The 144,179-nt window shown below is 43.9% G+C and overlaps 1 protein-coding gene and 1 pseudogene across 1 annotated transcript; one reads left to right on the forward strand and one right to left on the reverse strand.

Annotated features, from left to right (window-relative positions):
• Nucleotides 1-13,252: 13,252 nt before the first annotated feature.
• On the reverse strand, nucleotides 13,253-96,018 carry LOC143941279 (vomeronasal type-2 receptor 26-like). The gene is made up of 7 exons (XM_077463316.1): nucleotides 95,987-96,018; nucleotides 95,301-95,450; nucleotides 85,418-85,706; nucleotides 67,877-68,659; nucleotides 43,613-43,831; nucleotides 22,307-22,430; nucleotides 13,253-14,147 (listed from the first exon to the last, which is right to left on the reverse strand). The coding sequence occupies exons 1-7, from the start codon at nucleotides 96,016-96,018 to the stop codon at nucleotides 13,255-13,257; spliced, it is 2,490 nt and encodes an 829-aa protein (XP_077319442.1). The 3' UTR covers nucleotides 13,253-13,254.
• LOC143940049 (small nuclear ribonucleoprotein F pseudogene) lies at nucleotides 31,538-31,799 on the forward strand (annotated as a pseudogene).
• Nucleotides 96,019-144,179: the final 48,161 nt, after the last annotated feature.

Here is a 144,179-nt window from a genome sequence, read left to right on the forward strand (position 1 = left end):
AGGCATTGGAGGTTAAATGAATCCCTCCTTTCGGAGCCATCACGAGTTATGGATCTCGACAAAGCACTGCAGGAATATTTCTCTATTAATGCGACTCCTGATGTCTCCCCCGAAACCCTGTGGGCGGCGCACAAAGCATATATTAGGGGAAAACTCATGCAATTAGGTTCTCAAATAAAACGGGAAAGGCAATCAACCATCCTGAAGCTAGAAGAGGAATACTCTAAACTCAGAGCTCTTCACAAAAAGGACCCCCTCCGCACCCCCACCTCTGTACTAGACAAGACTCGCTTAGAACTCAATCTCGCCCTCACCACGAAAGCAGAAAAATCGGTTAGGTGGTCTGGCCACAAATTTTACTCACAGGCGGACAAAATAGGCACACTCCTGGCTAATAGACTCTCCCCTAGAACCAAGCTGAGCACCCTCCCTCGGATCAGAAGCGCAGGACTCCCGCCCACGTCTAATCCGGTCACAGTTCTGAATGCCTTTCAGAACTTTTACACCTCTCTCTACAGTAGCCCCCCACCTCCCAAAGATAACCTCCTTCCAAAGTTTTTGGAGGGACTCCCCATCCCTGCCTTATCGGACGTTCACAAACAAGTCATGGAAGCCCCCTTCCAGGCAGAGGAGATACTGGAAGTCATAAAGGATCTTAAAAAAAGCTCCGCCCCTGGACCCGACGGTCTTTCGATCCCTTACTATAAAGCCTTTGCCAACACGCTAGCCCCTCACCTGGCCAATCTCGGTAATCATAAAGCTAATGGAGACCCCCTGGATCCCCACCTTAACACGGCATATATCACGGTCATCCCCAAACCTGGCAAGAACTTGGAAGATGTCAGCAACTACAGACCGATTTCCCTTATTAATAATGATCTCAAAATTCTCACGAAAGTTATGGCCAATAGGCTAGCCTCCTTCATCGGACGCTACGTCCACAAGGACCAAGTTGGTTTTATCCCCGGCAGACAGGGACCTGATCAAATTCGGAGGGCGATTGATATTATCTCCATTTTGCAGTCTAATTGGGAAGGGGGACCCGGACAATCTGGCTTCCTCCTTTCCTTAGATATTCAGAAGGCTTTCGACTCGGTCTCATGGCAGTACATCTTCCAGCTCTTTGACAGGTGGGGATTTGGGGCTCGTTTCCTGGGCTTATTACGGGCCTTATACTCCCAGCCGAGGGCCCAAATTCGAATGCAGGGATACCTCTCTGAGCCAATTCCCATCACCAGGGGGACCAGACAGGGGTGCCCCCTATCCCCCCTCATATTTGCAATAGCCATTGAAACACTGGCGATCGCAGTCCGCCACAATATGGACATTGGAGGTGTCCAATGCGGTAGTCAAACGCACAAATGTGGACTCTTCGCGGACGACATACTGTTGTTCCTCACTTCCCCCCTCACAACCCTGCCCAACTTATCCCGGGTACTGGACGACTTTGCCAAGGTCTCAGGCTTGAGGGTTAATTACTCCAAGTCTGTGGCATTGAATATTTCTCTCCCCACCCACCAAGTCCTCTCACTCAAACAATCCTTTCCGTTCCAATGGAGTGACACTGCCATCCAATACTTGGGTATCTCCCTTACACCTAAAATAGAGATGTTGTATGCCCACAATTACCCCAAATTATACAGACAGCTGGAAACTGATCTCTCCTCATGGTCTAAACACGAACTATCCTGGCTTGGCCGGATTAACTCCATAAAAATGACCCTTCTCCCCAAAATCCTCTACTATTTTCGAGCCCTGCCAATACCAGTTCGGAAGGACCACCTTTGCTCTCTGCAAAGCAAAATACTGAAATATATCTGGGGTAATAAGGGATACCATCTACCGCAAAACACGCTCTTCCTGCACAGACGCAGGGGGGGTTGGGTTTGCCTAACCTCCACAAATACTACCTTGCAGCTCGCCTAGCCCAACTCTCCTCGATCTACTCCAAATACGAGAAACCGGATTGGCAGTCCATAGAACGCTGTTCTGTACCCTCTTTTACACTAGATTTTCTATTATGGTGCCCGCCCAAAGCCAGGCCGCCCATCATGTCCCCATTCCTATCTCACTCCTGCGCCCTATGGGACGGTCTTCGCAAAGAGCCTTCCCTAGTCTCCACTTTAAGACCCCTTGCTCACATGTTCCGTAATCATGACTTTCCCCCTGGTCTGGACATTGCGGCCTTCAGATGGTGGTTGGACAAGGGACTATACCGGATAGGTCACTTTTTCAATTCCAGGGGTCCGATTTCCCTAGCTTATTGCATCGAACACTTAGAGCTACCAGACACAGAGAGGTTCCGCTTCCAACAAATATCTCACTTCTTGAACTCACTTTGGAAAAACAAACCCCTTCCTCCTTCCTTTACTGAATATGAAGCCTGGTGTGGTAGGATCGGGGAGCAGAGGGGTGGTATTTCAGTGATCTACGCGGCTCTCACTTCCCCAACGGGCAAATCCCCCTATATGACGGCATGGGAATCTGATCTCCAGACCTCTGGCAGTCTTGAAACCTGGCAGCTGGCCCTAGCCAGATCCTTTCGTGGGATCCAAAACACCTCACTAATGGAGGCTAGCATCAAATTGATAACCAGGTGGTACCTCACTCCAGTCAGGCTAGCCAAAATATATCCCACGGCTAACCCCTTATGTTTCAGGGGGTGCCAACTTCGTGGCTCCATGATCCACATCTGGTGGGAATGCCCTAGACTTCGATCGTTCTGGACTAAAATCTTCAACTTGATTTACTTAGTCACAGGCTGCCGGGTTCCGAGAACTCCAGAGGTTGCGTTACTCAATACCCCTGTTCCTTTGATGTCTAGTAACACTCAGAAACTAACTTATTTTATCCTATTAGGAGCCAAAATTGCGATTGCCTCCGCATGGAAGCAACCCAGACCCTCCTTCCTCGCAGTTAAGAGGAAGATATCGTGGATAATGTCCCAAGAAAAACTGTCAGGTATTCTGTCAGATACCACACCTAAATTCCGAAAGGTGTGGGACCCTTGGGCCCGTTACATGGGAATCTCTCTGCTGCCTGGGGTACCCCCAGGCTCTTCTCTAATGATCAGACCTCACCCCTAAAGCGCCTCCTCTTACATTGAATGCTAAACGTTCTCCAGCTATAACCTTCCACCCTTTCAGGACATAGCTTACCTCCCCTTACCCCTCTGTCCTCCTCTTCTCCTCCTCTCTTCTTTTCTCTGTCCTTCTAGACGTTCTAAGTTTTTGGTTTGCTCAACAGAGCTGTAATTGACAGGTTCACCATACAGTCCAATTTAATGTTGCGGTGCCCACTGCGGACGGTCCTCCAACTGCTTTATCCCTCTGAGAGGGGGGGGCCTGGGAGGATACTCCCCCATCCTGGCACAGCAAGTTCCCTTTTAGGGGTGTCGGGAAGGGGGCTCCTGGGGGCTACCCCTAATGGATCTACTTGGTGGGCTCTCCCTGGGGGGTCACCCTCCGTTTACCTCTATTTTCATGTAGCCCCTCGATGAGGAAGGGCATGCCGACTGTACCCTTTTGATATTGTCTGTCTTTCACTAATGTCTCCTGTTTTCATTACTTACATTGTGACAGCAGGCCCTCCCTGCTGCAGTTTGTTTATATACTGTTATACGTATGTAAGTGCCTTTATCGTAAAATAAAATATTTTGAAAGTAAAAAGACTATTTGGGGTACATTTTTAGCATAGATGACGTCCTCCTCCCATCGGGCCATAAAAAAGTTCGCCAAGCTGGGGGCATATTTAGCCCCCATGGCTACACCCTTAACTTGCCTATAAAATTGGTTGCAAAACCAAAAATAATTGTGTGTGGCTGCAAATTCCAATAAACTCATAATGAAAGTGATTTGTTCAACTGGCAAGCCGGAAAATATCTATTTAAATAGGATTGAACCGCTTCAAATCCCAGATGGTGTGGGATAATGGTGTACAGGGATGTAACATCTGCTGTAACCAACCAGATGCCAGATTTAGCTGGAATGGTCCCTAGCATATTGATAATATGTCTGGAATCTTTAACATATGAAGGGGTAACCCTAACCAACGGTTGCAAATAAAAATCAATATATCTGCCCACCCGGGATGTGATGGAATCTATCCCACTGACAATGGGTCGTCCCGGGGGGCAGATAGGATTTTTATGCAATTTGGGCAGATAATACATAATAGGGGTACGTGGGGTCTGTGGAATCAAGAATAAACTCTCTTTCATGTTCAGGATCCCCATCGTACGACCTGTGGCAATTATTCTTTCAAGCTCCTTTTTGTATTGTGTTATAGGATCGAAGGGCAAGACCAAATAAGTCTCAGAGTCACCTAAAATCCTGTTCATTTCTGATAAGTAGTCTGCACGGTCTAAAACAACTATTGCGCCACCCTTATCAGCTGGTCGAATGACCAAATCTTTTCTATTGCACAAGGAATCCAACCCTTCCTGTAGGTTTTTATTCATCCTAGTTTTTTTAATTTTAAGGGAATCAAGATCCTGTAGTACTAGATCCCTAAATACTCGAAGAGCGGGTGGAAGTGTACCTGGGGGGTTAAAAAGTGAAGCGTTTGCTAAGCCCGAATGGGTCACCTGTGAGGTTGAAGTATTGGAAACAACCTTTAGGTTATTGGTTGAACACCCAACCATGTATCTTTTTATATTGAGTTTCCTTACGAATTTATGAACATCCATGTACGTCCGGAATTTATCTAAACTGGTTGGAGGCACAAACTTCAACCCCTTATATAAAATGGATTGTTCGGATATTGATAAGGTTTTGGAACTCAGATTAAAGATCCCCTTCCCTACTACATCCTGGGCCTTTTTTGCTGTTCTCCTTCTCCTCCCCCCTCTGGTTCCTCTCCTCTTTCTCCCAGCCTTTTGGTGCCCTGTGTGGGTTTGGGAAAACCCCAGCTACTAGGGCCCAACAGCCCCAGAGGGCCTCTCTCCAAAGGGGTCGCACCTGGGGTCTGCCGGGATCCAGCCAGTGAGGCACCTTCCCCAAAAGAAAATGGGGGTGGTAGGTTACATTCACTCTCGGGACCATTAAGATCTCTCAATGGAAAGAAGGCATTTCTAGTGGGAACATTATAATCCCATTCAGGGTAGCCTCCTACATTTTCCTGTGTATAAGATCCATAATGATATTCATTATCAATGGGGTGGTTCCATCTGTCTTGGTAGTATACAGGTGGACCACGTCCTCTTTGGTTAGGGTAATGACCCTGATCTCTCCCTCGTGGAGGGTGATTCCCAATGTAGGGCAGGGGATAAGTTGTATTCCCATTGACATAACTATTAGGAGGTCTCGGGGGGCCCGGAGGTCTCCAAGCTCCCCGATGAGGGACTGACCCTCTATTATTACCACGCCCCCTTCGCGGGGATTGGTAAGAATGATGGATCATATTCTGTTGGGTTTGGTTGACAGGGTATATACGTTTAGAGCCAGGAGGTTGTGTAGGTGGAGGGCACCTATCACCTGCCAACCTTTCCGGTTGGGTGGCTGTAACTTCCATATCACTAGACTTGGGAAGATCTACCTTTAGCTGAAGTGAGATTAACTTGGAGACCTTTGATTTCATCATCAATTTTAGATAATTTGGCCGTTTTTCTACCAACCAAAAATCTCAGAAAGGCCACTCCAGCTGAATTAAAATACTTGAACCATTCTTCCAGTTCAATATCACCTTTTTGGGGGGCTACCTCCCACCTCAGGCTTCTGGGGACCATTCCATGTTTGATATAAGTTTCTAAATAGGCAATATCCCATTTAGTATGATTCTCAGAAACCATGAGGTTTTTTAATCTAACAAACATCCCCCCTAAATCTCCTTCATCATCCCTATACACTTCGAACACTCCATCAACATCCACCACTTTAGTGGCTCTAAAGTCAAAGATGTCCATAATAGAAAAACTCTATGAGGAAAAAACCTGATGGTTCTCAATAATAACCCAGCTGCAGTAAAGAGTATCAGAACTAGATATGGAAAAAATGTGTAAACTGCGCTTGGGTGCAGGATGATTAAAATAAACAATAATACTAAAAATAAATAAATAATAGGCAGCGGCTCAAAGTGAGATACAGACACTCAAATGCAAATATAAAAAATAAAAAAGAGCAGCGCCAATAGTGCTAAATAAATGATGGGAAAATAAATGACATAAATAACTATTATAAAAAATAAATAAAAATAAATGACCATACATATAGTGTTCACAAAGAAAGTATCACCAATCTCTGAAAGATGGGGACCTTATATCTAATAAAATAAACATAACTAAAAATTAATATAAATAAAGGATATAACGTTGTATACTGCGGTCAGGGCACGCAGACAGCACGCACAATCTCCTACAACTGACTGCAAGCTCTATTAAAAAAGAGCAAGATAGCTAGCTATATAGGTGGATATAACGGTGTATACTGCGGTCAGGGCACGCAGACAGCACGCACAATCTCCTACAAATGACTGCAAGCTCTATTAAAAAAGAGCAAGATAGCTAGCTATACAGGTGGATATAACGGTGTATACTGCGGTCAGGGCACGCAGACAGCACGCACAATCTCCTTCAACTGACTGCAAGCTCTATTAAAAAAGAGCAAGATAGCTAGCTATATAGGTGGATATAACGTTGTATACTGCGGTCAGGGCACGCAGACAGCACGCACAATCTCCTACAACTGACTGCAAGCTCTATTAAAAAAGAGCAATATAGCTAGCTATATAGGTGGATATAACGGTGTATACTGTGGTCAGGGCACGCAGACAGCACGCACAATCTCCTACAACTGACTGCAAGCCCTATTAAAAAAGAGCAATATAGCTAGATATATAGGTGGATATAACTGTGTATACTGCGGTCAGGGCACGCAGACAGCACGCACAATCTCCTACAACTGACTGCAAGCTCTATTAAAAAAGAGCAATATAGCTAGCTATATAGGTGGATATAATGATGTATACTGCGATCAAGGCACGCAGACAACACCCACTACAGAAGAGCAAGAACACAAAATCGGCCGATAACGAATGGTGTATACTGTGTTGAAGGTACACAGAACACCCACTAACTCCTACAGATGCCAACACACCACACAAGGCCGCCGCGCTGGCGGCCTTATATAGTGTGGGGCGTGTACTACACAGCCTGAGCTATGATTGGCCACAGGCATCCTGCCTGTGGCCAATCATGGCTCTCCTCGCTGCCGGCGCTGTGATTGGCCAAGCATGCGGGGTCACAGTGCATGCTTGGCCAATCATTAACCAGCAATGCACTGCGATTGCGCAGTGCATTGTGGGCCATGAGCGCTACATGAATTTGGCACGAACAGCCCATAACGAACAGCCGATGTTCGAGTCGAACGTATGTTTGACTCGAACGCGAAGCTCATCCCTATTCCAAAGGTATTCTCCACAACTCTTCTCGCTCTGGCCAGCCGGTAGTTAAAAATCATCCTCTCTGGGCTGAGGGTCCTTTGGGGAAATGGCCTCATCAGGTGCTCTCCCAGACTGAAGACTTCATTTGCGATGAATACAAAGGGGAGTCCTTCTACGTTCTCTGCATCAGGTGGCACCAGTCTGGAGATGCTGGTAGAACTTCATCTGGGCGAAGACTCCACCATCCGACATCCGGCCATTCTTCCCCACGTCCACATACAGAAACTCATATTGTGCCGACACCACTGCCATTAACATGATACTATGAAACCCCTTATAGCCCTGCCATTCCTGTGGCATTGAAGGAAACTGGGGAGTCAAGCAAGAAAAAAAAAATATAAGTACTTTTGCACTTAACATTGCAAGCACATTACACAAAAATCATTCTTGAACAACATCAGTCTAATAATTTTGCGAATTATTATTTAACCACTTGCCGACCACTGTCAGCAAATATAAGTCGGCAGAATGGCACGGCTAGGCAAAGTAACATACCCGTATGTTACTTTGAAATCCCCGTCATGTGCACGCATGCCTGCCACGAGTTCCGCGACATTGCCCGCGGGACCTGTGCACTCGATCACCACTGGGATACCCCAGATCGTGTCACGGAGCTGAAGAACAGGAGATGCCGATGTAAACAACATCTCCCCATTCTGCCTAGTAAAAACACACGTCGTGTCACTGCTAGCTCATCCCCTAGACAATTAGAAACACTCCCCCAGGACACACTTAACCCCTCCCTGCCCCCTAGTGGTTAACCCCTTCAATGCCAGTGCCATTTTTACAGTAATCAATGCAATTTTATAGTTACTGTATTAATGCCAATGTTCCCAAAAATGTGTCAAAATTGTCAGATGTGTCTGCCATAATGTCGCTGTCATGATAAAAATTGCTGATCACCGCCATTACTAGTAAATTAAAAATTATTAATAAAAAATGCCATAAAACGATCTCCTATTTTGTAGACGCTATTACTTTTGTGCAAACCAATCAATAAACGCTTATTGCGATTTTTTTATTAAAAAAATATGTAGAAGAATACTATTGGCCTAAACTGAGGGAAAAAAATATTTTTCATATTCTTTGGGGGATATTTATTATAGCAAAATTTTTTCAAAATTGTTGCTCTTTTTTATTTATAGCGCAAAAAATTTAAATGCAGAGGTGATCAAATACCACCAAGAGAATGTAAGTAGGTAAATATCCACGCTCAGTTAAACTGAAACAACTAACAGCGGGCTGAACACCATAACCCAGATACTGGGCACAGAAATGCAAAGAAAAAATAAATAAATAACATTATTTATTGAACAAGCGCTGTACTTTATCTTTTTCATTATTTATTGAACAACCACCAAAAGAAAGCTCTATTTGTGGGAAAAAAAGGACGTCAAATTTCTTTGGGAGCCACATCCCATGACCACGCAATTGTCAGTTTTAGCGATGCAGTGTCAAATCGCAAAACGTGCTCTGGTCAGCAAGGGAGTAAATCCTTCCAGGGCTGAAGTGGTAAAAAGACTAAAATATAAAATTCCAAATTAATTTAAGGACACAGAGTCCATTTGGACACATTTTAGGGGGTGTTTGGCTAAAGAACTGCAATGGAGTTGACAAAATGCATTGTTAAGTGACTAGACTAGGTGGATATGGGCCCAGCATAGTATGCTGGGGAGGTTAGTGAAGGCAAATATGCATGAGGGACAAAAAAGGAGCATTAAAAGATTACAGCATGCATGAGGACAGAGGGGACATTCACATCATATTGCAATCATGGTAATTAGGGGTTGAGGAAAGAAATACAATACATTAGCAAACATTAAATACAATAAAATGTGATGTTAAAGGAAAAATCTTACCTTAATATAGTCTTTCTGCATGACCTGAATAATGGCAGAACAGGTCTCTGGGATAGTGACCCCCAGAGCCTGGGGGGAGATGCCTGTCGAGAACTTTAGGTCCTGAAGGCTTCACCCAGTCGCCAAGTACCACAATGTGGCGACTAGCCTCTGCTTCGGAGTGATGGCTTGCTTAATGCAGTTATCCTGCCTGCTGATATAAGGGGTCAGTAAAGCCAACAGACGGTGAAAAACGGGGTCCGTCATCCTGAGAAAGTTCCTGAAATCATCAGGATTATTCTCCCGGATCTCACAAAGTAAAGGCATGTGAGAGAATTGTTCACGCTGGAGTAACTAATTCTTCGTCCATGAACTCCTCCCCACCCTGCTCATGGACTGGTCTTGAGTTGAAGAATGAACTACAACACCAAGTCCAAGCAAAGCACGAACTCTACGACGAGTATGTACATGCAACATGGCTTCAAAACAGTCAGCTGGTCAGAACGAACTTAACAGAACGCACTGAAGAACAACAAGTCCTGTGAAGAGCGAGCTGGAAATCAGCAACGAGCAGACCAGAACGCACTGCAAAATACAGATACGAACTGACTACACGCACTGAAGAACAGATACAAACCTCACAAGCACAAACTGAACAGCAGTTAAACGATCTGAAAAGCGCAAATCATCTCTCCCCAAACTTCTACTAACACAAAAGGTAAACACGAAATTAGCTGAAGGAGCCCAAAGTGTGGCGCACAAGCTATTGAACTTCTGTTTTATAGTTTCATCGGACTTGCTGTACGTCACCGCATACTAGACGGGTGGACTTTGGTGTGATCATGTGTAGGCAAGTCAGTTTCGGTGGAACTCAGTCGAAAAGTCTTTCGGAGTTCAGTCCGACAAAAAGTCCAGTCGTGTGTACAGGGCATTACATGACATGTGAAGCAGGGCTGTCTAGTACCTCAAGTGCCTACTGGTCACATCCAGCCAATGGTACATCCTTGCCCTCTCTAATCCAAAGGTCCCTTGAAATCCTTTTAGTTGTAGCCTGGCCTTCCCTGCCACAGTTTGCTTGATCAAGGTAAGAACAGTCTTACGTGAAAAAAGTCAAAATAATGTAAAAAATATATTAAAAAGATAAATTCTAAAAATATTTTGAATTTTTTTTTTTAAATAATACAACCATAACAAAACAGTGATAGCGGGTTGTAAAATTATGGAGTCTGGACCAGCGTTTGGCTCTCAGACTTTCAAAGGTCACATTTTTTCCTTTTGCAGGGTCTTTGATGAAGATCTGGTGTGTGTTTAGACTCTGTGCCTTGGTCCTTTGAAAGGCTCCCAGCCTCTCCAATGTGCAGATAGCACAGAGGGTCCACTAATCAGTTTATCCATGGAAATCTAGTGCCCTCTGGCCTTCAGAAATGGTCTTTGTAACCCATTATAGACATCCCTCTCTCTACTCACCTAGGTGTTATTCCTTGTAGCCATCACCTTTGCCAGGCAAGTATCAATATTTTTTTCTGCATTGCTTCCCTTTCTTACAGCTCTTCTTTCAGGAGGGGGTTTCAGGAGATCAATTTATTCATCTAAGGCCGCGTACACACGGGCGGATTGTCTGCCCAACTTAGTCCGCTGAACCGTGTTTCAGCGGACAATCCGCTCGTGTGTGGGCTTCAGCGGACTTTTTCAGCGGACAGTCTGACGGACTTTGTCTTTCGGAATTTCCGTAATTTTGTCCGTCCAAACTTGGTTTTGTCCGTCCAAACTTGGTTTCAGCGGACAGTCCGCTCGTGTGTAGGCAAGTTGGATGGACTAAGTATGGCGCATGCTCAGAAAGGATTTACACGGCCGAAGGTTGCATTGCAGTGTATTGGACGTCGTTTTTCTAGTCCCGTCGTACGTGCTGTACACGTCATCGCGCAAGTTTTCAGCGGACTGTCTGTTCATCGTGTGTGGTCAAGTCCGTTCATTCAAAAGTTGAACGGACTGTCTGTCGGATTGTCTGACGAACTTAGTTGGGCAGACAATCCGCCCGTGTGTACGCGGCCTTACACTGTTTGGGATTTTTTTGGACATTTAATAGTTTTTATGCAAATGTGATTATATTTACTTGAGAAATATTGATTAATAATATATAATATTCGTGGGCTTTATTTGTATTTTTTTTTTTTTATGCCGCATTGTTCTTAGTGTGCATGATTTGAATACTTATAGGAAGGGACTGGGAGGAGTGTAATTTCCTAATCTGTTTAGCTTTTTGTTTGACACATCTGACTAGAAGATCTTGGAGATGGCATAAATGCCCTATTATGGGGCCCTTATGAGTAAGAGCATTCATTTCAAAACATATGTGGATATGTGGAAAACATATGTTCAATGTGGAAAAATGTAAAATAATGCATTTGGGCGGCAAAAATAGCAATGCAATATATACACTAGGGGGAGAACCTCTGGGGGAATCTAGGATGGAAAAGGACCTGGAGGTCCTAGTAGATGATAGGCTCAGCAATAGCATGCAATGCCAAGCTGCTGCTAACAAAGCAAACAGAATATTGACGTGCAATAAAAAGGGGATCAACTCCAGACATAAAACGATAATTCTCCCGCTCTACAAGACTCCGCACCTGGAGTATGCTCTGGGCACCAGTCCTCAGGAAGGATTTACTGGAAATGGAGCGAGTATAAAGAAGGGCAACAAAGTTGATAAAGGGTCTGGAGGATATTAATTATGAGGAAAGGTTGCAAGCACTGAACTTATTCTCTTTGGAGAAGAGACGCTTGAGAAGGGATATGATTTCAATATAGAAATATTATACTGGTGACCCCACAATAGGGATAAAACTTTTTCACAAAAGGAAGTTTAACAAGACTCGTGGCCACTCATTAAAAATAGAAGAAAAGAGGTTTAACCTTAAACTACGTAGAGGTTACTTTACTGTAAGAGCGGCAAGGATGTGTAATTCCCTTCTACAGGTGGTGGACTCAGTGAGGGGCATTGATAGTTTCAAGAAACTATTAGATAAACACCAGAACGACCACAACATACAGGGATATACAATGTAATACTGACATATAATCACACACATGGGTTGGACTTGATGGACTTTGTATTTTTTCAACCTCACCTACTATGGAACTGTGTAACTATGTAACTATATTAGCCTTACATAATTCTAACATTTAATGTCTTCTCCATAATATATCTTATGATTGATCAATGAGCACCTGGAACCTGTTTTAGCTTTAAAAGTTTTCATACCCAGGATCTGGCAAGGTCTGGGCTAGGAGTGTTGTCTCTGCAGCATTGTATGGGGAAGCCGAATACTACCTTGTGGCAGCAGTTTACAAAGACATTGATACAAGGAGACAGATTTTTTATTAGGTCCTATAAAGAACATATTCTTTAAAATGAACTCAACTTATCATTTAAAATGTGGACTTCCTAAGAAGATGCTCTCATCAACTTTAACTAGAATGGATTTTTTTACTAATATATTTCACTACACCAGCAAAATGTATTTATTAATTTAGTGGATACATCTACATACAATATATGTAAAGTGATCCTGACACTAAAAATACATAACAAGCAGCTTATAAAAGAACATGTTTAATATTTATCTTCTGGAAAGGTGGTGAGTGAAATCTTCTCTCTCTTGAAGAGTGATGGGTGGCTCTGGTATTGGACACATTAGGATGATTTGGATAATTTGTGCCCCTCTGATCATTGAGGTTACTCCTCACTAAGTGACTACATTGTTCTGCAGTGAATTAATGGCTGATGGGAGGAACCACAACACCCAGCATGAGAGTGTGCGATACTAGCGGTGTGCAAAGCAAAACATAGGTTTACCATCTATTGGAGAGGTAAGTATTAAGTGTTTATATTTAACAGTGTTCATTCTCAATACACTAGGAAAATACTAAAATTACCAATGATGGAGATAATGCTGTAACTACTGGTGCTCCATACATATTAGTGAATAATTGTTTTTGTATTCAGATCAGGTCTGATCAGAATTATGTAACATTTTGGGAAAAATATACAGCCAAGAAGTCCAGAACTTGAGGCCATTATAGCAAAAACCTCCACAGCCACCATGTATTTCCCTCTGGTGCTCAGATAGGCCGGGATCATGGCAATCCAGACACTGCAGAACACCAGCATGCTGAAGGTGATGTACTTGGCCTCATTAAAACTGTCCGGTAATGTCCTGGCTAAAAAGGCTATAATGAAACTCACAGCTGCCAGAAGCCCCATATATCCCAGGACAGAGTAGAAGCCGATAACTGAACCCTCATTACACTGAATGATGATCTTCCCCTGATAAGAGTGAGTGTCCTGATCCTGGAAGGGGGGAGAAATAGACAACCAAGTGACACAGATTATGATTTGAACCAGTGAGAAGACACAAATGATAAAATTGGGCAGTTTGGTTCCCATCCATCTCCTCCATGGACTCCCAGGTTTGGTGGCTTTAAAAGCAATACACACCATGATACTTTTGGCAAGTAGAGAAGAGATGGAAACTGAGAAGATGACACCAAAAGAGGTCACACGCAGCATGCAGGTCACATCTACTGGATGGCCGAGGAACAAGAAGACACAGAGGAAGCTCAGCATGATGGAGACCAGGAGAAGATAGCTCAGGTTCCGGTTATTAGCTTTAACAATGGGGGTGTCCCGGTAATGTATAAATATCCCCAATATGAAACCAGTAAGAAGACAACAGAGGATGGAGACAGCTAAAAATACTACAACAATGGGATCATCAGTGTAGGAGAGAAATTCTATAAATTTTGGAACACACCGATCCTTCTTCTCATTTGGCCATTCATCATCAGGACATTTCATGCAGTTTTCACTGTCTGCAGGAAGAACAATAAAAACACAATGAAAATTGGGGTCAGCGAATTGTTTTGTGTTGTCTCATAGCTAGCAATGGGATTTCTATCAGTGCACTGTGGGGAAAGAAAAGAGAATATAATACATATAATATACTGTAAATATAATACAAATATAAATATAATAAAAATATAAATTATAATCGAATATATGACCTAAATATATAATTTATTGGCGCATTGGCTCACTCCTACGATGTCCGTGTCCCTTGGACACAATGCATCGCTGATCAGCAGATGGGCTCTATGATTGGTCCTTCTGATTGGCCTGTTAATTAACCATACCTCTGTCTGCCACCAAAACTGACCACGCTTCTGCCTGATGCATAAAATGAACCTGACCTGTTTATGGATGATGTTCCTGCCTGCTGCCTGGACCAATACTTTTCTGTATTGACCATGTCTCTGCCTGCTACCTGTAATGACCCTGGCATGTTTATGGATCATGTTCCTGCCTGCTTCCTGCAGGTCAGCCTGCTGCCTGTACTGACTGTGTCCTGTTTATAGACCATGTTCCTACGAGACACCAGTCCCACTCATCCTCTGCCAAAAAGCTCACTAATAAAACCACAGGTAGGTGTTTAATTTACAAAATGTGGTTATTTTGTGGGTGTTTCCATTGTCCTGGTGCTCCATGGTCTCAAAAAATGTGATAGGTAGTCAGGAAATTAGATTTGTAATTTAGGCCCCTGTGGTAGTACGGAATCTCCAATCCTGGGACCGGGTTTTGGGACCAGCCAGCAGTCTGGCTGGATGATTGCACAAGTGGGTCTTGGGCTTAAAACAAAGCCAACACCATGGTTCTGGGCTCCACCCTCCCGAGGAGTCCAGGCGTGTAAGGGAGAAGAAGTGTGCATGTCTGCACAGGTCGGTCTGTCAGAGTAGACAGAGGGTCCAAGCTTGTGGGCTGAAAGAGAAGCTGTTAAAGAGTGCTGAGGTACTGGGTGTACAGGAACTCGGTTACAGAGCCGAGAGGGCTGCAGCATTAGTCTGAGAAGCAGTGCTGCTAAAGAGAGCCAGATGGCTTGGTATTTTTGGTTCTACTTACATTATTGCTGTGGAAAGCTGAAACCCCTGTGTGGGCAACTATTTTGTTATCGGACTTTTCTTTCTTTAATAAAAGTGGGCCTACAAGCCCTTAAAACGGCATATCTGGCGTGGACTCAGCTCACTGGTAAGCTCTACCTTTAAGCTAAAATAACCCCCAAATATTACAAGTGGTGTTCGAATGCGGGCACAAGACGGTGGAATCCGGGTCCTTGCTCTACAGTAAGTTCAAGTCAGGAACTATTCAAGCCAGGCAAAAGGCATTGCATGTTGCAGGTGGTGTACCTGTGAAAGAAAAGTCAAATTTTTTTTTTCTCTTGCTATGAACTGTGTTTGTGTGCATGAGACAGCACAATCAGTGTGTGCAATGTGCAGGTGAGGAAAGCTTGCACGAAGAGAAAAGCAACTTGCTTTAAAAGAGACAGAGCTCTGTGGTTGGAGGGGTTGTTACCGCCCGAACGAGCCCCATACATACCTGATCAGAGTGTATCAAGGAGAAAAAGGGCTGGGGGTTGTCCCTAGCAACACTGGTGCAATGAGTGCACAGGTGACTGCTGTTATGGAGAGTCCACCAGCATTTGAATCTGCAGTGGATTGGTGCAAACGGCATTTAGCAGCACTGAACCAAGCTACAGAGGAAAGGAAGCCAACCCTCAGTGCAAGGGGAAAGACGCTGGATGTCCATAACTGGAAGAGGGCTGTTGTTGCCCCTGGCAAAGCTGATGCAGTTAAAACCGCTATTGTGAAAGATGTGAATGTGTCACAGCATGAGACGGGATCCAGCAGAGAGAAGCCCATGCTATATGCAAGGAGAGAGGCTGATCAAAGGCTGAGGATGAGAGTGGTTGCCCATAGCAACGCAAAGGAAGCCAGTCGGGCTGTCTCTGTACCATGGGCTATGTCTAATAAGGATCGTGGAAAGTGGCTTAAGGAAAAGCCAATTTATCATGTTGGAGAGAGCCAGCAAAGTTCTGCTGGGAGAGTGCGGTCTCCCATGGCAACCGGATTGAAATTTATGCCTGAAAGGAGCTGCAGTAGAGGTTTGGTTCAGTGTCCCCACAAAGAGGCCTGTGCATTCCGGCCAGCTGGGAATCACCAGGAGAGAATCGCTTTGGGAAAAAATCGTCCAGTACCATGCCTGGAATGTGGCCAGCTGGGGCATGGCATGTTTTCTTGCCCTAGGTTGTGGAATACGGCTGGAGATAATGTTGCTGAGAAAGTTTTGTCTGTAGGCCCAGATTCCGGTGAAAATATGTTTGCAGTCACCCCTAGCAACAAGAAGTTTCCTGTTGTGCCTGCAGGGGGTGCTAAACGGTGGGAGATGCCTGCTGTAGTTTCATCCCATGACCACCAGGAGGAGTTGGCCAGTAAAAGTGCAGCAGAGGACTGGTGCATAAGACGACGTACTCAAATGAAGATGGTGACCCCAACTACTGCGGTGGGTAAGACTGTCTTTAATGAAATGATGGCTGGAACTGCTGATTTCATGTATAAAAGGACTGGTTACGAGACTGTCCATGATGATGTGAGAGTGACCCCAGTTAGTGGGGCCACTGAATGTGCACTTGAGAATGACTTTTCCCTATATAGTGGGAATGCAAGGGTTAAAATCCAAATAGAACCTGTGTTGATGACTAAAAGTGTTGTGTCTAATGACTATCAGGCTCAAGTTGACCATGGGCTAGGACAGCCTACAAATGCGAAAAATGCTATAAGTGTTACTGTTAATGAAAAGTTTAATGCTGTTGGGAAAACTTTTGCTCTGAAAGAACCTGGGGTTATCAAAAATGGGCCGTTGCCTGTAGCAACTGGTGGTAAGACAGCACAGTTGTCCACAGGAATCTCCAGGGAACTTCATGTGTTGGAGTCATAGGTTGCCCTGGACAACTGCGATGTCACTCTGGTGGGACAGAATGGAACTGTACCGTGTAATAGTAATGTGTTAGTGCAAGCTGCTAGTACTAAAAATGTGCAGGTAAATGGTGGATTAACACAACCTGTGAAAAATGCAAAAGTGTGTGAGGCTTATGAAATGCAAGCAGAGAAAGGTGGTGAATATGGTGTATTGCAACCTGTGCTACCACAGTCTGACATGATTTACAATGACTGGTGTAATGAGTCTGCAGCTAAGCCAGTCTGTTCTTGTGTGTCTCCTTGGGCAGAAGGATCGGTGCTGAGGAGTACCGCAGAAGGGAGCACACATACAACAGATTGGGATAGTTGGAGCAAAAATCTTATCTCCCTGATAGATAAGGCTTTTATGCACAAAGATAAGGTGGACACGGTTTCTGCTGGACCAGCAGGAGGGGCTGCAGAACAGCCTGTACCTGAGGGCGCGGTGGCTGCTGCAGGAGTTAACCCTGGTGAGCAGGATGAACCAAATAAGGGCACAGCAGAGACATTGTCCGTGACCCACAAAACTGAGGTTGACATGGAGTGGCAACGTGACGTCACTGATAATGTTCTGGAGCAGTTCACTGATGCTGAGCCTGAGAAGTTGGGTATGAGTCCAGCAATTGGCAGCGCTCTGGTGGAGCACCAGGCTGTGTTTACCTCCAACCGGGAGGAGGTTCCGTTAACCATTGCAACTTTTCAAGTCTCAGCAAGTGAGTCTCTCTGCATCCCCAGTGTCATGAAAATCCCCAGGAAGGACTTAGGTCTGGAGTCAAGGGTCTGGTTATTAACCAAAGCATTAAAAGAGATGCTTGAACTTTGGGATGTACAGCCAATCTATACTAGTGTGTCTCCTCCACAGTCTGATGGGCTGGTACTGCGCAGTACCACTAGGTGGAGCACTGTATGGCAGGCTGTACAGAGCAAAGCAAAACAGGACAGGAATGGTTTATTCCTAAATTTGCTACTTTTGATAAAAGTTGCCGCTACGTATGCTGCTAGATTAGATCCAGAAGAAATATTTGAGACAGACGTTGGAGAAGTTGAAAATAAGCCTAAATTGCCTGTGGTTACACCTCCTAACAGCCAGATGGGAAGCATTTCTGCTGCTATGGTCCAGTGTGGTGCTGGTCAGTTGGTGAAGGGCGTGTATACTGCACCAGTAGAAAAACCACATGAGGTGGAAGGGCCATGTGTGGACCTGAAAGCAGCAGAGATCCTGACCAGGGCTCAAACAAAGGTGGTTAAAGAGACTGGGGTCCCCAGTCCAGTGCTTGGTTTAGGTGACAAACCTAATAAGGTCCCCGGGACAGGGGAATGGGCAAGGAGCGTGGTAAAAATTGTATGTGGATCAGACGAGAGCTGGCCTGTTCCGGTGGATAAAATACAGATGGCATCTGAACGGGTCAAGTGGTAGGACAGCTGCCTGCAGAGTGGGTGAACCCAGGGGAGGTGGCGTCCTGTGAGGTTTCTGTGGGTGATGGCGGCCCTCTGGTATGTGTGCCCTCTGCAGACTCTGCCCTAGCAAATTTTGAAAAAAAAGGCATTGGTGACATGTGCAACATTGAGAGGTCTAATGTTGGTTTGAATATGTCTGTCAATGATGAACCAAATAATGTGTTAATGGTACATGATGATGTGCTGCCCAAAGGTACAGGTAAACCTGGTAATCAATTAGTGACTGCTGAGTCAGGTACCAGAAATAAGAGGTGGGTTTCCATTCTAAACACTATAGAAATAGGCCCCCTACAGTCTCAGAACAGTACTGCTGAGAAAGTTTTGGGGAAACCTGGGAACCTGAAGAGTGGAGGCAGAAGGGATGGTAGAAAGACCAACGGGAACCCATTAAGATTTCAGGAGAGGAAGTGCTTATGGAAATGCACTCGGAAGAAAAGTTGGGAAGGTTGCATCAAAGCTCATAGCAGAGTGACAGTAAGGCTTAGAGGGAGACACCAAAGGAGGCATTGGGTGGAGTTCCCCGTTAGGAGAAGCGAGGTTGGACAGGAGGGTACTTCTGTAAATGGTATCTGGCACAGAGGTGCCAAAAGTAACTTGGGTGTTCCGCCCTCTGGGTCGAAACAAAGGGGGGGGATATGTGGTAGTACGGAATCTCCAATCCTGGGACCGGGTTTTGGGACCAGCCAGCAGTCTGGCTGGATGATTGCACAGGTAGGTCTTGGGCTTAAAACAAAGCCAACACCATGGTTCTGGGCTCCACCCTCCCGAGGAGTCCAGGCGAGTAAGGGAGAAGAAGTGTGCATGTCTGCACAGGTCGGTCTGTCAGAGTAGACAGAGGGTCCAAGCTTGTGGGCTGAAAGAGAAGCTGTTAAAGAGTGCTGAGATACTGGGTGTACAGGAACTCGGTTACAGAGCCGAGAGGGCTGCAGCATTAGTCTGAGAAGCAGTGCTGCTAAAGAGAGCCAGGTGGCTTGGTATTTTTGGTTCTACTTACATTATTGCTGTGGAAAGCTGAAACCCCTGTGTGGGCAACTATTTTGTTATCAGACTTTTCTTTCTTTAATAAAAGTGGGCCTACAAGCCCTTAAAACGGCATATCTGGCGTGGACTCAGCTCACTGGTAAGCTCTACCTTTAAGCTAAAATAACCCCCAAATATTACACCCCTAAAACACCTATAGGTCCTCCTTAAATGTTGGCCTCTCTATTGGGATTACTACCTCATCCCTTTAAACTTGAACACATATGAATTCCACAGGTTCTATGGCTGATTAATGTGGTAATGAAACTCATTTGGTGCCTTATCTGCATTAAATTTGCCTCAGAACCTGTGTAATTCATATGTGTTGGGGATTAGCGTAATGAGGTGGCAACCCTACTCTCTATGTGGCTAGGCTGTGAAAAAGTCTCACACATTTGGTATTGCCATACTCCGGAGAAGTAGAAGAATGTATTTTCAGGTATAATTCTTATTATGTCCATGCTGTTTGTTAGAAATGAGTTTCTAGATGGACAACTTTGTGTATAATAAAATATTTTCTTTACACATTTTTCATAAAATTGATAGGAGAGCATGCTTCAAATCCTTAAAATCTTCTTCTGCTCCCAAAAATTTCAGCTTCTTCATACGTTCACCTACAGATGCCAAGCAAACTTAAAAAATTTCAAAAAATATTCAGCTATCTGGCTATATCTTTTCAGTTTGATATCTTTTACAGTTTTTGTCAAAAAGCCTTTTTAAGTTTAGTGATCATTTAAGGAAATTTTATTTATTACACAGAGTGTGTATTGGGCTGCTTAGAGTGGACACAGGCACTATGACAATTATAAAGAAAGAAATAGTCAAATCCCATTTAAAATGACTCATGGTTACATTTGCCGGAACCCGGCAATTGAAAAAATAAATAACAAAGCCACATAGGGTCCCCCCAGTCCATACCAGGCCCTTTGGGTCTGGTATAGATTTTAAGGGGAACCTCGCCATCAAAAAAAGTAAAATAAAATAAATGGCTTGGAGTCCCCCCAAAATCAATACCAGACCCTTATCCGGGTATGCAGCTTGGCAGGTCAGGGAAGGGGGGATGAGCGAGGGGTCCCCCCACTTGAACCATATCAGGCCACATGCCCTCAAAATTGGGGGGGTGGGTGCTTTGGATGGGGACAAGGGCCTCTTCCCAACAACCCTGGGCTGTGGTTGTCAGGGTCTGCGGGCAGGGGGCTTATCGGAATCTGTAAGCCCCCTTTAACAAGGGGGCCCCCAGGTCCCAGCCACACCCTTATGTGAATGGGTATCAGGTACATAGTACCCCTACCCATTCAACAAAAAAGTGCACAAAAGTAATAACTACACAAGACAAATCCTTTATTCAAAAAATATAAATTAATAGTGAGTGGAACAAATTGTGGAATAGTGGAATGTGTCAGAGGAAGATATCTCTAGAATAATTGTGAAAAAGTAAAGTTTTCCCACTACATAAGGTTCTACCAATGTATGAGACCATTGTGATATGCATGGACATTACACAATAAACAAATAAAAGTCTCTAAAAACCTGTTGAAAATCTGAAAATAAGAACAAAAATCCAAAAATGGAAAGAACAAAAATTAAAAAATTAAAAAATCCAAAAGAACAAAATACATGCAGATAATTTCTATTATAATTAAAATATTATGTTTATTACCATTATTATAGTGTATTATTATTATTATTATGTATAAATAATAAATAATAATAATAATAATAATAATAATAATAATAACTATAATAATAACTATAATAATTGTTATAAACTATTAAATTACAGGTATTGGAATTTCCTTTCAAATTTGGCTGTTAGTGTACGTAACAAACACAAATTTATCTGAAGTTAAGAATTATCCAAAAAAACGAATGCTGGATAACTTTGGATAAATTTGTATTTGTTACGTTCACTAACAGCCAAATTTGAAAGGAAATTATAGTTTTTATTATTATTACTATTATATATTAATAAATAATAATAAAAAAATATATAATACATGTAATACTTTAATTATAATAGATATTATTATAATATTTTTTGTTCTTTTGGATTTTCAAATTTTCGTTCTTATTTTCGGATTTTCGTTCTTTCGATTTTTCGGACTTTTGTTATTGTTTTTGGATTTTTCTCTTTTTCGTTCTTTCAGTTTTTAGGATTTTCACATTTTGGATTTTTGTTATTTCCAATTTTTGGATTTTTAAAATAATGAATACTGGTATCCACTTAATGTAACAAATTTAAATTGATCAGAAGTTAAGAACGATCAATATAATGAATATCATATCTATACAAATACAATGTAATTAATTTGAATGTATCCAAATTTCTGAATGTATTCTAAATAATGAATATTGATCATAACGAATGATCTGAAAAAAAAAAAATACCAAAAAAACGAATTGTCAGAAATTTTTTGCCAGTGCACATGTCGAGTAGTAAAAGTAGCAAAATGCAACGAGGTGGGGCTGAACATTTCTTTTGATCTCAGACACCAACCTCCTGTATGTTGTCAGACAACAGCAGAACTTAGGAGTGCATTTCTGGCAGGATCAACAACTATCGTTCTGTACTTGCAGGGTCTTTAGAAGGATAAAACATGAGGAAATGTACACATGTTGCACAGATGTTCTTTTTTTTTCCCCTGACATTACTACAGTAGTAACTTCTGTCCAGTTAATAACTTACTAGCAAATACAAAACATACCGGAAATGTTGGATATCTCTCCTTCTGGACATGGGACGCACTCATAGCAACATTTATGAATTGTAGATCCAATTTTTTTTCTGCTTCCAGGTAAACACGGATCTGAACATCGAGATACCGGAATCTGAAATCAAATCATATTAATATTATTATTATTATGCAAAGGTCCATCATATCCCATGAGGATATACAAACTGAATGTTACAAATAGGAATGAGGTTCTGGTTTGCCTCTACAATGGGCTCAAGGTGAATTCTGCAGGTTTGACATCCATTCAAGGTACAATATTTTGGGGGTTTTCATTCACTGTGGGTGTTTATTCATCTCAATTGTATGGTGGCCTCTGTTTTAGGTTAAAGTGCTCTTTTATTTCAAGACTATGCTTTAAAAATGGAGGTTTTTGGTTTCAGGGTTGGTGTTTTGGGGTTTTCAGAATTTCTCTTGCTATTTTTGATATTTTTAGATTATGTTGATTGGGCTTTAAATAATTTAAATAAAGTTGAAAGAAAGATTTAAATTTAAAGAAAGATAAACTACTGTAAATATAAGACTAGTAGGCCCCTAAACCACCTCACAGTATATGCCTCACATTTACATCAGCCCCATCCCTCTAGTTAAAATAAAAGTGAGGAATACACCGATTAGGCCTATTATTCCTAATAAAGCTATCCTGTTGTATCCTCTGTAGCATCTTTACCACTTGCCAACCAGCTACTATCATTATACGATGGCAGGTCGGCTCGTTCCCACAAATCGCCATAGCTGTACAGCGGTCCCTTTAACAGTCACAGTGGGAGCATGCACTATCCGACGTGACAGGGGAGCTGATGCACGTGTTTTCCTGTGCATCCCTTTCTGTCATGCAAAAGACTCTACCTGATCCTATGCTCACCTACAACTGTTTGCTGACAACATAAATTAGAATTAGAATTAGATTTGGGTAAGCAGTTCGGGCAGAGCAAACTTTTGGCCCAAACATCGCCTGTTTCCCCTGTACGGTGAACACCTGAATTTATGGGGCTCTCACCCATCGAGTGCCCCACAATGCACTGCACACTGCACAGAAAAGTATGAGAAAAGTAATGCCGCGTACACACGATCAAACAATCCAGTGGAAAAGGCACAAGGACAATCCACCTGTGTGTAGGCTCCGGTGGACTTTTTTTTACCCAAAAGTCCGGCGGACTAATATTGGAGTTTTGCACATCAATCTGTCAACCGGACTCGCATTTCTCATGAAATGAACAGACTTTTCCCGCCCGGAGAAAAGTCTGCTCATTTTGAGCACGGCTCCAGGTAGCCGGGACCAGAGAAGGAAGCGTCGCTGGTCCCGTCACCTGGTATGGACTTAAAGGTGAAACCCTACGCCGAAAAAACGCCCCCCCCCCCAGGTCCGTATCAGACCCTTATCTGAGTACGCTACCGGCCAGCCAGGAAATGGGGTGGGGACAAGCCGTACCAGGCCACATGCCCTCAACATGGGGGGTGCCTTGGGGAAGGGGTTGCCACGCGGCCCCCCCACCCCAAAGCACCTTGTCCCCATGTTGATGAGGACAAGGGCCTCTTCCCAACAACCCTGGCCGTTGGTTGTCGGAGTCTGCGGGTGGGGGGGCTTATTGGAATCCGTGAGCCCCCTTTAATAATGTGAATGAGTATGGGGTAAAATGTACCCCTACCCATTCACCTGTGAAAAAAAAAAAACACAACACACAAGGGTTAAAATAGTTTATTGCACAGCTCCGGGGGTCTTCCTCCGTCTTCGGGGGTCTTCTCGTCGGACTCGTCTGTTAGCTCTGTTACTAGCAGTGGAGCCCGGCTTTCTTCTTCTCCGCTGCCCTCTTCTTCCGACTCCGGGGGTCTTGTCCCCCTCTTCAGTTCTTCTTGCCGGGCCACCGCGCCTTCTTCTAGCTCTTTTACAAGCGGTGGCCCGGTTTTCTGACGCCGCTGCCGCTGTATTCTGTTTTTCTCTTCTTCTCTTCTGGAGATGTTGCCTCGTCGCTGTCTCCGGTCACTATGACAGGACAGGCGGCATCTGGCGACTTATATAGGGACATCACCGGATGATGTTCCTGCCCATTATGATGTCACAGTCCCAGAGACCGGGCCACCACTTGTAAAAGAGCTAGAAGAAGGTGCGGTGGCCCGGCAAGAAGAACCGAAGAGGAGGACAAGACCCCCGACCCACTTAAAGTCGGAAGAAGAGGGCGGCGGCAAAGAAAAAAGTGGGCTAGTCCGCTAGTAAAAGAGCTAGCAGAAGATAGTGGAGGAGTCCGGCGAGAAGACCCCCGAAGACGGAAGAAGACCCCCAGAGCTGTGCAATAAACTATTTTAACCCTTGTGTGATGTGTTTTTTTTTTCACAGGTGAATGGGTAGGGATACATTGTACCCCATGCTCATTCACATAGGGTGGGGGCTGGGATACGGGTGCCCCCTTATTAAAGGGGGCTCATGGATTCTGATAAGCCCCCTGCCCTCAGACTCCGACAACCAATGGCCAGATTTGTCAGGAAGAGGCTCTTGTCCTCATCAACATGGACGCAGCCTGGTACGGCTCAGGAGGGGGGGCGCTCGCTCATCTCCACCCCCTTTCCTGGCTGGCCAGATAGCGTGTTTGGATAAGGGTCTGATATGGACCTAGGGGGGCACCCCCACGCCTTTCTTTTCAGCGTAGGGATTCCCCTTTAAGTCCATATCAGGTGATGGGTCCAGCGACGCCTCCTTCGCTGGTCCTGGCTACCTGGAGCCGCGCTCAAAATGAGCGGACTTTCCTCCGCGTTTGTGGCCGGGTCCGTTCATTTCAAAAGTACGGCGTATAGTCCGGCAACTTAGTCTGCTGTACCTAGTCTGCCGCAAAAGTACCGTGTGTGGACAGGTAGCTTGTTTAGAAAGTCCGACGGACAGTCCGGCGGACAATCTGCCAGACTAAGTCCGCCGGACAGTCTGATATGTGTGTACGCGGCATAAGAGAAAAGTTTATTGCCATGCCCTGGGGTGGCAATCAAACCCTTATTAAGGTGCCACATCCTAATAAAGAGAATTGTTGGATAGGGAAAGATGGACTTTAACGGCAGGCTTAGAAAAATAGAAAATTTTTTAATAGTTCACATACATTAACTACATATAGTGTACACATTCAATAAAATACATGAACATTCTGATCAACCCAAAAATTGGAAAAAGCCACTTGTATACTTCATGGGGCTGTACTTGATATGTATCGAAAATAACCCACACTTGAAAAGACAACTTGTACTATTGGGATGTTCAACGTTCCTGAAAAAAAAAAAAAATTGCTCAACATGTTTCACAACCTAGTTTGTTGCTTCTTCAGGAGCTTCTGTGTCTCTGTTTAAAGAGATGGATTATAATAAGAATATAATATACATATTTTGATACATGATGTATATTTGATGTATGTTTGTGAATACCCATATATGCATATTATGGTATATGAATTCACCTAAAATGGTGTTGAGAAGCGTCTTAATGCTTGCCACCACTGGTGGAACACTGCCGCTGACCAAAGAAGTTCCTTTCCTAATGGATGGGGAGCGGAATACCAGGGCTCCACCCCAAGCAATTCAGGACTAGGAATGGCCTTGCGGTTCACCTGGCGGTCAGTTCACGGCGAATTTCACCAAACTGGCAGACTTCTCATGCTGTTCGAGCGGCGGACATATGCGTTTACATTGTGAAAGAGCTTTGACCCATGATGACACATCCATCATGGGGTACAAGACAGCCAATTGAGACATTTCAACACATGGTCAATTGGACATTCCCTCACCTTTTAAATAGCCTTGATCTGGCAGCCATTTTACATTCCGTCTTTTGTCAGTGTAGGGAGAGGTTTCTGTGTGGAGAAGGGACAGACTGTAGTGACACAAATCACTAGCTATTAGGTCCACAAAAGTCCTTTTAAGGCCTGGTATAGGTGTACAGTATATAGGGTTCATTGCACTGCTGCTGACTGCTGTGCTGCTGATTGCTGAGTGCACTGCTGACCGATTCTGCAGCTGTCTTTTGTCAGTGTAGGGACAGGACGCTGTGTGGAGCAGGGACAGTCAGTTTAATCACTAGCTATTACTATTAGGTCCACAAAGGTCATTTTAAGGACTGGTATAGGTGCACAGTATATAGGGTTGTACACGTATAATATACTTTCTTTCAAATATAGAAAGCCTATTATACTTGACTGCTGAACTGAGTGCTGACCGATACTGCAGCTGTCTTTTATCAGTGTAGGGACTGAGGGACAGTCTGCAAATCACTAGCTACTAGGTCCACAAAGGTCCTTTTAAGGACTGGTATAGGTGTACTATTTGGTGTGAAGTATATAGGGGTGGAATACACGTATAAAATACTTGCACATATAGAAAGCATAGTATAGTGCATTTCCACTGTGCAGCATTGTCACTGCTGAGTGGTTCTGCAGCAATACTACAAAGAGTGACAAACGCAATTAAAAAAAAAGTATTATAACTGATGTGATAGACCAGTGGCCCCCAAAAACGACAGATTGAAGTGGGGTGTTATATACCTTCTTCCACATACATACTGCACTTCTCTAGAGGCTTTTGTCACAGGGTCATTTAAAAAATGACAGGCAGAGGAAGAGGCAGGCCCTTCCGCAGGGGTGGTAGGGGTAGGGCAGGAGCAACAGGCTTGAGCCAAAGTGGCAAATTGCAGAAGGTGCATGCAATTACGTCAAAGGACGCACCAGACTTGGTTGAGTGGCTCACTCAGCCTTACTCTTCTGCACCCTCCTCATCCTCTCGATCTGCACCCTCTTCTTCACTCTCTGCTGTGTGCACCCCCAAAGACACTACCACCAACACCTCCACCACCACCATATACCTTCTGCTTGAGTCACAGGAATTATTTTACGATCCATCACAAGACATTTCCAATGCGCAGCCATTCTTCGCATTGGATCAGGAAGAGGAGGTAGCAACAACCGCCACTCAGCAGTCTGACGACAGTACCCAGATCAGCCCAAGGAGGAGGTTGGTCCCCGCTGTTGCTGCCTACTTCGAGATCTCTAATTATAGTGGTGGGGAAGGTGACGTCGATGATGACGTGTCTAGTGATGTCACGTGGGTGCTCACAAGAGAGGAAGAGGAGGGGAGTTCAGAGGGAGATATGGACCAGCAGATAGGGAGGAGAAGCAGGCGGAACTTAGATTGTACAGGAGGGACAAAGCAGACTGCTAATGTATCAGGAGCCAGGCATCAACCATGTATGGTCACATCTGCGCTCCCAGGACGCCGGCACATGGCTCCGCAGTGTGGGCTTTTTTTAACAGTCCGCTACTGACAATAGTGTTGCCATCTGCAATCTTTGCAGTCAACGCATTAGTCGCGGTAAGCCCAACACTCACCTAGGGATGACCGCCTTAAGAAGGCACATGAGCTGCCATCACCGAGCCAAGTGGGAGCAACGGAACACACAAAGCCACACTCCAGGCTCTCACCGTCCAGCCTCGTCTTCTACTTCTCCTTCTCCTCTCTCCACCTTCCATCATGCCGTCCTCACGTTTTTCTGCAAAAAGGCAGGCTTCCGTGGGCCAAATGTTGGAGCGTAAAAAAATGATGATGCCGGATAACCCTCTTGCCCAACGGTTGACGGCTGGCTTGTCAGAACTGATAGCCCACCAACTACTGCCATATAAACTGGTGGACTCGGAGGCCTTTCGAAAATTTGTGGCCATTGGAACACCACAATGGAAGGTCCCAGGAAGGAAGTATTTCTCAGAGAAGGGCATCCCAGAGCTATATGGCCATGTTCAGCGGCAAGTGAATGTATCTCTGGCACACAGTGTCAGTGCCAAGATACATCTGACCACAGACACGTGGTCTAGCAAACACGGGCAGGGAAGGTATATCACTTTTACTGCCCACTGGGTAAACCTTCTGACGGCCGTCAAGCATGTGACCCGTGGCACCCGTGTAGATTTGGTTTTACCGCCACGGATTGCATGCAGGCCTGCCTCTTCTTCTCCTCCTCCTACTCCATCCTCCTCCCTCTCCTCCTCGGCTGACTCCTCCTTTTCCGCTGCTAGCTTCTCTTCCGCTGCGCTGCCCAAGCTCCCCAGAACCTATTCGACATGCCAGGTGAGAAGTTGCCATGCCGTGCTGTGTCTGTTGTGCCTGGAAGCCAAGAGCCACTCTGGCCCTGCACTCCTTTCAGCTTTGCGTTCACAGGCAGATCAGTGGCTAACACCGCTCAATTTGACAGTTGGTAAAGTGGTGTGTGACAACGGTGGCAATCTGCTTAGCGCATTGAAACAGGGCTAAATTACACACGTGCAATGCATGGCACACGTCTTAAACTTGGTCGTGCAGAGATTCGTTGTCCAATACCCTGGAGTCCAGAACATCTTGCGGCAGGCAAGGAAAATCTCGGCCCCTTTCAGACAATTTTACACGGCCATGGCTCGCCTTGCTGACATTCAGCGGTGACACAATCTGCCAGTCAGATGTCTTATTTGCGATTGCCCTACGCGATGGAACTCAACCTTCTATATGCTTGATAGTCTGCTCCAGCAGAAACGTGCAGTTAACGACTACCTGTACGAACTCTGCGGCAGAACAGGTTCTGGGGAGCTTGGTTTATTTCACCGCGCCAGTGGCTGCTCATGCGCGACGCATGCAGACTTCTGCGGCCATTCAATGAGATCACCAAACTGGTTAGTCGCAGCCATGGCACCATCAGTGACATAGTACCTTATGCCTTCTTTATGGAGAGCGCATTGCGTCGTGTCATTGATCAAGCCGTGGAGGAGCAGGAAGATGAGGAAGTCGCAATGCTGGATGAATTCCCAGGGGGGCTACTCTATCGGAGACAAGTCAACAACAGGAGTCTGAAGAGGAGTCAGAGGAGGATGGTGCCGGGGCAGATGAGGAGGAGCAAGAAGAGCATGCTTTAAACCTTTCTCGGATCCCTGTTGTTGTGCGTGGATGGGGAGAGGAGAACAAGGAGGACGACATTATCCTGGATGATGAGCAGGAGCCAGGCCACCACACTGCTTCCAGTTTAGTGCAAATGGGGGCCTTCATACTCCAGTGTTTTAACAGGGACCCCCATATAAAAAGCATACAGGTTAAGGGCCAGTACTTGGTGGCATGTACTTAGACCCCCGGTACAAACACAAAATGGCGGAAATGTTACCACCGTCACAGAGGGCTGTCAAAATGGAGCACTTCCAGGCCTTGCTTCAAGAAATGCTGCATTCTGCTTTTGCGAGAGCTGGCAGAGGAGCAATTCCCACTCCCAGAGAAAGAGTTGTGGGTAACAATCCAACAGTGCCTGCAAGAAGAGGGTGGTTTGAAGATGTGTTAGTGATTTCTGATATGAGGTAATTCTTTCAGCCGACCCATCAACAGTTCTCATCCGGATCCAGAATTAGGGAACGCCTAGACCGACAGGTGTATGACTACATTAGGTTAACGGCCGATGTGGATGCTCTGAGGAGTGATGAACCCCTGGACTACTGGATGGGCAGGCTTGACCTCTGGCCAGAGTTTGCCTAATTTGCAATGGAACTGTTGGCTTGCCCCTTGTCCAGTGTCCTGTCCGAAAGGACGTTCAGCGCAGCAGGGGGGATCATGACCGATAAGCGCACTAATGAATGAGGCATGGATCTCGGAGGAATTCAACACATGTGACCAGTAGACCATGTATATGCATAACTCTATAAAGTATTTATTTAATCAAGCACACAGACCTTTTTTCTACCTTTGGCTCACTTCCTTGTACAAAAAAAGCACACCGTTCTATATTCCTGTACCCTCCTGTTTGAAGAGGTTGAGCGGTGTCATATTTTTGGGTCCCGCAGCGAGTTGCTGGTATCAGTGCTGCTGTCAGTGCACTCTATCTCAGTGCTGGTTTCAGTGCTCTCTCTCTATCTCGGTGCTGGTGTGATGTCAGTGCTCTCTATCTCGGTCCTGGTGTAGTCTCAGTGCTCTCTATCATGGTGCTGGTGTGGTGTCAGTGCTCTCTATCTCTTTGCTGGTGTTAGTGCTCTCTATCACGGTGCAGGTGTCAGTGCTCTCTATCATGGTGCTGGTGTCAGTGCTCTCTATCTCAGGGCTGGTGTCAGTGCTCTCTATCTCGGTGCGGGTGTCAGTGCTCTCTATCACGGTACTGGTGTCAGTGCTCATTCTCTATCGTGGTGCTGATTTCAGACAGTGAGGGAGATAGCAGCAGAGAAGCCAATCAGCAGGCAGTACCAGCACCATGGCTGAGGATCAGCACTGGACTGGCACCTCCGGACCACCTCAGTGGAGCCCTGCATAGGTGGGGGTAAGGGCCGGGCAGAGGGAGGGGCTGAAGCACAGGTTGGCACACTGGGAAACTGGCACAGGACTGTGCTGCCCTGACTGTGGCACTGATCATCTCCTGCACCCCCTTCATAGCCTGCCCTGACCTTGCCTCTCCTCCATGACCTTCATGCGCTCCTGAATTGTCAAAATTTCACAGATAAAAAAAATGCTTGTCGTTGTCGATCCCAGATTCACTTAATACTTTTGTTATGTCAGTGTCCATGTTGTGGGACTATGTTTGTTCAATAGCAACAGTGTAGAGTGTCAGTGTAGTGTTAGTGTAGTCTAAGTATAGTGTAATTATTGTGTAGTGTCAGTGCAATGCTAGTGTAGTGTGAGTATTGTGTGAGTATAAAGAGGGATAAAAGAGCATGTCTGTCCACAGACTCTGTTGACCACCTGACATTTCTCAAAATGAATCAGTCCTGGATTAGCATCAGCTATCAAGCCTCTTATGCCAATGCCACTGATTGAATATTTTTAGGATATGGAATCTCTACAAGACTATCTAGGCTACCTAGCTTTGTGGGTGTTGATTTTATCTTGAAGTATTTTTTTGATATAGGTTTCATGGGCACAATTAACACCCAAGGACCAATTTTTCCACACCCGTTTGACAAGTTCACATCATTTCCAGTTTTTACAGCAAGGCCAATTCTTGGTTTCATCAAATGTACCTCTATAGGGTGATGGTGTGCGCACCTACAACACCCAAAGCCCAATTTTTCCACACCTGTTTCACAGGTCTATATAATTTTTTTTATTTTTATTTTTTACAGAAATGCCAATTTTTGCTTTCATCAAGAGTACTGCTAGACATTTCCTGTTTTCTCCTGTGGTGTGTTCTCAGAGCATTCTGCAGGTAAATTTCTTCTTCCTTTCACTGGTCTGTAGATCAGCGACTGAATGAGTTTGCGACTAAACCCAAAACCATTCCTTAATGACCTTACTGGTGAGCCATGTAATGGTGAAACTGAAGTGGGGTATGGAATACAGGGGATACCTGGTATCTGTGGATGGCTACATGAACATGCAGTTTGCCAATACAGAAGAGTATATTGATGGGGCATTGTCTGGACATCTTGGAGAATTTCTAATAAGGTGAAATAATGTATTGTGTATACGAGGAGTAGAAGAGGAGGAAGAAGATGGTGAGATGAGAGAATAAAGCAATAAGGGCACATCTGGGAATATGGAGGCTGCCTCTTGGGATGGGAACTGTCATGGAAATAGGTGCATCCCTATGCACAATACTACAAGGATGGTGAACCAGCATAGGCAAGGACACGCTGACACGCATCAGCACACAAGGATGCACAACATCACAACCAGACAGATGTGCAGTACCCCAATCAATCAGGCACACATGCATGCACAACGGCACGTGCACGACGTGATATGGGGCGCCACTGCCAATTTGAACTCACTGCTGACATTGGCGCATCACTGGTTTATCATTAGCTTCCCCTGCATTCCTGGGCCTCGTAACTCCTGTGTACCAACCCAGCTTGTCTGACCTGCTCCTTCTGATTCTTTGGCTTGACCCCCTCAGCTTGTACCTTACTTCCTCCTGCCTGCTTCCTGCACCTGACCTGGCCTGGCTAATGGACTCTGTTTATCATGTCTTCTGTACTAAGGACCCAGCTACTCTTGATCTCAGACTGTCTTGCTGTGTTTGACCCCTGGCCTGGCTCCTGACTATGCTACCTGAATATCCCACTGGTCCTCATCTGCTGGACCTCCTAAGCATGCCTACTTCCAGTAACCTTGCCTGTCCTACCAAGCTCCTGGTAACCAGCTTCACCAACCAGGCAACCTGTGCTTTTGTGGGCAACACATCCCTGTGTCATCTTTAGAGTTGTGCTGCGCTCGGCCCCAAGGGGAGCCCTCCCAGCATCTTAGCCTCCTACTAAGCTCCTGACACCATGTTATCGAGCCAGAACATGCAGAAGAATTGGTGGCGTGGATAAAAAACCCCTCCTCATCTTCCTCATCCTCTGTCACCCAGGCTGAGAGTAGTTTGCCTTCCAATGCACCTGCCAAAGTGGCCCATTCCACCAGATCCTTGTCCACAGTCACTGCTTCCATAGCCCCACCATCATGCACGAAGGAGTCACCAGAATTATTTGACCACAGTGTCGGGTACATGCTGTTGGAGGATGCACAGCAATTTGAAGGCTCTGATGTTGGTTCCCAGGTTAGGGGAGGGAGTAATGTGAGCCTAGAGAGAGGGGGTGCCCGAGAAGCACAAGAAACTGTCAGTCTTGTTCCCCCAGCTGCAGCATACTGCCAAGTTTGCTCTAGTGATGAGGAGGAAGGGAATGATGAGGTAATTAACTGTACTTGGGTGCCTGAGAGAAGAGAGGAGGAGGGGAAGGAGGCACAAATCCAATGAGGCAGGATGTCCTCTAGGGGGCAGATTAAGAGCAGCCACCCAAATGCATCACACCTCCCATGTAGTCTTTTTCCTGTATACTATACTTGAGATTTAATATCTCTCAGATATGATTTGGGTTAAATGAGAGTTCTTTGACCATGAGTGAAATCTTTAACACAATAACAACATTTATTGGTGAGTAGTTGAAAGTCTATCTAATACACAACCATCTATCTATAGTCTACACCAAGGAAGAAAATATTAGGTTAAAACAGGAGAATTAAATGAAGGAATACAGAGTATATTCCTGAAAACATTAATCTGCAAACATATTTTGTTAAATGCAGACCTTTCCCATAATTACCCTTTGCGCCAAGGTTCCATCCATTCTGATGGTTGCTCTCCCATAAAAGTGTGTGTTTCCCTCCCATCTAGTCTGTGTATATCATTACATGCCGATGCCTCATTGGTTGGCATAGCGTGGCTCTGATTGGTGATCTTCCCTATTCCTGGTTAAGGACTGGCTACATCTCCAATCCCTATACTTTGCATAAGTCAGCCCCCTTTAATGCAAATCCATGTGACTATTCTGAGCAGGAGCTTAACTTGAATTTTCCTGGAAATTAAGTATTGATCAAGAGTTGGTCTCCCTTCATTGCATATCCCAGCATGGGATCCTTTTAAGTGAGGTTTGGATCCCATTGTTTATATAAGCCTAGGCACCGACTTGTCTGGTCTACCAGAAATTTTGGTGAATATATATATATATATATATATATATATATATATATATATATATATGAAATACTCTGCAGCTAACTAAATCACCTGCCTGCCTGAAAGTATAGTAGAAACAGTACACCACCAGGAAAGACTGCAGTGAGATCTAGCTAAACTGTATGCAGTGGATATATATATATATATATATATATATATATATATATATATATATATATATATATATATATTATACTGATTGTATATATATGAAATACACTGCAGCTAACTGAATCACCTGCCTGCCTGAAAGTATATTTGAAAACGTACACAAGAAATAGCCTGCAGTCAGATATAGGCTTGGCTAGACTAGAATGCAGTGGATATATATATATATAGGAGATATATATATATATATATATATATAGTGACATTGGGGTGTTTAGCTCAAGTGGTTAGATGCATTTTCTGTCCAAATCAGACAGGCATTTCTAGTTAAGGGCCTGGTAGCCCACGTTTATTAAAGGGAAAACAAAACAATAGTCCATCCAGGAATCCCACGCAGGGGTTTAACTTCATTCAGCACACATCAATGAAAACATACCAAGCCACCTGGCTCTCTCTTGTTAGCAGTTCCTCTGCTTGCTCCCAACAGACTTATCGATTCTTTCCAGCCCCCTGGACTCACTGGCTTCCGTAGTCTTCCCGACTCTCAAGGCAGGCCAGCCTTTCCCAGTCCCTGAGCAAAGAATCCCCCTTACACGGGCTACAGTCTCCCACAGGGCAGAACACTCTCCAAACACAGGTTTGTCTTCAAACAGCAGCAAGCTGCTCACACTCCATCATCCTCCACACTCTACTCCCAACAGCCCCTCATTATATGGGCTGTGTGCAGCTGGGCACACACCCTGCTCGCTATCCTCAAGACTCGGACACAGGGTTGGAGATCCCGTCCCACCCATGACTCTCAGGGATCTCCAAACTACAGAATCCCTTCCGGAGCTAGCAAAACCTGGAGAAAACTGATAAAGCAGTTTTCTCCATTTAAACTCTACACTCTGTAGTCCTGCAGTCCGTAGATACGCAAACTCTGTGTCTCTTTTACCTCTAATTTCATAGGGACGGAGCCTCGCTCTGCCACAATATATATATATATATATATATATATATATATATATATATATATATATATATATATATATATATGAAATACACTGCAGCTAACTGAATCACCTGCCTGCCAGAAGTATAGAATAAACAGTACACCTATCCGACATCCCTGATAGTGATGACAGGGAATGACGGACACAGAATGGCATGAGGGCCAATGTAGTGGATGGTACTGGCCGGTCCTTAGCAGGAACCAGATGGCTGAAGAGCGCTGGGCAGGCTCTGGGGATCAGAGCTCTGTATCGCTCGGTCAGCAGATGGAGGCGTAGCTGGGACGTAAGCCAGGAGGTCATCAATAGCCCGACAGAGTAGGTACCAAGACGAGAGGCAGAGACAGGACACAGGCTAGGTACAGTACACAGATGGGCAGCAAGGTACAGGAGCATCAGGCAGTAGCAGAGTCAAACACAAGCCGGGATCAGGTAGACAGATGGAGGTCCAGGAGAAGATTCAAGTGAAGCCGGGTCAAGACACTGGAAACTGGAACAGATCGGGTAAACAAGCACTAGCTGAAAGACCACTCAGCAAAGTTCATGTGTAAGTGCTTAGCTTAAAGATGCCACTTAGTGCCCATACGTGCATGTGTGCACATGCGCATTAGTGCATACCCGTACCGCATTAGGGCGCACCTGTGCGCGCATTGGCATATGCCTGTGCGTGCCCGCAAATGCGCCAATACAAGTCCTTCTTTACACTGGTGAGCCGTGCTTGTGTGCAGGTGCACGTCTGTTATCTGGACTTCTCTTACATTGACCCCCCTCAATGGGCAACCAATGGATGCCCATCTGTAACCTCTTCTCAGAATGAGCTTTGAAAAATGCCTGTATCAGCTTCTTGGCATGAAGATTGGTCTCTGGTTCCCAAGAGTTGTCTTCTGGTCCTTAGCCCTTCGACTTAATTAAGAACTGAATCACGTTCCTTCTCTTCCTACAATCCACAATTGTTTCAACCTTGTATTCCTCATTGCTGTTGACAATAGTAGGTGTAGGTGGACCTGACTCATGTCCAGGAAAAGGGTCTACCCTTGCGGTCTTTGGTAGGGAGACATGGAAGATGGGATGAATCCTGTAATTCTGTAATCCTGTAATTCTCTGGGAGTTCATAGGCAGATTATTCTGCCTTTTGACAGGAAAAGGGCTGATGTATCTAGGTACTAGTTTCTTTGAAGGACATGACAACTTTAGGTTGGCTGTGGATAACCAGACCTTATCTCCTACTTGAAGTGTTAGGTCTCCTCTTCTTTTCTTGTCAAAAAACTTTTATTGTCCAGTTGTGCTTTGGAAATGGCCTCTTGCAAAATGTTGTTGTTTGACTGAAGCATACTTATCCTATTCTGGACTGCAGGAACAGAGGAGTCAGGCACGATATCAGGCAGGAAAGCTGAAAAGTATCGATAATTTGCAAAAAACATGGCTTGTCCTGTGGCCAAGTGAATGGCATCATTGTAGGCAAATTCTACCAGAGGTAAAAGAGATGCCCAGTCATCTTGGGCAAAGGATGAGAAACACCGAAGGTACTGTTCCAAGGTCTGGATTGTGCATTCAGTCTGGCCATTTGTCTGGGGGTGATAGGCCAATGAGAAGCAGGTCTCGATCTTTAACATCTTGCACGTGTCTCTCCTAAACTTTGATGTAAACTTTACCCCCCGGTCAGAGGTGATACTGCTGGGTACACCATGGAGCCTCACTACTTCCTTGATGAAAGCACAAGCGGTCTCTGTTGAAGATGGAGTTCCTAACATGGGGACGAAATGGGCCATTTTAATTAGTCTGTCCACAATCACAAAGATTGTGGTGAATCTTTCTGAAGGTGGAAGCTCGACAATTAAATCCATACTGATCATCACACAGGGTCTGGGCAGTGGCCTTAACAGGCTCCAGGCTTTGGTTTTATCAGTCTTGCTTCTGTTGCAGACCCCACAGGTACTGACATAATCCCTACCATTAGATCTTAGATTAGGCCACCAAAAGGTCCACTGTACAAACTCTACAGTCTTGGTTACCCCAAAATGGGGTGGTCATGGAACAGGCTAACGATCTTGGGGCGTAAGCTTGGAGGTACAAATACCTTTTGGTTGTGCAAGAATAGCCCCTCCTGTTCCTGGAAACAGATACCTGGTGGTAGAACATCCCTTGTGAATGCCTGGGTGATTAGATCTGCTTGTAGCAACAGAAAACTGTAGGCTGGCAGGATTGTGTCTGTCTGGTGGTGTCCTTCCTCTTCTGGATACATGCGTGATAACGTGTTCGGCTTGTCATTCTTGGAACGCGGACTGAATGTCTGAAGGTAATGTGGAAGGAGAAATGGGAAAAGAACAGTGCCCACCTGGCTTGGTGTGGCCTCAGTGATTTGGCAGTTCTAAGATATTTGAGATTCTTGTGATTGGTAAAGATCAAAATGGGGTGTACTGCTCCTTCCAGTAGGTAACACCACTCTTCCAGGGCTGTCTTTATGGCTAGTAATTCTCAGTCACCCACTTCATAGTTCTTCTCTGCGGGACTGAGATTCCTTGAAAAGAATGTGATGGAATGCAGGGACTTTGTTCCTCAAAGCTGAGACAGGATGGCACCTACGGCATTCTCTGAAGCATCCACCTCGAGGAAATAAGGTAATGTGGGGTCTGGGTGCTGCAGAATAGGTGCTGAGGTAAACAGAGTCTGTAACTGGTCAAAGGCTGCTTGTGCTGCAGGTGTCCATGAAAAACGGGTGTTTTGTCCTGTAAGCTGGGTGATAGGAGAGATGATGGCAGAGAAGTTTTTAATAAATTTGTGATAGAAATTGGCAAATCCTATGAATCTCTGTGTGCTCTTCCTGTCCATAGGTATGGACCATTCGAGGATAAATTTAACTTTTTGGGGATCCATGGCGATGCCTGTGGTGGAAATAATAAGCCCTAGGAACTGAATTATCTCTTTTTCAAATTCACATTTTTCAGCTTTTGCAAATAGTAATAATCCCTTAGCTGGCCGAGAACCTTTTTCACATGTTCACGATGTGCAGAAAGGGAATCAACAATGGACAATAAACAATCAGCAACAGATCAAGAAAATCTCTATAAATGTAGTTGACAAAATGTTGAAATATTGCAGGGGCATTGCACAAACCGAAGGGCATGACGAGATACTTGTAGTGTCCAAATCTGGTGCGGAAAGCCGCCTTCCATGTGTCCCCTTTGTGGATCCAAATTAACTTATAAGCCCCCCATAAGTCAGGTTTTGTGAATACTGTGGACGTCTTGAAGCATTGGTACAGTTCTGGAACAAGAGGCAAAGGATATCTGTTTTTGATAGTGATCTTATTTAAATCCCTGTAGTCAACACAGGGGCGCAATGTATGGTCCTTTTTTGTCTCTAAAAAACATTCCAGCACCTGCGGGGGACCTGGAAGGCCAGATAAAACCCTTCTCCAAGTTCTCATCAATATACAAATGTAGTACTTTGAGTTCTAGTTCAGAGAGAGAAAAGATGCGCCCAAAAGGGATTTCTGCACCTGGCAACAGTTCAATTGGGCAGTCATATGGGAAGTGAGGTGGTAGGATGTCGGCTTTCTGTTTATACCAAAAATGGCCAGAAAATGAGTATGAGTTGTGACACAGGAGTGTCAGTATGTACCCCAAGAAGGGGTGCAGGTTTTATCGGAATGGGGTGAAGGCAGGACTGCCGGCAGTAGATGGATAAGAAGGCCAGTTCTCCTGATTCCCAGTTTATCTGTGGGTTGTGAGCTTGCAACCAGGGGATGTGCTGGATACCGGGAAACAGAGGGGATGGAATAATGTCCAAGCACAAGTATTCCCGATGACCGATATCCTTTACAGCCAGTAATGGGTAGGTCTCGTGTTTTATAGGCCTAGACCTGAGACGGGATCCATCGGGCAGATGGATGGACAACAGGCGTGTCTTTGCTTGCAAAGGGATTTGATGATGCAGAGCAAAGTCCTTGTCTATAAAGCAACTGCAAGCTCCAGAATCTACTATGGCTGACACTTGGATGTATTTCCCGGGAATCTGAAGTGACAGGGACAAGGTAATATGTGCAGCTCTACTCCCTATGGAACAGCTGGCAAGATAGGTAGAGGGTATGGTCCTGGTTCTGGTATGTCTCCCAGGGCAGTTTTGAAGATAATGACCCGCTACCCTACAGTATAGACACAAATTCTCCTGTCCTCCTCAAAACTTTCTTCAATAGAAAGTGGTGAATGTAAAAGTCCGAGTTGCATGGGATGTTCTTGCCGATTCGTTGGGAGAATGGAGATGCCAGCCTTCTCTGCCCTCTTTTCTCTATACCACCGATCAAGCTGGATGGCAAGATTAACAAGGTTTTCAAGGAAACTGGGGACCCCCACATGAGCAAGCTCAACCTTAAGGTCGTCAGACAGGCCAAGGCGAAACTGATACCATAAGGCTGCATCATTCCAGCCTGTATCAGTGGCCCACAGGTGGAATTCTGCCACATAGTCCTCAACGGGTCGGTGACCCTGGTGTAAGGTTTGACTCTGCAGTGGTTGTCGTAGAGCTTCACCATTGTGTTAAAGAATGAAGAGAGGGAGTCCAAGATTGCGCTGTTTTGTTCCTGAAGCTGATGAGCCCAAGACTGTGAGTCTCTGAGACGTAGGGATATGGCAAACCCCACCTTGGTGGTCTCTAGTGAGAAGGTTCTCAGCTATAGGACAAAGTAGAGCTCGCAAGAGTACTTAAATGCGCAGAATTTGTGCCGGTCGTCAGTGAATTGCACTGGTACAGGGACTCTATGTTCAGGTGGTGGCATCATTTCTAGAGGTAAGAAAAAAATCTATTCAGATGAGGAGCAGCCAGGTGCAATAGCAGGTGCAGGAGTTGCCAATGTAAGACCCATTAGTTGAATGCAATCCTCTAGCTGCTGGTAGTTCTTTTGCAGGGTGCAGACTGCCAGGGCAAGAGACATAAGTTGCGAGCAGAGTGACTCAAGAGGTGAAGCCCCTCTCTCTTTTTTTTTTCACAGTCAAAGAAGTCCCTTTCTCAATCTCCGACATCTGGCTGAGTGGTACTGTCACATACCTGGTGGAGATCGAGCTGGAGAGAGGGCTTCTCTTGCACCTCCTGTCCGACACCCCTGATGGTGATGATAGTGAGTGACAGATACAGAGTGGCACAAGGGCCAATGTAGTGGATGGTGCTGGCCGATCCTTGGCAGGAACCAGATGGCTGAAGAGAGCTGGGCAGACTCTGGGGATCAGAGCTCTGTATCACTGGGTCAGCAGATGGAGGCGTAGCTGGGACGTAAGCCAGGAGGTCATCAACAGCCGGACAGAGCAGGTACTGAGATGAGAGGCAGAGGCAGAGACAGGACACAGGCCGGGTTTGGTACACAGACGGGCAGCAAGGTACAGGAGCATCAGGCAGTAGCAGAGTCAAACACAAGCGGGGATCAGGTAGGCAGGTGGAGGTCATGGAGAAGGTTCAAGTGAAGCCGGGTCAAGACACTAGAAACTGGAACAAATCGGGTAAACAAGCACTAGCTGAAAGACCACTCAGCAAAGTTCATGTGTAAGTGTTCAGTTTAAATAGGCTACTTGGCGCCCATAACGTGTGCGTGCATGCGTGCATTAGTGCGTGCCTGTGTACGCCAGCACATGTGCCAATACAAGTCCTTCTTTACACTGGTGCACCCATGCTTGTGCGCAAGTGCACGTCTGTTAGCTAGACTTCTCTTACAACACTGCAGCTAACTGAATCAACTGCCTGTCACTAGAAGTAATGTAGAAACAGTACACCACCAGGAACTGACCGCAGTGAGATCTAGATAAATTGTATGCAGTGGATATATATATATATATATATATATATATATACTAGACAGACTGTCTATACATACTATATATATATATATATATATATATATATATATATATATATATATATATATATACAGTGGTGTGAAAAAGTGTTTGCCCCCTTCCTCATTTCCTGTTCCTTTGCATGTTTGTCACACTTAAGCGTTTCGGAACATCAAACCAATTTAAACAATAGTCAAGGACAACACAAGTAAACACAAAATGCAATTTGTAAATGAAGGTGTTTATTATTAAAGGTGAAAAAAAATCCAAACCATCGTGGCCCTGTGTGAAAAAGTGATTGCCCCCCTTGTTAAAACATACTATAACTGTGGTTGTCCACACCTGAGTTCAATTTCTCTAGCCACACCCAGGCCTGATTATTGCCACACCTGTTCCCAATCAAGGCATCAGTTAAATAGGAGCTGCTTGACACAGTAAGGTCCACCAGAAGATCCTTAAAAGTTACACATCATGCCGAGACCCAAAGAAATTCAGGAACAATTGAGAAAGAAAGTAATTGAGATCTATCAGTCTGGAAAGGGTTATAAAGCCATTTCCAAAGCTTTGGGAATCCAGCGAACCACAGTGAGAGCCATTATCCACAAATGGTGAAGACATGGAACAGTGGTGAACCTTCCCAGGAGTGGCCGGCCGCCCAAAATTACCCCAAGAGCGCAGCGACGACTCATCCAAGAGGTCACAAAAGACCCCACAACAATGTCCAAGGAACTGCAGGCCTCACTTGCCTCAGTTAAGGTCAGCGTTCATGCCTCCACCATCAGGAAAAGACTGGGCAAAAATGGCCTGCATGGCAGAGTTTCAAGGAGAAAACCACTGCTGAGCAAAAAGAACATCAAAGCTCGTCTCAATTTCTCCACAACACATCTTGATGATCCCCAAGACTTTTGGGACAACATTCTGTGGACTGATGACACAAAAGTGGAACTCTTTGGAAGGTGTGTGTCCAAGTATATCTGGCGTAGAAGGAACACTGCATTTCATAAAAAGAACATTATACCAACAGTAAAATATGGTGGTGGTAGTGTGATGGTCTGGGGCTGTTTTGCTGCTTCAGGACCTGGAAGACTTGCCGTGATAAAAGGAACTATGAATTCTGCTGTCTACCAAGAGATCCTGAAGGAGAATGTTCGACCATCTGTTCGTGTACTCAAGCTGAAACGAACTTGGGTTCTGCAGCAGGACAATGATCCTAAACACACCAGCAAGTCCACCACCGAATGGCTGAAGAAAAACAAAATGAAGACTTTGGAGTGGCCTAGCCAAAGTCCTGACCTGAATCCTATTGAGATGTTGTGGTATGACCTTAAAAAGGCCGTTCATGCTCGAAAGCCCTCTAATGTAACTGAATTAGGACAATTCTGCAAAGATGAGTGGGCCAAAATTCCTCCAGGACGCTGTAAAAGCCTCATTGCACGTTATCGCAAACGCTTGGTTGCAGTTGTTGCTGCTAAGGGTGGCCCAACCAGTTATTAGGTTTAGGGGGCAATCACTTTTTCACACAGGGCCATGATGGTTTGGATTTTTTTTAATCTTTAATAATAAACACCTTCATTTACAAATTGCATTTTGTGTTTACTTGTGTTGTCCTTGACTATTGTTTAAATTGGTTTGATGTTCTGAAACACTTAAGTGTGACAAACATGCAAAGGAACAGGACATGAGGAAGGAGGCAAACACTTTTTCACACCACTGTATATATCCACTGCATACAATTTATCTAGATCTCACTGCGGTCAGTTCCTGGTGGTGTACTGTTTCTACATTACTTCTAGTGACAGGTATATATAATACACTGCAGCTAACTGAATCACCTGCCTACCAGAAGTATAGTAGAACTGCAAAGCTGGGGATAAGCCCCCCGCCTGCAGACCCCCACAACCACCGGTTAAGGGTTGTGGGGATGAGGCCCTTGTCCCCATCAACATGGGGACAAGGTGCTTTGGGGGGCCGCTACCCCAAAGCACCCTCCCCATGTTGAGGGCATGTGGCTTGGTACGGTTCAGGAGGGGGGACGCTCTCTCATCCCCCTCTTTCCTACAGCCTGCCAGGTTGCATGCTTGGATAAGAGTCTGGTATGGATTTTTGGGGGGACACCCACGCCATTTTTGTTTTAAAATTTTGGCATGGGGTCCCCTTAATATCCATACCAGACCTGAAGGGCCTGGTATGGAACTTGGGGGATCCCCACGCATTTTTTATCTAATTTTGGTTCGGGGTTCCCCTTAATATTCATACCAGACCCAAAGGGTAATGGACTGTGGGGGAATCCCATGCCATTTTTTTCAATTACTTTTATATGTGTATTGCCAGGACCGACAATTCATTATAGCCGCGAGTACTTTTAAATGACTTTTTTTCCTTTAGAAATGTAATTTTGCTCTCAGACTGTTCTAAACATGGGAAATATGTGCAACGTTACAGGCATACTATAGAAGTTTTCACTTTTATTGTTTCACTTTAAGCATTATTAAAATCACTGCTCCCGAAAAAAATGATATTTTAAAAACGTTTTTTGCATTGCTACCTGTCCCCTGGGGCAGAACTCAGGTCCCCAAACACTTTTTATGACAATACCATGCATATTAGCCTTTAAAATTAGCACTTTTGATTTCTCCCATAGACTTTAAAAGGGTGTTCCATGGCTTTCGAATTTGCCGCGAACACCCCAAATTGTTCACTATTCGGCAAACAGGCAAACACCCAATGTTCGAGTCGAACTTACATTCGACTCAAACATCGGGCTCATCCCTATCCATGAATTACCCCTTTCACTTACAGGTATATTAACAAGTATATCATAAAATTAAACTAAACAATCTCTATAAATTCTAATTGCAAATCTCAGCAAACAATACAAACAGAAAACAATCAACTAATGTCTTACTTTGCCTCTTTTCCAGAATTTGGGATTACTCAGATTGTTAAGCATTTCAAGCACAACGTCTGGTCTTATAATGGCAATTTCATGATAAGAATAACATGTACTGTTAGCAAAAACCCAGCTTTCTAAAATAAGATTGGTTGGAACTTCTTTTCTCTCATTGAAGTAGATCTTGACACCGGATTGTTCCATGTAATGAACATTTCTTACATATTTGTGCAGCTTTTCATGGAAGACAGAAATACAAAGTTTACCATATCACCATAACACCAATTTAAAGGATAAGTTAACCTTTTATTTAAGTTTAACATATTACAGATGCAACGGCCCCTGCTTCCCCTGACCGCCCATTTTGAAAGCTACCTTTGTTGTAGAACATGTACGAAACTAGGACTTGTAGAACACTCGTGCGGTACCAGTATCTTTCAGCCGGTTTGGCGATACACACGAAACTGGATTCACTTAGGTACTTCAGCCCTACCAGGCTCTTGCTAAGAAGCCAACCCATGCGTGACCTTCTTCTGAAGAGTCCTCCCCTGGATAGCTATGAAGTTGCTGGGCCTCTCCACGATGGAGACGGTACCAGACCACCTCCAAATACCTTCATTGCCTCGGGCTAGCCAGCCCCAGGCCATAGCCTTCCTGGGGCATCTTAAGTACCCTCTCCCAGAAAGCACAGCAAGAGTGACAATCACACCGGGCCGGCTCTGAGATAAAGTAACCTTAAAGTATCCTACCAGACTGTGGTTCCATGCCTGCCAGAAGAGACACTGCCCCCTATGGCCAGGCTGAACACCCTATAGTCCAATCAGACTGATGCTGAGGTCCAAATTTGGAATAATTATACCCAAACCAAACTGCAGTTCAGGTGTAACATAAAATTTCCCAAAAAAATAGCGCGTGCTCTTCAGAAGCCCGCGCTACACATGTTTTGAGTTACAAAGGAAGTCTAGGGCTAGAATTATTGCTCTTGCTCTACCAATCGCGACGATATCTTACATGTGTGGTTTGAACACTGATTTCATATACGGGCACTACTCGTGTATGCGTTTGTTTCTGCATGCGAGCTCGGTGGGTCGGAGCGCGTTTAAAAAAAACATTTTCTATTTTATTTTACCTTTTATTTTTTATTTTTATATTGTTTATTTTTAAAAAAATTGTGTCAGGACCCTTAAAAATGAGATATGGGGTCAAAAAGACCTCAGATCTCATATTTACACATAAAAAAAAAAATGTCATAAAAAAAAAGAAAAAAAAAAGGCCCTTTAAAAGCTATGGGCGGAAGTGACCTTTTGACATTGCTTACACCCTGCAGTGTCATGAAGACGGGTGGGGACCATCTTCCCTTCAGCCACCTTCCCCTCACTGGTCTCCATGCACAGCCACGGAAAGGATCGGATTGTCTCCACCGCTGCCAACAGCTCCGGTAAGTGCCGGAGGGCACCAGATCATGGCTGGAGGTGGGGTCCTCTCCCACCACCAATAAAAGTGATCTTGCGGTGAACCCGACACAGAGACCACTTTTATCTTGTAGCGGACCGCCGGCCAAACACAGCGATACTGGGTTTATGGCAGCTAGCTGCTGCCATAACAGCGATATCCGTCCTCAAAGTGAGGAGATATATAGTCGTGCAGTGGTCCGGAAGTGGTTAAATCCCGCAGGAGGAGACTAATTGTCTCTCCAATTCTAAAATCTGCAGCACACAATATATAAATGAAATAATGGTAAATACTGAATCTCAGATTAATTGCCACTACCAATTTAAGGTTTGGAGGAGTGATACTGTTGCTTTTACAAGCTTGATTATAATTTTATTTAATAGTCTAAAATATTCCTAAATCATATATATATATATATATATATATATATATATATATATATATATATAGATAGATAGATAGATAGATAGATAGATAGATATAGATTCTATCTATCTATCTACCTATCTATCTATCTATATATATATATATATATATATATATATATATATATTATCGATTAATCAACTAATTTTGATTAATTATAACGCACATACAGATCCAACTACTTTTATCTGATCTCCTTGCATTGCAACTCAGCATTAGTCAGTGGTAAATGTGGTATACACTATATACAATCACCCGACACTAGTTCGTTTCCACAATCCATGACTTAACTTCACAGGTTGCACAAATAAGTTTTCAATTCAAACTGTAGCACTGATGTAAGTAATTTTTGTTTTCCACAGTAGCGTTACAATCCCTCCACCTCCGCTCTAACTAATCACTCTCACCTTATGGCATGGACCCCTGTCATGGTCATGCAAGTTGGTATCAAAAGGGTTAACACGGACCATATACTTCTCTCACGTCTCCTTAGATCTTAGCAAGGATGCCAGGTCATGGGTAGAAAGAAAAGATCTAAGTGCTCACCGCCTAAGTATAAAATTAAATTTTTGTGTACAAACTACTCACATAAAGATGATAAAAACACAACATGTGGCGTGGCTTGGCCTGACTGGAAAATGGACGCTTAGTTCCATAGCTCCTGCCGACTCACGATCAGCTATCAGCCTAACGGAGATATTAGCCACCCGAAGCGCATTTTCTCATGGGGACTGCTTCGTGGAACTCGTCGGCATCACGTTCCCGTTCTCCCAGAAAGAATTCAGGGAACCTCGGCAACACAATCCCTGACTTGTTCCGCGCTAATAGAGGGAACATGGTGACCGCAGCTAACAGACATCCACAAGATCAGACGTCTGCCCCAAGGGGCCCACAATCATCTTCACCACCTTCCTCAGCATTAACTGTGGAGGACGACGGTACACAACAAGCTCCTCCATCCTCTCAGCCGCAATTAAGCATGCATGATCTGAAGACAATTGCCGCAGATATTAAGGACACGCTTTCAGCGGCCATTTCGGAGCTACGCTTGGACATCCGCTCCCTGACTGACAGGGTGGGAGTAATGGAAGATGTCGTAGCTAAACAGGACTCGCAGCTCCGAAAAACAACCCATCATGTTGATACTCACACCTTGCAATTGAGGGCAATACAAATTCATTTGGAGGACCTCGATAATAGAGGAAGACGTCATAATCTCCGAGTCAGAGGCCTTTCAGAAACCGTTGATGGAGATCAGATCATACCCTCAGTGACTGAAATCTTCAATACCCTATTGAACAGGCCTCCTCGGACCCCCATACCCATGGACCGGATCCACCGAGCCTTGAAACCAAGAGGCAGAGACTCGGATCCCCCACGAGACATTGTTTGCTGTCTCCCGGATTTTAAATTGAAGGAAGAAATCCTCAAGCAAGCCAGGGGGACACCACAGATCACTCATGCGGGCTCAACAATCCAAATCTACCAGGATCATTCCAGTATTACCTTGCAACATCGGAGAGACCTGAAACCCTTACTGGAGGTACTCCGTAATAATGGCATCACCTACAAGTGGAAATTTCCGTTCTGCCTTTCGGCAACGGCTACGGGTCGCACTGCGCTCCTAAAGGTGCCTGAAGACTTACCTCAGTTCTGCCGCATCCTCAATATTCCACTCGTGGAGGTGCCCAACTGGTTCGCTGATTTCCGCCGCTCGGCGGTGAAGAAGGACACACATCCAGTGTACCCCATGGAAGCCCAAGAAAGTGGCCTATGCCGGCTCAGATCGCCTTCTGATTCAGACGCCCGCGACACACGCGGGGGATCCCGCCGCAGCCATAGCCCATACTATACCCAGAACTCCCGGAGGGCCAGAAGGGACCGTTGAACGAGTCTCCGAATATTTCTTCCCTGACTCCAAGCAGCTTCATTCTCCTTAGATGAATCTCATCTAACATCCGGGTCTCCTTCTTCATTTTCTAGTTTATCTTTTATTGTTTTCCCTTAAGCCTGACTGAGATTCCTGACACACAGGCTCAAGTTTTTCTTTAAACTTTTTGTTCGTTCACACTGTATTGTTACCTACGGTAATGTTCTGCACTTCATATAGAATACAGGTTGCAAGGCAGGCTGGGGCGCTATTTATAGCACTTTTACCCTGTATAACCCGTGTGTTACTGTTACTGTTCTCGATTCGATAGGATTTGATATCTTGCTTATTTTTCCTGAGACTCCGCTACTAACATCCTTTACTACAATCCCCAAAATCCTTTGCGGCTGCACTTCCGCCTCCTGCAGGATGTTGTCTCCGGACATTACATAGTGACTATCTGAGGTACCCCAGAAACACAATAGCCATTAGGCTTTCCCCCTGGTACATATTCATGGTCAAGGTCCCGATATTCCGCTGTAGTGCTGCACTAAAGTATTAAGGTTCCGACCGATCGATATTTGAACACTTCGCTACGCCACTACACTCACCTTACCATGGATTGGTCTCACCCCTGATTGGATGCTCCGGAAAGCTGATGTTACAATGGATCCAGCCGTTACGATTGGTGCAGTTTCTATAGCCCTACAGGTACTCCACTTCTACTGTTGCACCAACTGCCCTTACCTTCCATTGCGAAACATCTTTTATCCTTTGCACCAGGAACATTTGATCTGAGCCTCTTTCCTGCCTAGCAACAGTCCAAATGCTGTTTGCTGACATTCTGATAGTTGAACATAAAAACATTCTCCTCCATTGTTCTGTTCTTGGGTTGGGGGAGAGAGTTTCCTTTTCAGATTGTTAGGTCTTGTTGCTGCTCCTTTACAGCCTCTGACACATATATCTGGTGTTCATAATGCATTTGCCTGGTTCTCTACTTGTAAGGTATCCATGGTACTCATGACACTTCCAATCGAATATTTAACCAAGTCTTTCTCGCTAGTTCACAATGCTTACTTCGTTTGCAAAGTTAACTTGTTGATCAGTTAGTCGCTTATCGGCTCCACATTCTTACTGAAATGTCTCTAAAGAATTGTACCCCGGATGAGTCGTCCGGATCCCCGATTTTGGGGGTTCGCGGGACTCATCTGGAGATTGGTTCACCTCTCCCCATGTGTTATTTGTTCAATATCTGCATAATGTTATCAGTTTACGCAGTACTATTGTATACAACTGTGATCTGTCATAGCGTCCCTCCCCCCCTGCACTCCTATGTTCTCAGATTGCTTACAAGATGCTATTACCCCTGCTTACACTCCCCTATGCTACACATCTCCCCCCTCACGCACTCTGATGTCGTGAGTCGGCTTGTTAGCAGCATCATATATTCCTTGTTTTCCATCATAGTTAGGTACCAACCCCCATACGGCGGCAGTGATTGGTAAGCCTGTCCGGTATAGGATAGGCTTGCAGTCCTTGCGCTATACTTATACCGATTCCCCTCTTATTGAGACAGCGGGACTCCACCCTCTCACTGTCTCTTCGGTTTTCTAGTAGTTCACTCTACACATAACCCCCCTCCCTATCCCTAGAAGCATTAGACAAGTGCCTCTATTACTATACATAAACTTACTCCCAAGTGATCACAATGTCCGCTTCACCATCACTGCAACCCCTAGTTCCCCCCCAACGAACGCTTAAGTTATGCTCTATCAATATACAAGGTCTTAACACACCTGAGAAACGAAAGCATCTGCTATCCTCCCTACAGCATTGCAAATACGATATTGCTCTTATTCAAGAAACACATTTTAGAGCTGACTCCATCCCGAAATTATATAACAAACATTTTCCTACGGTCCACCATGCACCTAATAGAGAAGCTAAATCCAAAGGTGTCTCTATACTAATTTCGAGACACTGTCCCATCCAAATTCTCGATGTCCAATCAGATACGCAGGGGAGATTTCTATTTCTAAAAGGCTTATTGCACAATAGGCATATCACAATTGCCAACATCTATGCACCCAACACGCACCAGGTCACTTTCTTTCGAAACACTCTACAAAACCTCACCGCGTTTCAATCCGGTACTCTAATAGTGGGTGGAGACTTTAATGTCACCCTCAATCCCTCCCTTGACACCTCTAATGGAACTTCCACTTTGACATACAGGGCCCTTCGCGCAATAAAAACTCAGTTCCAAGACCTATTATTACATGACTCGTGGCGCACACTTCACCCCACCGAAAAAGACTTTACCTTTTTTTCCTCACCCCACAATAAATATTCCAGACTTGACTATCTTTTTCTGTCCCAAAACGACCTTTCTTTACTACTCAAAGCGACTATAGAACCACAGCTCCTATCAGATCATAACCCGATCTCCATAACCATATCAATCCCAGATTCGGTTGCTCATCCCCACATTTGGCGTCTAGACAATTCCCTCCTTACTGACCTTGATAATGTCCAAAAAATATCCCAAAGTCTTTCTAATTACTTCTCGGAAAACTCTTCAGTGGATTCCCCTCCCATTATGCTTTGGGCAGCACATAAATGTGTTATTCGGGGAGACTTTATTTCCCTGGCCTCCGCTCGACACAGACTTATACGGAAACGCATAACGGACTTAAACAATAAGATATACACTCTGGAAAAAGCTCATAAATCCTCCCTAGCTGCAGACGTTTTGGCAGATCTGACAAATGCTCGAGAAGAACTTTTGGGTGAGTTGCACAAACGAGTGAAACGTAATTTCGCCCTCTCCCAGAAGTTCTTCTATGAATATAGCAACAAATCCGGGAAATTGCTAGCCAGAGCCCTTCAGGTTAAAAAAGCGTCCCATACTATTCATACCATTAAAACCGCTTCAGGCGAAACTGTGTCTAAAACGGAAGACATTATGAACAAATTTGTTCAATACTTTTCTGATCTATATAATCTCCCCTCTGACCCCCACCAACCCAAGCTGATTGATCGGAAAGCTGCTATTCAGTCTTTCCTTAGTGAATACTCCCCCGACCCCCTTACTAGTGAAGATATCACTGGTCTTGATGCACCACTATCAGTGGAAGAAACCCTAAACGCCTTGAAACAGATGAAGCCCGGGAAAAGCCCAGGCCCTGATGGCCTCACAGTAAGCTACTACAAGTCTTTCCCAGAAATTTTACTTCCACACTTGGTTAATGCCTTCAACGACGTCACGTCCTCCCCTGGAGCCCCAAGAGACATCCTAGAAGCCCATATTACTCTCATCCCTAAACCCGAAAAAGATCCTACACTGATCACCAACTATCGTCCCATTTCACTTCTCAATGTGGATGTGAAAATATTTGCCAAAACTCTAGCGAACCGAATCTCGCCCCTCCTTCCACGTTTGGTTGACCTGGACCAAGTAGGCTTTGTCCCTGGTAGGGAAGCAAGGGATAATACTATCAAAGCTCTTAATATACACCACTGGCTGACTACCACATCTACCCCTGGCTTCTTTTTATCCCTCGACGCGGAGAAGGCGTTCGACCGTGTGGCATGGGATTATATGGAGCCGGCGCTCCAGATGATGGGATTGCCTCATCGCCTGCTACAAATGATCATGGTTCTATACTCATCCCCTTCAGCCAGACTTAGAATAAATGGTCGCCTGTCGAACGCCTTCTCCGTCGCCAATGGTACTTGTCAGGGTTGTCCCCTTTCTCCATTGCTCTTCATTCTTACCATGGAACCCTTCCTCCAAAAGCTTAGGGATAACCCAGACATTAAAGGCCTCTCAATTAATCGCAAAACATATAAGATAGCAGCTTATGCTGACGACATTCTACTTTTCCTATCAGATCCCATTATTACTATCCCCGACCTTCTCAAAGACTTTACCCTCTTCCAAGACCTATCTAATTTGAAAATTAACTTCTCCAAATCTAAAGCACTCAATATTTCCCTTGCACCTTCCATAGTCAATCAATGCAAACAAAATTTTCCCTTTGGCTGGGAATCAGAAGCCATTAAATATTTGGGCATACACATTCCTGTCAACCTTAAAGATTTATACACAAAAAACTTACAGCCAATTCTCCGCACTATTCAAACTGACTTACACAAATGGCAAACTGGTCCCTTTTCATGGTTTGGCAGACTGGCTATCTTGAAAATGAATATACTCCCTCGGATCCTTTACTTGCTTCAAACGATCCCTATATCTCTCCCACAGTCCTTCTTTGGTACCTACAAGAACCTATGCAGACACTTTATATGGCTGTCTAAAGCACCTAGACTTAGCTGGGAAAAGTTATCGCTACCTAAAAACATTGGAGGTCTAGGGGTGCCTGATATCTATAGATATCAGTTGGCGTGTCACTTGAACAGGATAGTCGACTGGCACTCCCAGGCGCTACATAAGGACTGGATCCGACTGGAGCAGGCATTTACTCGGCTCCCTCTTGCCCACCTGCCATGGATACCTAAGTCACTCATCCCGAAAGATTCATTAACTAATCCGTTCATATATGCCACTGTAAATAGATTTAGAGAAGCTTGCAAATTTCTACAATTGACACCTACCCCGGGCCCACTAACTCCTCTGGATCACAATCCAGAATTTCCAGCGGGTATATCCCGACGTCTACCACATACAGACTCCTCTACACTCAAACCAACCGCACACAGTTTCTTCCAGAATGGGGAACTCCTCTCACACTCCCTTATGTCTTCAAAATTCTCGGAATACCACATCCCCTTCTTCAAATATCTACAAATTCGGCACTTTCTCCGAGACCCAAATAATAGCGGGCATTGGCACAGAAACCTCACACCCTTCGAAACCTTATGCAACAGTCAAGAACCCCAAAGACATGTTATATCAATGGTTTACTCACTTCTTTTTTCCTCACATGTTATTAAACAGGACGCATTAGTAAAACGTTGGGAATCCGACCTCAAGATAGACCTTACCACTGCCGACTGGGAAAATATTTTTCACAACATCCACAAAGCCTCGGTTAATGCCACAATCCAAGAAAGCAGATTTAAAATATTCTCACGCTGGTACAGAAACCCAGATAAAATTCATAAATTTCATCACTCCACTCCCCCCAACTGCTGGAGATGCAACGGACCCGTTGGGACACTTCTCCACATTTGGTGGGAATGCCCACACATTCATACATTTTGGACTGAAATCCATAAACTAATTTCTCAAATCACAACATACACCCCAGACTTCTCTCCTGCCCAATTCTTACTACATCACACTCATACCCCCAAACGAGCGTACACTAAATCCCTTTATATACACCTCATCAATGCAGCCAATCAATGTATTCCTGTACACTGGAGAAGCACAACACCTCCTTCTATAGCTGAATGGATGAAACGAGTAGACACTATAGCCGAAATAGAAGAACTTATACACCAGGCGCATGACAAGCCGACCGCTTATGGTTCAACATGGGCGTGTTGGACACATTTCCGTAACTCCACATTACCCAACAACCCTGGGAACTTGGGGTTGGTCAACTCGCTGAACATTCCACCACCACCACCCCAATAGGTTAATTATTTTTCGGTGTTCACTAACAGTATTGCGGATGACGCCCTTCTGACACAGCTTATACTGCCTCCTTATACCCATCCTTGTTTGTTTCTCACTGCACACTCTCCGGTCACAGTCAGATCCCTATAGGGGTGACCGGAGACAGGTATATATTCAACCAGGCTTTCCCACAATCACCAATTCTCCTTTCCCTACCCTTCCCACTTCCTGTACCATTACTTTGGCTCCTATATCTCTTAATATGACATGTCTCTTTGACCACATCGTATATGTTCACTATTTTCACTGTTTATTTTTCCCTATATTGAGGCATCAGTATTTTACTCAATGTTTATCTTGTTCAGATCCACTTCTGATAACTGTCATTATTCTGTTTTTGGAACTGTGGCTCATGTATGCATTACCCTGTATTTTGTGATAACTCAATAAAATATAAAAAAAAAACACAACATGTAAAGCTAACAATCATGTTAAGCAGAAGGAGGCACTTGGGGAAGGGGGAAGGAGTCCAGTGATGTCATGTGCGTGACATCACCGGATCTCTGACGGAGATCCCCGAAGACCCGGAAGCCAGCAGAGAGGTGAGTATCGATCAAAAGAATTTTGATTGATTAAAAAAATTAATCGATTAATCAAGGAATTAATCTTTAATTTCCACAGCCCTAATATATATATATATATATATATATATATATATATATATATATATATATATATATATATATATATTAGAGCTGTAGAAATTAAAGATGAATTCCTTGATTAATCAATACATTTTTTTGATCAATCAAAATTGTTTTGATCGATACTCACCTCTCTGCCAGCTTCCGGGGATATATATATATATATATGGATATATATATATATATATATATATATATATATATATATATATATATATATATATATATATATATATATACACACCTACACTTGAATTCCTTGTTAGGATTTTTATTTTGCATAAAACTGTTGAACAAACTCAGTCTCCAAGCTGGGAATAGAGGGTATCAGGATAGGATTTAGCTAAGGTGCTTGGAACTGGTGACTTCAATAAAAGTCTATCTCTATGTACATAATCCAGGGAACAGCCGCTCACAACTGGACTCTTTAACTGTTGGATAAATCCTTAAGTTTGGGTTTAGCAGCCAACAGGTAATTCTAGCATTCAAAGTCTCTCACACAGACTTTGTTGGAAACTTGGTGACAACTGGAAGGCTTGAAGTAGAAACTTTCTTACTGTACCAGAATCTTTCAGCCGGTCTGGCGATACCGTAAGAAATGTGGATTCAATCAATGTCCATGGCAGCTCAGCTTCCAGGCTCTTACCGAGCCGCCAGCCTTGTGCATGGCTCTCTTACCGAAGAGTCCTCCCCTGGTCGCATGTAGAGTTGCTGGGCCTCTCCAAAACCCAAGACGGCACCAGAACACCTTAGAATCCTCCTTCCAGTTACTGTGCCTTGAACTAGCCAGTTCTGAGGCTCGTAAATGGATTGATCTGCACCCCAGGCCATAAAGGCCCCTGGGGGCTGGTCAGGAGGACCAGGACCACGGAGTCAGCAACAACTTCTGGACCGGAAGCCCGAACCATGTGTCTTCAGCACCTTAAGTACCCCTTCTCGGATTATGTAGTGAGACAAATATTCCCACTGATTGGTTCTGAGATAGAGATTGATACCCAATGTGTCCAACCAGACTGCATTCTATAGCCTCCCACAGGTGTACAATCCCACCTATAACCAGGCAGCACTTCTATACAGCCCAGCCAAACTGATGCCAAAGTACAATTTAGCACAATTAGTCCCAAAACTCATTAAGTTTTGGGCAAAAACTAAATTTAAACATATAGCGCATACTCGTTAGGAGTATGTGTATATATATATATATATATATATATATATATATATATATATATATATATATATATAAAACAAAAATAAGGTATATCCTCAAACAATTCTCAAAATATTCAGTTAGAACTCGACTAATAATTATTAATCATTAATAATCACTAATGAAGAGTAGGGATGAGCTTTGAGTTTGAGTCAAACTCATGTTCGACTCGAACATTGCATGTTCGCCTGTTCAGCGAACAGTGAACAATTTGAGCTGTTCGCGGCAAATTCGAAAAGCCGGAACACCCTGTACAAGTCTATGGGAGAAATCTAAAGTGCTAATTTTAAAGGCTAATATGCAAGTTACTGTCCTAAAAAGTGTTTGGGGACCCGGGTCCTGCCCCAGGGGACATGTATCAATGCAAAAAAAAGTTTTAAAAACTGACATTTTTTCAGGAGCAGTGATTTTTAATAATGATTAAAGCGAAACAATAAAAGTGTAATATTCCTTTAAATTTTGTACCCTCGGGTTGTCTGCTGTATGCTAGTCCGACGGACAAAAACCGACGCTAGGGCAGATATTGGCTACTGACTATGAACTTCCTTATTCTAGTCCAGTCAAACGTCATCACGTTCATATCCGTCGGACTTTGGTGTCATTGTGTGTGGCCAAGTCCGTTCATTCGGAAAGTCCATCAGAAGTCATAGCTAGGGATGAGCTTGGTGTTCGAGTCAAACGTATGTTCGACTTGAACATCGACTGTTCACACATTCGGCGAATACCGAAAGTTATGGTCCATTCGCACCAAATTCGTGTGGCGCTCACGGCCCACAATGCACTGTGCCATCTCAATGCATTGCTGGCTCATGATTGGCCAAGCATGCACTGTGACCCCGCATGCTTGGCTAATCACAGTGCCGGCAGCGGCACTGAGGGCAGGATGCCTGTGGCCAATTATAGCTCAGGCTGTGTAGTACACGCCCCACACTATATAAGGCCGCCAGCGCGGCGGCCTTGTTTAGTGTTCCGGCATCTGTTAGTGGGTGCAGGAGTTATGTGTGAGTTGTGTGCCTTCAGCGCAGTATACACCTGTATCTACATATATTGCTCTTCTCTAATTGAGCCATCAGCCATCTGCAGGAGTTAGTGGGTGTTGTCTGTGTGCCTTCAGAGCAGTATACACCTGTATCTACCCTTTATTGCTGTTGTCTAATTGAGCCATCTGCCATCTGCAGGAGTTAGTGGGTGTTGTCTGTGTTCTGTGCCTCCAGCACAGTATACACCGGTATCTACCCTTTAATTGCTGGTGTTCTATATTAAAGGCATCTGCAGGAGTTAGTGGGAGTTGTGTGCCTCCAGCACAGAACAATATACACCTGTATCTGCCCTTTATTGCTGATGTTCTATAATAAAGCCATCTGCAGGAGTTAGTGGGTGTTGTGTGCCTCCAGCACAGCACAATATACACCTGCATCTGCCCTTTATTGCTGGTATTCTATAATAAAGGCATCTGCAGGAGTTAGTGGGTGTTTTGTGCCTCCAGCACAATATACACTACCCAATTTCTGGTTTTCCCATCTCCCTGCAGGCCATTACCATGTCTGGAAGGCCAACAAGGAGAGGCAGACAAGCACAAGCCAATAAATGAGGGCACGCAGGCTCTGTGTCTAGAGACAACAGTGCTGGTCGTGGACGAAGAGCATTGTCATCAGCATGTGGCCATGGAACACGCTTGTCCTTATTTTCGGCAGCTGGACATGTTGAGCCGCATCATGCTGAAGACTTGGTAGAGTGGATGGATGACCAAGCCCTCTTCATCCTCATCATCCTCTCTCACCCAGGCTCAGGGTACTAGCAAAGCAGCTGCCAACGCATCCTCTTCCCTCGTCTCAATGTCATCATCAGTGACTCCTTCCCTAGACCCACCACGGCCTCCTGAGGAGTCCCCTCAACTGTTTGAGCACAGTGTTGGGAACATGCTCTAGGAGAATGCCCAGTGTTTTGTAGGCTCTGATGATGATACTCAGCTAGAGGAAGGCAGTAGCGTGAGTGCAGAGAGAGGGGATGCTTAAGAAGGACAGCAATCTAGCAGTCATGTTCCACAAGCTGCAGCATACTGCTCCAGCGTTGAAGAGGTAGGGGATGACAAGGGCACTGACTCCACGTGGGTGCCTGGTAGGAGAGAGGAGGAGGAGGAGGAGGCTCATCTCCAACGAGGCAAGATGCCCTCCGGGGGCCAGCTTAGGGGCAGCACACTGACTGAATCACACCGCAGAGCTCCGCCTGTGCAGGGCACTGCCTCTGCGCGTTATTCTAAAAGTTCTTTGGTGTGGGCTTTTTTGAGACGAGTGCATCAGATCGCACCGCTGCTATTTGCAACATATGTCTCAAGCATATCTCGCATGGCAAAAACATCAGCCGCTTGGGCACCACATGCTTGACCAGACATATGCTGACCTGCCATGCAGCTCATTGACAAGCTTACCTCAAAGACCCACACCAAAGAACAAAGCGGACCTCTCCCTGCTCCTCATCAGCTGGGATCTCCAACCCCACTAGACCTTCAGTCCTCTCTGAAACCTGTACTGAGAGGAATGAAGGTGTATAATTAGGTGTGCCACAGCCAAGTACTTGTGGGCACTCTGCTAGCAGTACACCCACATCCGATTGTAGCAGGCAAATTTTCCTGCCCCAGCTGCTGGACCGTAGAAAGAAGTTCACTCCCAGCCATCCACATGCCCAGTGGTTGAATGCTAGCTTAGCTAAATTGCTAGCACTTCAACTGCTACTTTTTCAGTTGGTAGACTCTGTCCCCTTCCATGAGTTTGTGCAATGTGCGGTTCCTCAGTGGCAGGTCCCCAAATGCCACTTTTTGTCACGGAAGGTGATTCCGGCTCTCTACCGGCATGTGGAAGGCAATGTCCTTCCTCTCTGGACAGGGCGATCAGCGGTAAGGTGCATATTACCGCTGACTCATGGTCCAGCAGGTATGGACAGGGACGTTACCTGTCTTTCACGGCCCATTGGGTCACTGTTCTGGCAGCTGGGAAGAATGCAGGACAAGGTGTAGTAGTGTTGGAGGTTGTTCCGCCACCACGCCTCCAAAATGCTACTACTGGTTGTGACACACCTCTCTCCTCTTCTTCTTCCTCCATGGCCTCTTCCAGTGCTCTGTCCTCGGGAACCAGCGGTGCTCCATAGGCGTTCAAGGGGCTACGCATGTACGCAGGCAAAACTATGCCATGCCGTGCTTGCACTGGTTTGTTTGGGGGACAGGAGCCACACTGGGGCAGATATTTTGTCAGCTCTGTAGGGGCAGGCCAAGAGGTGGTTGACGCCACGCCAGCTTAAGCCAGGATTGGTGGTTTGCGACAATGGCACCAACCTCCTCTCCGTCCTCCGACAGGGACAACTGACCCTTGTGCCCTGTGTGGCTCACATCCTTAACCTGGTGGTGCAGCGGTTCTTGGGCAGGTACCCGGGCTTACAGGATGTCCTGAAGCAGGCCAGGAAAGTCTGTGTGCATTTCCATAGATCATTTAATGCCTGTGCTCGACTGGCTGAGCTCCAAAAGGAGTTGAACCTGCCCAAGAACCGCCTTATATGTGACATGCCCACCAGGTGGAACTCAATGTTGGCCATGCTGCAGCGGCTGCACATGCAGCAGATGGCCATAAATGAGTACCTGTGCGACTACGGCACCAGGACAGGGTCAGAGGAGCTTGGTTTTTTTCTCACCATGCCAGTGGGGCATGATCAGGGATGCATGCACTGTCCTGTCACCATTTGAGGAGGCCATAAGGATGGTGAGCAGTGACAGTGCATGCATCAGTGACACTGTACCTCTTGTTCACCTGTTGGAGCATATGCTGCGTGGAATAATGGACAGGGCACTTGAGAACATTTTTGGTTCTGGGTGATGCCACCAGCCCAATTTTTCAGCCCCTGTTTAACAGGGGCGTGTAATTTCAATTTTTGACGCAATGATTTGCAGCAGGGCTCATTCCTGCTCTACAAATAGAGTATATAGTTAGTCAGGTTGAAAAAAGACACAAGTCCATCCAGTTCAACCACACACAAAAAAATAATAATAATAATAATATCATACAATCCCATATACCCAATTCTATACCCATAGTTGATCCAGAGGAAGGCAAAAACCCCCAGCAGAGCATTATCCAATTTGCTAAAGCAGGGGAAAAAATACCTTCCTGATCCCCCGAGAGGCAATCTGATTTTCCCCGGATCAACTGTACCTATAAATGTTAGTACCCAGTTATATTATGTACACTTAGGAAATAATCCAGGCCCTTCTTAAAGCAATCCACTGAACTGGCCAGAACCACCTCTGCAGGGAGTCTATTCCACATTTTCACAGCTCTTACTGACATCTCTTTTCCTCTAGACGTAACGAGTGCCCCCCTTGTCCTCTTTGTTGACTCTAAAGTGAATAACTCGACACCAAGTTCACTATATGGACCCCTTATATATTTGTATATGTTGATCATATCCCCCCTTAATCTCCTCTTGTCAAGAGTGAATAAATTCAGTTCCTCTAATCTTTCCTCATAGTGGAGTTCCTCCATGCCTCTTATCAGTTTGGTTGCCCTTCTCTGCACTTTCTCCAGTTCCCTGATATCCTTTTCGAGAACTGGTGCCCAAAACTGAACTGCATATTCCAGATGAGGTCTTACTAATGATTTGAACAGGGGCAAAATTATATCTCTCTCTCTCTGGAGTCCATACCTCTCTTAATACAGGAAAGGACTTTGCTCGCTTTGGAAACCGCAGCTTGGCATTGCATGCTATTATTGAGCTTATGATCTACCAAAACCCCCAGATCCTTCTCCACTATAAATTCCCCCAGTTGTACTCCCCCTAGCATGTATGATGCATGCATATTCTTAGCCCCCAAGTGCATAACTTTACATTTCTCAACATTAAACATCATCTGCCACATAGTCGCCCAATTAGACAGAGCATTGAGGTCAGCTTGTAAATTGGAGACATCCTGTAAGGACGTTATTCCACTGCATAGCTTGGTGTCATCTGCAAAGACGGAAATGCTACTTTTGATCCTACACCCAATATCATTTATAAAGATATTAAAAAGTAAGGGTCCCAGCACTGAACATTGGGGTAAACCACTGATAACCTTATATATGGGAGAGGATGCAGTGTCGTGGCACCAGCACCAGTGCCTAAGGCCCAATTTTTCAGCCCCTGTTTAACAGGGGTGTGTAATTATAATTCTTAATGCAATGCTTTGCAGCAGGGCTCATTCCTGCACTACAAATAGAGTATATGGGAGAGGTTGCAGTGTGTAGGCCCAATTTTTCAGCCCCTGTTTAACAGGGGCATGTAATATAATTTTTGTATCTGGGAGAGGTTGCAGTGTTGTTGCACCAGCAAGCAGTGCCTAAGGCCCAATTTTTCAACCCCTGTTTAACAGGGGCATGTAATTACAATTCTTGATATAATATTTCACAGCAGGGCCCATTCCTGCGCTCACTGAGAGTAACTGTGAGGACATACAGTGTTGTGGCACCAGCACCACTACCACCACCACAACCACCAAAGGCCCTATTTTTCTACCACTGTTCAACAATGGCATGTAATTACAATTCTTGATATAATTGTTCACAGCAGGGCTCTCCAGCGCCTACCAAGAGTCACTTTGAGAGCTTACAGTGTTGTGGCAAAACCAACACCTTAGGCGCAAATTTCTGCAGAGCATATAGGGCAGGCCCCTGCTTTCAAACATCCAACTTACAAACATCTCCTACTAGCAAACGGAAGGAGACAACAGGAAGTGAGATGAAAAAAGACATATGGCCAAAAAAATTATACAGGGGTGATATCCCTTCCCTATGTTTTCCAAAAAGCTTAAAAATATATTTTTTGACTGGAGTTACACTTGTACCAGTTCAAAATTACAAACAGATTCTACTTAACACAACAAACCTACACAGTCCCTGTCTTGTTTGCACTGCCTGTACACTCCTGTTCTGAGTATATAGGGCCTGGGGGCCCCATGCCTTTCCTTTTTTTAATATGGGTACGGGGTTCCCCTTAATATCCGTACAAGACCCAAAGGGGCTGGTAATGGGCAGGGGGGCTACCTATGCCATTTTTCTCAATGATTTTCATCCATATTGCCGGAACCAGATATTACATTAAAATACTTTTTTTCCCGTTAAATGTAATTTTGTGCAGGGACTGTTCTAAACACGGGAAACACGTGGCACTTCACAGGCATACTATAGACAACCCCCAGGCACGATATTTAAAGGAATTTTTCACTTTTTTTTCACTTTAATCATCATTAAAATCAGTGCTCCCGAAAAAACTGCCATTTTTAAAAACATTTTAGGCATTGACCCATGTCCCCTGGGGCAGGAGCTGGGTCCCCAAACCCTTTTTAGGACAATATATTGCATATTAGCCATTAAAATTAGCACTTTTTATTTCAAACGTTCGAGTCCCATAGACTTCAATAGGGTTCCAAAGTTCGCACGAATTTTAGGTCCGTTCAAAAGTTCTGGTGCGAACTGAACCGGGGGGTGTTCGGCTCATCCCTAGTCATAGCTAAAAAGCATTTTAGCTATGACTAAGCAACAATGATGTTGTGAATCAACCATCATAGTACCATCAATTTCTTGGATGCGACTATTTATAGGAAAGATGATTTTTTAGCCACAAAAGTTTATTTTATAACTACAGATAGAAATAGCTATCTATCAATTAGAAGTGGCCATCATCCTATGTGGATGCACAACATTCCACAAGGTCAACTAATGTGCATCAGAAGGAACTGCACTTTTGACAGCGAGTTTCTAGAACAATCAGATACCATAAAAAGGAAATTTATACAGAAGGGATATTCAGAGGTACAGACAGATCAAGAGATCCAGAGGACATTGGCCATCCCAAGGAACCAATGCTTGGAGAATAGGACCCATATTAATAAAGATGATAATAAGCAGTGGCCTTTCATCTCAGATTTTAATTGCCAGTATAAGGAAATTAAGAGCATATTCTACAGACCTTGGCATATTCTTAGGATAAGGTATTAAAATCTGTAACCCCCAAAAACCTCCCTTTATTCATAGGATGGCTCCTAATTTTGGTAACAATGTAGTTAAAAAAAAATCTAGATCCTCCATGCAAACTATCTTTCTGTCAGGGTCAAAAAGGGTTTTGTAGTCTGCAGGAAATGTAGAGCATGTCATTTTGCAAAAAAAATGTAAAGAAAGATCCACATTTTATTCAAACCCTACAGGTAGAGAGTATGAAATCACTGACCTCATAACGTGTAAAACTACTCATGTCATACATGCACTAGTCTGCCCATGCAGACTGATGTATATTGGACATAAAAAAAGAACTCTGAAAATAATCAATATATTAAAAATATAAATATAAATATCGTATTGTCTCAGAACACTACAGGTATTATCATGCAAAATACCCCTTTTCTCTCCAATTGTGGGCTGTGGATAGGATCCTCCCTGCATGGAGAGGCTCTAATACAGTTAGAGACCTCTCCAGGAGGCAAACAAAGGGGATTCATTTCTTACAGATAATGAGCCCTGGAGGGTTAAACATGGAACTGTATATTAACTGCTTCCTTAGTGATTATTGATTAATACTTATCAGTCGGGTTCTAACTGAAAATTTTTGAGAATTTTTTGAGGATATACCTTATTTTAGTTATTATTCTTTATTTTTGGAGATGAGATATTATCACTATTATTATTATACACGATTTATATAGAACCAACAGTTTACGCAGCGTTTTGCAATGTAGAAGGGGGACAGCACCATTACAGTAAAGTTCAATACAGAAGGGACAGGAGGGCCATGCTCATAGAGCTTATATTCTAAAGGGAGGGGTTACAGAAGGATGTCGATGCAGAGAATGATTTGATGGGGGTGGCTCAGTGACAGTTGTTAGGTGGGTGTGGGATAGGCTTCCCTGAATATGTGAGTTTTAGGGGATCTCCTAAAGGTGGACAGGTTAGGGGCTGATGGGATATACCCTGGAGTTCCAGAGGATGGGAGAGGCTCTGGAGAAGTCCTGAAGGCGAGCATGAGAGGAGGTAACAAGGGAGCTAGGAGGTCCTGGGAGGAGTGGAGGGGGTGATTTTGGAGATATCTGCAGATGAGGTTGGTGATGGAACTGGGGGCAATGTTGACAATGGCCTTGTATGTTGTGGTTAGCATTTTTAATTTTATACGGAGGAATAGGGGAAGCCAGTGAAAGGATTGGCAGAGGGGGACAGCAGTCACAGATTGATTAGTGAGGTGTACTAGTCTAGCAGCAAAATTCATAATAGACTGAAGGGGGGTAGCCTGCATAAGAGTAGGCCATTAAGGAGAGAGTTGCAGTAGTCAAGGTGGGAAATAATCAAGGAGTGAATAAGTTGCTCTGTGGTGTCATTAGTCAGGAAGGATCGAATTCTGGAGATGTTGCGGAAGTTAGGGGCAGCAGGATTTAGCCAGTGATTGGATGTGGGGGCTGAAGGAGAGGTCAGAGTCAAGCATTACACCCAGAACCATGGCATGTGTGGAGGGACCAATGGTTGTGCTGTTGATCTTAATAGTAAAGTCATGGGGGGGGGAGTTGGGAAGGAGGAAATATTACAAGCTCAGTATTAGAAAGATTGAGTTTGAGAAAGTGGTGTGACATACATACCGATATGTCATTCAGTATGTTTGAGATCCTTGAGGAGATCGAGTGGGTGAGTTAAAGAATGGAAAGATAGATCTGGGTGTCATCGGTGTAGAGGTGGCATTGATAGCCATGGGAGGTTATCAACTGGCCCAGGGAAGAGGTATAGAATGAGAATAGGAGGGACACAAGGACGGAGCCTTGGGGTAATCCCAACAGAGTGTGGAAGAGGAGTGGAGGAGATTGCGTTGTAAGTGACACTGAAAGTGTGCTGAGATAGGTAGGAGTAGAACCAGAATAAAGCAGAATCACAGAGGCCAAGGGAGTGTAGTTTGCTGAGGAGGAGCAGGTGGTCAACTGTGTCGAAGGCAGCAGAGAGGTCTAAGAGTATGAGTATGGAGTAATGGCCATTGGTTTTAGCAGTTAGTAGGTCATTGGTGAGTTTTAGTAGGGCAGTTTCAGTGGAATGTTGTGGATGGAAGCCATACTGTAGGGGGTCAAGAGGGTTTTTGTCCATGAGGTAGCAACTCATTCGGTCATGGGCAAAGCGTTGGATGAGAATGTAGGCAAATGGGAGCAGGGAGATGGGTCTTAAGTTACTCAAACAGGTGAGATATAGAGAGGGTTTTTTTTAAGTATGGGGGTAACCAGTGCATGTTTGAGCAAGGAAGTAAAGGTGCCGGAGGAGAGGGAGAGGATGAAGAAGATGTGGGTTAGGGAGTTTAGGATAGAGTGGGAAGGTGGTCGCAGTAATTGTGAAGGGACAGGGTCCAGGGCAAAGGTGGTGAGCTGGGCCATGGAGAGGAGTTTATCAACTTCATCAGTGGTAACTGGGCAGAATGAGGAGAGAATTGAGTTTGGTGTTGGACCTGATATGTTGGGTAGGGGAAGAAGTTGAATGCTGGATATCTCCTTGCGAATTGTGTCAATTTTGCTTTTGAAATGGTTGGTAATCTGTTGCGCGGTAAGCAAGTTGGTGGGTGGGGGCAGTGGGGGGTGAAGTAAGGAATTAAGGGTAGAAAAGAGTTGATGGGGTTTGGATGGAAGGGTTTTGATGAATGTTGAAGTAGGTTTGTTTAGCAGTGTGGAGGCAGAAGTTGTTTTTGAGCAGGGCAGATTTGTAGAGGGTAAAGTCTTGCAGGGACTTAGATTTATGACATGCTTGCTCAAGAGCACGGCTGTGTCTCTTGAGACTTCTGGTGTCATCTGTTTGCCAGGGTTGTAAAAGATGGGGCCTGGTCCTGCATGTAGAAAGAGGAGCAAGTATGTCTAGGGAGGGTTACAACGTGTTGTTTTAGATGGAAGTGGTTAGGTTTGGGCAGGACAAGGGTGTGATTTTGTCATAAAGGCCATCAGTAGCAGAATAAAGAAGGAAAGGGTTGAGGCTGCAAAGTTTTCTGCGGGTAGTCATTTGTAGGTTGGCAGCATCGGAGGTAGGAGACAAGGAGAGTGTGAAACAGATAAAGTTGTGATCAGAGAGAGGAAAGGGGGTGTTAGAGAGATTGCAGGGAATGCAGCAATGGGAGAATACGAGGTTGAGAATATTGCTGTTGGAGTGAGTGTTGGATTGTGTCCATTGTGTTAGGTTAAAAGAGGAGGTTATGTTGAGCAGTTGAGAAGTGGTTGCAGTATTAACATTGATTGGAATGTTAAAGTCACCTAGGATGATGGCAGGTACTTCAGATGAGAGAAAGTAAGGTAGCAATGCAGAGAAGTCATCCAGAAAGCGTGACACTGGTCCAGGAGGCCGATAAATTAATGCAACCCTCAGACAAGCTAGAGAGAAAAGACTAATGCAGCACACTTTGAAAGAGCAGGGGGAAAGAGAGGGAGATGCGGGAAGAACCTGGAAGGTGCATTGTGGGGAGAGGAGAAGTCTGACACCACCTCCTTTTCGTCCACTGGGTCTGGTGGAGTGAGTCCAAAGGAGGCCACTGTGGAACAGGGCAGCTGGAGAGGTAGTGTCAAATTCCTGGAGCCAGATTTTGGTAATAGTAAATAGATTAAGGTATTTAGAGAGGAAAAGGTCATTGACAGAAGTTAGTTTGTTGAAGACTGAGCGGGCATTCCAGATGGCACATGGAAGAGGGGGGCCGACTTGTGGAATCAGGGGAATTGGGATGAGAAGGTGGGAGTTAAAACTACTGTTGTAGGAGGTAAACAGCCAATTTTGGGGGTGGGAATTGGTTGTGGGAGGACTGGGGTTTGGTGCAATGTCCCCACACATTAGCAGTAGTAGGAGGATTAGGGAGGTAAGGCAGGAGTGGGATTTATAGGAGGGCAGTGGAGTATAAGTGGTGATACTGTGTGGGCTTAGAATGATCAGGAGTTGATAAGTACAGTAATATTGAGTGGTCAGAAGAGAGGGAGATATGTACAGGTTGGGGGCTGGAGAGGGGGGGGTAAAGAAATTAGAAATTGAGGAGAGAGGATGTTATAGCAAAGATTTGTCATGGTTATGCAATAGAGTTCGTCTGCTTACCTGTCTCCATGTGTTCATCTCTAGAGACCAGCCGACCCTCACCTGACTGCTTTTGTAATCCATCTTCTGGCATGGCTCCACCCTAGCTCCTATCAGAGAACTCTATATTAATCTGTGCACTGCAGACCAACCCTGCGGATCAACCTTTGTGTGTTAGCTTCCTGTTACCTGCCGTGTGCTCTGCTGTTGTTCCGTTACCGACCTTGGCATGTCCTTGACTATCTCTGTTTGCCTGTGATCCTGACCTTTTGGTGTGTCCCTGACTATTCCTGTCTGCTTGTGACCCTGACCTTGGCTTTGTCCCTCACCATCCCCATCCTGTTGCCTACTGTGGGTGTGAGCTGGGGGACCCTGGGGGTCGCGACCTGGAGCCAGTTGCAGCCAAGTCCATCCTCACCACTAGAGGCTCTGGTGAACACATGCTGGCTCTTAGACTCCGCACCCCAGGGAATCTTACGCTCTAACCCCGGTGGGATCCATCTTGGTGTTCTGGCGGCCCTGCCTTCCTATCACCTTGACCCCCGTCCGCAGCAGTCAGCCGTAGGGTTCACAAGCTTGTGGTGCACTCCTGATCCCTATGGTGTGCATCTGTCACCTCGCCTCAAGGTGACCTGACAAGATTAGTGTGAGCATGTTGAAGAGTGAGGAGATGGGAATAGAAGGAAGGCTAAGGAAAGTTAGAGGATGAAAAATTATTTATCTATATTCAAAACCTGTGTAGTGCTGGTACTCCTAACAATTAAAATGTAGTTTTTGCCCAAAACTCCAATGAGTTTTGGGACTAATTGTGCTAAATTGTACTTTGGCATCAGTTTGGCTGGGCTGTATAGAAGTTCTGCCTGGTCATAGGTGGGGTTGTACACCTGTGGGAGGCTATAGAACGCAGTCTGGTTTGACGCATTAGGTATCAATCTCTATCTCGGAACCAATCAGTGGGCGCATTTATCTCACTACGTAATCCGAGAAGGGGTACTTAAGGTGCTGAAGTCACATGGTTCCGGGTTCTGGTCCAGAAGTTGTTGCTGACTCCATGGTCCTGGTTATCCTGACCAGCCCCCAGGGGCCCTCATGGCCTGGGGTGTGGATCCATCCATTTCTTAGCCTCAGAACTGGCTAGTCCGAGGCACAGTAACTGGAAGGAGGATTCTACAGTGTTCCGGTGCCGTCTCATTTTGGAGAGGCCTAGAAACTCTACACGTGACCAGGGGAGGACTCTTCGGTAAAAGATACACGCACAAGGCTGGCTGCTCGGTAAGAGCCTGGAAGCTGAGCTGCCATGGACATTGATTGAATCCACAATTCTTACAGTATCGCAGGACCGGCTGAAAGATTCTGGTATGGTAAGAAAAGTTCCTACTTCTACCGTTCCAGTTGTAACTACGTTTCCAACCAAGTCTGTGTGAGAGACTTTGAAAAGCTAGAATTACCTGTTGGCTGCTAAACCCAAAACTTAAGGATTTATCCAACAGTTAAAGAGTCCAATTGTGAGCGGCTGTTCCCTGGACTGTGTACATAGAGAGAGACTTTTATTGAAGTCAGCAGTTCCAAGCACCTGAGCTAAATTCTACCCCGATACCCTCTATTCCCAACTTAGAGACTGAGTTTGTTCAACCGTTTTATGCAAAATAAAAATCCTAACAAGGAATTCAAATGTCGGTCTCTACAGTTACTGGGTTATCAACCCTGGGAACCCCTAGACAAGGACAAAAAGTACGAGCTGGAGGAGGTAATCAGTAAGCCCAGAAAAAATCAGCAGCTCCGTCCGGGGTTAGTGCTACACCTGTATAGAGAAATCAAAGATTTTGGGGGATTGATGTTTTCCTGATTGCCCAGGAAATTAGATGGAGGGTGAAGATAGCTGTCTATTCACATAATTATTATATAATATAGGATAGGATCATAGTAATATAAACACTTATTATCCAACTTACTCTGTGCTGGAATCCATTTTGTTCAGATTTATTTTTCTTCATGTACATCCAGTGTAGAGCATTGGCCAGAATATTTACAGCCCTGTATGCATAGAAAGGTAGAGATGTATAATAATCAAATGCCTTCCAATATTTTACACCTCTACAAGGTTTTGCAGAAATGTTATAAAACAAATTAAAAAAGTCATTTTTCCGTGGGTGAGGGGAAAGGCATGAAAACAAAGAAATCCAAATATCTTCCAGTATTGGGTCAGTAAGGCAGCGGGAGAAGGTGACACCATATTCGGGATTATGGAATTGTACGTATACTTTTTGTGCCCACAGAAATATGAAGCTGCAGTTGATGGCTGTTAAGTCCTCATTTATTTTACTACTTATCTTACTCCATGAAGGCGGGAAAATAAATGTAATATTTTCTAAAGCAGAGGGTATGAGCTGAGAAAAGTAATAAAAGTGCGATGTGAAAGTTTCACACACTATGACAACTTTAGCTTTTGACTTACTAATAATTATCAATCCCTCAGTATCATGTACAATATCTAGTGTCAGTTTAATGATATAATCTACGCAGATTCCATGTTGGCTCAATATTTTACTCAGTTCTTGGGACTCATCATCACTGCTGCCATCATCTGATAGTATTATTCCAACCCAGTTCCACCCAAAATACTGCAAAAATTTTATAATAGCTGCATAACGGATCCGATTGTCTGGTGTCATGTGAAATAAAGTTGGATACAATTTTCCATCACTCAGGCGAATATCAGTGACTCGATAACTGACCTGGTTGACATGTTGGGAAATATTTTAATGAGATATTATTATTTAGACAATGAAAAAATTGAAATTAGAAATACAATTTATAAATGATGGACCAAGGTCTCTTCATCATATACTGTTCTAATAAAAAAAGTAATACTTGTCAGAATTTAAATCATAGAGATTATTACTGTATTTATTGGCATATAACACTCACTTTTTCACCATGAAAATTGGGTGCGAAAAGCACGTGCCTGTTATACACTGATACTTCAATGTTAGCTGCCTTGGAGGGGACAGGGAGGGGGACGAGACGATCACCGTCAGATTACATACAGTGAGAATCTCCTGTTTACTTGGCGGCCTCTGTAATAGGAAGTCCCATCTCCTGGACCGCCATTGGACCACTGTTCTATCTATCATAGGAGATCCTCACTGTATGTAATCTGTCGGCGCTCATCCTGCCCCCCCTCCCTGTCCCCTCTAGGCTGCAGATGGGCATCGATCAGGCTGCACTGATGGCAATGGTGAGGCTTCTGCATTTATGGCAATGGTGAGGCTGCATTGATGTGGACTGATGAGGCTGCATTGATGGCACTTGTGAGGCTGCAGATGGGCATTGATCAGGCTGCATTGATGGCAAGGGTGGGGCTGCAGGTGGACACCGACCCTTATTTTGCTTCAAAGTTCCTTATTTAAAATGTAATTTATTTCTTGAAACGTAACTCTTAAAATGAATGTGCATGTTATACGCTGATAAATACAGTCATTTTTTTTCTTTATATACAGTGCCTTCCACATGTTATCATGTTACAACTAAAAGTGTAAATGTATTTTATTGGGATTTTATGTGATAGACCAACACAAAGTGGCACATAATTGTAAAGTGAAAGGAAAATGATAAATGGTTTTCAAAAATGTTTACAAATACATAGCTGAAAAGTGTGGGGTACATTTGTATTCAGCCCCCTTTACTCTGATACCCCTAACTAAAATCTAGTGGAGCCAATGAAATCAAATAGAATCCATATGTGTGTAATTTAATCTCAGTATAATTATAGCTGTTCTGTGAAGCCCTCCAGAGGTGGTTCTCGCCATGCAAGCTTAAACCATGAATTATGGTTTGCGATAATGGCACTAACCTTCTGTCCACCCTTCGAAAGGGAAAGTTGACACATGTGTCATAGCCTCAATTTGGTGGTGCAGCGTTTCAGGTACCCAGACAGGCCAGATGAGTCTGTAGCCAATACAGGCAGTCATACACAGCCAGTGTTCAGTTGACTGAAATTCAGCAGAAATTCCACCTGCCTGTAAACTGCCTGATTTGTGACATGCCGTCAGGTGGAACTCAACTTTGGCAATGCTGCAGCAGTTGAACATGCAACAGAGGGGTGTCAACAAGTGCCTGTGTGAGTATGGCCTCACAGCCTCAGGGCAGCTCAGCTTTTTTTCCCCATGCCAATGGCTGCTGATAAAGAATGCATACACTGTACTGTCACCAGTTGAGGAGGCCACAAGGATTGTGAGCCATGACAATGCATGCATCATTGACACAATCCCTCTTGTGTTCCTGCTGGAGCATACTATGCGTGATATTACGGACAGGCAGAGCAACGGCAGGATGAGGAGGACTTCCTTTACTCTCAAGGCACACTTTATGCCGACACTATTCTTGCAATGGCACAGAACACACCAGAGGAGAGAGAGGAGGATTCTAGCAGTTTTGGATGCATAGAAGCAGAGGAAGACATTCGTCAAACCTTAAGAGATAGTTTTCAGTACCCAGAAACCTTGGGAGTAGTACGTGGCTGGGAGGAGGCAGTTCCACACACGTTAATCCTCAGTGACCTTGAGGACTCTACTTCTCATACCTCTGCAAACATGCAGTGCATGGGCTTCTTTATTCTTCAAAGCCTGCAAAAGTCCCCTAGAATATGTGGCATATAGGATAAGGATCCTTATTGGTTGGCAACCCTCCTTGACTACTGTTACCAGAGGAAAGTCATCCTGCCCTCGCAGAGGGAGCAGAGGATAAAACATCTCAAGGACACCTTAAAGAGTATTTTATGTACAGTAACACTTTACAAGACTCTGGTAGGTTATAGTTCCATGGAAAAGCTAGTTTTGAGGCTTCTGTTGGTCAAAGGAGGAGCAGTGGAGAAGGGGGCTGCCTCAGTGATGCATTTACATTTTTTTTTGTCTTTGGCTCCCAGGGCTTGTTAGCTTCAAGATGCCATCTACAGCATCTGCATCATATGGTGGAAGAATATCTAGGGGCAAAACAGACATGGAGAGCTTTCCATTAGATGATTCACTGGGTTACTGGGTCATGAGAATAGACCGTCTGACCAGAACTTGACCAGTATGACATTGAGCTGTTTGGCTGCCCTGCATCCACCATGCTTTCTGAATGGTCATTCAGTGATGTTGGAGGTTTTGTGACAGATAAAAGAGCACACCTGTCCACAGATTTCATTGATTGTCTGACATTTGTTAAAATAAATCAGTCCTGGATTAGCAGCAGAGATATTCTGTCAGTTCTGCAGGGGCAGGCTGAGAGGTGGTTGATGCCACACCAGCTTAAGCCAAGAATGGTGATTTGCGACAATGGCACCAAACTCCTCTCCACCCTCCAACAGGGACAACTGACCCATGTGCCCTGTGTGGCTCATGTCCTTAACTTGGTGGTGCAGCGGTTCTTGGGCAGGTACCTGGGCTTACAGGATGTTCTGAGGCAGGCCAGGAAAGTCTGTGTGCATTTCCGCTGGTCATATAATGCCAGTGCTCGGCTGGCTGAGCTCCAAAAGGAATTGAACCTGCCCAAGAACTGCCTAATCTGTGACATGCCCACCAGGTGGAACTCAACGTTGGTCATGCTGTAGTGGCACACAGCAGAGGGCCATCAATGAGTACCTGTGTAATTACAGCACCAGGACAGGCTCAGGGGAGCTCGGTTTTTTTCCACACACCAGTGGGCCATGCTCAGGGATGCATGCACTGTCCTGTCACCATTTGAGGAGGCCACGAGGATGGTGAGCAGTGACAGTGCATGCATCAGTGACACTGTACCTCTTGTCCACCTGTTGGAGCACATACTCCGTGGAATAATGGGCAGGGCACTAGAGGAAGGACAGAAGCAGCAAGAGGAGGACTTCCTTGCCTCTCAAGGCCCCCTTTATCCAGACAGTGTTTCTGCTGGCCCGCCGATCACACAGGAAGAGGAGGAGGAGGAGGAGGAGGATTGTGTCAGCATAGAGGTGGAGCCTGGCACTCAGAATTAGCAGCAGTCTTTTAGGGATGATTTATAGTCCCAAGAAACCTGTGGACTTGTACGTGGCTGGGAGGAGGTGGCTGCGGATCATGTCTACTCCAGACCGAATGCCTCAGCTAACCTACGCTGCATGGCCTCCCTGATCCTGCAAAGCCTGCAGAAGGATCCTTATATTCAGGGGATCAAGGAGAGGGATCATTACTGGCTGGCAACTCTCCTTGATCCACGGTACAAGGGTAAGGTTGCGGATCTTATCTTGCCATCGCAGAGGGAGCAGAGGATGAGACATCTCCGGGAGGCCTTGCAGAAAGGTCTGTGAAATGCGTTCCAGAGACTGGGAGGTTACAAATTCCTGGTCCTGGACAATGTGTTGCTGAGGCTTCGGTCCAGAAGGAGCGGTGAAGAAGGTGGCCGTCTGGCCGTTGCGTTCAGACAATTTTTTAGTCCGCAGCCCCAAGGTATGATCGGCTCCAGCAACCATCACCAGCGTATGATTTACAGGAATACCTAGGAGCAAGGCCAATCCTCTGGGTTACTGGGTCTTGAGGATGGATCACTGGCCAGAGCTTGCACAGTGTGCAGTTGAGCTACTGGCCTGTCCTGCATCCAGCATTCTTTCGAAATGCACATTCAGTGCTGCTGGAGGCTTTGTAACCGATCACAGGGTGCGTACCACCGAATACACCGACAGTTTATCAACTGACCTTCATAAAGATGAATCAGTCTTGGATCACCACCAGCTACCAAGCACCTGAAGCTGATGTAACCAAATATTTTTTTTTTAAATGTCTCATCCCTTCAAGACTGCCTATGCTGATGCTGAGTGACTATACTGTTATGCTGACTGACTATCCTCTTCCTCCTCAATTATCCTGTTGATAGCTTGGAAGAGCATTTTTGGTTATGGCGCTACCACCAGTGGCTAAGGCCCAATTTTTCAATCCTGTTTAACAGGGGCATGTAATTACAATTTTTGATGCGATACTTTGCAGCAGGGCTCATTCCTGCACTCAAACTAGAGTATCTGTGAGGGTTGCAGTGTCGTGGCACCAGCACCAGTGCCTAAGGCCCAATTTTTCAGCCCCTGTTTAACAGGGGCGTGTAATTACAATTTTTAATGCAATATTTTGAAGTAGGGTTCATTGCTGCGCTTAACTACAATATTTGTGAGTGGTTGCAGTGTTGGGGCACCAGCACCAGTGCCTAAGGCCCAATTTTTAAGCCCCTGTTTAACAGGGTTGTGTAATTACAATTTTTAATGCAATATTTTGCAGGAGGGTTCGTTGCTGCTCTCAACTACAATATTTGTGAGTAGTTGCAGTGTTGTGGCACCAGCACAGGTGCCTAAGGCCTAAGTTTTCAGCCCCTGTTTAAAAGGGGCGTATAAGTACAATTTTTGATGCAATACTTTGCAGCAGGGCTCATTCCTGCGCTCCAACTAGAGTATCTGTGAGGGGTTGCTGTGTCGTGGCACCAGCACCGGTGGCTAAGGCCCAATTTTTCAGCCCCTGTTTAACAGGGGCTTGTAATTACAATTTGTGATGCAATACTTTGCAGAAGGGCTCATTCCTGCACTCAAACTAGAGTATCTGTGAGGGGTTACAGTGTCGAGGCAGCAGCACCAGTGCCTAAGGCCCAATTTTTTAGGCCCTGTTTAACAGGGTCGTGTAATTACAATTTTTGATGCAATATTTTGCAGTAGAGTTCGTTGCTGCACTCAACTACAATATTTGTGAGTGGTTGCAGTGTTATGGCACCAGTACCAGTGCCTAAGGCCCAATTTTTAAGCCCCTGTTTAACAGGGGCGTGTAATTACAATTTTTGATGCAATATTTTGCAGCAGGGCTCATTCCTGCACTTTAGCTAGAGTATCTGTGAGAGGTTGCAGTGTTGTGGCACCAGCACCAGTGCCTAAGGCCCACTTTTTCTGCCCCTGTTTAACAGGGGCGTGTAATTACAATTTTTGATGCAATACTTTGCAGCAGGGCTCATTTCTGCACTCCATCTAGAGTATCTGTGAGGGGTTGCAATGTCTTGGCACCAGCACCAGTGGCTAAGGCCCACTTTTTCAGCCCCTGTTTAACAAGGGCATGTAATTACAATTTTTGATTCAATACTTTGTAGCAGGGCTCATTCCTACTCTCCAACTAGAGTTTCTCTGAGGTGTTGCAGTGTTGTGGCACCAGTGCCTAAGGCCCAATTTTTCAGCCCCTGTTTAACAGGTGCATGTAATTACAATTCTGGATATAATATTTCACAGTAGGACCCAATCTAGTGCCCACCGAGAGATTTACCGAGATTTAAAGGAATGTTTCACTTTTTTTCACTTTAAGCGGCATTAAAATCAGTGCTCCCGAAAAAATGTCAGTTTTTAAAACTTTTTTGCATTGATACATGTCCCCTGGGGCAGGAGCCAGGTCCCCAAACCCTTTTTATGACAATAACTTGCATATTAGCCTTTAAAATTAGCACTTTTGATTTCGAACATTCGAGTCCCATAGACTTTAATGGTTCTAAAATTTGTGCAAATTTTCGGTCCGTTCGCAGGTTCTGGTGTTTGAACCGGGGGGGGGGGGGTGTTCAGCTCATCCCTAGCGCTGATGAGGCGGCACTGATGGGCACTTATAGGCTGCATTAATGGGCACTGATGAGATTGCACTCATGGACACTGATGAGACGGCACTTAAGGACACTGATGAGGCGGCACTTATGAACACTATTAGGTGGCACTGATGAGGAGGCACGAATATGCCGGCTTATGGCCACCAATATATGGCACTGATGGGTGGCACTGTTGGGCACTGGGCACAGATAGGCAGCACTGGTGGGCACAGATAGGTAGCCGTGGTGGGCACAGATAGGCAGCACTGGTGGGCCAAAATTGGTGGCACGGATAGGCGGAACTGATGGGAACTTATAGTCATTGATGGGTGGCATTCATGAGCAGCAGTGATGAGCATTGATGGGCAGCAGTGATGGGCATTGATGGGCAGCACTGATAGCCAGCACTAAATGGTATCAGTAATGGCCACTGATTGATGGCACTTGTGGGCACAGATTGCTGGCACAGATTGGTGGCATTTGTGGGCACAGTTTGGTGGCAATTGTGGGCACTGGTTGGCACTGATTGCTGGGAAAGGTGGGCAATCATTTCTGGCACTGGTGGGCCTTTAATTGTAATCAGGGCACTGATGATCAGTGCCCTGATTACATACCTAGCTGTCCCCTGTGAGGAGATGCCGCTGATCAGCTCTCCTCACACTCTGTCAGTGTGAGGCGAGGAGTGCCGATTACCAGCATCTCTGTGTTTACATGTGACTGACTGTGATTGGACACAGCGATCACATGGTTAAAGAGCCCCCTGGGGTGTGCAAGAGAAGTCTTTCTGGGAAGCCATCATATGACGTCCACCCAGAATGAGAGCTGCACCGCCCAGCCATCATTTGACGGTGGGCTGGCGGCAAGTGGTTAAATAGGGAGATATAAGGCAGGCTGGACAGGAAGTAGCAAGAAGGAAGGTATATTTACCATCGGTGAAGCCGGTGACGCCAATAGATGCAAGTCAGTGCAGCAAGAGCAGAGCACAAGCTTTTGGATCCACAGGTGCCAGCAGGCCTGCATCAACAAAAGGTAAAAAATGTATGCAACCAGTAAGACACAGATCAGCTCCACAGCTGTGACACACCACCAGCACCCAAAGACCAAATTTTCGGCAACTGTTTGACCGAGGCATCAATTTTCAATTTTTTTACAGCTAGCCAATTCTTGCTTTCATCAAGAGTACATCTAGAAGGTTACAGGGTGAAGGCACCACCAACACCCAAAGACCAATTTTTCTGCAACTATTTGAATGAGGTATCAAATTATTTTTTTTACAGCTAGCCAATTCTTGCTTAATCAAGAGTACCTGTAAAATGTTATGCGGTGAACGCTCCACCAACACCTGAAGACCAATTTTTCTTCAACTGTTTGACAGGGGCATCAGATTTATTTTTTTTAGCATCAAGGCCAATTCTTGCTTTCATCAAGAGTACCTCTAGAAGATTACGGTGTATCGCCAACACCCAAAGACCAATTTTTCCACAACTGTTTGACAGGGGCATCAAATTACATTTTTTTACAACAAGGTCAACTCTTGTTTTTTTCATCAAGAGTACCTCAATAGAGGCACCACGAACACCCAAAGCCCAATTTTTCTGCACCTTTTACTTCTATTCAAAGTATGCAAAAGAGACACCAGACCTAAAAAAAGTGTTAATCTTGGCCTGAGTGTACTTTAACCACTTGCCAACCACCGCATGTACATTTACGTTGGCAGAATGGCACGGTTGGGAAAATGGGCGTACAGGTAGATCCCTTTGAATTTGCTGCCGTGTGGTCATGTGTGTGCCAGCGGCGGGTCGAAGGCAACCCTGCCAGGAGCTCCATGAGTCGAATTGTTGGTCCTGCGGACTCGATCGCAGTGGGGATACCCACAATTGTCTCATGGAGCTGAACAATGAGGAGATGCTAATTTAAACAAACATCTCCTTGTTCTGCCTAGTGACACTGTCACTGATCATAGCTCCCTGAGATTGGGAGCTATGATCAGTGAAGTGTCGTTCATAGCCCATCCCCCTAACCGTTAGAAACACTCCCTAGGACACACGTAACCCCTCCCTAGCCCCCTAGTTGTTAACCCCTTCACTGCCAGTGTAATTTTGACAGTAATCAGTGCAATTTTATAGCACCGATTGCTGTAAAAATGACAATGGTCCCAAAAAATGTGTTAAAATTGTTCAATGTGTCCACCATAATGTCGCAGTCACAATAAAAATTGCAGATCGCCACCATTACTAGTAAAAAAAAAAAAAAATTAATAAAAATGCCATAAAATGAACCTCTATTTTGTAGACGCTATAACTTTTGTGCAAACCAATCAATAAATGCTTTTTGCAATTTTTTTTACCAGAAATATGTAGAAGAATATGTATCGGCCTAAACTGAGGAAAAAAATAGTGTTTTTTTTTATAGATTTTTTGAGGATATTTATTATAGCAAAAAGTAAAAAATAATGTGTTTTTATTTCAAAATTGTCGCTCTATTTTTGTTTATAGCGCAAAAAATAAAAACTGCAGAGGTGATCAAATACCACCAAAAGAAATCTCTATTTGTGGGAAATAAAGACGTCAATTTTGTTTGGGAGCCACGTCGCAAGACCGTGCAATTGTCATTTAAAGCTCTGGTCTTTGACTAGCAGAAGTCCAGGGCTTAAGTGGATAATTTGGCTTATTCGCACAAGGCTTGTTCCCTGTTGTGCAAAACTTTGTTATTTATATCCAAAGTCTGCCAAAAAGACAACAGAATGTACCCAAAAAATCTCTAATCGTGTTTAATTGAAAAATAAAGTTTTGTTCTGTATAAATGTCGGTTTAGCTGTAGCATGTTCTATGCACGGAACACACGCACCACTTTCCAGGCAGAATAAGGGGACCCCTCAAGCATTATATTTAAAGGAATCTTTAATTTTTATTGCTTCACTTTAAGTATCATTAAAATCGCTATCAGAAAATGAGCCCCTATACCCCTTTTATGGCCAATAACTTGCATATAAGCCTTCAAAATGTTGACTTATGATTTTTCAAGTTCGGATCCCATAGACTATAGTGGTGTTTGGCCCATTACTAGACATCAATAATTTTCTGAGTCAAATTAAACTCCCAGTTCTATCCCCTGCCCAGCTAGAATCTCTGAATGATCCATTTACAGATGATGAAATAGCTCTATTGATTGAAGCTTTGCCTACTGGCAAGTCTCCAGGACCAGATAGTCTCAGTGCTTTGCAGAAATTGTATCCCCGTACATGAAACAAGTCTTCTCGGAAGCAGCCACTAAAGCATCCTTTCCACCGGAGATGCTGTCAAGATGTTGTCACCCAATATTGTCACCTTGCCTAAACCTTGCAAGGAACACACCACTCCTGCTAACTTCAGGGTTATTTTTTTTTGGGGGGGGGTAAAATATTTTATTGAATGATAAGTAATATTGTAACAAAAATTTTCCCATGCAGGGGAGCCAAAAAATGTAGATTAACATACAGAGAAACAGCTGTTAACAAAAAGAGTTTCCATAGACATACATTATCTGGGTGATTCTGCCATGAGTGTTTCACTGAGGGCAGTACTGAGAGTTATACTTGTAACATTTACGTGAAGAACAGTGACAACTGATTCAATTGGTTGCCAGTTGCTCCGAGACCCCGGCACCCCATATGGAATCAGACCGTGCCAGGGTAGCGAGACCTTCCGGCCTACGGTTGTTGAATGTTTCAATGTGCACTCACAGGAGGTACTAAGAAAACCATTGTTAACTTGCTAGGAGTATTACCTTCTGGTACATTTGTGAAATATGTCCCAAGGACAACAGAACCTGGGCAGAGTATCGAAAAATATCAACTTGTATCAAAACATACTAGTGCAATTGTAGGAGAGGGATTTTCGTTACGGTCATATCCCAACATCCTGCCAGCAGGTGCTGATAGGAATGATGAGAACAGGGATAGAAAGGTGGAGAGGAGTTACAGAGATTGAAGTGGAGGAAGGGGAAAGGAGCAGGAAGGGGGTGTGGTGGTAAAGGTGCTGGCTTCAAGAAGAGATAGGAGATGTTAGAAGGCTTACTTCTGGAGGGCCATTAAAGTGAAGGATTGGGTCTGGGGTTTAAAGGAAACACCAATATATCGGTCCCAAGGTTCCCAAATGTGTTTAAAGTTCTCAAGTTTGTCGAGGATGGTATTATGCCCCGTACACACGAGAGGGATTAAGTCTGACAGACCTCCAAAGGAGTTCCGCCGGAGTTCCGACGGAGTTCTGGCGGACTTTTCGACCGAACGGACTTGACCACACACCATCACACCAAACTCCGACGGAGTCGAACGTGATGACGTACGACTGGATTCGACGTAGGAAGTTCCTAGACAGTAGCCAATAGCTGCCCTAGCGTCGGTTTTAGTCCGTCGGAGTAGCACACACACGAGCGGATTTTTCAAAGGGGACCGGGTCCGGCGGAGTTCCGTCGGGAAAATTTAAAGCATGCTTCATTTCTAAAGTCCGTCAGACTTTAGCTTCGCTAAAGTCCGTTGCAGCCCACACACGATCGGATAGTCCGCCGGACTCAGTCCGTCGGAGTTTGGATGTCGAAAAGTCCGCTCGTGTGTACGGGGCATTAGAGTTTTTTTTTTCCTGATACATGATCCAGGGATTTTTTTATTTTTTTTTGTTTTGTTAAATGTAAGGATTCCTTTGGGGACTTCCAGGCCCGAGCTATTGTTAGTTTAGCTCTAATGAGGATGTAGTGGATCAGAATTTGGGTGTATTTTGGAAGTTTAGGAACTTTATGGTTTAGGAGGGCTGTTGTCAGGTGTTGGGATACCGCTGTACCAGTGACTTTGCGGATTAGATTAAATAGATTGATCCAATAGCCTCTGATTCTGGGGCACTCACATAAGGTATGGAGAAGAGAATCCAGGTGACCACATCCCCTGAAGCATACGGAGGGGAGAACTGTGGATAGAATTTAGCTAGGCATGTTGATACAAGGTACCAGTGGGACATGACCTTGAGGTCTGCTTCAATCAAGGAGATGTTCCCCTTGAATGCGCTTGTAATGTGAGAGTGCCAAGTGTCCAAGTCCCATTCAAATTTCAAGGTCTCGCTCCCAGCTCTGCATGTATGTCCCTTTCTCAGATGGTTTGGCTGAGTAGATCAAGGAGATTCCCCCTCTCATATCCATGGCTGTAGAACACCACTGTTCATACGGGGTAACAGTTAAGGGGAGTGAATTCTGGGAAGAGATTGAGTGTAGAAAGCCACCTATTTGGTGGAAGCAAACTTTTTCTGAGGAAGGCATTTCAAGTTTTGTGGTGCAGTGACTTTGTTTAAGGGGGCCGTTCGAGTAAAAGAAGTGCCCTATTTGATAGAGACCTTTATCGAGCCACCATTAAAATGCCTCGATATCCATCCCTCGAGGGAAAAGGGGTTATGAAAAATGTGGGCTAAGGGGTGCCAGATGGTGTTTAATTTATGTAGGGAATTGCATAATGCTATTAAATGAGAGAGGGTAGGGGATAGGATTGGAGGTCTAGACCTAGGGGGTGCCATATAAGGAAATCAATAGTAAAATTAGGGATAGCTTGTTTTTCCATTCCTATCCAGTCAAGTTTTGGGCCTCTAGAGTATGTGGCAGAGATTTGGCTCAGTTGTGCTGCCTGGAAGTGCCACCAGAGATTGGGCAATCCTAAACCCCCTTTCCATCTGGGTCTAAAGAGGATCGTTTTAGGGAGTCTGTGATTTGATTTGCCCCATGTAAATTGGATTATCACTGACTGTAGGATATTGATATGGCATTTGGGGACAGGTATGGGAAGAGAGCGGAAAAGGTATAGTAACCTTGGTAGAAGGTTCATTTTAATGGCATTGACCCTTCCTAGCCAGGACAGTTTGTGTAGTGACCATTGATCGAGATCATTTTTAAGCTTCTTGAACATGGGTGGGCAGTTGTATTTATACAGTTGGTCTATAGTGGCTGTCAGGTGGACGCCCAGGTATGGGATGGAGGTGGTGCTCCAAAAGAAGGGAAAATGGATCTGTAATCTATCCAGTAAGAGTGAGGGTGTGGAAATGTTGCGAGTGACAGACTTGGACATATTGTCTTGCAATCCAGAGACCTGTCCAAATTTGTGTAGGCGTTGCAAGACATTAGGGGTTGAGAGGAGAAGAGAGGTGATGAAGATGAGTACATAATCCAATAGGAGAGTGCATTTGTACATTATAGGGCCACATTTCACTCCGTGCATGTCTGGGTGACCTCTAATAGAAATAGCTAAGGTTTTCTATTGCAATGGCAAAAAGGAGGGGGGGATAGTGGGCAACCTTGTCTAGTTCCTTTGGTGATGGGGAATGGGTCTGGGAGGTGTCCTTGGAGTCTGACCTGTGCTTTGGGCAGGGAGTAGGGGGCTTCAAGAAGGTTGAGAAAATTTGAGCGTAACCCCACCTTTTTAAGGTGCCAAATAGGTACAGCCAGGTGACTGTGTCAAAGGCCTTTTAGAGGTCAATGGACAAGAGAAAGCCCTCTTGTGAGGGATTGCCATCCCAGCCTGACTTCAGAAGGTATATAATATCTGCTGCCCTCCTTATCTGGTCCGGGACCTGGTTTTTATGTACATAGGACCCTATGAAGGATCCTAATCTGTTGGATAAGATTTTCATCATTATTTTTAGGTCATTGTTAATTAATGATATGAGTGTATAATTGCTCACTTGGCTCTGGTCCTTGCCAGGTTTGGGGATGACAGAGATGCTTCAGGGTTATTTTGTTGTTGAACACCATGGTAAAGGTTTACTCCAAACTTTTAGCCATACACCTTATCAATGTCCTCCCCACCTTGATGAAGCCTGACAAGCTTTACCAAGGAAATACAGACATCAGATATGACCAGAAATATCCTAAACATACTTAGTAATACAGAATCAAGTAGAACACCCTCTCTCCTCTTATCCATAGATGCAGAGAAGGTGTTTAACATTGTTCACTGGCTGTATGTACAAAGGGTATTGCTTACATTTGGACTCTCTAGGAATATTTTTTCAGCTATTATGGCTCTGTACTCCACTCCATCTCCACAAGTTTACTCCTCCAGCCTCCTATCTAATCCATTTCCCATCACTAATGGAACTAGGCAAGGGTGACCCTTATTTTCCTCACTTTTTAATCTAAAAAATTAATGTATTGTTGTCTCTTCCAATCCACCTGAAAAAATAGTATATTTCTTTAAATTAATATCTTCCACTCTCCTGGAGCATGGAGGGTCGGCTGAAGAGGGCAATTGGCTATGGGTGGTGGGGCACTGTCGGAAGATCTCCGGGATGAAGTTGTGGAGGGGCACGGGTCGGGGGATGGGTGCAAAAGCATTTAGGGTGCTTTATCAATCCCTAGAAGCACAGTAGCATCTACTGGTAGTCCCTGAGTTACGAACACCCGAGTTACGAACGACTCCTACTTAAAAACTGCCTCAAATACCGGCCACTTGTGCTCCATATTGGTCCTGGATACCTCCGGACACATCCCATACTGCAGTACTACATGTAACTGCATGGCCAGAAGAGCCCCAGATAACATAACAAGCGCCCGCAACATCCCACATCCATGCACAGGTCGGACATTACACTTACGAATGCAGTGTTCCAACTGGAAGTTACACTTACAAATGCAGTGTTGCGACTTACAAACAACTGCGACTTACGAACAAACCTACAGTCCCTATTGTGTTTGTGACTCGGGGACTTCCTGTATTAATAAGAGGTGGAGGGTGTTTGGTAAAACACAGACCCTCCCTGGATAAGGATGTCGCTCCAGGCTGGATGAGGGACCAAGGAGGGGGCTGGTCAGAGAAGCTACCAAGAGGAACACCCCCCTTGTGTCAGTATTTTGTTAAACCACCTTTTGCTTTAATTCCAGGCTTTAGTCTGTAGGGATATGTCTCTACTAACTTTGCACAACTAGACTTTGCAATATTTGCCCACTCTTCTTTGCAGAACTGCTCAAGTTCAGTTAAATTTGATAGTGACTTTTTGTGGACTGCAGTCTTCAAATCATTCCACAGATTTTCAATGGGGTTCAAGTCTGGGCTCTCACATGGTCATGCACGGTCATTCACCTTTTTCTCCTTCAACCACTGTGTGGTCATTTTTGATGTGTGCTTTGGGTCATTGTCATGTTGGAAGGTAAACCTTCTTCCCATTGACAACTTTCTGGCAGAGGGCAGCCAGTTTTCTTCAAGAATGTCACTGTAATTTGCCCCATCCATTTCTCCTTCTATTCTAACAAGTGTTCCAGTCCTTGCTGCAGAGAAACACCCCCATACCAGGATATTACCACCGCCATGCTTTACTGTAGGAATGGTGTTATTTGGATGGTGAGCTCTATTGGATTTCCGCCAGATATATCGTTTGGTGTTGAGGCCAAATAATTCAATTTTAGTCTCATCTGACCATAACATCTTTTTTCATGTGGCCTCAGAATCTTCAAGGTGCGTTTTGGTAAAGCTCAGTGATGACTGCATGTGGCTTTTGTTGAGGAGTGGCTTTTTTCTTGCAACCCTTCCATGCATGCCACATTTGTGGCAAATTTGTGATATTGTTGTTACATGCACACAATGACCAGAGTTGCTGTAGGCCTTTTGGTGGCTTCTCTGGCCAGTTTCCTCCTGGCTCCTTCATCCAGTTTGGAGAGACGGGAGGGTCTGTGTTGTGCCAAGTGCCTTACACCTCCTAATAATAGACTTCAGTGGGCTTTTGGGCATTGAGGAAGCCTTTGGTGTGTTTTTGTGTCCGTCGCCTGACTTGGGCCTATCCACAACTTTATCCTTGAGATCCCGGTGACAGTGCCTTGCCACCCATGGTTGATTGTTTTCTTCAGTTGCACTTCCATGCTCCAGGAAAGCTCTTTTCATGCTGAGCTAATCAAAAGGACCAATTTACAGGTCGTTTTTGGGAGGGGGGTGATCCTTTTTCCAACTCAGAGACCCTGTTTTTTATTTGTATTTTGTTTTTTTCTGATATGCTGGTGTTACAGCTTTCACTTGGATGTTATGAGCTGCGTTGATTAAATACAGCTGGATAAAACAAGAACTGTGTATGTCTTTATGTCAGGCTGCAAAGCAAAAAAAAAAATATCCTCCATTCTTTTAAGCTCTCTACTGATGCTTTCCGCAGAATCACAGTTCAGCTCTTACCATACATCTCTATTTCCTCTTATTGGCTAAGGAAATGTTGGCAATGCTGGGATCATACCTAGCCCCCATTGCTACTCCCTTGACTTAAGTCAAATAGGAACCAATAGTTGCTGGTCATTGCCATCTCCAAAGCATTCAGCAGAAACTCTACTAGTTCAGGTTTAAGATAAACCTTAGCATCTAAAGCTGTGTAGTGGTCAGTAAAGCATCTTGTTGCTTAATGCTGGCATACAATGACTCAATGTCAATTATTACCAGCAATGTATCTTCTTCCACAGGGATATCCTTCAAAATATTCATCAAATGTTTACTATCTCTCAAATACTGTAGACTTATTTTTTTAGTCTTGTTACAAGCAGCACTCAACACATATATATTTTTTAGAATAGATTTCTTTATCTTTATTTTTATTTCATTTTTTATTGTTTCACATTTATTTTAATATTGAGTATACATTGGTGTGGGGATATTGTATTAAGAAAACCTGTGTAGCTATACTCATGAAGCCAACTGTACCCTTTACCCCTAACTCCACATTGCTCAACCGAGGGTACATATATAATATAAAATGGTCACTGTGGCTCTAAAGCTGTTACTCTCTGTAATCTGTATGCCCCTAACTCTAAGAAAATATCTTTTTTATGGGATGTTTTTACAAAGATAGCTACCATTACCTAAATGTACCTCCTCATAGGTGGGGATTTTAACCTCCTTTTATCTCTGACTCTGGGTAGACTATCCCGGGAGAGTAAACCATTTCCCAGTTACAAACATAGACTGCACTTGAAATTTCAATCTCTTCTTAAAAAAACAAACTCACTGATCTGTAGAGGTCTATGAATCCCACTGTGAAAAGTTATACCAGGGCCAGGGCTCGGGGCTGCGAGGGATCCCCACACAACCCAAGGGGTGTCCTGAACAGGAGCAGGAGAGGACAGCGGGGAACACTGCAGGGCAAATCTTCAGGAAGGATTCACCCATTGTTCGGTGAGTGACAGGCACAGTCGGGAGATCTGGGAGAGTCATGCCAGGAGTGGATGTAGAGTCAGAGAAGAGACTGTGATATTACTGGAGTTGAAGTTGGGCTGCTGCAGCCAGGAGGGCTGGCAGAGTTTGCACAGGACTGACTGGGACCAGTAGTACACCTAGATACAGCTAGTACAAAAAGGACATTTTCTATTGCTATTGGTTGCTACACTGAAGGGGCCCTCCGGGCCCCTGACAGCAAATGGCATATCTACACAGTTAGGCCTAATTCAGTGTTAGGCCTAGACATGTGCTATCTGCAATAGGAACCAAGTATTGCACAGTAGAGGAAGTAACAATTCATGCAAGAAGTGTTGTGCTGGAGCAGTCTGAGGCTTTAGAGACTGTGAATAGAGGTTCCAATCTACATTTTGATCATTTAGATGCTATTGATCAGGGCATCCCATATTCCCTTTACTCCATCCAAGTTTAATTCCTCAATAAAACAACAAAAACAAAGCTGATGTTGCCTGGAGAATGACTGGAAGTGAATGCCATACTGAGCAGGATGACAGGTGGAACTACTACACTCAGCAGCCCCACAGGAGTACAACTTCAACAAATGGCACCTATGTATCTGAATTATTCAAAGTTCTGTTCATTCTGATCGGCACTCATAGCAGAAAAGTAAAGCTAAAAAAAAATTACCTAGACTGTACTTAGTGATCTATTGGACACATCATATTATATAATATAATACATTGAAGTGATCACTTACCTGTGTATACCGATACAGACTAAGTAACTGGGCCATTGCATGACTTGAATGGAAATTACTGTCACCAATAAAACCAGCCACTTCTCCATGTCCCTTACAGTAATAGTTAGGAGCTTCCTTTTCTCCAGACAATATCTTTGTGGCATATCCCAACGTTTTCTTCGGATCAGAACATGTACTAAATATATGATAGCCCAGGGTAACATTCGGCAGAAGATCGGGGTTCTGGTTAATTTCCTGAACAACTAATGTCATCAACAAGATGCTTTTGTACTCTTCAGGGTCAACGCTGCAAGATATTGAGAGGTTTTTCAAACAACACCAAATAGTTAATTATGAGATTACAGTTTGGCCACATCCCACAAAACTAACACAAACTGTTTTTCACAAAAAACTAAGGAAAGAGAAAGGAATGGAAATAATATGAAAACCTAAAATTGATAGAGCCACTAAAGTGTGGATGTCCTGGTTTGGAAATCCCATAATGATGTGTCAGTTAGATGTTAGGTTATGGCCCAAAACAAGGGACAAAGCCCACCTGATCCCCATGTATCAAATTAGGTAGGTGTGGACATTTTTGGTTCACTAAGACTTTGGTGAAGACCTTTAAATCAGCATGTAACCGCTTTCCACTTGGCCTATTGTAATAATACAGAAGGTTTTCATAGTTTATATTTGTGATCCACTGTGTTTGGGCACAGCGATCACATGGTAAAAGGTCACTGAGATTGGCCCTTTTCATAGATCTGTGATAAACTGTGTCTAAAGGATATAATAACTACAGATCATGGTGCTGCATGCCCCTGGGGGCATGTACAAGTGCAAAGAATAATAAAACCTCCCACATTATTAAAGGCAAAGCAAAATATTATAGATGTAAATGAAGCCAGAGTTTGCTAATGTCTGTTGTAAACATGTTGTAAAACAGTCCAGAGCCAATACACCTCTATGAATCTGTCCTTTGACCTAAAATTGAATTTATTGTTTTAAAAAGCATTGGATGCATTGATAGACAATTGATATTGTGCCAAAGTCTCATTAAATATACTGTAAGAAGATTATTCATTATCCTGTTTATAGATATATTGTTTCATAATTTTTTTTGTTTTATATCACCATTTTCATATTATTGGATTAATTATTCAGCACATACTGTTTTATTGCACATTGTTATTGGTATTATCATCATCATTTGTGATTTGTTTGCAGCAGCACTATCAAATTCCGTTCACGTACAGTATAATGGTTGATTTACAAAAGGTAAACCGTTGCTCAAGACCTTATTAAATGAGGTGAAGCTTAATTTTCAAAGAACAATCATCTGCAATGAAAATAAAATAAAAAGTGCAGCAAGTGCGCGCGTGTGCCCGATAGGCAGAAACATCAAAGGGACGTATAGGTACATCCCTTTGCCTGCCTGTGCCATTCTGCCAACATATATGTGTTTGGCGGTTGGCAAGTGGTTAAAGCAATAAACATGATAAGAAAAACATAAATCTAAAGCCATCCAAGCGTCACGATTGATAAAATATTATGAAAACAATAATAATAATAGCAATAATATATGAATACTTTAAGATAGCAAAGAATGACATGATGGTAAATCCCAGAAAAATGTCCAGTACAACCAAAATATCTGTGCAAAAACTCAAAATGACAAAAAATACCAAAAACTATAAATTACTAGTTCATGAATCAGAACATAAAAACAAATCAAATTTAGTCATGAAAATGTGTGATATCCCATTCGGATGGTGTAAAATAGCCCTAAGTACCAGGGGTACAAGAAGTTAATCAATGCAGATGTACTGTGGGAGGCCAGAGAGCCGGTGAACAACCTGTTTCTGGCATATGCCCTTGTTTTGATGGCTGGTTATGGTTGATTAGTGCTAGCATGCTGAGAGCTAAACAGCTGTAATTTTGTGGGATTTGGCTTGATAAGAGGCTGAAATTAATGCTGGTGGGGAAATGTTAAGTGATTAGAGTCCTTGCCCATGGAAAACATATGACACAATTTTCAATGGCTGTGGAACCATTCACAGACCAGTGTTTTTTTGTGTTTCCCTCTGCCTGGGAAACACAGAAAACGCTGGTCTGTGAAGAGCAAAAGGATAACCTGGTGGACAGGAGGTTGTTATTTAGAAAAAAGATACCATGATTCATCTCTAGTATCTACTCAAGAAAGTTTAAAGACCCACAAAACAAAACATGTTTTGACCTTCTTTTTAGTTAAAGGGGTCATGCCCTTATGCCTTTTATTTATATGTTTCTACATACAATATCACTATTCCGCCTTCTATTTGATACTTCTGGAAAATGATCCATTATTTGTCATCTGATGCTCTGACAGTCTGCAATTTGAGTTGAGATGGAGGATTGCCTATATCCATCGGGCCGGGTGTTGTACACAAACCTGTTTGACTTGGGGGGGCATATGCCCAGCTAAGTCTAAGTCCTCTGGTAAGCCTCCTCCATTCTCACGGTGGTGGTAGTGTCGTTTTCACCTCTGAATAGTTCACTTCTGAAGAGTTTACTCAAATTGAGCACTAGAATTTCTTTCCTTGGGACTGTAGTGGCACTTGCACTTTAAAAAGTGGTTATGGACTATTCTTTATAGTATTTTTCACTGAATATTGTTTTTAGTCACCTTGCTTGGGTTTACATACTACACATGAGTCAAATTCAGTCTTTTATATTGAAATATGTATGTTTTCACGCATATTTATGCTTTGGTACTATAGTATAGCGCTACACAAATTTTTGCTTTCTGTATTTTCACGCTTTTTGTCCACAGCTGTGTTAGCTGCTTAATTATAGAGTGTTTGTTTCACAGTGCAGTATATACACAAAATATTCTAATGGCTGTGGAACCCTCCTACGCATAGATACTAAATTTAGACATAATTTATGTTTAACAACATAGGGGGAACAGACAAAATCTCTACATGAAGTGTCATATTTGGGATTTGAACACAGAACCTCAGTGGTGCTAGGCAGAAGTGATAACCTGCGAGCCACTGTTCTGGCAGATGTGGGGCCTACCTACACATAAATACACATATACTGCATTTCTTTGAACATATAGGTGGTGGAATTACATTAGTAAGGATTTATTCCAATTGTTTTATTCTGTGATATTTGGTGATTCTTGGTGTGTGAGTGTAGAATAGTGATGTTACCCTTTTATTTTTGGGAATGACATTTTTATTTCTGATGTTGGTACACATATCACATGTTTTGGGATAATTTAAGATCATTTGGAAATAATAAAAAACACAAAATGGTGACTGGTTTTAAATTTGCATCAGCAATGGTATTGTTTGTGGTTTGTAAAGACACCAGTGTAAGTTTGGGTAAAGATTTTTTGTGAGATGAAGAGTAACATGAAACCATTTTAGCATTCTTAAAAACAAAATAGATGATGAAGAAGCAACATTGTTGCAAGGACAATTTATTTTAGAGAAAGATATATTCATCTCAATATGAAAAGGATTTATTTGGGGAAGTTACAATTGTACCAGTAGAATCGATGGCTGAAACTTGCATTGGGCTACATAACTCTAATTTTCACTCTCAAAAATGCTTTTTAACCCAGCACTCATTTTGGTATTAACTATAGCTCTCTGTAAAAACAACATGAGAGTATTTGGCATGTCTGAGCATGCTCAGTTATGTTGGAATCTAGTAAGGAGACTGGAAATGTAACTCTTCTCAGACTTTTAAAGATATTTCAGTGTAGAAATTCCCTTTTCACACACACACTTTAAAAGCAGATTATCTTTAAACAATCTACCACATATTTCAGTACCATTTAGGCAATCATATCATGCTCTAAACCTCATTTCCATGTACAATTCTCCAGGTCCTAGCAAGAGTAAGGACTTCTGTTGTCTGGGTGCTATAGTGAATTTGATTTTGGGAGTATTTGTTTGTCAGCTCTATTGTGAATTCCATTTGAGTGCTAATTAGCACTATTTGGTCGGCAATAGTAAATGACCCCCACAGTGTTATATAATAGATAGGATGGTATAAATATAATATAGTAGCTTAACAACCACTTTACTGACACCACTTTTATAAAGTTTTACACTGACATTTACAAAGGAAAAAAGTGTGTTGGTTAACAAAATTTAATTGCCGACTAGAGAGATCGGTGTGCTGTTTTAATTTAAATAAAAGCTGCCAATTAAATGTTGTTTGCCCACAATTGTATTTATTTATTTATTTTTTATAATTTTTTCTCTGTAAACGTAGCACACATCCCACAGCAAGAATCTGATATATTTCATTTTTTTTTTTTACTCTGAGGCAGAAAAAAAATGCATAGCATACCTTAGGGCCGGTTCACACAGGGGGCGACACGAGGCGACACGACTTGCCGTGCCGCGATCTGACAAGTCGCCCACGTTCTGTACAATGGAACCGTTCTGAGAGGAGCGACTCGAGTCGCTCCGACTCAGAAAAAAGGTTCCTGTACTACTTTTGGGCGACCTCGGGGCGACTTGCATTGACTTCTATACAGAAGTCATTTGCAAGTCGCCGCTGAGGTCGCGGCAGGTCGCGGCGAGGCAAGTCGGTGTCGCCTCGCATCGCCCCCTGTGTGAACCGGCCCTTAATCTGAGTATGCAGATTGGTTGGCCAGGAAAGCGATGAACCCCCCTCCTAAACAATACCATACCTACCATACCAGGACCCCCCCTCCACCCCAAAGCATTTGTCCTGATGATGAAGAGAAGAGTCTCTTCCCCACAACCCTTGCCTGATGGTTTTAGGGGTTTGTGAGCTAGGGTATTATCAGAATCCAAATTCACTTTAATTAATAAGGGGCCCCAAGATGCTGTACCCTCCCCCCATCTGAAAGAATATGGGGTACATAGTTCCCCCAGTCATTCACAATAAAGGAAAATGTAATCAGGAAATAAAGACAATCAAACATTATACAACTTCTTTAACCACTTCCCGCCCGCCCTCCATCAAAAGACGGCTGGGCAGCGCGGCTCTCCTTCTGGGTGGATGTCATATGAAGGCCCTCCAAAACGACCGCTCTTGCGTGCTTGTGGAGGCACACATTGCGGTGATTGGTGGTGCGGTGTGTCAATCTGACACACAGCTACACCGATCTTGGAAAAGAGCATCTGATCAAGGCTCTTTACCACGTGATCAGCTGCATCCAATCACGGCTGATCACAATGTAAACAGGAAGAGCCAATGATCGGAGGATCTCCTGATGGGGGGGTCTGTGCTGATTTTTTTTCAGTGCAGCCCTCCTCGGATGCCCACCCAGGATTACCAGGATACCACCAGATCACCAGTGATGGCCACCACACTGGATGACCAGATATGCCACCCTAGACACCAGGGAAATGCCAATCAGTGCCCAGGCAGCTGACAATCAGTGCCTATCCCCAATGCCTGCCAGTGCCAATGCCATCAGTGATGCCTAACAATGCCATCTACCAGTGCCGCATATCAGTGCCACATATCAGTGCTCAGCAGTGCCGCCTATCAGTGCCACCCATAAGTACCCATCAGTGCATCCTTTCAGTGCTCATCAGTGTCCCCTATCAGTGCCCATCAGTGCACACCAGGGCCACCCATGAGTACCCATTAGTTCCGCCCATCAATGCTGTATATCAGTGCCACCCATCAATGCTGCCAACCAGTGCCCATCAGTGTCGCATATCAGTGCCCATCATCAGTACTCATCAGTGCCACCTCATTGGTGCCACCTTATCAGTGGCCGTCAGTACCACCTTATCAGTGCCCATCAGTGAAGGAGAAAACATACTTATTCCCAACATTTTATAACAGAAACAAAAGAAAAACATTTTTTCCCAAATTTTTTTTTTTTTTTTTATTTGTTCAGAAAAAAAAAAGGGATCGAATACCACCAAAAGAAAGCTCTATTTGTGGGAACAAAATTATAAAAATTCTATTTGGGTACAGCGTAGTATGACTGTGCAAATGTCATTTAAACATCTACAGCGCTGAAAGCTGAAAATTGGCCTGGGTAGGAAGGGGGTGTAAGTGCCCTGTATTGAAGTGGTTAATAAAAAGGTGAAAATCCCTGTTGTACATTCATCATTAATCATGATCCTCTTTGACATTGAAAAGAAAACCCGACAGACCTGGCACATTACATGCATCCCGACACTACTCTTCACTAAATAACAGCTCCCTGAGCTTTCATCAGCTGTATAGGTCAAAGAATGGGGATAGTGGTTACATCATTCAACAAACATGGTCATGGCATGGGCATGTAAGACAATGTCCTGGTAATGTCCACCACTCCTAGGGAAGTGGCAGGTGCATATATATATATATATATTTATTTATTTATTTATTTATTTTGTATATGTATTATAGCAGAAAGTACAACAAATTGTCGGTCTATTTTTGTTTATAGATAAAAATAAAAATTAAAGATGCAGAAGTGATCAAATATGATCAAAAGAAAGCTCTATTTGTGGGTAAAAAAAGGACATCAATTTTGTTTGGGTACAACGTCAGTTAAAGCGATGCAGTGCTGTATCGCATAAAATGGCTTGGTCATTAAGGGGGCAAATCCTTCCAGGGCTGAAGTAGTTAAAGCAGGGCTAGATTATAAAAAAAATATCCCAAGCTTTAGCCCTTGTACACACGGTCAGAGATTCCGACGGAATGTGTCCTATTGGACCGTTTTGTTGGATATTCCGACTGTGTGTGATCTCCATCAGACTATTTCCGTCGGAATATCCGACGGACCAACTTTCCCAACTTGCCGGTAAAATTTTCCGACAAAATGCTCCTATCGGACACACTCCGATCATGTGTAGCCTACTCCGACGGACAAAAGTGCCACGCATGCTCAGATCAAATTCCTAGACCAAAGCTATTGGCTACTAGCCTGAACGTAGTCCCGTCGTAATGAAATAACGTCATCACGTTATGTACAATCGGATTTTCCGACAACTTTGTCCGACCGTGTGTATGCAACATCACTTCCGGACCTCTTCCGGAATTAATCCGTCGGAATTAATCTGATGGATTTGGTTGCCGGAATCTCTGACCGTGTGTACGGGGGCTTAAACATCTCACAGAGCTCTGTTTAATCCATCATACAGAAATGGAAAGAGTATGGCACAACTGCAAACCTACCAAGACATGGCCGGCCACCTAAACTGACCAACCGGGCAAGGAGAGCATTAATCAGAGAAGCAGTCAAGTGGCCCATGGTAACTCTGGAGGAGCTGCAGAGATCCACAGCTCAGGTCGGAGAATCTGTCCACAGGACAACTATTAGTCATGCTCTCCACAAATCTGACCTTTATGGAAGAGTGGCAAGAAGAAAGACATTGCTGAAAGAAAGTCATAAGAAGTCCTGTTTGCAGTTTACAAGAAGCCATGTGGGGGACACAGTAATCATGTGGAAGAAGGTGCTTTGGTCACATGAGACCAAAATCAAACTTTTTGGCCTAAAAGTAAAATGCTATGTGTGGCGGAAAACTAACACTACAGATCACCCTGAACACACCATCCCCACCGTGAAACATGGTGGTGGCAGCATCATGTTGTGGGGGATGCTTTTCTTCAGCAGGGACAGGGAAGCTGGTCATAGTTGGGGTGGAGGTTCACCATCCAGCACAACAACAAACATACAACAACTAAACATACAGCCAGAGCTACAATGGAATGGTTTAGATCAAAGCATATTCATGTGTTAGAATGACCCTGTCAAAGTCCAGACCTAAATACAATTTAAAATCTGTGGCAAGATTTGAATATTGCTGTTTACAGACGCTCTCCATCCAATCTGACAGAGCTTGAGATATTTAGCAAAGACGAATGGGCAAAAAATGTCCCTCTCTAGATGTGAAAAGCTGATAGAGACATCCCCAAAAAGACTTGCAGCTGTAATTGCAGTAAAAAGTGGTTCTACAAAGTATTGACTCAGGGGTGCTGAATACAAATGCACGTCACACTTTTCGCAGATTTATTTGTAAAAAGTGCTGAAAACCATTTATCATTTTCCTTCCACTTCACAATTATGTGCCACTGCCATGTCCATCACATAAAATCCCAATAAAATACATTTACGTTTTTAACATGACAAAATGTGGAAAATTTCAAGGGGTATAAATACTTTTTCAAGGCACTGTAAAATACATTTAGCTGAAGTGAATATTCACTTGCATTTAATATTTGTTGAATGTCATATTGTCTACATATACAGTACCCATAAGTTTTCACCAGGCTGACCTATTGCTATGCTGTGAATAGTCATCATTGTGAAGAGCCATGAATAGTAGAAGATCACACACACAACTATGAAATGACAGCACACCTCCCTCCCTCTCTCCTGGCAGAAACACAACCAGATGGATTTTCAGTTTGCAGGGACTGACATGACTATTTATCTGAAATCCCAGCATGGCCTGAAGACCAATGTTATGGAAGCCCCATGTATTCATTGTATATTGGTGGAACACAGACTGCAATTTAACAATGAGAAAATATATAGCATAACAGTAGAAACAGTAGAACCATTTGTACATTTAAAAAAAAAATATTACAGTGAAAATAAAGAATTATATTTCTCTTTGTTGAGTCATACAGAGAGAGCAAAGATAGTTACATAGTTAGTAAGGTTGAATAAAGACACCAGTCCAACCTGAGTGCATGTCTACAATTGTCTCTATCTCTGTACATTGCACACTCACATCAGTCCCTACCCTCAAAGAGCCCACAATCCAAGGTCCCCATTTATATACTAGAGACAATTTTGGTGAATTAATCTACCAGCATGTCTTTGGAGTGGGGGAGGAAACCCATGCAGGCACAGGGAGAACATGCAAACTCCAGGCAGGTAGTGTTGTTGTTGGGGATTTGAACCAGCAAACCCTTTTTAATGCTAGGTGAGAATGCTAAACATTACACCACTGTGCCACCCAACATGATAAAAAAAGAGACTTACAAGTCACAAACAGAAAAGCTTACAGGTGAATTAGGCCACCCAAACTTTCTCTTATTTAAAGTTGTATCAAATTTGCTGTTCAAGTGAGCAGAGACCAATCCTCCGATAATAACATCTCCCTCCTTGTAATATTCATACTCAAACAAAGGCTTTATCAGATTAAGTCTACAACGGTGTGTTGATCTCCAGGCCAATGCAACTCCATAGGATGTGATAGGAATGAAGAGTATCGGCAGAAAACAGACACAGAACATCGCAGAACATTTCATGTCACACAGCAGATCCTCTCAGTCACCGGCAGCTCTGCTCAGGAAGAGACACAATCACCGGAGCTTTATACACATCGACTGACACCGATTTACACTACAGAGCAAAGAACAGAATAATAATAACATCAGTCTGAAAATATCACATCTATATCAGTGTAACTGATCTAATAAAGTTGGTTTATTCTTTATTCCATATCCAGTACACTTTCAGTAGTTTAGATTTATATTTATTCATTTTCAGGATATTCTTCTGTGAAAATATATATTTTTTGTAAATATATATTTCCATCACAGGATGGAAAGTGATTGTCCAATAGGGGGTGAATATTCTAAATATTACAGGGCTGCTTAAATAGCAGTTCTTCACGATAATTCTAAGTTACCACTTTTAACTCATCTCAACATTTTGAACTGTTCTCCTATACCAATCTATAACCTAATATGGTCCCCCCAAAACTTCTCCCTCCTATTGATGATCCTACTCTGCAATTGTTCCTAAAACAGGGACACTTGCAGTGGGACTCTTAATCCTTTGTTCCTTCCTGTGCACAAAGATCCTTTAGCTTTTAGCTGGTGGTCGAACAAAGACATAAAATATTTATGGTCGGTGCCCTCCAACCGAGATAGACGTGAAACCACTTAAAGACACCACAAGACTCACAACATAACATAGACCTGAGGTGTGCCATGTTGGGAGGCAGCTGAAGCTGTTCTGATCCGGAAGGAGTTCTCAGAAAACTGATTAGGGTCGAGGCCTAGATTAGCCAGGAGGATGCATACATGTCTGATGAACTGACTAGCTGTTGTTGGGCTAGAAGGAAAAGGCAAAAAAATGAAACTGGACACTTTTCATTGTGGGTCTGGAAGAATTTGATGTTGACCCCGGTGCCAGACTGATAGTTTTGGACACTGCCAGATGTAGGACAAAATGGTCTTGAAGGTGGGCTAGATGTAACCTGTGTAGCACCTGGCAACCGGAGCCACAGTAAGCGAACTCACTGGGCCGTAGAAAGCTGGAGAAGGCCAGGTAGATAGCTGCTTTGATGACGAGGCTGGGCAGCAACCCAAAAGGGGACCATGACAAGATGGCTGATATATCCTGGAACGTGGAACTTGATATGGGCAATCATTTGCTACTGGCTATGGGCTGATGTTTCTGGATGCCACACAGCAAGGCTTTGACCACATGGGTTGCAAAAAACAAGGGTTTCCAAGGACCCTGTAGGGAGAGGAAATGCTGGATGCCAGCTAGTGTCAGTGAAATCTGGCCTTATGCAGAGCACACAGCCAAATCTCCTGTTTCTAATAATAATAACATTTCCATCTTAATGATATAATACTTCTTACCTTTCAACCCACTCATCCAAATGAACAGTCATGACTATCCTTCTTATGTTCTCAGTTCCATCAGCCTGAATCCCCCCGCGAGTACTCAGCCTGGTTCTTTTATTTACATATCAACAGGAAGCCATGTCCTGGAGGGTTTGCTTCCAACAGCTAAACGCCTCCTACAAAGATTGTGACCTTACAGCAGCAACACAGGATGTGAATGACCATTTAAGGACATGTATACATTCAAATAGACTAGCAAACTGACTAAATGCTTTCAATGATGCTAACAATACAAAACCAATGAACGATGACTACAATTCCGTTGATAGAAATCCTTAATATACATTGTTCCAGAGAACAATGTATACCTGGATTATTCTACACCTCCTTGTGGATGGAAGGCTATCCACAGATGTGCGCTGTGTATCTTCACATGTGGTGATGAGACACAGCAGAGACAATGAGTGCACATGCGCCCACAACCAATCCTTGCAGAGTAAGCATATCCCCCCCGACAATCGTCTGTACAATGCACAGGGGCCCTTTCACTGGCGGACATACTCCCACTCTGCAAACACCTCTTTCCAATCCCAGGAAGTTATCCACTACCTAACGGATCTCAACCAGCATCAGTCTGCCCCAGTCATCCCTTTAGAGCGGGCTGGGGGAGAACGAACACAGGGAGACTTATGACAATACATATTAAAATAAATCCAATAAAATTTTCCACAACACTAGGTACAGTCTGAAAGTATTGTGGGACAGGTGCAGCTGTGTGTGGCAATATAACACGAAGGTCAGGGTGTGCTTGACATCGCCTGTCGCTGACCCGGGGCATGTGGCTAGAAACCTGCGGTAGGTGTTCTAGGCAGCATGGTAGGCCTTCATTGTGTTTTGAGACAGTAAGCGTTTTTTGAGTAGGGTTGTGTTGTGAAGGTGGTCCTTCAGGCCATTGTCAGCTGCAACCAAGGTGGGATAGGAGAAGAGTTTGGTTTGGCTCTGGGTTTCTGTAGGATACAACAGGAAATTGAGACATGACAGTGCATCCACTGCGAGATTGCACTTGCCCGGAATGTACATACAGTGCACATTGAATTTGTAGTGAAGAGATATCTGCACCAGTCTGCTTGGAAGCACATGATGGACAGGGACTTAGACTTGACTAGTTGGTAATTTCTGCCGTGGCCAGGTTGTCTGTGCAAAAGACCACAGACTGTCCTACCCAGGTGTGGCCCCAGACCTGAGCTGCTGCAATGATGGGGTAGAGCTCAAACAAGGAGAATGTCTGGCTATACCCGGGGACCAAAGGAATCTCTTGTGGCCATGGGCCTGCAAACTAATGAGGGACAAAAATTTTTGCCGAAACCTGTGGTGGTTGCTGCATCTGTTACTATGTGAGGTGATGAGGCTGATGCCACTGGGATGAACATGGACAAGCCATTCTAGTTTTCGAGGAACTCGTTCCACATTGCCAGATTTGTGGTAGCTACTTAGTCTAGCCAGAGGACTTGCTCGGGGTCCTTTGCCTGAGAAAGGAAAACCAGGAGACGTGAAATGAAGGAATGCCCCTGAGGGACAATACTCATCACAAAATGAGATGGTGAAGGCGTGAAAGTATGACCTGATCTGGAAAAATTTGTTGGGAGGTAGGCTGGCCTGCAAGGAGCTTGTCTCAACAGTGATGCCTAAGAAGGTGATGGACTGGGTCAGGTCTTCCACTTAATACTCCGCTATGGGCACATTGAGGTTGCCAAACACTACCCTTAAAGTGGTTGTAAACTCTCCCCCACAACTTTGTCCCATGTAAATCAGCATAAAAAACCCTAATGAACACTGCTTGTAGATATCTCCTTATTTGCTTAGTATCGTTGTAATCCTTTTTGTTCTTTAGAATTATGTCACTGAGCATGCCCAGATCTTCCCTGATTTACAGCACACTCTCTATGTGCTTATCTATCTGTTATCAGGACTTCCTACGACACACAACACTGAACTCCCAGGAGGCTGCATAATCACTCAGAGCTTCTTCCTACACACCATGTGACCATGTAACATCACAAGCAGTTTAAAGCAGGGCATGTAACATAAATAACTGCAGTCTTATCAGCTGAAGCTGATAGGAATCACACAGGCAAACAATAGATGATCAGCACAAGTAAATACTATGAAATAAAACAAGTCAGTTATGAACAGGGAAGCGGGGTTGCCATAGAAACGTTGGATTGAGAAGGAGACTTGGTTAACAGTACGGGAAGTGCTCAATGTAAGGGCAGAAATACACTCCACTGTGGACTCACAAAATAATACTTAAGATGGTGCTGCCTTACCCCTGGAAACAAGTTTTTTTTAAAGTTTCTTTAAACAGTAAGTAATAAGGGATTTGGGCTGGATTACAATGGCTATAGTTTGATAATTACTTATTATAATGGACTAAATGAAAAGAAGCATCAGAGTGGGAGAGTTTACTTCCTCTTTAATTTGTCTAAATCTGAGGGAGACTCGCCAAGCCATTCAATCAGCAGGAAGCCATTGAGGTAGTGGATGAATACTGGAACTGTGCTTGGTGAGATAGGATCCAGATGAGGGACTGAGAAAAAGTTTTGAAAAGCCATGAACTGCCCTTAGACCCAAAGGTCAGCTTAGTGGCGAAGTAGTATGAGCCTTCCATTTGATGCTGTGCCATTGCCACAAGGACGGCTCGATGGGTAACAGTTTGAAGCCATGCAAAATGTCCACTTTGGACAGCTATGTGTCCATGCCTGTGCTGATGAAGTGCTGTATGGCTAGGTTGAGGATGTGGAGCAGACGGTAATGGCTGTATGTAGTTGAAATTGTTACAAATCTGCGCTTCCCCCAGAGACTGGGCAGACTGCCCTGAATTTGTCCAACTGTGAATGCCAGGTGGTGAGAGGCATGCCCTGGGAAGTACGGGAGGTGAAGGGGGTGGTCAGGGGATGTCTGGAATCTGCATTGGAACACTCATTCATACTATGTCTGGAGGCAGAGAACATAAGTCTGTCAGTGGTGGCAGAAAAATTTGGAGTCCAAGATGCCCGAATTAGGGCCATTTGGAATAGCCAGATGGCTTAGCATTTCTGTGACTTGTATTTTTCTGGAGAAAAACTCCTCAGTAGGCAAACCTTTTTATAGTGGACCTTTGCTTTATTTTTGCCTTTTTATTGAAAGTAGGCTACAAGACCCTTAACTAAAGTATGGACGGACATTATTATCATTATTATTATACATAATTTATATAGCACCAACAGTGTGCTCAGCACTTTAGGGAGACAGTACATTTACAATACAATGAAATACAAAAGGGCTGAAAAGGCCCTGCTCATAATAGGTTACAATCTAATAGAGTGGGGCAAATGGTACAAAAGGTGGTATGAGGAGATGAGTTTGTAGGGTTTGCCTAAAGACAGCCAGAGTAGGAGATTGAGTTAGAGAGTTCCAGAGGACGGGAAAGACTCTAGAGAAGTCCTGGAGACAAGCATGGGAGAAAGGGACAAGGGAGCTTGAGGGCAGGAGGTCTTGAGAGGGCAGTTTGGATGATATTTGGAGACAAGATTGGGGATATAGCTCGGAGTAGAGTTGTGAATGGCTTTGTATGTTGTTCTTAGTATTTTGAATTAAATTTTCTGGGCAAATGGAAGCCGATTAAGGGATTGGCAGAGAAGGCTGGCAGACACTGAGTGATTGGTGAGGTAAGGTAGATGAATCTGGCAGCAGGATTCAAGGTAGACTGAAGAGGGAAAAGCCTATGGAGAGGTAGACCTATGAGAAGGGAGTTGCAATAGTAAAGGAGAGAGATAACTTGGTGGTTTCATTAGTTAAAAAGGGGAGAAATTTTAGAGATGTTATGGAGGTGAAGTCTACAAGATTTTGACAGCAATTGGACTTCGAGCTAAATGAACAGGTTAGAGTCTAGGATTACACTTAGTACCCTGGCATGAGGGGAGTGACTGATAGTTGCATTATTGATCTTGATAGAAAAGTCATGGAGGGAGGTCCGGGTGTGGGAGTTAATATTAGCTCAGTTTTAAAGAGATTTCGTTTAAGGAAGTGGTGCGACATCCACATTGAAATGTTAGTTAATAAGTTCGTAATACAAGAGGAGACTGAAGGAGTGAGGTGAGGAGTAGAGAGGCTTGGATGTCATTGATGTAGATATGGTATTGGAAGCTGTGGGATGTCAGCAAGTAACCAAGGGGGGAGGTGTAGATAGAGAAGGGGCCTAGGGGGCCCTGTACAGAAAGAGGAAGTAGAAAGGAGGAGACAGAGTTAAGCCTCATGCACACGAGACGCAGTTAAACGCGCGTTCAGATGCAGTTGGACAGTTTTTTCAACTGCACCTGAACTCATTCAATGTTATCCTATGTGTCCATGCACACAGTCTCGTTTTTTTCCAGAAGCAAAAAAATGCGTTCAGAAACGAAAATTTCTGCGTTTCAGACGCAAAACGCGGCAAAACGCGGTAAAACGCGGCAAAACGCCGCTACCGCGTTTAGCCGCGTTTGCGTTTATATGCGTTTTTAAAGGTGACCTTTTTTTTTACATTAAAAATCTCAAAAATGATTGCAAATGATGAAAAACCATTAGAAAAATATTTTAAACAATTGCAATTGCAAGTGGACAATCCACAACTTGTGGCAAGTGACGTGGCAAGTGGACAATCCACAACTTGTGGCAAGTGACATGGCAGGTGGCAAGTGATGTGGCAAGTGGACAATCCACAACTTGTGGCAAGTGACGTGGCAGGTGAAGTGGCAAGTGACGTGGAAAGTGGACAATAGACAACTTGTGGCAGGTGACGTGGCAAGTGACCTGGCAGGTGACGCGGCAAGTGACTTGGCAGGTGACGTGGCAAGTGGAAAATCAACAACTTGTGGCAGGTGACTGGCATGTGACGTGGCAAGTGGACAATAGACAACTTGTGGCAGGTGACGTGGCAAGTGACCTGGCAGGTGACGCGGCAAGTGACTTGGCAGGTGACGTGGCAAGTGGAAAATCAACAACTTGTGGCAGGTGACTGGCATGTGACGTGGCAAGTGGACAATCCATAACTTGTGGCAGGTGACGTGGCAAGTGACGTGGCAAGTGGACAATCCACTTGTGGCAGGGGACGTGGCAAGTGACGTGGCAAGTGGACAATCCACTTGTGGAAGGTGATGTGGCAAGTGACGTGGCGAGTGGACAATCCACAACTTGTGTCAGGTGACGTGGCAAGTGGACAGTCCACAACTTGTGGCAGGTGATGGGGCAAGTGATGTGGCAAGTGGACAATCCACTTGTGGCAGGGGATGTGGCAAGTGACGTGGCGAGTGGACAATCCACAACTTGTGTCAGGTGACGTGGCAAGTGGACAATCCACAACTTGTGGCAGGTGATGTGGCAAGTGGACAATCCACTTGTGGCAGGTGACGTGGCAGGGGACGTGGCAAGGGACGTGGCAAGTGGACAATCCACAACTTGTGGCAGGTGATGTGGCTGGTGACGTGGCAAGTGGACAATCCACATCTTGTGGCAGGTGACGTGGCAGGTGACGTGGAAAGTGGTGTGGCAAGTGGACAATCCACAACTTGTGGCAGGTGATGTGGCTGGTGACGTGGTAAGTGGACAATCCACAACTTGTGGCAGATGGCATGGCAGGTGACGTGGAAAGTGGACAATCCACATCTTGTGGCAAGTGACGTGGCAGGTGATGTGGCAAGTGACGTGGCAAGTGGACAATCCACAACTTGTGGCAGGTGATGTGGCAAGTGATGTGGCAGGTGATGTGACAAGTGGACAATCCACATCTTGTGGCAAGTGACGTGGCAGCTGACGTGGCAAGTAACGTGGCAGGTGACGTGGCAAGTGACATGGCAAGTGGACAATCTACATCTCGTGGCAAGTGACGTGGCAGGTGATGTGGAAAGTGACGTGGCAAGTGGACAATCCACAACTTGTGGCAGGTGATGTGGCAAGTGATGTGGCAGGTGATGTGACAAGTGGACAATCCACATCTTGTGGCAAGTGACGTGGCAGCTGACGTGGCAAGTAACGTGGCAGGTGACGTGGCAAGTGACATGGCAAGTGGACAATCTACATCTCGTGGCAAGTGACGTGGCAGGTGATGTGGCAAGTGACGTGGCAAGTGGACAATCCACAACTTGTGGCAGGTGACGTGGCAGGTGATGTGGCAAGTGACGTGGCAGGTGATGTGGCAAGTCACGTGGCAAGTGGACAATCCACAACTTGTGGCAGGTGATGTGGCTGGTGACGTGTCAAGTGGACAATCCACAGCTTGTGGCAGGTGGCATGGCAGATGACGTGGAAAGTGGACAATCCACATCTCGTGGCAAGTGACGTGGCAGCTGACGTGGCAAGTGACGTGGCAAGTGGACAATCCAAAACTTGTGGCAGGTGACATGGCAAGTGATGTGGCAGGTGACGTGGCAAGTGATGTGGCAAGTGGACAATCCACAGCATGTGGCAAGTGACGTGGCAAGTGGACAATCCACAACTTGTGGCAGGTGACGTGGCAGGTGACGTGGCAAGTGAACAATCCACAACTTGTGGCAGGTGACGTGGCAAGTGACGTGGCAGGTGAAGTGGCAAGTGACACGGCAAGTAGACAATCCACAACTTGTGGCAGGTGATGTGGCAAGTGACGTGGCAGGGGATGTGGCAAGTCACGTGGCAAGTGGACAATCCACAACTTGTGGCAGGTGATGTGGCTGGTGACGTATCAAGTGGACAATCCACAGCTTGTGGCAGGTGGCATGGCAGATGACGTGGAAAGTGGACAATCCACATCTCGTGGCAAGTGACGTGGCAGCTGACGTGGCAAGTGACGTGGCAAGTGGACAATCCAAAACTTGTGGCAGGTGACATGGCAAGTGATGTGGCAGGTGATGTGGCAAGTGATGTGGCAAGTGGACAATCCACAGCTTGTGGCAAGTGACGTGGCAAGTGGACAATCCACAACTTGTGGCAGGTGACGTGGCAGGTGACGTGGCAAGTGAACAATCCACAACTTGTGGCAGGTGACGTGGCAAGTGACGTGGCAGGTGATGTGGCAAGTGACGCGGCAAGTAGACAATCCACAACTTGTGGCAGGTGATGTGGCTGGTGACGTGGCAAGTGGACAATCCACAGCTTGTGGCAGGTGGCATGGCAGATGACGTGGAAAGTGGACAATCCACATCTCGTGGCAAGTGACGTGGCAGGTGATGTGGCAAGTGACGTGGCAAGTGGACAATCCACAATTTGTGGCAGGTGACGTGGCAGGTGATGTGGCAAGTGGACAATCCCCAACTTGTGGCAAGTGACGTGGCAAGTGGACAATCCACAACTTGTGGCAGGTGCCGTGGCAAATGACACGGCAAATGCAAGTGTACAACTGCTCTCTATGCTGCTGCTGCTCACTCTGATCAAAATAGCAGAAATAGTTAAAAAAAATGCTTTGAGAGCTTGGGGAGGGTCTACATGATGTTATCTTTATAAACGCGTCTAAACGCAAACGCGTCTAAACGCGTCTAAACGCGTCTAAACGCGACTAAACGCGACATGCAAACGCGGCAAAACGCGCGTTTCTAAACGCGCGTTTCAGCTTTTTTTTAACAGAGGTTTCATCTGCGTCTCGTGTGCATGAGGCCTTATAGTATCACCGAAGGGGCGCTGTGATAGGTAGGAGGAGAACCAGGATACAGCAGAATCTTGGTGGCCAAGACAGTGAAGTTTATTAAGAAGGAGCAGGTGGTCAACAGTACCAAAGGCTACAGAAAGGTCTAGTAGTAAGAGTAGGGTCATTTTCTGTAGAGTGCTGCAAGAGAAAGCCAGACTGTAGGAAGTCAAGAAGGTTGTTTTCAGTGAGGTAGGAGCTAAGACAGTTGTAGTCTAAGGCCGCGTACACACGCGGGGACTGTTCGCTCAACTTTGTCCGCTGAACAGTGTTTCGGCGGACAGTCCGCTCGTGTGTGGGCTTTCAGCGGACAGTTTCAGCGGACAGTCTGCTGAACAAAGTTTTTCGGAAATTCCGAAAAACTGTCCACTGAAACTTTGTTTCAGCGAACAGTCCCCTCGTGTGTAGGCTTGTTCGTCAAACTAAGTTCCGCGCATGCTCAGAAAGGATTTACACGCCGAAGTTTGCATTGCAGTGTATAGGACGTCATATTTTTCGTCCCGTCGTACGTGCCGTTCACGTCATCGCGCACGGTTTCAGCGGACTGTTCGTTCGTCGTGTGTGGGCAAGTCCGTCCATGCTAATTTTGAGCGGACTGTCCGCTGAAACTGTTTGACGGACAAAGTTGAGCGAACAGTCCCCGCGTGTGTACGCGGCCTAAGCATTCTAAACGTTTAGTGGAGCATGAGAGCAATGAGATGGGTCTTAAATTCTAAAATTGTTAAAGTTGGTGGAGTCCAGTGAGGGCTTTTTAAGCATGGGAGTGATCTGTGCGTGCTTTAGAGTGGAGGGGAAAGTGTCAATAGAGAGGAAGAGATTTAAGATGTGAGTGAGAGAGCATAGGAAAGAAGAAGAGGGTGACCATAGTAGTTCAGAGGGAACATAAACTCACTTAAAAAATCCACCTACCACTAGAGCTAACAATCCCTTGGATCACAAAGGAGGAAATATCGTTTAAAATTAAGTTTATCACTTAACATGTGAACTTCCTGAGAATGTGTTCTCAACTTTAACCTAACATTAAAAATGATTTTAGAATACAGCAAGCAAAATGTATTTTATTAAAGTAGCCGGATACATCTACATACAATGCATTTAAAGTGATACTGACACTAAAAAATAATGACATTACAAGCAGCTTATAAAAATATGTGATTAAGATTTATCTTTCTGGTAGATAGTGAGTGAAATCTTCCCTCCCTTGAAGAGCGATGGGTGGCTCTGATATCTGATACTTTAGAATGTTTTGGATACATTGTCCCAATCTGGTCACTGTGGTTCCTCTTTATTAAGTAAATGCATTGTTCTGTAGTGATGGACCAGCTGGTGGGAGGAACCACAACACCCATCAATGGTAATAGTGTTCATTCTTAATACATTAGCAAAATACAAAAGTCAGTAATAATAATAGAGATAATGCTATAACTACTAGAAACCTAGTGTGGCGCTACACATATTAGTGGATTACTGTTTTTGTATTCAGATCAGGTCTTTTTAGAATTATGTAACATTTTGGGAAAAATATACAGCCAAGAAGTCCAGAACTTGAGGCCATTATAGCAAAAACCTCCACAGCCACCATGTATTTCCCTCTGGTGCTCAGATAGGCCGGGATCATGGCAATCCAGACACTGCAGAACACCAGCATGCTGAAGGTGATGTACTTGGCCTCATTAAAACTGTCCGGTAATGTCCTGGCTAAAAAGGCTATAATGAAACTCACAGCTGCCAGAAGCCCCATATATCCCAGGACAGAGTAGAAGCCGATAACTGAACCCTCATTACACTGGATGATGATCTTCCCCTGATAAGAGTGAATGTCCTGATCCTGGAAGGGGGGAGAAATAGACAACCAAGTGATACAAATTATGACTTGAACCAGTGAGAAGAAACTAATGATAAAACTGGGCAGTTTGGCTCCCATCCATTTCCTCCAGGGACTTCCAGGTTTGGTGGCTTTAAAAGCAATACACACCATGATACTTTTGGCAAGTAGAGAAGAGACGGCAACTGAGAAGATGACACCGAAAGAGGTTACACGCAGCATGCAGGTCACATCTACTGGATGGCCGAGGAACAAGAAGACACAGAGGAAGCTCAGCATGATGGAGACCAGGAGAAGATAGCTCAGATTCCGGTTACTAGCTTTAACAATGGGGGTGTCCCGGTAATGTATAAATATCCCCAATATTAAACCAGTCAGAAGACAACAGAGGATGGAGACAGCTGAAGATACTGTAACAATGGGATCATCAGTGTAGGAGAGAAATTCCACAAATTTTGGAACACACCGATCCTTCTTCTCATTTGGCCATTCATCATCAGGACATTTCATGCAGTTTTCACTGTCTGCAGGAAAAACAATACAAACACAATGAGCATTGGGGTCAACACAGCACAGGGAGAACATGCAAACTCCAGGCAGGTAGTGTTGTGGTTGGGATTCGAACCAGCGACCATTTTTACTGCTAGACTAGAGTGCTCAAACCCATATTCACAAACAAAAGATTTCCCAGAACACTTACCAGCCAGCCTCCAAAACAACCAAATTGACCCTGTCTAATAACTTACATTAAAAACAGAGGGTTTTATCCATGAAAATATGTTCTTGCTTAACTTATTAAACTTCTTACTTTTCAATAAAAAAGTGATTGGGCAAAACAAACAAAAACAGAGGGTTTTATTTGCACACATTTGAAAATTTATGAGTAAACTTCAGTGCCCACATCAAGGCTTCTCTTCAGTCCTAACCCTATGAGTCTGCCAATTTGGAGCACATATACAGTGAGTGTGCTTGGAGGGAGCCCACCCCTCCTTAAAGGCATTGAGACACACGTGATGCCCAGCAAGAGCACAATGGCAGCTGAAGACATCCACTGCATCCCTGCAACAAATTCAACCAATTGTAAAAAAAAGTGTCAACCATCCCAACCTATAACTAGCCCTTGCAATGAGGTGCACATAAAAGGCAACACACGTCACAAACAAAACATTTCCAAGCTCATATTCAAACTCATGTTTGACCTGAACTCAACTTATTTGTTTTTATTTTGAATTGCCAAACACCCATATTTGTCCAGTTCACCATCATTCCCTGCTACTAGAATGTGATCATGACTGTATTTGGTCAATGGAATCATTCAAGACCCCAAGATGTCTGTTTTAATACAAGAATACCGCAGTCGGGATTTAGTTGGATTGTGGGTCATTGCAGAGATAGGGAAATGTCATATGGCATAAAAAGACTCTTTCTACTGCTGGATGATATTCATTTTTTTTATTTTTTTGAACAGTGGTTCATGTCCCCCATGTCAGTTCCTAACTCCCATTGTCCTTTTTCCTACAGTGGATTGCTGATTAGCCCCGGAGGCTAACTGAGATTCACTGCTAAATTATGCGTTCAAGGACCTGGAATCCATGAACTGAACCTGATCCAGTTCGCTTATAACTATCCAACATTTCAAAACTCAATATGATTTACATAAACACATCATAAATAAGCTTTACAGTGCACAGAAAACTCTAATGCCGCTTACAATCGAGCGGACTTTCCGGCAGACCGATTCTGTCAGACATTCCGCTCGCGTGTGGGCTTCGTCTGACTTTTTTTCCCCAAAATTCTGATGAACCTAGAAATAGAACATGTTTCAAATCTTTCCGCCGGAACTCTGCTGGAACCAGTTCTTATCGAGAAAACCGCTGTATGCTGGGCAGCTATTGGCTACTGGCTATTGAACTTCCTTTTTCTAGTTCCATCATACGCCATTGCGCTCTAAATGATCAGACTTCGGTGTGATCGTGTAGGCAAGTCCGTTTCATCTGAAAAGTCCTCCGGAGTTAAGTCCGCTTGTGTGTACACGGCATAAAAGATATCTACAGATATCTACAGTATGCCATCTTACTAATGACAGCTCCACCACCTGTATATCCTAACGGACCTGATCAATTTTTATAATTCTGATTTTTATTTTTATTGGAAGGGGGAGGCTTCCTCTTTGGGCAACTGCCTTCTGAAATCATTACATTGAAAAAGCAAAAAGTATTGAAATCAGTGATAGTTTAAAGTTATTTACACGTGAAATAAAGGCATCTAAAACAATTGCAGGATTCATGGAGGATGGTTCATGGAGGTGAACATTTCATTAACTTGACTAATGTTATAGAGGATGGAATTAGGAGCTCAAGCTACAAAGTTACAATGTTGCAGTCTGATTGCCAGGGTGGGGGACAGGAGACCAAGGAAATTCTTCTTGAGGCAGACTGATGACATCATCTTAGCCTAGACAAAGTCACTGAGTAAAGCTCAAGGTGTTTTCGTTTTATGAAAATGGGGAATAAAAAAAAAACAATACTGTTGATGTATATTTTAGAAACTGATTCATGCAGACTTGTAGGGCTAAGCGACGTCAACTTTTAATACAATGTGCAAGAAACACCATTTGATTCTGTCAAAAAAATACAAAAAGAGGGAGAGACTCAGTCGTTTCTATCAATTCTTGTGATTTCCGGTCACAAACTCCTGTGTATTGTCAGCCCACAACAGGAATTGTGAGTGCATTTTTGACAGGATCGATGAGTATCTGTCTGTACTTGCAGAATCTTTAAAAGGATAAAACATGAGGAAATGTGCACACATTATACAGAGATGTACTTCATATGTCTTATTCTTGGACACACACTTTAACTATAGTGATACTTTCTGTCCAGTCCAACAATAACTTACAAAGAAATACAAAACATACCGGAAATGTTGGATATCTCTCCTTCTGGACACATGACACACTCATAGCAACATTTATGAATTGAAGATCCAAACTTTTTTCTGCTGCCAGGTAAACAGGGATCTGAGCATCGAGATACCGGAATCTGAAATCAGATATTATTATTTTTATTATTTTGTGAATGTTTATCATATCTTGTGGGGCTATACAAATAGGAATGAGGTTTGTGTTTGCCTCTACCATGCGTTCAAGGTGAATTCTGAATTCGGGGGGGGGGGGTGGCTGTATGTTGGGATTTTCATTCATTTGTAGTGTTCATTGATTTCTATTAATATTGATAGAGATACTAGATTTAGATTAAACATTTTTTTTTGGGTGCAAGATTTCCCTTTACAAATAGAGAGCTTTGGTTTGAGCCCTTGTACACACGGTCGGACAGTCTGACAACCAAATCCGTCGGATTTTGTCTGACGGATTTTGTCAACTGACAACTGTTGCATACACACTGTCGGACAAAGTTGTCGGAAAATCAGATCGTTCAGAACGTGATGACGTTATTTCGTTACGACGGGACTACGTTCAGCCTAGTAGCCAATAGCTTTGGTGTAGGAATTTGATCTGAGCATGCGTGGCACTTTGTCCGATCGGAATTCTCTACAAATGATCGGACAATGTCCAATCGGAGCATGTTGTCGGAAAATTTTACAGACAAGTTGGAAAACTTGGTCCGTCGGATACTCAGACAGAAACAGTCCGATGGAGAACACACACAGTCGGATTATCCGACAAAACGGTCCGATCGGACACATCCCGTCGGAATCTCCGACCGTGTTTACAAGGGCTTAGAGTTCAATGGGCCATTCAGCGAGTCACTCTAAGCCCTTGTACACACGGTCGAACATTCTGGTGGAAAATGTCCAATCGGATCGTGTTGTCGGATAATCCGACCGCGTGTGGGCTTCATCTGACTTTTTCCATCGGAATGTTCGACCAACAAAGTTTGAGAGCTGGATATAAAAAATGTCCGACAACATGATCCGATCGGACTTTGTCCGATCGTTTTTAGAGAATTCCAATCGGACAAAGTGCCACGCATGCTCAGATCAAATTCCTACACCAAAACTATTGGCTAGTAGCATGAACGTAGTCCCGACGTAACTAAATAATGTCATCACGCCTAGCCCAGATTTGATTTTACTCTCTGACTACTCTTTGTGCTATACCGCTGTAAACTGCCATAATGATCACTTCTGAGATTGTACCACTGTTCTGACATGTACTGTACAAATTTAATAAAATCTTATGTTAAAAAAAAAAAAAAAGTAATCACGTTACGAACAACCAAAAATTCCAACAACTTTGTCCGACCGTGTGTATGCAACGCCAGTTTCCGACAAAATCCGTTGGACAAAATCCAACAGATTTTGTTGTCGGAATGTCCGACCGTGTGTACAAGGGCTTAAAGGTGCCATGCAGTGCTTCAGCTGATCTGTCTAGGGGAAAACCTTACAAACACTTGAAATTAAAACAAGACAATCCCTATAAATCCTAATTATGAACCTCCTTAGCGGACAACATAAACAGAAAATAAAGTGATTTCTTACTTTGCCTCTTTTCCAGAGGACAGGATCACTCATATTGATAAATGGTTCAGGCACATAATCTGGGCTTTGAATAATGGAAATTGTTCTATATGAATAATGTGTATTGTTAAAAAAAATCCAGCTTTGTAGCATAAGATCGGTTGGAACTTCCCTTCTCTCATTAAAGTAGATGTCAGCTCCGGTTGGGTCCATGTAATGAAGATTTCTCACATATTTGTGAAGCTTTTCATAGAAGACAAAAAAACACACATTACCATATAGAATTCTTAGCCCTTGTACACACGGTCAGACATTACAACAACCAAATCCGTCGGATTTTGTCAGACAGATTTTGTCCGAAACTGTTGCATACACACGGTCGGACAAAGTTGTCGGAAAATCAGATCGTTCAGAACGCGATGACGTTATTTCGTTACAACGGGACTACGTTCACTCTAGTAGTCAATAGCTTTGGTGTAGGAATTTGATCTGAGCATGAGTGGCACTTTGTCCGATCGGAATTCTCTACACATAATCGGACAAGGTCCGATCGGATCATGTTGTCGGAAAATGTTACCGGCAAGTTGGAAAACTTGGTCCGTCGAATACTCCAATGGAAACAGTCCGATGAAGACCACACACAGCTAAGCCCTTGTACACACGGCCGGAGATTCCGACGGAATGTGTCCGATCGGACTGTTTTGTTGAATATTCCGACTGTGTGTGGTCTACATCAGACTATTTCCGTCGGTGTATCCGATGGACCAAGTTTTCCAACTTGTTGGTAAAATTTTCAGACAAAATGCTCCGATCGGACATACTCCGATCATGTGTAGAGAATTCCGATCGGACAAAGTGCCACGAATGCTCAGATCAAATTCCTACACCAAAGCTATTGGCTACTAGTCCCGTCGTAACGAAATAACGTCATCACGTCAGATTTTCCGACAACTTTGTCCGACCATGTGTATACAACAGTTTCGGACAAAATCCGTCGGACAAAATCCGTCGGACAAAATCCGACGGATTTGGTTGTCGGAATCTCCGACTGTGTGTACAAGGCCTAAGAGTTCTGTAATTAAAGCTTGCTTTAAAAATACAAAAAGTGGTATATTTATATTCCAGTTACTTGGCAGTGCTTATATAAGGCTGCATTCACACCTTGTTTTCAGCTTGTAAAATGCCTGAAAAAACACTCGAAAAACACACAACAAGCAAAATGTCATTCATTTAAATGGCCTCTGTATCCACTTTTTACATTGGTGACCTTTTGACCTGTGCAAAATCATGGCAAAAGCAATGCAAAAATCTTGGCCAAAATCATGCAACTTTGTGCCTGAAAACGAAACGCTCAAGTGTGAATGCAGCCTAATGCCGTGTACACACGACCGGTTTTCCCTTCGGAATAAACTCTGAAGGTTTTTCTGACGGAGTTACGATGGAATTCCACTGAAACTGTCGTGCGCACACACGATCACACCACAGACCAATTGTGAACAACGCGGTAACGTACAACACGTACGACAGAACTATAGAAAGAAAGTTCAATAGCCAGTAGTCAATAGCTTCCATCTCATACTTGCTTCAGAGCATGCGTCGTTTTTGGTCCGTCGGAACAGCGTACAGACGAGCGGTTTTCCCGATAGGAATTGGTTACATCGGAAATATTTAGAACATGTTCTATTTCTAGGTCCATCAGAATTTTTGAAAAAAAAAGTCAGATGAGGCCTACAAACAATCAGAATATACGATGAAAAGCTTCAATCTGACTTTTTCTGTCGGACATTCAGCTTGTGTGTAAGCGGCATAAATGTCTGAATCAGAATCCGTAACAGAAGTAACTGGTAGCTGCACTTTAAATACATGACACATTTCTGTTATTACATCATTACATATAGGAGATTGCATTGTCATATATTTTACATAATGAGTCTGTGTGTCATCCTCAAATACAAGGACACTTTCCAGAATACCCTCACCCACCAGGGTAGCACCTGCTCACTCTTCCAGGCAGTGCATTGGGAGTCAGTCGGAGGCAGGGTTATTAGCTCTGGGCTTGCTCTGGGTCTAGAGCGATAGCCATTTATCCGGCCTGGTCTCTATAGCAACAATTCAGCATGCTTCTTTCAAGATGGATGCTGTGGTTCTCAAGGAGACCATTGAGCATGTGCAGATGTGAAAATGTGCATCAAGGATGACAACAGTGCATCACTCATATGGTGTCATGACAGCTGACATGTTTCACCCAATCAGCATGAGCTTCTTCCAGTTTTTTGTATTACCATTTGTAATGTATTAGCCCTTGTACACACGGTCGGAGAATCTGTCGGAATGAGTCTTATCGGACTGTGTCGTCAGATAATCCGACTGTGTGTGGTATGCATCGGACTGATTCCGTCTGAATCTCTGTCCGACCCAATTTTCCAACACGTTGGAAATATTTCCCGACCAACTGGGCCGGACAGACCTAATCCGATCATGTGTAGAGCATTTTCATCGGACCAAGTGCCACGCATGCTCAGATCAAATTCCTACATCAAAGCTATTGGCTACTAGCCTGAATGTAGTCTCATCGTAACGAAATTACGTCATCACGTTCTGAAAGATCAGATTTTTCGCCAACTTGGCCCAACCGTGTGTATGCAACAGTTTCGAACACAATCCGTCGGACTAATTCCGACGGGCAAAATCCGACGGATTTGGTTGGCAAAATCTCCGACCGTGTGTACGTGGGCTTAAAGTCCCCTTATCTTAAGCTGCATGATCCTTAGTAATCTCTTTAGAGCCCATTCACACAGGGGCAACTCCTGATCCGACTTCAGGTCGCCCCTAGTCGCCTCAGGTCGCCTCAGGTCGGACAACATTTAAAAATCAATGTAAGTGAATGAGAGCCGTGTTAATGCACGCTACTGAAGTCGCTCCGACTTCAAAAAAGGTTCCTGTACTACTTCTATCCGACTTGTAGGCGACCGGTACCCATTGATTTCAATGGAGGTCGCCTCCAAGTCGGATCTCTGTCTATACGGAGGCGACTTTGACAGAATTATCAGCTCTCAAGAGGGAACTCCACGGCAAATTTCTGAAAAAAATTTGGCGTGGGTTCCCCCTCCGAGAGCATACCAGGCCCTTAGGTCTGGTATGGATTCCAAGGGGAACCCCCTACGCCGAAAAAACGGCGTGGGGGTCCCCCCCAGATCCACACCAGACCCTTATCCGAGCACGCTACCCGGCCGGCCAGGAAAGGGGGTGGGGACGAGCGGGCGCCCCCCCCCCTCCTGAGCCGTACCAGGCCGCGTGCCCTCAACATGGGGGGGTGCCTTGGGGGAGGGGGGGCGTGCGGCCCCCCCACCCCAAAGCACCTTGTCCCCATGTTGATGAGGACAAGGGCCTCTTCCCGACAACCCTGGCCGTTGGTTGTCGGGGTCTGCGGGCGGGGGGCTTATCGGAATCCGGGAGCCCCCTTTAATAAGGGGGCCCCCGGATACCGGCCCCCCACCCTATGTGAATGAGTATGGGGTACAATGTACCCCTACCCATTCACCTGTGAAATAAAGTACAATAAAACACACAACACAGAGAAAAAGTATTTTATTGCACAGCCGGGGGTCTTCCGTCTTCGGGGGTCTTCTCGCCGGACTCCTCCGCTATGTATGTGTAGCTCTTTTGCCAGCGGAGGAGTCCGGCTTTCTTCCTCCCCGCCGCCGGCCTCTTCTCCCGACTTCGGGGGTCTTGTCCCCCTCTTCGGTTCTTCTGCCGGGCCACCGCGCCTGGTCCGGTGGCCCGGTCTTCTGTCGCCGTCTTCCGTTCTTCTGTCGCCGCCTTCGGTTCTTCTGCCGGGCCACCGCGCCTTCTTATAGCTCTTTTACAGGCGGTGGCCCGGTCTTCCGTCGCCGCCGCCGCCGCCTTCCGTTCTTCTCCTTCTTCTTCTCCTGGAGATGTTGACTCGACGAGCTCTCCGGCCACAATGCCAGGGACGCGCTCCGCTGCCTCTTATATAGGGACAATGGGGCGGTGTCACATGGGTTGATGTCACATGGGTTGGTCACATGGGTTGATGTCACATGGTAAGGGGGCGGGGTCACCATGTGACATCAACCCATGTGACCAACCCATGTGACATCAACCCATGTGACACCGCCCCATTGTCCCTATATAAGAGGCAGCGGAGCGCGTCCCTGGCATTGTGGCCGGAGAGCTCGTCGAGTCAACATCTCCAGGAGAAGAAGAAGGAGAAGAACGGAAGGCGGCGGCGGCGGCGACGGAAGACCGGGCCACCGCCTGTAAAAGAGCTATAAGAAGGTGCGGTGGCCCGGCAGAAGAACCGAAGGCGGCGACAGAAGAACGGAAGACGGCGACAGAAGACCGGGCCACCGGACCAGGCGCGGTGGCCCGGCAGAAGAACCGAAGAGGGGGACAAGACCCCCGAAGTCGGGAGAAGAGGCCGGCGGCGGGGAGGAAGAAAGCCGGACTCCTCCGCTGGCAAAAGAGCTACACACACATAGCGGAGGAGTCCGGCGAGAAGACCCCCGAAGACGGAAGACCCCCGGCTGTGCAATAAAATACTTTTTCTCTGTGTTGTGTGTTTTATTGTACTTTATTTCACAGGTGAATGGGTAGGGGTACATTGTACCCCATACTCATTCACATAGGGTGGGGGGCCGGTATCCGGGGGCCCCCTTATTAAAGGGGGCTCCCGGATTCCGATAAGCCCCCCGCCCGCAGACCCCGACAACCAACGGCCAGGGTTGTCGGGAAGAGGCCCTTGTCCTCATCAACATGGGGACAAGGTGCTTTGGGGTGGGGGGGGGCGCACGCCCCCCTCCCCCAAGGCACCCCCCCATGTTGAGGGCACGCGGCCTGGTACGGCTCAGGAGGGGGGGGGCCGCCCGCTCGTCCCCACCCCCTTTCCTAGCCGGCCGGGTAGCGTGCTCGGATAAGGGTCTGGTGTGGATCTGGGGGGGACCCCCACGCCGTTTTTTCGGCGTAGGGGGTTCCCCTTGGAATCCATACCAGACCTAAGGACCTGGTATGCTCTCGGAGGGGGAACCCACGCCAAATTTTTTTCAGAAATTTGCCGTGGAGTTTCCCCTTGAGCTCATTCTCTGCTTGGCCGCGGCAAAAGTCGCCTGGCCTGGGGCGACTTGTAAGTCGTCCCAAGTCGCGCTTGAAGTCATCACAAGTCGTTTTGAAGTCGTCCCAAGTCGCCGCTGTCAAGTCGTGTCCAAGTAGCCTGATCAAGTCGCCTACAAGTCGTGTTGCCCCTGTGTGAATGGGCTCTTAGGGGGGTACTTCCCCACCTTGTCTTTTTTGTGTTTAACTCCTTGATTACCTGAATCACATCATGACTGGTGAGTCATCGACTTTAAGGCTGGATTCACACCTATGGCAGTTTTATTGCTTTTTGCATTTAGCAGATTTGCACTACAGTCCATTTAACTTGGTTTCCTATGGAACACGTTCTGTAGTGCAAATCTACAAAATGCAAAAAGCACTAAAACTGCCATAGGTGTGAATCCAGCCTAAGGGACACTGTTCTTGCTCGTACATTGAGCTCTGTAGCATTTATACCCTTGTGAGTTACTGAAATCCTTTTTTGTTTTTTCGCATTGGAGAGATAACGTGTTCCTCCGTGGTCACCCCTTCCACACTTACCTCCAAATTTTTTTCTGCATGACACAGGTTCATTCCCAGCAGCAATAAACGTTGTATTCAAATTTTCATCATCAGTGCTAAACATATCATTTACACCGCCACCTTTAACTCCTACCTGCCCACAGCACATTGTAAACTGAAAAGTCTCTTCTAAAATGGTCCTACAGTCTACCAACTGTGGTCACTCCAACTTCACTGTATGTCTAACAGCCAGTCTCTTTAGTCACTATATTTGCTGTCCCAGTACTTATTTAATTAATTATAGTCTCACCCATCACCATAGTAGGTTTCCCAATCTTCATTTAAGTGTACTGAGCCTGCAAAGACTCCTGATCATTGTCACCATGCGTGGCAATGGCAGACATTTTTCGACAACAATCTGGGCAGGTATTCATAGACCTTTGCCCAGCCAGGTTACCTTTTGCAGCATCTAGAGACAAAGGATACTCGGAGACAACATTCCCCTACTCACTGCACTGCAAATGGAGCACTTATCTCCAGACCTTGTCAGGGCTTCCCATGTGGCACTTGCCCAACCCCAGACTGCACAGCCCTCAGTCTAGAATGCAGACTCTAACTCCAGGAGTAGGCCTAGTCAGTGCAGGCAGGCGCACGTCCCTTGTGTGTTTATGCACCTCCTGCTCCCTGGCAGTACAATGATCTGAGGGTGGGTGAGTGAAATATATAGCAGATGAGATTGCAAAAATTCCTCAGGTTAAACCTGAAAAAAAGAGACCTCTACTTAAAGTGGATGTAAACCTGATTCATGGAATTTGACCTAGGCACATATATATGTAGTGTTTACTTATCTCTTTCCAAAGCCAGAAGTCCCGTGTCTTTCTGCTGTTTCCTTCCTCTGTTATCAGCATGATAACTTCATAGAAGTTCTCTGACAACTGAGATAAAACCTGAAATTTGTGTTGGGGTGGGTGCTATAAATAGATTAGCAGAGAGCTTGTCTTGTCACAGCACAGCCCTTCCTTCCTCTGCCTATGTGGAGAGGGGGTGTGTGCCTTTCCTCCAATCAGCTGTCACACAGTGTATGCCAAGAATCCACTCCTACTGCTGAATGATGAAGTAAAAATGTTAAGACAATGTTAGAATTCTAAAGAATATTGCAAGCTGAAGACAGCAGATATACATGTAAAACGTATGTTGGGAGATTAATTTAATCTTTGTGTATCACCTGAGACTGTTCACTTCACTGGGTATATGTGAGAGTTTACATCCACTTTAATAACAATAGATATGAACCCTAAAAATAACAGCAGAAACTGGGGAAGGGAGGATATGGTGGGATAAGAAGATAAAGTTGGGGGAGAAGGGGAGCAGGGGCCCAAGATTCATTTGAGTAAGAGAGAACCTGATACGTTTTTTTTTTCTATAATGACAAATAGCAGAACGGGGTTGAGATTCATGTCAAGCATCTGAAATCACCCATGAAGGTAATAAAGGTAGAAATTTATCTCTAAAGGCTTCAAAACAAACATGATACTAAGATATCAGTCCCTCCATTCTCACCAGTTGACAGACCACAGCTACCTATTAAGATACAGTGGGGTTCATAGTGGTATCCCAGTGCCTTGGTATTAAAGGAACTGGAGGTATGAAAGAAGCAAAGCAGTATTTTTTTTCATATCAGAAAATACAGTATCTCACAAAAGTGAGTACACCCCTCAAATTTTTGTAAAGATTTTATTATATCTTTTCATGTGACAACACTGAAGAAATTACACTTTGCTACAATGTAAAGTAGTGAGTGTACAGCTTGTATAACAGTGTAAATTTGCTGTCCCCTCAAAATAATTAAACACACAATAATTAATGTCTAAACCACTGGCAACAAAAGTGAGTACACCCCTAAGGGAAAATGTCCAAATTGGGACCAAAGTGTCAATATTTTGTGTGGCCACCATTATTTTCCAGCACTGCGTTAACCCTATTGGGCATGGAGGTCACCAGAGCTTCACAGGTCACCACTGGAGTCCTCTTCCACTCCTCCATGACAAAATCACGGAGCTGAGGGATGTTAGAGACCTTGCGCTCCTCCACCTTCCGTTTGAGGATGCCTCACATGCTCAATAGTGTTTAGGTCTGAAGATATGCTTGGCCAGTCCTTCACCTTTACCCTCAGCTTCTTTAGCAAGGCAGTGGTAATCTTGGAGGTGTGTTTGGGGTCATTATCATGTTGGAATACTGCCCTGTGGCCCAGTCTCCAAAGGGAGGGGATCATGCTCTGTCACAGTACATGTTGGTAATCATGGTTCCCTCAATGAACTGTAGCTCCCCAGTGTTGGCAGCTCTCATGCAGCCCCAGACCATGACACTCCCACCACCATGCTTGACTGTAGGCAAGACACACTTGTCTTTGTACTCCTCACCTGGTTGCCTCCACACACACTTGACACCATCTGAACCAAACAAGTATATCTTGGTCTCTTCAGACTAAAGGACATGGTTCAAGTAATCCATGTCTTTAGTCTGCTTGTCTTTAGAAAACTGATTTTGGGCTTTTTGTGCATCATCTTTAGAAGAGGCTTCCTTCTGGGATGACAGCTATGCAGACCAATGTGATGCAGTGTGCACCGTATGGGCTGGACACTGGCAGGCTGCCTCCACACCCTTTCAACCTCTGCAGCAATGCTGGCAGCACTCATATGTAAACTGGTGACCCCGCCCCCTCTGACATCACGAGGAAAGCCAGAGCGAAGTCCCTGTGCGTCACCGAGTGGCCCCGCCCTCTGTTATTTAAGAAGTGTCAGAAGAATCGAAGCATCACACTGCTGAAGACTCCCGCAGAGGCGGATCATGCGTACGGAGTGGAGAAGAAGCTGGAGCAAGATGCGGGACAAGAAGAGTGGAGGAAGAAGAAGATGAAGAGGAAGATGGAAAAGAAGAAGTTGGATTAACAAGAAGAACACAGAAGGAAGACCAGAATAAAGAAGAAGTGGAAAGAAGAAGAATTTAATAAAGGACTTTTCAAAAACCGTCTCTTGTGTTTTTTAACCTTTTGTCACTTTTTTGTGAAATGGTAGGGGTACATTTGTACCCCATTACAAATTCACACAGGGGGGCGGGGTCTGGGGGTCCCCTTGTTAAAGGGGGCTTTCAGATTCCGATAAGCCCCCCCGCCCGCAGACTCCCACAACCACCGGGCAAGGGTTGTGGGAATGAGGCCCTTCTCCCCATCAACATGGGGAGAAGGTGCTTTGAGGGGCTACCTCAAAACACCTTCCCAATGTTGAGGGCATGTGGTTTGGTATGGTTCAGGAGGGGGGTGCTCTCTCATCCCCCTTTTTTCCTGCAGCCTGCCAGGTTGCGTGCTTGCATAAGGGTCTGGTATGTATTTTTGGGGGGACCCCCACGCTATTTTTTTATTTAATTTTGGCGCGAGGTTCCCCTTAATATCCACACCAGACTTGAAGGGCCTGGTATGGATTTTGAGGGGGACCCTCACGTCATTTAAAAAAAAAATTGGTTCAGGGTACCCCTCTGGGGAAATCCCCATGCCATTTTTATCAATGAACTGTTAGGCCGCGTACACACGGGCGGACTGTATGGCCTACTTAGTCCGCCGAAACACATTTCAGCGGACAGTCCGCTCGTGTGTGGGCTTCAGCTGACTTTTTCAGCGTGCAGTCTGGTGTACTAAGTATTTCGGAATTTCCGTAATTCTGTCCGTCATACTTTGGTTTCAGCGGACAATCCGCTCGTAAGTAGGCTAGTTCGACGGACTAAGAATGGCGCATGCTCAGAAAGGATTTACACGGCGGAAGGTTGCATTGCTGTGTATTGGACTTCCTATTTCTAGTCCCGTCGTACGTGCTGTACACGTCATCGCGCAAGCTTTCGACGGACTGTTTGTGCATCCGTGTGTGGTCAAGTCCGTTCATTCGAAAGTATGACGGACTGTCCGTCGAATTGTATGACGGACTAAGTAGGCCATACAGTCCGCCGTGTGTACGCGGCCTTATGTGTATTGCAGACCGATAATTCATTATAGCCGTGAGTAGTTTTAAATGACTTTTTTTCCTTTAGAAATTTGATTTTGCTGTCAGACTGTTCTAAACATGGGAAACATGTGCTCCTTTACAGGCATACTATAGATACCCCCCCCCCCCCGGTACGAAATTTAAAGGAATATTACACTTTTATTGTTTCACTTTAAGCATTATTAAAATCACTGCTCCCGAAAAAACTGACATTTTAAAAACTTTTTTTGCATTGATACATGTCCCCTGGGGCAGGACCCAGGTCCCCAAACACTTTTTATGACAATACCATGCATATAAGCCTTTAAAATTAGCACATTTCATTTCTCCCATAGACTTTTAAAGGGTATTTCGCAGCTTTTCGAATTTGCCACGAACACCAAAAAGTGGCGAACAGCCAATGTTCAAGTCGAACATGATTTCAACTTGAACATAAAGCTCATCACTGCACCTGAGACCTTGTAACAATAATCAGTCACATAACAACGGGAAGGAAAAAGTCTAATTGGGCTAATTGGGCCCAATTTGGACATTTTTACTTAGGGCTGTACTGTTCTTTTGTTACCGGCAGTTTAGACATTAACGGCTGTGTGTAGAGATATTTTGAGGGGACAGAACATTTACACTGTTATACAAGCTGTACACTCACTACTTTACATTGTAGCAAAGTGTCATTTCTTCAGTGTTGTCACGTGAAAAGATAGAATAAAATATTTGCAAAAATATGAGGGGTGTACTCACTTTTGTGAGATACTGTATGAACAAGGGAATATCAAGAGGAGGGCTAGTTTGGGAGTAAAGGAGATGGTAATGGTACATTTTATACCAAAAAGGTTTAAGCAAGTGACATTCCTACCAGATGCGAGCCAAAGTGCTAGTGGTGGAGTGGCAACACCAGCAAAGATTGGATGTACGAGGGAAAATTTGGCGTAATTTATGTGTGGACCTGTACCAGAAAGTTATTAGTTCTTTCTTGAGCTATCCTATCTATGCATAGTTTAGGGCAAGCAAAAGCTCATGATTATATACTGTATATGTGCTTTGTTTTGGCTCATAAATGTGAAGGGTCATTAAATCTGGTGAGAATTTAAGAAAAAAAAAACATGTGGGCTGTGATTCAATATTGAGATGGATTTTGTAGCGCCGGTGTTAGATATTTTATGTTTTGTTCCTGTCCATGGAGGCATTGTGTTGCTAGCTGCTTAAGAGGACACTTCTTATTTCCTGTGTGCTGAGATGTACTCTTTGTGCATATGAATATAATGTATACATGGGGTGGATACATTTCATTGTCCAAAAGACGAAGCCCTAATTGGCAACTCATTAATTTGCTGGTACAAATAAGTTTCCATCTACTTATTTCAATTGGCCATGTATAATTCTTATGTTGCCTAAAAGTCTTCAGGAAGTCCTGGCTCATTCCTAGACTATCAAGAAGAAATTGTAACAGCCTTTTTTTTTTACCAGAAAGACCTTGAACTTGAAAACCTTTGATGTGATGAAGTCTGCAGGCTGCATGAGAGACGATCCCCTAATATTCTCTCCCTTTCCAAAACAGGGAAAACATCCCCTAAAATGTTGTGTTTGCCCCAAAGATGGAATAAGGTGTGACACACATTACTATTTTACCCACTGTCTCTTACAACTAATGCTGGGCTTTTTGAAGGACTGGGTCCGATGGTCTTTCCGACGGACTTTCGGCGGAGTTCCGACGGACTTTCCGAATGTACGGACTTGGCCACACACAATCATACCAAAGTCCGGTGGATTCGAATGTGATGACGTACGACCAGACTAGAATAAGGAAGTTCATAGCCAGTAGCCAATAGCTGCCCATCGGACTAGCATACACACGAACGTATTTCTCAGTCCGGCGGAGTTCCAGTGGAAAAATTAAAAACATGTTCTATTTCTATTTATAAAGTCCACTGCATTTTTGGCAAGCAAAGGTCCGATGGAGCCCACACGTGATCGAATTGTCCGACGGACTCGTTCTGTCGGACCTTTGCTGTTAAAAAGTCCGGTCGTGTGTACATAACATTAGTCTTTGCATAAAGGTCTGCTTTTATTTCTACCATACCTAACTTCAAAACAATACCAAGTTTCTGCCTGCTGTCTGACCACACCTATGCCTGCTACCAGAAAGTGGCCCTGGCATGTTTATTAACCACTACAATACAGGGCACTTTCGCCCCCTTCCTTCCCAGCCCAATTTTCAGCTTTCATCGCTCTCGCACTTTCAATGACAATTGCGTGGTCATGCTACACTGTACCCAAATGAATTTTTTATCATTTTGTTCGCACAAATAGAGCTTTATTTTGGTGGTTCACGACTCCGTTTTTTATTTTTTGCGATATAAGCGCAAAAAAAGCGGAAATTTGGAAAAAAAACTATATTTTCTTTTTTCTATTTTAAAAGAAATCCAATAAAATCAAATGTTGTCATAAATTTAAGCCAAAATGTGTTCTGCTACATGTTTTTGGTAAAAAAAATTCAGTTAAGTGTATAATAATTGGTTTGTGTGATCACGGACATATGTACGCAAATGATCATGTACATATGTGTGCAGGTGATCACGTACATATGTGTGCAGATAATCATTGGGACATGTGATTTTAGTGGGACATATGTGGGGGACATGTGTTTTTTTATTTGGGGACATGTCTTTTTATTATTTGGGGTCATGTGTGTTTTGGGGACATGTGTGGTTACATGTGTATTGTGGTGACATGTGTGTTTACACTGTGTGGTGATGTGTGTATTACACTAGACTGATGATCAGTTACTAAAAAGCTGTAAAAACAGCTCATACTCACTGATCACCAGCCGGCTGCAGCGATCTGCTCTCCTCTCCTCAGCGATGACTTCTGTGTGAGGAGAGGAGGAGCCGATTGCCTAGCAACCGGCTGTTTGTTTACATCACATGATGGCCGTGATTGAACACGGCCGTCATGTGATCAGGAGGGCCAATCACAGAGCCCTCCTGCCGATCCGAGACGCACGCGCGCAATCCCCCTCCTTCTGAAGGACGTTCCTGAACGTCCTATCAGAAGTAGGGAGCTCCCACCCAGCCGTATATATTCACATTGGCCGGGTGGAAGGTGGTTAATCATGTTTCTGCCTGAACCAACCATTTGCCTGAATAATCCCCACATCTCTGCCTGCTACCTAAACTGATGTTAATTCACCTAATTTTTCTCTTCCACCTGGACAAGCCCTTATTTGCTATCAAGCTCTCAGCATGTCTCTGCCTGCCACCCATACTGACTGATCTGCAATGCCCACTTACTATGTTTCTGTGAGACTCCAGCCTTAAGAAATGTGATTGTTAGTCAGGAAACTGGATGCATCATGTATGCCCCTTGAAAGCCTAAAGGTGCTCTTTGTATTTTTGGCCCCTCTATGAAGCTAGGCAATGTGAAGTTCTCAAACACGTAGAAGTTAGTATAAGCTGATAATGAAAAACAATCTCTGCTCATGATGAACGATAAAAGTAAAACTTTTAATAAATTAAAGATTAGCATGGCTATGGAGAACTGACATAGCGTATGAAGATCTCCCATCCTTACAGAAAAAAAACAGCTTTTAAAAAAAATCATCTAGCAGGACCTCCCGAAAACATTTTGTTATACATATTACTCAATAAGATTTTACACAAGCCAAAACATATTACAAGAAACAGTTTGCTATGGGACATCTTATCATCTAGAAATGTTTTGCCGCATAAAACTGGGAGATGGATTGTCTGTTCTGGACAACCTTCCAAGGACATTCTACCAACACATTCTGAGGACATTGTTCCAACAACATCATCAGCAAAGTAATCGTAGCTAGGGAACCTGTCATTTCAATAACATTCGCATTTAATATTGTCATTTAGGTTATAATGCGGTTATAATGAGGTCAGTCAGTAAGAAGAAAAAGCCATCCAGGGAAAGACAAACTTAAACTTTCTTTCTGCAAAGAGGGCCGAGACTGGTGCTGAACCCCTAGACATTGTGTACAGACGCAGTCATCAATGTCTGTGGGGAAGACATGGACGCAGTTGAATGTGAAATATTTGTGGTGGATTGTGAGTATACAGTGAGGAGAACCCGGAGGGAGAACTGGAGATTGTGCGCTGTGGAAAATATACAGGGGAGACCAGAGGATTTGTACTGGGATGAGGGGTCAGGTGTCACTGTGGAAATACCAATCATTATGTGCTGGGGAAGGAATCTCACTGGTAAAAAAAAAAAATCTGTATGTACTGGAGGTGGAATTTCACTGAGGAAGATCAATCTGTGTGCTGACTGTCAGATATGAATGTGTAAGAAAGGAGACAGAAGTGTGGGACAGATGACCATGGGCAGTATAATTAGTGGAGGAGTACAGGACAGAAGTATGTAAAGGGATGTAGTAGAGAGGGCATAGTGGTGGGCAGAATGTGCAGGAGAGCAGTATGAGGGTATGATGGCAAATACTATGTGCAGGAAGGAAGGTTATTACGGCATGCATTATGTGCAGGAGAGGAGTGTGTAGTGTTTGGTGGAAGGTAAGTAGCAATGGACGAAATACATAGCCATATTTACTATCACAGCTGAGGAAGCCAAAGAGAACTTGGAGAGGAGTTGAAGCGCCTGTAGGGGGGTGAATTGCCAGGAGGGCAGGTGAGATGCCAGGAAGGGAGTGGAAGTTCTGCTCTATAGTAAAAACACTGACATGGTCTTCCATAAAATTACATCTGTGGCCACCATTTTGTTGATGACCACAACTACAGACCACAGGACGATGGGCAGAGTTATGATGGTGTTACACTTTTTTGGATTACTGTAGCAATGGCAGCTGTGTTACCAAATACCAGATTGCACTGGCTCAAAGAACACATATGACTGCCAATGGTGACATTGTTTTCTCAAAACTTTAAAGCCTTGTACACACGGTCGGAGATTCCGTCGGAATGCGTCTTATCGGACCGTGTCGTCGGATAATCCGACTGTGTGTGGTATGCATCGGACTGATTCCGTCCGAATCCGAATCAACATGTTGGAAATATTTTCCGACCAACTGGTTTGATCGGACATACTCCGATCATGTGTAGAGAATTTTGATCGGACCAAGTGCCACGCATGCTTAGATCAAATTCCTACATCAAAGCTATTGGCTACTAGTCCCATCGTAATGAAATTACGTCATCACGTTCTGAATGATCAGATTTTTCGACAACTTAGTCCGACCGTGTGTATGCAACAGTTTCGGACAAGATCCGACGGGCAAAATCCGACGGACAAAATCCGACGGATTTGGTTGGCAGAATGTCCGACCGTGTGTACAGGGGTTAACAGGCCAACCAAAGTTCCCACCTGCAGACAGCTTCTCTCTAACATGTTTCACCCTTATGAGCTTAGTCTTAGAGGCAGGGGCAGAAGGGAGAAGGATCCATATATAAAGCACATAATCACAATGCACTAAATCTTTAAAAAAAACACTCTGGGAAAACGCTTAAATCTTTTGCATTTTTATTTTTTGTAGATAATGAGACCAGAAATGTATATACTATAAATGTAAGTATACACAAATAAATATCATAGTTAAGTATTTAGAATATACAGTGCCTTGCGAAAGTATTCGTCCCCTTAACATTTTCAACCTTTTGCCACATTTCAGGCTTCAAACATGAAGATATAAAATTTTAATTTTTTGTGAAGAATCACCAACAAGTGGGACACAATTGTGAAGTGGAACGAAATCTATTGGATAATTTAAACTTTTTTAGCAAATAAAAAACTGAAAAGTGGCGCGTGCAAAATTATTCGGCCCCCTTTACTTTCAGTGCAGCAAACTCACTCCAGAAGTTCAGGGAGGATCTCTGAATGATCCAATGTTGTCCTAAATGACTGATGGTGATAAATAGAATCCACCTGTGTGTAATCAAGTCTCTGTATAAATGCACCTGCTCTGTGATAGTCTCAGGGTTGAAAGCGCAGAGAGCATCATGAAGACCAATGAACACACCAGGCAGGTCCGTAATACTGTTGTGGAGAAGTTTAAAGCCGGATTTGGATACAAAAAGATTTTCCAAGCTTTAAACATCCCAAGGAGCACTGTGCAAGCGATCATTTTGAAATGGAAGGAGTATCAGACCACTGCAAATCTACCAAGACCTGGCCGTCCCTCTAAACTTTCAGCTCAGACAAGGAGAAGACTGATCAGAGATGCAGCCAAGAGGCCCATGATCACTCTGGATGAACTGAAGAGAACTACAGCTGAGGTGGGAGAGTCTGTCCATAGGACAACAATCAGTCGTACACTGCACAAATCTGGCCTTTATGGAAGAGTGGCAAGAAGAAAGCCATTTCTCAAAGATATCCATAAAAAGTATTGTCTAAAGTTTGCCACAAGCCACCTGGGAGACACACCAAACATGTGGAAGAAGGTGCTCTGGTCAGATGAAACCAAAATCCAACTTTTTGCCCACAATGCAAAACGATATGTTTGGTCTAAAAGCAACACAGCTCATCACCCTCGATACACCATCCCCACTGTCAAACATGGTGGTGGCAGCATCATGGTTTGGGCCTGCTTTTCTTCAGCAGGGACAGGGAAGATGGTTAAAATTCAGGGGAAGATGGATGCAGCCAAATACAGGACCATTCTGGATGAAAACCTGTTGGAGTCTGCAAAAGACCTGAAACTGGGACGGAGATTTATCTTCCAACAAGACAATGATCCCAAACATACAGCAAAATCTACAAAGGAATGGTTCACAAATAAACGTATCCAGGTGTTAGAATGGCCAAGTCAAAGTCCAGACCTGAATCCAATCGAGAATCTGTGGAAAGAGCTGAAAACTGCTGTTTACAAAAGCTCTCCATCCAACCTCACTGAGCTCGAGCTGTTTTGCAAGGAAGAAAGGGCAAGAATTTCAGTCTCTCGATGTGCAAAACTGATAGAGACATACCCCAAGCGACTTGCAGCTGTAATCGCAGCAAAAGGTGGCTCTACAAAGTATTAACGCAAGGGGGCTGAATAATTTTGCACACCCCACTTTTCATTTTTTTATTAGTTAAAAAAGTTTCAAAAATCCAATAGATTTCGTTCCACTTCACAATTGTGTCCCACTTGTTGGTGATTCTTCACAAAAAATAAAAATTTTATATCTTTATGTTTGAAGCCTGAAATGTGGCAAAAGGTTGAAAAGTTCAAGGGGGCCGAATACTTACGCAAGGCACTGTAAATGCATATCTTATATATATATATATATATATATATATATATATATATATATATATATATATATGTATGACTCCCAACATTTGCATATACAAAGCAATTAGTAAAATACGCCCCCCCCCCCTCCTATTTAAAAAAATATATAAACATTAATTAAATTATGTTTAAAACTGTATAAAGAAATATAACATTTTTGGTGTTTGTAGTTTCCTGATTGCACATAAAATGAGAAGGAGAGTAGACTCGTGCGCTGTCAATAAATTTGTTTTGTTTTCTTCTGTTCCGTTTCGTATTAGCCGTTAATTCGTATTTCATAATTTGTGTCCAAAATTGTATTTGAAACCGTACAAAATACACATTTTTGTTAGGTTTGTTAACTTTTTGTAACAATTACGAACGTTTGTTATGATGAATTTAAAAAGCAAAAAATACCTTTCTCAATATGGCAGTCGTCGATTCATTATGCTCATTATGAGGGGCTTCCACCATCCCTGCGCTGTGCTGACTTCCTGGGTTTTTAACTTCATCATAACGAATAATCATAAATATTATGATAATAATAAAAGAATATTAATGAACATTCTTATTTTGTACGATTCTGAATCTCCCATCGACTACCAGTACACCAGTCTCTCCCACTCCCATAATAAAAAAGGTAATTTTCCAAACCCTCACTCAGCAGCAGAAGAAAACCTCTGATTGATCAACAAAACACCAGTCACATTTCCGTTGTAACGGAATTTGGATCCAAAATTCGTCAATGAAATTTCAGATTTCATATACAATTTGGAAGCATAGAAATTCGTATTTCAGATGCTTCTGAATGTACAATTTTTTGGAAATTCGTATGAATTTTCTATTCGTACAAAACGAACCGCACATGTCTAAAGGAAAGTGGAGATTTAATTCTGTCCATCTCATTCTCATAATTATTATATACTATAGAAGAGTATCATAGTAATATAAATTCCCCATACAGATGGTCGGACATTGCGACAACAAAATCCATTGTTTTTTTTCTGATGGATGTTGGCTCAAACCTGTCTTGCATACACACGGTCACACAAAGTTGTCGGAATCTCTGATCGGTGACGTACACCACGTATGACGGGACTATAAAAGGGAAGTTGAGCACCACATGCAGCACCCTTTGGGCTCCTTCTGCTGATCTCGTGTTTATTGCGTGTTAGTAGAAGTTTGGTTAGAGACGATTCGTGCTTTTCATAATTGTGCTTCAGATCGTTACTGCTGTTCAGTTTGTGCTTGTCGGTGCGTATCTGATTATCAGTGCGTGTAGTCAGTTTGCATTTGTTTGTCATTGCGTGCTATTTTATATCGTACTCTTTGATTTACAATGCTTATTGTCTGTTCGTTGCTGATTTTCAGTTCGTTCTTTCAGGCCTTGCTGTTTATCGGTGCTTTCTGTTAGTCCATTCTGACCAGCCAACCGTTTTGAAGCCATGTTTCGTGTACGTGCTGTGCAGGGGCTTGGTGTTGGGCTTTTAGCTTTGACACAAGCCCGGGCCATGAACAGGGCGAGGAGGAGTTCATGGAGCAAGAATTGATTGCTCCAGTGTGACCAATTCTTACACATGCCTTTGCTTTGCGAGAACCGGGAGAATAATCCTGATGATTTCAGGAATTATCTCAGGAGGACGGACTCCGTTTTTCACCGTCTGTTGGCTTTGCTGTCCCCTTATATCAGCAGGGAGGATACCTGCATGAGGCAAGCCATCACTCTGGGGCAGAGGCTAGTTGCCACGTTGCAGCAATTAGCGACTAGGAGAAGCCTTCAGGACCTCAAGTTCTCCACAGGCATCTCCCCCCAGGCTCTGGGGATCATTATTCCAGAGACCTGTTCTGTCATCATACAGGTCCTGCAGAAGGACTATATGAAGGTAAGTTTTCTCCTTTAACATCACATTCTATGTATTTAATGTTTGCTAATGTCTTGTATTTCTTTCATCATTCCCTAATTACCATGATTGTAATATGCTGTAATATGCTCTGCCCCTTTGTCCTCATGCATCCTGGAAGCTTTTAAAGTTCCTTTTTTGTCCTTCATGCATATTTGCCTTCACTAAATTCCCCACCATGCTCTCCATATGCACCTATAGCCCAGTCACTTAGCAATGTATTTTGTCAGCTCCATAGTAGTGATTTCCCCTAAACACCCCCTAAAATGTGTACAAATGTTATGTGTGTGCTTAAATTCATGCAGAGTGCCAGAGGCTTTTTTTTTTTGGTGGGCCAAACTCATTAGGAACCCCCCTCCCCCCAACTGTTAGGTCAGCTGATAGCAATACTCTATCTGCTGACTTTGCCAAATCCAATACACACTATACGTACCTATTTTGTGGTGAGATGTATGGATGAATTCACCAAAGCATGTAGTGCAAGGGCCTGCCTCAATACTTTCAAATGCTACTGTTTAAAGTTTTTTTTTTTCTCCTTTCCTATTATTATCTTGATGGGTAATAGCAGAATGTAAAAATGTGCTTCCATTTGTTCAGTGTGTATTTTTATTTTTTGTATTATGACACTTACCTTTCCATTGGGCTGCCAATAGTGTAAGTAAGGAGGGGCTTGCCAAAGTTAACACATTATTTAGGCATTCATCTCTCAATGAAGTGGAGATGGTTATCTGTCCAAAACATCCCCCCTAATTTTTTTCAATGGGCCATCAGATGGGGGGGGGGGGGGGGGTGAGGAATTTGATAAGGGGACCTTATACTTTTATCTTTAAATACTCATTTCAAAAAATGTTATACTTATGTTGGACAACAATGTTTGTGTCTAATATGCTTGCAATGTTGATGTGCAAAATTACTATTTGCCTTGTTTGACTCCGCAGTTTCCTTCAACGCTACAGGAATGGCAGACTGTGGCCTCCCACTTAGCCACCGATTGGGACTTTCCCAATTGTGGAGGTGAAATTGATGGGAAACACGTCCACATCGTCCCACCCCCCAATTCAGGATCCTACTATTATAATTACAAGGGGTTTAACCCCCCTGACGGTATTCCCGAGTCTGGCTCGGGGTGGAATTTTCATACCAAAAGTGGTATCCCCGAGCCAGACTCGGGACTGCATCGCTGGATCCAGTAGGAGGTTTACTTACCTTCTCCCTCGGATCCAGCGTTGTCTCCCCGCTGTACGAGCGAGCCGTGTCTCGCTCGATCTATCACATCGCCGATCTCCGTGCCCTGCGAGCGTTGCGACGCACGGGGACGGAGATCGGCACCAAATTCAAAAAGTGAAACAAACAGTAAACATACAGTATAATGTAATCTTACAGATTACATTGCTGTATGTAAATATTTCACATCCCGTTGTCCCTAGTGGTCTGCCCAGTGTCCTGCATGCAGTTTTATGTAATAAAAACTGTTCTTTATGCCTGGAAACTGGAGATTTTCCATAGCAACCAAAACTGTCCTTTTACATCAAAAATGGTTTTAGACCAGCTAGAAAACAGCGATAATAAATTAGAATCACTCGCAGAATTGAGCGATAGCGATTTGTGGGGAGATCCGTCATCAAATACTGCAAAGTAATGACAGTGACAATTCTGCAACTGAGCAAATTTCAGTGTTTTTGATGTGATTATATTATTGAATCATTTTTATTATTGTTATATTATTATTTGGTACAATTATTTATAATTATTTATTATATTATAATTTATGATTTCATTTTTCAAAACTTTATTATACCCGGGATGTCTGCTAGACTCTGGTTTGGACAGATTTAAGAGAGTTATTCCTAAGAATTGCAGGACTACAATATAAAACGCCAAATTTTCATGCAAAATAATGGTACCGCTTTTAGCACCTAAAATCCGAAATAATCGTACCGCCAGGGAGGTTAATAGTATAGTGATGTTGGCGGTGGTGTCAGCTACCTACGAGTTCCTGTATGTGGACATGGGGAAAAATGGCCCGATGACGGATGGTGGAGTGATTGGGCAGACAGAGTTCTTGTCACCTCCAGAGGAGAATGTGGAAGGACTTCCTTTCATCTTTGTCACAGATGAAGAGTTTGCACTGGGGGACCATCTTATGCAGCCATTCCTGATGAGGACCCTCACCCCGGACCAGAGGGGTTTTAATTACCGGCTGGCCAGAGCCAGAAGAGTGGTGGAGAATGCTTTTGGGATAATGGCCAGCCGGTTCCGCCCTATTTTTGACACCCATCCACATGGCAGAATATAAACTGAACCAGCATTTTGCACAATTTAAAAAAAAAATACTCACCAAGCTATATGGCCTCAGTTGGGCCTGAGGCAGACTTTTCGGAACTTGCCAACCTGATGGCACTTGAAGGCCATCCTGCGAGGTAAGAAATGGATACATGAAGCACTTTGCGGGTAAGGGGGCCATTGATATGCCAGACAATGTCTGAGAGGCATTTTTTTAATACATTTATCTTTCAAACTGCAATAATATTTGTTTTCATTTACTGCTTGGGTTTGTTATAGGTGTCTCCTAGCTTTTTTGGGGGTTATTTTTTGGGCCTTTTTCTTCAACAGTGCAAACCAAATTTCTGTGCGAGATGAGGTGACAGTCTCTTCTTCAGATAATATTATTATGTTGTGGGTCTGCTACACTCACACCTTGTTTTTGTTGTTAATGTATGTAGTGCATTACTGACAAAAATGTTTCCTCGTTTTCAGCACCATGGCAGAAATGTGTGGAGTCATGAAAATGGCGTGATTGGGGCAAATTAAAAAGCACTGTGGGTGTGGGTGTTATTTACTAAAGGCAAATCCACTATGCACTACAAGTGCACTGCAAAAGTGTACTTGAAACTGCACTTGGCGTAACACCCATTGTCACAGAAAACAACAACTTTACTACAAATACTGCTTTTGCGCATTGAAAAGGAAACCACACATTGTTGATAATTAAACTTTTTACTCAAAGCACATTCACATGTGCGTTTATACAAGGGTTTTACAACAAACCAACATATTTGGTGTATATAACATTCACTTTTGGTACCATTAATACAACTAGCCATTTTTTAGAAACCAGGCATGTTTCAAAGCATAACATACACAACTGAGGAACTTACAAAGTTCAACTTTGAAAAGTGAAGACAACACTAAACTGTGTTGATATTGCCATCATCACATGGGGTGTCACCCCTGTAAAAGCCAACTTTGGAAGATGCCCACAAATTGTGATTCAAACTGGACATTTTCTTTCTGATCCCATGCCTAATGTCAACATGTGCTATCTCCCATCATGGGGGATCAATGTATGTGTTTTGGGGGTGCAACACCTTCATCTCAGCAACTTTAGTAGCGAGGAAGGAGTTGCACCCACCAAACACGTACATTGATCCCCCATGATGGGAGATGTTGATGCACTGTGTGTATCTTCCAAATTTGGCTTTTGTCAAAATATAAAACTGTTTTTTTTAAATATAAAATCGATGCTAGCTAGTTTTGTGTGTTTCAGATTCTCCCTAAAACATCAGTGAGGTTCTTAATTTTTTGTTGAATCTCTTTGATGTTTTTCTTGAGATTATCTAAATCGCGATTGCACCCCATTATCTCCCCGATGAGGATCTGGGCGCTTTCACTGGTAAAATGATATTCTTCTTCCACAACATTCACATCACCTAAAAATAAAACAAAAAACACACCATGTATTATAAAAATGCAGGCATTCATCTATTACCTGAAGCTGTGGTCTCAGACACTCACCTGTTGTGGTGCCAATTTCACCAATTTCAACAACCTCTCTTTCCTCCTCCTCCTCTGCTTCTGGTTTTTGGATTTCCCCTTCTTTGGGAGGCGTGGGGTCCCTGTTGTCCTCAGCCGTTCCGAGTCTTCATGTGTCATACAATTGTTTTTTTTTGGCAGAGTTCCAAGCTGAAAACATTATTTTTGAGACTTTCTAAAGCTGGAATAATGACCTGTTTTGTGCAAGTTTCACAGATGGAGACACCCCTATAGTATCCACTGGAGCACGTGTGTGGGACACCCTAATAAAAAGAGTGTTCTGGTGTTCTGGTGTCCCACACTAGTGCGCCTGAGTCCAGATGTGTAAACGGCTACTGTCCTCTCCTTTAGACTGAATCAAGTTTGCATTTCATTCTAGTTACAAACCCCTCTAGACTTCCTTTGACTAGAAATAGGCCTGAACAAATATAGTTAACTGTAACTTCCCAAAACATTGTATTTTAGTGGGCGAACGAACAATGTTTACTACGACTGATTGAACCCATGAACATGAAAGTGGTCATTTTAAACTGTACAACACTAAAGAAAAGCACATGGAGCAGTATGCAAGCAATAATAATAATATGAACACATGACAACTACTTACTTTTTTGAAGAACTCGCTTGATCTTTTTGTACTGATCATGCTCCCTCTCTGACCAGTATTTCCTCAGTTGATTCTTGGATTGTCGTACCCCAAAATTCTTCTGCAGACTCTTCACAACTTTAGTCATGATCTTAACTTTTCTCACATTTGGGTTTGGGTAAGGTCCATACTTCCCATCATAGTCAGCCCTCTTCAAGATGTCCATTGTCTCCACCATCTCTACAAAGGACATATTTGAGGCTTTAAATCTTCTCCTCCGGGATCGGGACGTTTCTGGCTCTGGGCTTTCCTCGTCCTCCTTGTTACTGGAATAATTAGCGCATACCTGCTGTGTCTCCGCAATGTGCTCTCCCTGGTGCACCAAAAGAGAAGGGGCGAGGAATAGACTATAAAGAACATCAGGGGCGGTGGATTTTCACCCATGCGCACTGTATATAAAACGTAACATACGATCTGTGAGCGGAGGACGGAGTATTGGAAGCGACGATCGTTCCAACAAAGGTACAATTTACACTTGGTACATTACTGGCCTATACTGTTTCTAGATTGAGGCCTATATTGGTTCAAGATTAGGAGAGTTTATCCTGACATTAGGGTTTGTCTTGTGTTGTGTCTTGCAGAGAAAATGGATGGGTTCAATGACCACAGATTTCTCCCAATATTCATTGATAAGTACAGGGACCTGCCCATATTATAATAACAAATTAAAGAGGCAGGCAGCGCTGGAGAAACTGCTGGGGTTGGTGAAGCCGATGGTCCCCAGGGCAGACATCACCTATTTAAAAGTGAAAATTGGTGGCCTGAGGAGTACATATCTGAGGGAGCGCAAGAAGGTCCGGGACTCCATGAGATCAGGAGCTACAGCAGATGACGTTTATGTCCCCAGGCTGTGGTATTATGAGAGACTGCATTTTCTGTCAGACCAGACTGAAGTCAGGCAATCACTCTCCATGCTTCCTTCTATGCTTCGTTCCACCCCTGCTTAGGCTTCCGATGCCCAACCTGGGACTTCCAGCCAGAAGGAAGTGGAGGAGCCCAGCTTGAGCCAAGTATAGTATTGTTCAACATATTTTTGTAATATAAGTAAAGTAAAATGATAAGTAAAGTAATAATAAGTAAAAATTAATGAGGTTAACTAGATGGGCTTATTGATCACTAATTGCTGATTTAATAAAGTGTTTTACATATCAATAGACAGTAGTAGCCAAAAATATTTGGGAAAAGAAAAATGCTGGGCTCGGAATGATAGTCTTTTCTATTTCTTAACATTCAATTTGCAACAGTCATGAGCTGAAAATTGTGTGTGATTGATGAACCAAAAACTAAAAGTATGTCCCTTGACACAGGAAGACCTCAGCCAGGAGGAGGGCATGGAATGTGGCAGCCAGGAGGTGGCTGTGGAATGTGGCAGCCAGGAGGAAGTAGAGGTTAGTGGCAGCCAAGAGGAGGCAGGGGTTAGTGGCAGCCAGGAGATGGGCAGAATCCCAGGCCCCTCCCCTCCGCTTTCCAACCAAAAGGCCCAGAAAGGGGGGAACATGGAGGAGTCAGCTCTCAGGCTGATTGGGCAGGCTTCTGCAGCCCTCAAAACCACCTCCACTCTTCAAGAGGCCTTTGCCACCTTGGCTGGCTGCAAAATTGAGAAAATAAAGGAGAGGCGATGCCTCATGTGTGAGGAACTAATTTACCTCACACTAAACAAGGGGTTGAGGGGCGAACTAACCCCAAAAACCCACCTGTGTGATTTGGACCATACTCCTCCTCCTTCTGCCACACCTCCAACACCACAGCCACAGCCTGGAAGGAAGTGTGGAAGGAAGACCAGAGTGTGATGGCTTGGGTTCAGTCTGGTCTGACAGAAGATGCAGGCTCTTTTATGACCACAGCCTGGGGACATAGATGTCATCTGCTGCTATTCCTCATCTCTTGGACTTCAGGACCAGGCTGTACTCCCTCACCAATTTTTGCCTTTAAATAGTTGATGTCTGCCCTGGGGGCCAAAGACTTTGCCAATTTCACCAGTTTCTTCAGCGTTGCCTCCCTCTTTATTTGATTATGACACCTAATAAAGGTTTTTTTTGGTTAAAGAAATACCTGCCAATATGTTTTACTTCAAAAAGTACAGTTTATTTGTGAGTAGGCAGGTACATTTCAGAAATACAAAGTCAAATTAACAAGGGACACCAACACCAAACAACCTCCTTGGGATTAAAAATAAAACAATAAAATAAAAAGATAATAATGGTGTTGTAGTAAGTTGACACACAAAACACACAAAAAAATTACGAAGATGACCAAAATTTCAAAAAAAAGGAGATCTTGATTAAAAAAGAAACCACAACATTTTTAAAAAATAGTAAAACATAAAAATCCAAAATGATTTGGAGATCTGACAAATAAAAATATTCTATTCATGAAATCAGGAGAAATATTAAAGACAGAAGTTTGTGAGACGTCTGTGTGAATATGAACAGCAAAATAACTTCATTCTTCTAGCAATATAAAGAAAAAGAGAATGCATCGCATTAAACAATTTTTAACATTGCAGCGTGACGAATGTGCTATATCCATTACAAATTCTAGTTTTACCAGACCGACCGATTCCGTCTCATATTCTGAGCATGCGTGGCACTTTATGCGTTGGACTAGGCTACACATGATCGGAATTGACGCAAACGGATTTTGTTATTGGAAAATTTTACATCCTGCTCTCAAATTTTGTGCGTATGAAAATCCGACGGAAAAAGTCAGATGAAGCCCACACATGGTCGGATTTTCCGACAACATGATCCGATTGCACATTTTCCCGTCGGAAAATCCGATTGTGTGTATGGGGCAAAACACTTATTGTCCAACTTACTCTGTGCTGGAATCCATTTTCTTTAGATTTAGGTTTCTTCATGTACATTGCATGTAGAGCATTGGCCAGAACATATACAGCCCTGTATACATAGGAGGGCAGAATTGTATAAGTAGACAATGTGGATGAAACATTTTTTACATCTGTACAAGGTTTTGCAGAAATGTTATGTAATATTTCAAAATATATATTTTTTATTTTTTGGGGGCAAAGGCAGTGAAACCTAAAAAGCCCAACATCTTCCAGTATGGAGTCATTTAAGCAGCTGGAGAAGTTGACACCATCGGTATAAACATCCATGTTTAGGCTTTTTTCTCGTGGCCACACAAATATGAAGCTGCGGTTAGTTGATGTATTATTCACATAATGTATATTAGTTAACTTACTCCATGATGGTGGGAAAATAAATGTAACATTTTCTAAACCAGAGGGTATAAGATGAGCAAAATAATAAAAGTTTGCTGTGGAAGTTCCACATATTATGATAACCTTAGCGGCTGATTCACTAATAATCCTCAATCTCCGAATATTATCCAATGTATCTGCAGTGAGTGGAATGATATAATCTGTGCAGATCCCATGTTGGCTCATCATTTTACTAAGTTCTTGGGACTCCTCATCACCGCTGCCATCCCATGATGTTATTATTCCAACCCAGTTCCACCCACAATGCTGCAACAATCTAATAATAGCTCTATAACTGACTCGATCCTTTGGTGTAACACGGAAGAAAGTTGGATACATTTTTCCATCACTCAGGCGAGGGTCAATGACTTGGTGACTGATCTAGATAATATGTTGGGAAATATTTTATTGGGATGTTATTATTCAAACAATGAAAATATTAGAATGTTTTTTTTTTTGGTTTCAATAGATTTTAATGAATTTGCCAGATAAGGAAAAAAAACATACAAAGAAAAAGCACACATGTATATACGGTACACACATTTTGCATCATTATACATTAGAATACATTAGTAACGTATAAATGATGTGGGTATGAATTATTCAATTTTACTGTGGACAATCAGATAGTTATGAGCTTTTGTACTCTTCTGTCCATATTTCCCAATTCCTGTCAAAGTTTGCGCATGAGAGCGATTGAATTGTCAGCAAGAGTTCAAAGGTCTAGTTTTGTTGGACTATTTTTTTTTTTTGATTTTTAAAGGCAAAACTTTTTTTATTCCAATAAATTTCAAGAAACATAAATCAGTTACATTAATAGAGATGGCATACATTTCTCCAAGTAACATAAAGTGTACATAAAGATAGGTCCAAGCCAGTACATATTATAGGCAAATCACATCCATTTTTCATTAATTAAGACAAAAAGTCTCCAAGCAAAAGGTAGGAAGTGCAGTCAGGGAAGAGGTGTTAGACATTTTGAGTCAACCATATCGGGATGGGCCCAAGGTAGGTGTATCCCAATAGTAATGTGGCTGGGACCAACTCATGGAGCATGTGTCAATGGAAGTTCCTACCCAGCCAAGCAAATGGGTACGTATGTTCTGTAACAAATCTGCTTAAACATGCAATAGAGTAGGCTTGGATACCTTAATTTGGGCATCCAGAAAATAACCAGTGGGTTGTGGTATATATAAAGAGCAGGAGGAGGGGCAGGGGGGGGGAGGGTTGGGTAAGTAGATTGGGGGGGAGGGGGGGTCATGGGAGTGAAAATAAGAAGGGGGGGAAACTTAAAAGAGGTAATGGGGAGGAATAAAGTCTCTTCGGTCTCCGCTCTGCGACATGTGAGATCGGTTTATTATCGCTTCTGAAGGGCTAGGGTGGGGAAAGAGCTCTTTGTGAAATCCTTTGGTGTAAGATTGGGAGCAATTGTTGGACTATTTTAATCACGTCTGGGATGTTGATAGTGATGCAAAGTACTAGAGTACGAGCAGCTAGAAGGATGTGGGAGACAACAGATCTAAATTAATGGGGGGATTTGTCTATTTCTATGTGGAGAATTGCTAATGTTGGGTTGGGGGAGGTTATGAGCTCTGAAGAAGAGGGGACACCCCCTGAAATGCATCAGGTTTCTTTGGAATTTACATCCCACCCAAGTTTACTGGCCAGCAGATCTTGCTGGATGATGCAAATGATGGACTTTTTATTATATGCCTGATTTTATCATATGTTTGTGAGTATGCAATTTTACTTTTTAATAAACTCAAGTGTTGCAAAGGTGATGTGCAAGGCTGGTGTGCCCTCTGTTCCTGTTTTATTTTAGAGATATAATTCCTGTGATTGATTAGATCATTTGAAATACCTTATTCCAGAAACTAGTTAAACTCGCCCATTCCCAGAATGTGTGTAGGAGATGGCCAGTATGGCTGCAATTCCACCAGCCCAAAGCCCCATACACAATATCAGATTTTCTGCTGATTTTTGTCTTCAGATTTACCAAAACCATGTAGTACAAGGGCCTGCCTGATTGCATACACATTGAAACTCCTAAATCTGATAGTGTGTATGGGACTTAAGAGATAGGTGGTTGGAAAATAATTTGCTAGTCTATATAGAGTGTACTGCCATCTATTGGTTATCCTGAGCATCATGTCCCAGTGGCCTATGCAGTGGGATGCTTTTTGGAAGGCAGATTGCCATTGGTCATCTGTAAACATGGTACCCAGGTCTGATTCCCATTTATTTAGTGCTGAACTTTTGCAGAATGATAGTTTGTCTTGGATAAGGTTATAAAATAGTGATATGCCTTTAATGTTGGACTTTTGGGTTAAAAAATATTGCCATGCTTTGGATGGTACCTATATGGTGGAATGGGATGTAAGCTTAGAAAATGACTCAACAGTGATTGAAGGTAATGGGAAGGTATGGGAATTGGTAACGCCCTAAACATATACAAGATTACTGGCATAATCAACATTTTAAATGCAGCTATTTTACCTAGCCAGGATAATTCCTTCCTAGATATGTCTTTAAGTTGGGTTTACAGTTTGGCTAGTAAGGGTTTGATGTTGGCATTAGCTAAGAATGATGTTGAGCTATGCCTAAATATGGTATGTTCCATATGTAGGGGAGAGTCTGTTGTAGTTTATTGCTGATAATCTTCAGCATTTCCAGATTTAAAATTAATTACTCTGTGAAGTTGAATTTATAATACGAGATGTCGCCAAAATCCATCAATAGCTTATGTGCTAGTGGGAGGGAGGTGAGTGGGTGTGTTAGAAGGAGGGTGACATCATCTGCAAGTAAGTTTATTACATGTTGACTAAACTGTAAACCTTTGATTGGGGGTGCTCTAATTGCCTCTGCCAGGGGTTCTGTCTTTAGGTTAAAGATAGTTGGGGTTGGGAATTGGATATGCAGAAGGATGTGGATAGCATGACGAATATACTGTATGTATGTATGTATGTGTATATATATATATATATATATACAGTGGTGTGAAAAAGTGTTTGCCCCCTTCCTCATTTCCTGTTCCTTTGCATGTTTGTCACACTTAAGTGTTTCGGAACATCAAACCAATTTAAACAATAGTCAAGGACAACACAAGTAAACACAAAATGCAATTTGTAAATGAAGGTGTTTATTATTAAAGGTGAAAAAAAATCCAAACCATCATGGCCCTGTGTGAAAAAGTGATTGCCCCCTAAACCTAATAACTGGTTGGGCCACCCTTAGCAGCAACAACTGCAACCAAGCGTTTGCGATAACGTGCAATGAGGCTTTTACAGCATCCTGGAGGAATTTTGGCCCACTCATCTTTGCAGAATTGTCCTAATTCAGTTACATTAGAGGGTTTTCGAGCATGAACGGCCTTTTTAAGGTCATACCACAACATCTCAATAGGATTCAGGTCAGGACTTTGGCTAGGCCACTCCAAAGTCTTCATTTTGTTTTTCTTCAGCCATTCGGTGGTGGACTTGCTGGTGTGTTTAGGATCATTGTCCTGCTGCAGAACCCAAGTTCGTTTCAGCTTGAGTACACGAACAGATGGTCGGACATTCTCCTTCAGGATCTCTTGGTAGACAGCAGAATTCATAGTTCCTTTTATCACGGCAAGTCTTCCAGGTCCTGAAGCAGCAAAACAGCCCCAGACCATCACACTACCACCACCATATTTTACTGTTGGTATAATGTTCTTTTTATGAAATGCAGTGTTCCTTCTACGCCAGATATACTTGGACACACACCTTCCAAAGAGTTCCACTTTTGTCTCATCGGTCCACAGAATGTTGTCCCAAAAGTCTTGGGGATCATCAAGATGTGTTGTGGAGAAATTAAGACGAGCTTTGATGTTCTTTTTGCTCAGCAGTGGTTTTCTCCTTGGAACTCTGCCATGCAGGCCATTTTTGCCCAGTCTTTTCCTGATGGTGGAGGCATGAACGCTGACCTTAACTGAGGCAAGTGAGGCCTGCAGTTCCTTGGACGTTGTTGTGGGGTCTTTTGTGACCTCTTGGATGAGTCGTCGCTGCGCTCTTGGGGTAATTTTGGGCGGCCGGCCACTCCTGGGAAGGTTCACCACTGTTCCATGTCTTCGCCATTTGTGGATAATGGCTCTCACTGTGGTTCGCTGGATTCCCAAAGCTTTGGAAATGGCTTTATAACCCTTTCCAGACTGATAGATCTCAATTACTTTCTTTCTCAATTGTTCCTGAATTTCTTTGGGTCTCGGCATGATGTGTAGCTTTTAAGGATCTTCTGGTGGACCTTACTGTGTCAAGCAGCTCCTATTTAAGTGATGCCTTGATTGTGAACAGGTGTGGCAATAATCAGGCCTGGGTGTGGCTAGAGAAATTGAACTCAGGTGTGGACAACCACAGTTATAGTATGTTTTAACAAGGGGGGCAATCACTTTTTCACACAGGGCCATGATGGTTTGGATTTTTTTTTCACCTTAAATAATAAACACCTTCATTTACAAATTGCATTTTGTGTTTACTTGTGTTGTCCTTGACTATTGTTTAAATTGGTTTGATGTTCCGAAACACTTAAGTGTGACAAACATGCAAAGGAACAGGAAATGAGGAAGGGGGCAAACACTTTTTCACACCACTGTATATATATATATATATATATATATATATATATATATATATATATATATATATATATATATATATATATATATATATATATATATATATATATATATATATATGTATATATGTATATATATATATATATATATGTATATATGTATGTATATATGTATATATGTATATATATATATATGTATATATATATATATATATATATATATATATATATATATATATATATATATATATATGTGTGTGTATATATATATATATATATATATATATATATATATATATATATATATATATATATATATATATATATATATATATATATATATATATGTATCTGTCCAATTAACTCTGTCAAACACATTCTCTGCGTCTATAGATAGTAGCAGAGAAGGCATTTTTTTTTTTTTTTGTTTTTTTAACATGGTGTGTAATATTATCCTCCTGGTGGCATCTGAGGTTTTTCTCCCCTTCACAAATCCCACACGATCGCGCTGTACAAGAGAGAGTAAGAAATCTGTCAAGAATTTGGCTAGCAATTATGCATAGACTTCCATATCTGAATTTAAAAGAGATATTGGTCTTAAGTTGGATGGTGTAGTGGGGTCTCTTCCAGGCTTAGGCAATGTAACTATATATACTTTCAGCATCTCTGGAGGGAAGACTGACTTTGTTGCAGCCTTTGTAAAGACCGACATACATGGCGAGAAAAGCCATCCAGTCTGAGGGGTTTACTGTTTGGCAGAGTGGCTATGACTGACTCTATTTCAGATGTTGTGAAAGGGGAGTTTAGTTGAGCATCTGAGAGGGGTGCAAGGTTTAGTCCCTGTAGGAACATCTGTATATTTGCTGTTAGTTCGTCGACTACTATGGAGAATAGGGATGGGCTTTATGTTCGACTCAAACATTGGGTGTTCGCCTGTCCGCCGAATATCAAACAATTTGGGGTGTTCGTGCCAAATTCGAAAGACACAGAACACCCTTTAAAAGTCTATAGGAGAAATCAAAAGTGCTAATTTTAAAGGTTAATATGTATGGTATTGTCATAAAAAGTGTTTGAGGACCTGGGTCCTGCCCCAGGGGACATGTATCAATATAAAAAAAAATGTTTTAAAAACAGTTTTTTCAGGATCAGTGATTTTAATAATGCTTAAAGTAAAACAATAAAAGTGAAATATTCCTTAAAAGTTTGTACCTGGGGGGTGTCTATAGTATGCCTGTAAAGTAGTGCATGTTTCCCGTGTTTAGAACAGTCCCTGCACAAAATGACATTTCTAAAGGAAAAAAGTCATTTAAAAGCACTCGTGGCTATAATGAATTATCAGGTCTTGGCAATACAGATAAAAGTCATTGAAAAAAAGTGGCATGGGATTCCCCCACAGTCCATTACCAGTCTCTTTGGGTCTGGTATGAATATTAAGGGGAACCCAAGCCAAAAAAAAAAATGGGTGGGTGTCCCCCAAATTCCATACCAGGTCCTTTGTGTCTGGTATGGATATTAAGGGGAACCCCAGGCCAAAATTTAAAAATAAAATGGCGTGAGGGTCCCCCCAAAAATCCATACCAGACCCTTATCCAAGCATGCAACCTGCCCCCCCGAACCGTACCACATGCCCTCAACATGGGAAGGGTGCTTTGGGGTAGCCCCCCAAAGCACCTTGTCCTCATGTTGATGGGGACAAGGCCTCATCCCCACAACCCTTGTGGTTGTGGGGGTCTGTGGGCAGGGGGTTTATCAGAATCTGGAAGCCTCCTTTAACAAGGGGACCCCCAGATCCCGGCCTCCCCCTGTGTGAAATGCTAATGGGGTACAAATTTACCCCCACCATTTTGCAAAAAAAGTGTCAAAATGATAAAAATGACATGACACAGCTTGAAGACAAGTTCTATTAAAAAATAAAAAAAATAAAACTGTCCCATGAAGTCTTCCTCTTCTTCTCTTGCTCCGCAGATGAACCAAAAAAGAAAAAAAATGCAACCAACCCGCCTGCAGGGGAGGCACTCGTCGTATGATGTGTCCTCTCAGGTGACAGCTCCTTTATAACTGAGGGCGTGGCCACAAGGTGACGTCCCCGGGTGACCCCGCCTCCCTCTGACACACGGGGACATCCCTATGGCTTCCCCGTAGTGTCAGAGGGGGTGGACCGAGTGTCCCTGGCCAGACATACTATAGACACCCCTTAGGTAGGAAATTTAAAGGAATATTTCACTTTTATTGTTTTACTTTAAGAATTATTAAAATCACTGCTCCCGAAAAAACTGCAGTTTTTAAAGCTTTTTTTTGCATTGATCCATGTCCCCTGGGGCAGGACCCAGGTTCTGAAACGCTTTTATGACAATAACTTACATATAAGCCTTTAAAATGAGCACTTTTGATTATTCATGTTCGTGTCCCATAGACTTTAACAGTGTTCGAACAAATTTTTTGCCTGTTCTGCTGTGAACCGAACTGGGGGAGTGTTCGGCTCATCTCTAATGGAGAATTATATCATCTACATGGGGACTCCTAAGGCATCCCTATGTCGATTTTATAATTCTCCATAGTAGTCGACAAACTGGTTTGCTATGTTTTGTGGGTTGATGATTTTGTGGTTGAGGGTAGGATGTGTCAGGTGTGCTATTCTTGTTTTGGTCTCACCAGAATTGGTATGCCAAGGCGAATAAGCCAACTCAGATGCTGGCCAATAGGCTTTGTACCTTCACTCCTAAATTCACCCCTATCACTTTGCATACCTGACATAATGTACTTACTGGTAATCCAGTGTATTGTAGGAATTCTGTCATCGCCTTACGAAGCTGTACTTAGCCCCTACCCAGGCATGTAGCCAGGACACCGCTGATTTCCTAAATTGTCTTTCACTCTGCACATTGACTGAGGCTCATAAGGACCCTATGGACCGAGATATTCAATTCTCGGAAGTCCTTCAATGTATTAAAGACCTGAAAGTGGGTAAACAGCCTGGTCCAGATGGCTATATGGCGCTTTATTACAGGAAGCTAGCTGACATTATAGCCCCACATTTGACAACTATGTACAATTCAGTTAAGGATGGCCAGACCTTTACATCTGACTTATTGACCACTAACATAAGCTCAATAATAACATGCAATGCCAAGCTGCGGTTTCCAAAGCAAGCAAAGTCCTTTCTTGTATTAAGAGAGGTATGGACTCC

This window comes from Lithobates pipiens, unplaced genomic scaffold (assembly GCF_037356315.1).
Source record: "Lithobates pipiens isolate NorthernLeopardFrog02 unplaced genomic scaffold, aLitPip1_a1.2 Scaffold_3, whole genome shotgun sequence".
NCBI classification, from domain to species: Eukaryota; Metazoa; Chordata; class Amphibia; order Anura; family Ranidae; genus Lithobates; species Lithobates pipiens.

Coding starts and splice junctions, on each gene's coding strand:
- LOC143941279 (XM_077463316.1), bottom strand. CDS start 96,018: ATGACTGTTCATTTGGATGAGTGGGTTGAAAG. Junction 85,707..95,300: donor CCTCAGGTCTATGTTATGTT/GTGAGTCTTGTG, acceptor AATATCTTGCAG/CGTTGACCCTGAAGAGTACA. Junction 43,832..67,876: donor AAAATGGATTCCAGCACAGA/GTAAGTTGGATA, acceptor TTCCATGAAAAG/CTGCACAAATATGTAAGAAA.